Here is a 144179-nt window from a genome sequence, read left to right on the forward strand (position 1 = left end):
CCATTTAGACCGAATTAGGGGGCGTACATGGGAATTTCCGTTTTTGACGGCCATTTGGGGGCCATTTTGGCGGCCATCCTTATCATCTCAAAACCATTAAGGATGCAAGAGCTGGATCCTGCAGCTTCAAATTCAGCAAACTCAAAATAGGGTAAAACCATCAGTTTGTTTTCAATTTTACACCATTTAGAAGGAAAAAGGGGGTCTCTACTCTACATGTGAGTTTCCATTTTTGGCGGTCATTTTGTTGGCCATCTTTATTATCTCAAAACCCTTAAGGATACAAGAGTTTTACGAAGATTCTGATTCAGCACTCTCGAACTAGGGTAAAACCATCAATAGTTTTTCAATTTCTCACCATTTAGAAGGAAATACAGGGGAATTTCCGGTTTTGGCGGCCATTTTGGCGGCCATTTTGGCGGCCATCTTGAATATCTCAGAACCCTTAACGATGCAAGAGTTGCATCATCCTGATTTGGATTCAGCACTGTCGAAATAGCTTCGAACTATCAATTGTTTTCAATTGCTCACCACTAAGAAGGAAATACATAGGAATTTCCGGTTTGGGCGGCCATTTTGGCGGCCAATTTGGCGGCCATGTTGAATATCTCAAAATCCTCAATGATGCAAGAGTCGCATCAGCCAGATTCGGATTCAGCATCCTCGAAATAGCTTAGAACCATAAATTGTTCTGAACTTCTCACCATTTAGAAGGAAATACATAGGAATTTCAGGGTAATTTGGCTGCCATTTTGGCGGCCATCTTGAATATCTCAATATCCTCAAGGATGCAAGAGTCGCATCAGCCAGATTCGGATTCAGCACCCTCGAAATAGCTTAGAACCATCCATTGTTTTCAATTTCTCACCATTTAGAAGGAAATACACAGGAATTTCCAATTTTGGCGGCCATTTTGGCGGCCATCTTGAATATCTCAAAATCCTTAAGAATGCAGTAGTTGCATCATCCAGATTTGGATTCAGCACCCTCGAAATAAGGTAAAACCATGAATTGTTTTCAATTTCTCACCATTTAGAAGGAAATATGTGGGAATTTCCGGTTTGGGCGGCCATTTTGGCGGCCATCTTGAATATCTCAAAACCCTCAAGGATGTAAGAGCTGCATCATGCAGATTCGGATTCAGCACCCCCAAAATAGGGTGAAACTTTCAAAAAACATTGGGTGGACGGTAAAACAAGGTTCAGCCTTTGGCACCCAGACTAAAATGAGATAATCAGCTAAGAATAGGGAGGAGGACACCATTGCTATCAGCATCAGAATTCAAACTGACAGAGCACCATGATTGATAGATAGGTAGATAGATAGATAGATCGATAGATAGATAGATAGAGTCATAGATAGATATAGTCATAGATATATATATATATATATATATATATATATATATATATATATATATGTATATTTATATATATAGAGAGAGAGAGAGAGAGAGAGAGAGAGATTCATAGATGGATAGATAGATAAATTGATTGATAGATAGATAGATAGATTGATTGATAGATTGATTGATTGATTGATTGATTGATTGATTGATTGATTGATTGATTGATTGATTGATTGATTGATTGATTGATTGATTGATCGATCGATTGATTGATTGATTGATTGATAGATAGATAGATTGAGTGATTTATTGATTGATTGATCGGTCGATCGGTGAGTATGGATGGATTCATCAGATGTAGTACATGTAGGTAGATGTTATGTTGTGTTTCAAATATTTCTGTTAAACACAGAATTAACCCAAAAGATTATGTTTTCTATATCTTAGAAGACGGAGGGCAAGAATTAAACTGAGCCATTGCCTTTAATCCTGTGCAGTGTTAGAAAAAGAGATGAGCAAAAATATTAACATATTAACATTGCCTATTCTGACACACTTAAAAGCACTACTTGCAAAGTGACATCATAATGCCTTTATGTAGACTGACATGTTGGGCTTCTTTAAATGCTGGAAATGTCTGTGGACTCTTTTATTATTTGTTACACTTAAAAAGAATAATAAATTTCACACCTACTTTGCTTGAACAATGAAACCCGTTGTCCTTGTCATAAAATGATCAAATATAACTAAACCCTCACATAACAAGCTGATTTAGTAAGTCCTAGTCTTTGCATTTCTTCATTTTGTACCCAGATACAGTGAGAAATGCAATATATCAAGCTTATCATCATGGTTTTAAAGAGGAAATTCAGTCCAAATATAGGTTAGTCTGATAAAGAGTAAAATCTTACGAGTTACACAGTAAAAAATTTGACTGAAATCGGATGAAAAATAAAGAAGTTATGACATTTGGAAGTTTCGCTAATTTCTGCAAAACAGTTCTTGTACAGTGGATATGAATAAGCAAATGAGTGAGCTAACCATGTCATACCCTCACAATTTTCCATTGACCTTGTACAAAAAATGACAAAAATTCAATATTTTTGTCATTGCAGTCTGAATCATGAAGTTATTCCTGGATGAATAACTTTAAAATAGTGATCAGTTAGATATACGAGGATTTGAGCTTCGGGCCTAATTGCGTTTGAATGGAAAAACTAGAAATTTCAAAATTTTATGTACAAACAATATGGCAAGTTGTGAGGGAACAACATGCTCACTTTGCCATTTGCATATTCATATTGAGTTTCCCCCCCAAATAGTGAAACTTCAAAAACTTTCAATCAATGTTATACTGTTGAACTCATAATATTTTACTCTTTTTTATCAGACTGACTTGTATTTGGACTGGATTTCCCCTTTAAGGTCCTCGTTAGAACGAAATTCCAGTGTATTCTGAAAGTTTACATTGCACATGAACTAATTCACTTACTTGCCAGAATGAGAGAGAGAGGGAGAGATTTGCCATGTGAAGTAATCTTGAGCGGATCTTTCGGTCGCCCCTCCTTCTCTCTAGGCTCATCGAATTTCTATACCAGTACCTCTCTACCACTGTTTCGGTATGGTTGGAGGGTCTCTTGCTGCCATGGTGCATGGGGCCACCTGTGTGTTTCCTACTCCCAGCTTTGAGCCAGAGGCCAGTCTCAAAGCCATTCAGGATGAAAAGTGAGACACCGAGCATAACTCCATTAACCCATTGAGGACCAACTGATTTTGTTAGAACACACGTTTCCCATAGACACCTGCCCGAGAATACTCGGGACTAGTCTTCAATGGGTTAAAAAAGAAAAAAAAAACAACCCACTGACACACACCTCTAGAGACATCTTTTTCACATTTAAAGTCATTCCTTTGGTTGCCTGCTCAAAAGTATTTGTTGCTTCCATATTAGCTCCAGAAAACAAATCAATTCAATTCAATTCATATTTATTAACCCCAATTCTTCTGTTCATTTTCACTTGCATATTCTAAACTCAAGACATATGTCAGCTATTGTCATTCCTATAGTGTGACTGTGTTTAAAGACTCAAAAATATATTTCCTACATGCCCCCATGTTCTAACTTACTTTCTCTCTTTCTTTTTTTGTCCCCGCCGAACGAGTTCGAGCAGGGGACTATGAAACGGGCTCCGTACGTGTGTGTGTCCGTGTGTCCGTCCGTCCGTCCGTCCGTCCGTGTGTCCGTGTGTCCGTGTGTGCGTCCGTGTGTGATCAAAATCTTCAATTTGCTACTTCTCTGTCATTTATGAGCCAATTTTGATTCTGTTCGCTTTATATGATAGCACTACATGGGAGCTTTGAAACTTCTACACAGAATTTCAGTCGTGACCTTTGACCTTGACCTTTGACCTATATTGTACATTTTGCTACAAAATGCTACTCCTTCGCCATTTCTAACCCGATTTCGATTCTGTTTGCTTTATGTGATGGCACTAGATGAGGGCTTCAAAACTTCTACACAGAATTTTGACCTTTGACTTCTTTGACCTTTGACCTTGATTTTTGACCTGTATTGTTCATTTTGCTACAAAATGCTACTCCTTCGCCATTTCTAACCCGATTTCACTTCCGTTTGCTTTATGTGATGGCACTAGGTGAGGGCTTCAAAACTTCTACACAGAATTTTGACCTTTGACTTCTTTGACCTCTGACCTTGATTTTTAACCTATATTGTACATTGGCTACAAAATGCTACTCCTTCGCCATTTCTAACCCGATTTCGATTCTGTTTCCTTTATGTGATGGCACTAGGTGAGAGCTTCAAAACTTGTACACAGAATTTTGACCTTTGACTTCTTTGACCTTTGACCTTGATTTTTTACCTATATTGTACATTTTGCTACTAAATGCTACTTCCGGCGGGGACATATATTACGCACCGCGTAATTTCTACTTTTCCTTGTTTTTCTTTGTGGGGGGGGGGGGGGATGGGGCTTTCTTTAGTTTAAAACATGCATGTAAGCTATATCAAATTGCAATCACTAACCTTGATTTCCTTGTCAAAATAATAATTCAAAGAGTGTTAAATCATGTGGAATTTATGTATGGGTAATATATTATATTTTCACAGATAGACGTATCCTTCTATGTTCTACAACACAATTCTCGAGATGTCTCTATTTGGACTGAGATACTGAGACAGTGAATTATACAATAAAAGACAAGTGCATTGTAAACATTGTAAGATTGTTCCCAGAATGATATATTTTATTATTTTTTCTATAGTGTTTTCCCTCTCTACCATCTTGGTTTGATATGACTAAATTGTAGGATTTAACTCTTTCCTGTTTCAAAAGTGTATCCATTATGATATTGTTATAAATCAGTCATGTATGTTGATGATCACTGTTGTTATTAAAATAAAAATTATTTGGCAGTGTTAGTCCTCTCCTGTAAATATTCCAGGGCACAAAACTTTCTTTTGAATTTTGCACTTTACTGAACTAGTGTGAAAAATAAGGTCACACTAATGTTTTTGAAGGTATGAAAATATGCACAAAATACTGTAGTCTGCAAAGTTATAGTGTTTCTTTATAGTGAAGTTTATTGAATATGCATAGTGCCCCCAAAATAGTAAAAACAAATAAAAGTTCCCAGTTTGACAGTAGCAATTGTGCATTATTCATGATCAATCATCTTAAAATGATAAAAAAAAAACCTGTGATCTTCTCAAGAGTCACCTCCCAGTATGGCACACCCACGATGTTCATCGACATGTTGAACCACGCCAACTTCAGTCAGTACGACATGAGCAGTCTTTCTACCGGTATCATGGCGGGCTCACCCTGCCCCATCGAAACCATGAAGCAAACCATCTCGGAGATGAACATGAAGGACGTTGTCGTAAGTCTGAATTGACTTCAAAGGGAAATGAAACCCAAATCAAACATACCATGTCTTCATATTTCTAGCGTAAATGAATTTGGCTTACCTGTTTCAGAAGAAAAGGGGAATGGTTTTGACCTAGTCATAAGTGTCAGGAACAAGTGGAACAAATATATTCGTTTTGTAAGAGATGAAATTTTATGGAATTCCATTTATGCATTCTTTGTATTGTTGTCCTACTGTGACATCACAAATTGTTATATTCTTCTAATCCTGTGATGGCAGGTACAGAAACTTTGGAAATTCATAATTTTTGAATGGATTATCCTTTTTTCCTCACACCTCACTGATGTATTCTAGCATAAAGAATCTTGACTTGACCACTTTCAGAGAGCAGGGGGGAATGATATTTCTTGTAACATATGTCAGTGACAAGTCAAAGCAATGTACACTTCTCATGAAGAAAGAAATGTCGAGGAATTCTCTTTGTATTTCTTTATAGCGTTTTCCATAAGTGACTTCACAAATTGTAATAGCATTCTCACAGAAATTTTTAAAAATGCATATAACTTTTAAGCGGATTGCCTGATTGTTGTCAAACTTTCACTCATGTGTTCTACAGTATTGCTGCATTCACTCAATGCACATAATTATATATTTGAGGCTTCCTTCCCTTAACCCGGTGAGGATGGGCTGATTTTGCTACAACACACATTTCCCATAGACACTTGACCGAGTAACTGTATACTCGGGACTCGTCCTCAACAGGGTAAAGAATGATGATTAGAAGTACACTTGGTGCAGAAAACGTTCCGAATCATCAGTATATTGATATTGCAGCAAATGCCTCAGAGAAATTATGTTTGTATGTGAATGCCAAAGGTGTGAGGAGTTTGGACTGTTTTATGTTTCAGATCTGCTATGGCTTGACGGAAGTGAGTCCAGTTATCTGTCAGACAGGGATGACGGACCCCATAGACATCAGAGTGTCAACCGTGGGAAAGCCTGGACCTCACAATGAAGTAAGTGATCTGTCATATAGCTTTAATGGGTACTGCCAGGCAAGGATTTTGTTTTTTGCTATATGACAAGACACACCTTTCATAAATGTACGATATCACTACTACTTTCATCTAAAAAATGGCTACTGCAAAATGTGCCTTCACAAAAGGGCAACATTTTTGGAATCTTTTGCTGGGTTGCTGCTCTTCAATGATACATCAATGGATTGAACCCATGTAACATAGAGCAATATATTGCTGGCCCCTGCATGCACCCAGTTGCAACCACTGTTTGTGCATGTGTAATAATATAGCTAGTCCATATTCATTTATGTGCGCACGGTCAATGTGTAACAATCATCATTACAGTAGGCCTGATAATTTAGCAGCAATAAGCATTGTAAGTCAAATATCATTCAAATGCAAACACAGGCAAAAGTCACGTACAGAATATGTATGCTCCATAAATTCTGTAGACCATTTCCTGGATTTTACCTCACAGAAATCATAACCTTGCCATGGATTTGTTTTTTTAAAATTGGCGTATGTTTTGAAAGCAAAAACAGATATACTCAAGTTTTCCTTTAATAGCCTGGCAGTCCCCTGTAATGAAGACTGTAGCAGTCAAATGCTTGTCATTCTCTTTCTCAAAATGTTGGTCTGTTACCCTGTTATATGTATGGCAGTGTATTTAGCTTGTGGAAGTATGAATGACACAATGTATTACTTCTTTTAATCAGAACAAAGATCATCTTCTGATTCATCCTAGTTAAAGTGATGGCAACTGTATTTTATGTTTACGATACTGTGCAGCAGCCAAAAACAAAAAACAAAAGCAAAAATAAACAATTTAAACAAAAAACGTATGTTGATTGTTTCGCTCTGAACCATGTGCCTTTTCCTGACGATAAGACTTTTTTCACTGAATTCCTATCTTATGCAGATCAAGCTCATCGATCCCCAGTCTGGTGCCCTTGTTCCAAATGACACGCCGGGCGAACTGTGTAGCCGTGGTTACACCACCATGATTGGCTACTGGGAGGATGAGAAGAAGACTGCAGAGGCCATTGATGAAACGAGGTGGTTCCACACCGGGTAAGCTCCCGATAAAAAATGTCGTCGTGGGATTCAAAAGCCACTAATTGTGGAGGAAAGCATTTTGGATAGAATGAAGAGAAAACTATTAGTGGAATGGATTTCTCAACCCATCATGAATATAACTTGGAATGGGGGGTTTTTGTGCACCATCTTCACCTGATCACTATTCTATATTCTGGACTATTTTTGTCACTTTTTTTTTAGCTGCTAAACCTGTACATGCATCAAGTCGAGTGATGGCAATCCCGAGTCCAAGAGAAAAAGAGTCCGCACCGAATACTCTCAGCTATGGACTTTCCCTCAGAAGTTTGCAGATAATTACAAGTGCATGAACTTGTTACATCATGCCATCTCTTGACTTAATGTGTAAAGGTTTAGCAGCTTGTATATAGATCTCATAAGAAGAGTCTAGAATCCAGACTAGCTGAACTTTTGATATGTGATGACTTTGATAGGGTCGCCCATAGTCATGTTAACAAAATGTGTAGGAGACAGATGTTATAGTAATGACAAAAATATATGTGACCCGCTACAACAAAATGATCCTAAAGTCGGGCGAGGTCGATTATTTGAAAATTGCATGACACAATTCCCTAATCTTTCTGCTTTAAATTGATATATAATATGTCTTATAAAAATAATCGGCTGCGGAGATATCAATGTTTAAATGAGAGCATGTCAAGACGTCTGGGAAATCACTGTTTCGAGAAAAGCGCCCTAAAAGTTCTCCTTGCGACGCAATCACAATCAAGAGACACGCAAGTCAGTATTCACCTCCGGACAATAGAAGTTAAGCCCTAGCAACCCCCGAAATGCTCATTCAAACACAGCGTCGGCGGTCTCCTCACCGACCAATCAGTGACCAGGATGTCAGGAGAAGCGGCTGGGCATAGCGCAACCCGCCCGCATGCACCAGTGGACTGGGCAGTGTGCAAGCTTCACGCTTCGGTTAGCGGCAAGCAGCAAACTGACCAATGAGATCACTCTGGTCGTTGTTAGGGGCGGAGCCTATGTGTGGCGCTCAATCCAAATGTGCGAACCAGTTTCTGCTTCGTTGAAACGCCAAAAAAACATGGCCCAGAAAAATGCTATTTTTTGGTCTTTCCTTTCATCATTTTGCTTCAAAATTTCGACAGATGATAGAAGACATGTCAGACTCTAATAATATGTCAAATTCAGAAAATCGTAAGTTTTGACCACTTTTGGTGCTCTAACTTCAAACTCGATTTTCACGGCTTCGACAGTGCGCGACTTTAGGACCATTTTGTTGTAGCGGGTCACATATTTGAATCACATGCTTTATCCAAAGTGGTTGGAGTCTCAATGCTTGTCTGCACATACATGTTGTATCATACTGTGAAGTTACGGGCTGAAGCGGTTGCAAGCAATGTCTTGTCTGGCTTTGACAAAGCTTATCAAAGGCTGGTACCTGACGATGGTGGAGGACTACTTATTACCCCTTTTGATGCCAGGGACTTCAGACAGTGTGTACAATGCTATGGAGTTTTCTGTGTCAGTTGGCACTCAAAGCTTACAAGGGGTTAAGAAGTTGTCATGTCATTATGTGAGTTCATAATCAGACATTGATCTGTTCGTACTTTTGCCCTTATCCTGTTGAGGACAGTTTGATTTTGTTACAACACGCATTTGCCATAGACGCTTGCCCGAGTATACTCAGGACTCGTCATCAATGGGTTAAGTCATTTAGTCTGTAATATTCCTGAAGAGGCTCTTTTAGATGTAGCTTGTTTTGCAAAGTTGTAAAAAAATGTAAAAAAAAACAAACAAAGAGTGTGATCTCTGTTTGGGAATTCTCGCCCATGGGAGATAATATATGCAAGCCATCAAAGCCCTAGAATTTAAAGATATTAGTAAGTAAGTCTATTGTTTTGTGTCATTGAATGTGCGTATTCTTTCTAAGTTGCCCTGTTCCCTTTTTTTTTCTGCTCAAGTGACCTGGCTACCATGGACAAGGATGGTTACATTACGATAGCCGGAAGAATTAAGGATCTGGTCATCCGAGGAGGGGAGAACATTTACCCGACTGAGATTGAACAGTTCCTCTACAAGCACCCCAAGATTGAAGACGTTCAGGTTGGCATCAGGAGTGTAATTTAGAAACAAGCCATGCCACTTTTTTTTTTTATAATACACATTGTATGATGAAAAGATTTACAGGCTTATAGATAGAGGGATAGATGAATGTGAAATGAATACACAACTCAGTCGCTCAGTGAATAAGATGAATAAGAAGAGAGAGATTTAAAAGAGTGAATGAGATGAAGTGTAGCTGAATAATACATAGTTAATTCACAGATGTGTCAAATTCAGTAATTGATTAATCAAGTAATCTGTTTATATGCTGCAAGACACATTTGATAAAAGAAAATCCCCATGGACACTTATGAAAAAGATTATACTGGCAAATTCTTTTTTAGCAGACCTGTCTACTGTCAAATATCAAAGTGGGATCTCAAACAGTTGCACCAGGTACCCTTCAAAGCATATCAAACCAATCTGTTATGTAAACATGCACAACATTTTTCACATAGATCAGTATATCTGAGTGATATCTTACTCTCTTGGGTTTGACAGTCAAATGTACTGGTACTCATTAGAGAATATAATTAGTAGGAGTTATGTAAATGCATACTGTGTGTTTTATGTCATGAGCATTAGATAAAGCCATTAATTAATTTGTGTATGAACATCTGTTCCTGCTATGCGGGGAATATTTGGTGAGTTGTAATGCTGGTAATCACATTCTTTTCTGCATCTTGTTTGGTAGACCTGACTTTCTGGGTTCATCATCTTTGCAAGTTGTAGGCACATCAGCGATAACATGATTCAATTCTAATGTAGCACCAAATCTGTGTTTGTTTGGTGTTTTTTTTTTTTGTGAGTAGGACTCAAAGTTGCTGCAAAGGCTTAATGATAAAAACACAGAAATGCAAAATTGGTAAATTTGTGACAGGATATATTAAGATGCAGTTTGAAGTTTAATTTGATAGAATGAACACAAGAGTTGATGTTTGTGTGATGCCCCTATGAGCTTAGATTAACCCTGAATCATTTCATCCTTAGCTGAACATCAATCTGTAAGAGGCCTCAAGTCTCCCTCGAGTCTCCCTCCACTCTCCCTCAAGTCCCACTTAAATGCCCATCACATCTCCCGTTATTCTATCTCAAGTCTCCCTCAAATCTCCCTTTAGTGTTCATCAAGTGTCACTCAAAATGTCCATCAGGTCTCCCTCAAATGTCTGTCAAGTCAAATCTCCCTTAACCCGTTGAAGACTAGTCCTGAGTATACTTGGGCAGGTGTCTATGGGAAATGTGTGTTAAAGCAAAATCAACCTGTCCTCAGTGGGTTAAGTCTCCATCATGTCTCCTTTAATTCTCCCTCAACTCTCCCTCAAGTCTCCATTAATTCTCCACTAAGTTTCCACTTAGAGTCTCTGAAAATGCTGGAGATTTTATAAGCTGCATATCAAATATTTAAAGCCCTCCTCTGGAATCTTTGTCAGGTGATTGGCGTACCTGATGACAGGATGGGGGAGGAGCTGTGTGCGTGGATCAAACTAAAGGCTGGACAGGAGGCTACACCCGAGGAGATCAAAGAGTTCTGCAAAGGACAGGTGTGACATTATTATTATTATTATTATTATTGTCATTATTATTATTATTATTGTTATTATTATTATTATCGTTGTCATTATCATTATTATTATTATTATCATTATTATTGTTGTTGTTGTTATTATTATTATTATTAGTATTATTATCATTATCATTGTCATTGTTATTATTTATTCAGCCAAATGAAAATGACATTAACAGTAACATGACATACAATCACATAGAAATAACACAGTCTATGTATACAGTTGACATATAACACAAAGAATGGACAGGGAAGCAATAAATGGGTGCATATTTCTGATATTTGCCAGAGTGACGAAATACTGTGTCTGCTGTGGATTCTGATTCCATGGTTTCTGTGTAATATTTGGCTAATCAGGACTTGTCAAGCAATTTTTTTTTTTTTTTTTTGAGGGGGGGGGGGGGGGTGAATGTGTGATTGAGAACCAGAGATGATAGGAATGTGTTATGAGTATCATCTCCACCCCCTCAGGCAGTTATCCATACATATGCATGCTAGTTCCAGATTCTTAGAGACACCCCCTTTAAGGATGGAAATTGGTTAGGATTATGTTAGGGTTTTGACCCCACATCACAGGCTTTTGGAAGGGAAGCAATGAAAATTACTCCCATATGATGGGCTTTTGGAAGGGATGCCTGCTAGCTTACCTACCTGTACAAGCAGCTTGATGTTTGCGCAGTGTATGTGGCTAAAAGAAAGCCAGCTCGGCATGCTTTGCAGCAAATAATGCACAGTAAACACATTCAGGAGAATTGTGGCAAACACCAAGAATCCACAATAACCCTATTTCAGAAGTTTTGGGGGTTTGAAACTAATCCTATTTTGGACCATATTCTAGGGCTCTTTGGGAAAGATTTGAAAACTACCCTTATTAAAAGTGTTTGGGAAAAAAATAGTGAAAGTCCCCCCTATTTTAACAGTTTTGGGGGATCAAAAAAAAAAAAAAGTCCCAAAATATACTTGGTTTCCCCAAAACACCGGGAACGTGCATGCAGCCTGAGTGGGGGGATGGGGGTATCTTCCCTTTTCAGGAAGTAAAGTTAGTGATTTTTCAGCCTGGTGGAGACAGTTAATACATTGCATTTGTGTTGTAGAAGGCAATATTTTGGAGTGTCATTAGTTTCACAAGTATCGTTTGATTTGAGCAATATATGATCATACGGAATATAATGTCATCATGAATTGTATGTGGCATGCTTTGGTGCAGATATTAAGCAAATAAAAATCATCGACTGTGAGGGCGATGGTTATAATCTAACATCGTGGAGGTGATCACGAGGTGTCGAGCCAAAGGCGAGAGCTGATAGACACCTGAAGGATCACCGAGGCGATGTTAGATTTTATCCATTGCCCAAGAAATAGGAGATGTTTATTTGCTTTAAATCCCACATCGATTAACAAACTTAAGATTTGATAAAAATGTATTCCCTCAACCACGCAGATTTTTATTTTATGATTGTGCTGAATGTTTAAAACACAGGTAGTTTTACCTTGAAACCACGGTCCGTGGCACGGCAGCAGTCGAATGAAGCAGAGTAACGTAGAGCTAAGACGATAACAGGCAATACTGATGTATCGATAATTGTGCGATGTGCACGACTGTATGCCACTAGAACGTGCTAGCTATCCGCGTGGCCGACAGTTGCAAGCGATACCTTTATCGATTCCAATAGTGGATATGTAGAAAGTGCCAACGAAAAAGACAATCACATATGTGATAGTCCCACGGCATGGATGTTGGGAGAAAAACATCTCTCGATCACATGTTCCAAATTAAGCAATCCCATTGGTCAAACATACTTACGTGGGATATAATTAACTTCATTCATTACTATTGGTACATTCACTTCCTTCCGTCCACGATCTCAGATATCTCATTTCAAGATTCCGCGCTACATCGAGTTCGTGAGCGAGTTTCCGCTGACGGTGACGGGGAAGGTGCAGAAATTCAAGATGAGGGAGACCATGATCGCCAAGATGAAGTAGGAACGAGACGCTTTTTTTCTTGAAAAATCCACTTCGATGCCAACTCATCCTCTCTGTCCATCATTTGCTATGCATCTCCAAAAAAAACAAACAAACATGAAACCACTCTACAAAGTGCCATATGTGTGAATGCCCGGCATGTGTTGTAAAAAAACAGTACAGTATGTCCCAAAAAAAATTACAATCAGATTTTCGTATCGATAACACCCAATATGATTATGATTGTCTAAATGCTACTTCAGGGTCTTAAAATATAATATTTTAGCTCTATTTTGCAGAAAACCCCATTCAATTTTGTTAAGCGGTCACAGAGAAATGTGGATTGTTGTAAAGCATGTCATGAGTCTGATTCTTCCAAGTTTAGCGCTTCGATAATCTTGCGTGTGAATACAATAGACAGAACTTGGAGGGAAGAGATTCCCGACATCCTGTACAAAATTCCTCATTTCTCTTTGACCACTGAAGCAAATCGAATGGGGTTTTCTGTAAGATGTGGGCAATGAGTTGTAGTTTCATACCCTGAATTTGTATTTAGATTGATTCAATATTTCAAAGATATCATTGCGGAGGGTCGCGTTGTAATTTTTTTTGGGACATAAAAATATGGTACATCACAGTCATACCTTTAGAAACTAGCCGTAGTGATGCAACTGTAGTAATTTTTCATCTTGTGCTGCAAGAGATGAGAACACAGCCTTATACCAACTCCAGCTTCTGTCTTCCTCAAAATTTGCTAGAATGAAATGTAAATTATGTTTTGATATATCAGTGAGAAGTGAGGGAATTTTCTGCAAAGAATATATCTGATTTTTTGAGTGAAATCAGACAGTTATGAGGCATATTTAGAGTATTTGTACATAAGCTGGGATATTTTTTTTATGCCTCCGCAACGAAGTGGCCGGAGGCATTATGTTTTCGGGTCGTCCGTCCGTCTGTCTGTCCGTCCGTACGTCCGTCCGTACGTCCGTCCGTACATCCGTCCGTACGTACGTCCGTCCCGTTTTGTTTTTGTCGATATCTCAAGAACCGTGTTGTGGTTTTACATCAAACTTGGTATGAGGGTATATCCTTGGGGGATAATACTTTGTGTGGATTTTAGGGTCACAGGGTCAAAGGTCAAAGGTCACAGGTTATTTTGTGAAAAAAAAAATTGAAATTTCATGTTTTTCTCCATATCTCGCAAATGGTTCAAGGTATCTTCATGGAACTTAGTATATATGCTTGTACCGATGGGCAGTGATTATCTAGGGAAGTTGGGGGTCATGGGTCAAAGGTCAGGGGGTCAAAGGTCAAGGTCAACTCCTCAGAATATCACTACTTTCCTTATATTTATGCAATGAATGAAGGTTTTTTTTTTTTGTAACTTGATGTATACATGTATTACCCAATATATATTCTGTGGGAAGTTTCTTGCCAAAAGGTCAAAGGTCAAAAGGTCAAAGGTCAAGTGAAAGTGCTGAATTGCACTTTTTCCTCCATATCTCAAAAGTAACTCAAGGTATCATCATGAAACTTACATATTTATGCATGTTCAACCTAACAGTGATTCTCTTTGGAACTGTGAGGTCAAAGGTCAAAGGCCAGGTTTAGATAATGCTATTTTCCCATTTGATACTGAAATTATACTTTTTCTCAATACCTTGAAAAATTACTTGATGCATAAACTTATAAAAGGGTCAAAAGTCAAGTAAAAATCATCAGTTCCCCAAATACCTGCACTCTGACATTTTAATCATTCATCCAATTGAACCTAGTTCTAGGAAAGTGAACATTCAGCACATTTGTGTCAAACCTGTCATTTTAATATTTTGCCAATTGTTTGAAACTGTCATCACACATTGTCAAGACTTTGTACTATAGACCTATTAGGAGAACCATGCATTATGGCGGAGGCATATCAGTCGCCATAGCGATATATCTAGTTTTTCATGCTGCTCCGCATTTATGAAGTATTTAAAGTGTCACTTATTTGTGGCATCGCAAAGGAGACATTTTCTCCGCATTCTTGCTCTGAAGGCAAGAGGATTCAATACCTCCATCAAAATTTATGAAAATTATTATTTGTGGTCAATGTCTGTACCATGTACAGTGTAGTCTTAAGGAGTACAATTCAAGAGATGTCACAGATGGTGACAGCAAATTAGCAGCTCTGAAATTAGACAAAATGTTATCAATGGAAAATCATGTATGGAATTCAAGCAGATGTGAATTTCTTATGTATCCAAATTTTATCTGGATTTTTAATATTTTTAGATTCTGCTCCTGTGATCATGATGATTGTGCAATTTCTTAAAATTCCTCCTTTAAAGGTACAATTTACCTTTGGGAGCAGTGATTTAAAAAATGTTCGAGATATCACATTTGATGCATACGTGTATAGGTCAGTTGAATAACAAAAATCCTATCATATAAAAATTTCGTAATAAAGCCTAAAATTTAAGGAGATATCACTATTTTTCAACGAAACCATAACTGTAGACGGTTTAGTCTAGAAACAATTCAATTATAACTATTGTTCACATTTTGTATAGTTAACAATACTTAACATTGATTATACTGATCCAAATTTTTACATTGGTTGTTTCCATCTCTAACTCGAATTTTAGAACTATTTCGAAGCACAAAAGCTAGATTTTTGTTTTAACTGCAAATGGTAAATTATGCCTTTAATCTGTCCAATGCTGACAACACTGACAACCTTGCAGATATTTTAATGCTCGTGTGAGTTCCTTCCTCACTGTAGCGAGTTCACAAATCCAGACCCAAATACAGTGTATTTTGCATTTGTGTCACAAATAATCAAGAAATATTAGACAGAAGTAGCATACATAGCTGCTTTGTCCAATTTAAATCATTCCTTTCTATTTCTGTCCAGTGTGTGGAGAGAACTTACATTGCTTGTGTAATGCATTCTTGTGCTTGTCCTGTTTGCTAACAGCATTTCATGTACAGTCAAACTTGTCATAGTGCAGACCTGTCTATAGCAGCCACCTGTTGCGTGTTGCCTTAGTTACCTGGAAGAGAAATAGTTTGTCCATGTGTGCAGTGACCACCTGTCTGGTATGGCCAGTGGTCAAATAATTTGTGTCCATTGGGTAATATTTTACTGTCTAAAGTTCCCACAAGTTGAACCTGAGCAGCTGGCATTGTGGGTTCTCAATTGTTAGACCTTTCATAGGGTCAGGCAAATGTCAACCCTGAAAAAAAAAACCCCAAACAAATCAGAATGTATACAAATCAATTTTATCTTGAATTCAAGCTTTTCTGAGATACAAATATCTGTAATGTGATGAAAACCTGTTTGTTATTTTTCTTTTTTTTTTCTTTTCAGTTATGTGTGTAATATCACTGATTATTGGGTTATGTGATAAAATCTAATTGGCCATCAGATTATATGAAATGGCAACCTGTCAGCAAAGACCACTTACTGTATACGCTATATATTTCGCGGGGGTTTTATTTTCGCGAATTTCGCGAGTCGGGAGCTATTCGCGAAATTAACAACACGCGAAAATATTACCTTCCAAAATGAATCCCTTGCCTTGATGATACGAACATTTTCAGTACTAGTATACCATGTCACGGCTTACCGAACAGACCATACTGGCTAAGCTTGTTTACGTACGTCCACGTCTACTTACGAATACTGTAGAGAGCCAATCCATTATCGCAAGGGGACCACTCGTCAGAAATCTAGCGCGATGGACTTAACCACTTCAAAAATGTTGAATTCTAACTTACTAGTTCGCAGAGTTTGGCAAGTCTTTTTCATGCAGTGTATAACTAGTATCATTCTTATTTGCTAGTAAGTTGAAAATTCACACTTTCTTTGCCACTTCATATTTTCTCTGGTCCCCAAATCGCGAATTTAACCACTCGCGAAAATGTGTGACAGCGACAATTCGCGAAAATTTATGTACGCAAAAATTATAGCGTATACAGTATTCTGCTTCCCTTGAAAGGTTGCTATAGACAGGTTTTTATAGTGCACATTGAAAGCTTCTGCTTGCTAGATGTCTTGTTAACTGCTGTTGCATAGATAGTCCACTCCATACAACAGATGCTACCTTTTTTTTTTCTTTCTTTTTAACGAGGACTGTGTACATTTTGGTTGTGAATAGACTGTTTTCCAGGGAAGGATGTTACTTCATCAAAATAGTAATTCTTCGGAAATACGCTCTTATATATCATTGATTTGGAATATGTACCTCTTATGTATATTTTTCTATCTGAGAAGGGTGGAAAGTAGGGTAAACAGCAGTTCAGTGTATGCCATTTATGCAGGAAGTTTTGCAATGCTGAGTTGTGAACACTGGTCAGTGTTAAAATCCAACTCATACCATTTCTACATTATGAAAGGGACTCTTGGATTTATGACAAAAATCTAAGTGAAGTCATAGGATATAGGGGTCAAAACCAAATGAAACAATTCATGCAGTAAGCAGAGGACATTTTTCAGTCATTTTATAAAACACAGCTGCAGCAAAGGTAACCCTGAGTGCTATAACCAGTAACAGCGCCCTCTTGACTTGCGTGCAGTTTGTTGAAGGGATTGACGTGTAAGATGTAAGACGATAAGAAGTTCACAAGGACTAAAACCTCAGTCGAAATCTTTCAGTGGACTCTTGTAGCAGATTGTATTGGAGATCAATTCTTCCAGATATAATTGTATTAAAGTATCTTATCTAACAGATGGCTACGAATTTTAGTACAAAACCCTGTATTTTAGTCTCTGGTCCTGCTAATACTAAGTTATATCAGGAGATACGTGTACATCAAAAGTGATAGGGTTGCCCTGCGATTTGCACACAAAATATTTTGGTCACAGCACAGGGTGTTTATATTACAGCAATGTTGAATGTTAGGCAAAGGAAAGAAAATGTTGAATATTGTCATGTTTCTAGTTGTGCAAATTTTGTGCCGTGCACATTTCACTTTGCTCTCAGCCCTTTCAACTTCATTAAGGATTGCCATGTTCAGTTTGAGTCATATTTTGTGTGCTGAAAAATTGGCATTCTGAGATAAATACCTTCCATGCTTTTATATACTGCCACTGTAATGTTCACATCCTGGAGTGTGTTTAGTGTGGCATGTATGTTTTACCGTGATACTTTTGTCATTTTAACATCTATGTACTGAAAAACTATAAATATTTGTGGCATGAACACTGTGAATTGCCCATGGCATTCACTGCATTGTGTAGAAAAAAAACCCACACAACTTTTACATGCATTTTGCTTTCACAAATCTTGGCTTTTGCAAAATTTGTGAAAGTTTCGTGCATGCAATACTTTCTGATTTTCCAGTAATTGATAGAAAGTTACATAAAAAACTCTGGGTGACAAGACATTATATTAATTGAATTATGTTCAAAAACATCCTAACTCAATTGCATAAATCAGAATTGCTTATTTCAATTCTAATGTAATCCACAACAGTGTTTCAAAATTTTTTGACATTTGTAACAATGTCACAAAATTATTAGTTGAGATATATATGTGGTCTTGTCACCCCATATGTGGCAGGGACATGTGCCTGAAAACTGCAGCTGAAAGTTACAGAATGTTCTTTAATTGTGTATATATTAGTAAGATATATCATGTATGTACGGAATTATGTGATCCTGACTACCAGTTCTCAACAAATCTAGCTAGTATTTGAATCATGGAGTAGGTTAAACATTAGAACAGACTTCCAACAAATGCTAATTGCGTGGTGACAGATAAAATTATCCCAGCAAACCAAGCTAGTATTTGAATCATGGAGTAGGATAAACCTGACAACAGATTTTTGATGGATGCAGATTGCTTATGGACAGACAAAATTACAGATTAGATATGTTTGTAGTTCCGATCTTCTGAGGAGAAGAGATGTATTAGAATGAAGTGTGATCAGCCATATTATACAGTATAACCTGTTTTGATAGCTTGGATGATGGATATATTGCAATATGCAAGGTGCTACTTAAGTGCTTCCCCAATTGCCTGGGACAAGTGAAAATCAAAGTTGGGCGAGTGTTTTGGAACAAAGGAGAAAAATACTTGCCCGAATTGGGCAGACAAAAAGTTTAAGAGCCACCTTTATCACTCCCCCCCCCCATCCACCCCACCCCCTCTCAAACCCACCAAGTCGGCCATACAAAAGCCAAATGATAATGACTGTTTGGTGATGAACAATGCACTTTGATTTCATTCCAGCAACTTTCCAATGCAATGCAACACCAACACTTGATAGAATCAAGGTTGTTAACTCCGATGTGTTTAAGATTGTGAATCAATGTACAGTTTGTATGCTCTTTAATGTTTAAATGATTGTGTTTTATTAAGCCCTTGACTTTTAAGTGATTTTCTGTATCATTTTCTTATATTTTTCAACTTTCTTTTTGGGTAAGTAAAATTCATGTATGGGCAAATGTTCTGTGACAATGTGAAAATCTGCTTGCCCAACCGGGCAAGTGACTAAAAAAAAACAGTTGTGTAGCATGCTGCAATATGGCAAGCTTCTGTACTTCATTGTCAATGCTTACACTACTAGTATGCTAGACTCACTGATACATTACCTCTCAACAATCTTGAAATTATTTATGATTTGAATCAGAGTTTTGTGTTGATGAGGAAAATACCAGCGATTATTCGTGAGATTTGTCAACTGTAATGCATTGCATTACATTTTTAATGAAAGCTTACCAATTCGTTTAGTGGTAATATTACATCTTGTATGACAAAGTTTTATCACTGGACATGTTTTTTGCTCAGTTAGGTCAAAGAGTACTAATCTAAACGTGATGTTACTTATATGTTAGTTGAGGTAATTCAATTATTTTTTTAATCGATTTCATAACTCAAAAGGGGACATCGCAAAAATAGATAAGATGTATGTATTGTTTCTTTTTATTTTAGTTAGTCTAATGATGAAGACCTTGTAAAAATTTGAGTATGATTATCATACTGAACAATCATTGGTCTGCCAAATCTGTACATTTTGTACACATATGTAATGTTCTATTTTGATGAATTCAATAAATCATGTGACAGCTATTTGGCTCTCATCATAATATATCATGTGAAATCTGTTTTTAATTCAAATTTTTTTCACAGTGGCATTGTAATTTTTAAAGTACATTGCAGAGACAGAGGTAGTATGTTGAGGTGGGATAGTAGCAAGATATTAGTAGCTATATGGATATTGACAAGAACAGCTTGTTTTAGTGCCAGAAAGGAAAGGCAGCCTTGTAAAAAACAAATAATCAAACAAATATAAAAAAAGTGTATATTACAACAATTGTACGTGCATACTCACACACACACACAAACATAGGGGGAGCAGCTCGCATTGATTAAGGCAATGAAAAAGTTTTGATTTCTTTCTCATGCTACTTTTTGAATGTTTATTGCCTAGGTAGAGAACAAAAAAGAAAAAAAAGAAGAGGATAAAGCAAATCTATGAACATCACCCAATTAAACATGTTACCCACCACTACTTTAATTTACGACTTAAAACATTCTTAACTGACCTTAACCCCGTCGCGGGGCGCTGTAACACAAGGTACGTATTTGTCCGTATGGGGTCGCTGCTGCGGTTAAACTGACCTTACCTTTTACTTTATTTCAAATGTCACATTGTGTAGGGACAAACATTCAAAGATCATTAGATTCCTCGATTTCATAGTGGTCTGCCAATCAGTAACAATCAGCTTTTATATTTATTCATCATACTACCACACATGTTTGTCAAAATCCAAAAGGGCACTCTAGTTACTGCTGACTTCATGTGTACATGTGTGAGTATGCATTCACATATTAAGTCAACACACTTTGTCTGTTTGTATGTGTGTCTGTGTGTGTGTGTGTTTATTTATTTTGTATGATATGTTTCATAATACCTCAAATTTGTGGTATTACAATGTCACAGTATATTACAACCATTATATATTACATTGTATATTATGATCATTCTGTTCTGTAATCATAAAGTATTTCATATTCATTATCATATAATTTTCAGAAATAGAAGTTAGGGAAAATTAGTAGAAAATTATGATAAGACAAAGATATCAGTTGAACAGAAGAGTGGAAATGCTATTACTTCCATCACTGAGTTTAGGTAGTCACTGCTTACTGCAAAAATGTATTTATATATCTTCAATGTTCTTGAATTAGTGCAAGACATGGATTTTGATAAAGCAATAGACATGATAATGAAATACTGAAAACCAAGCTTTGAAGTTTCACACTCATTCATATTTTTTTTTTCAATCATGCAGCAACATTATTTTCTTCTACAGAATGATCATGCCTCCCAAAAAGAAAGAAAGAAAAATATCACGCTACTTTGCTATTCAACTGCTCAATCAAAAGCTTATAACTGCATGGATGAGTAATGCATGTTATAGGCAAAGTTTTCACTGATTGTCAACTTTTCCTCTATATCCCTGCTGCTTTGCATCCAAAGGTAGCCATCCATTGTGGTAAGTAATGTTTTCATCTCTTACCAAATTACAAAATTGACACATTTTTGCCATTTATCAAACAGCAACAACAACAACAACAACATAACAATGGCCTAGCAAACATATGGAAGTAGGAGTTTGAAGTATAAACTTCAAGCATTTAATTTACTGAAAGCTTTCATTCTTAGAGCACTGCTCATGTTCCTTTTGAGATTGCCTTCACAGCTTTTGTATTGTTTAATCCAAAGACTTTTTACACATACCTGTATATAGCTTTTTCCCCTTACCACTTCACTATCTGTATGCAACTGCATGAATAACACTTTAGGTAATGACCAATCTAAGTGTATGAAGCCATCATATAACAATATTATCCCATGCTCGAGTTTTAATCTCCAAAATCATCCTACATACTTTTATTACTCCAATCATGCCATCAGAGATTTTCATGTGATACAAAACAATGAATTATGATTATTTATAGTAACTGTTCATTTACAGCATCATATTTTATATTGATTATGTGTTGCAGACTCCACATTTTTTAGGCTGAAACGGATCTTGTACACGATTAGATAACTAAATTGAAATTATGTTAGCATGTTATTTTGAGCAATATGGCTCTATTTAGGCTGAGCACTTTTGCAGTATTTATATATATAAAACAATACTTGACAGACACTATCAAACCATATGATGGAGAATTATGGTATTGCTGCTTCCTGCAAATAGCACCTGATAAGTTGAAGTCTCGCACTGTATTCCTTTGAGTAGTCTTGTGTGGCATACGGTTGGTGTATCAGACCACATCATGCATTAAAGCACAGATACATGGAGAATATGTTGAAAAAAACCTCTATGTTTTCTACGCACTCTAATCAAAACTTAACTAGAACAAGGCTTGAAGATGCATTAAAATGGATTTGAGTGTGTCAGTAAAGAAATGAAAAGATCAATTATGGTAGATCTAATAATGATGAACAATGATTTGGCCTGAAATTATTGAACCATTGTTAATTGATTACTTATACCGTCAGTTTGTTTCATGACAGAGAGCCATGTCAACACTTCAATTGCCTTTTTTAACCTTCATTTGTAAGTGGGTAAAATGTTAGTTGCACTGGATTTTAGTACTCCTAGAAAGAGTAAGGCAAGCATGATGACCCTGGGTTTCTCTAATTTTTGTTCAAATTGTGTTTGTATTTCGTGTATCAGATCATCATCGTCAACAGCCTCTGCCAGCAAGACAGGCCAGACTGCTAATTCTCGAAGCCTTCATACAAGCTGTTTCCCGGAAGCCAAGAATTTTGTCCCCCAGAGGCACTTCTCTACAAGGACGACACCCTTTGCTCTTGGACCAAAGCGACCCCGCCCAACTTCCGCCTGGGATGCAGGCGCATCAACACAACACTCCATCTCACGAGGGATGTCTTCTTCCCCCTCCTCCTTCCCCTCCTCCTCCAGTGGTAGTGCCCCACTCCCAACCATCAGCTATTTTCAGGGATCTCCTATCCCGCCGCTGATCGGGAAGACTCTGGGGCAGTGCCTTGACGAAGTCACAGAAGAGAAAGGAGATGAGGAAGCTTTCATCTTCCTTGAGGAGGGCGTCAGGTTGACGTACGGCCAGTTCAGGGAAAAGGTGTGCTGAGCATGTTTTTTTTTTTGCCCTAGTCAGTGTAATCAAGTGTATGTGTGCTAAAATAAGCCAGTCTTATTGGCTAGATCACTTTCTAGAAAGTGGAGGTTGTTTTCTATGGCTTTAGGTTTCTTTCAGTGACCAGCAATGATCTGATCAAGTAAAGAGCTTTTAGTGGCATTATTATTATCTTATTTTTTGTCATGGTTGTTTTTCTGTAAATGTGTTTATATTGCAGGGCTGGTGCCACAGTTTGAAAAGTGTGTAGGCGTGGAGGGGGCCCAATTTATATTTCTGGTGCCACTTCCAGGTTTCATCAACAAATCAAGCAAGAAAATAAAAGGGCCCTACCCACACTTTTCTGCTTTCAGCGCCAATTTTCTGGCACAACTTCCGGGGTTGATCAGCTTGAAAGTAAAAAACAAACAAACAAAAACCTTAACCACACCTTTTTAGTGCCACTTCCCGGGTAAAAAAGGGTATATGGGAGCCCCTCCTTCACTGTACATGAAATGTTCATGTATGTAAATTTTCATTGTAATGATTTGGTATTGAAAGAAATAGGCCTACTTGTTTCTTTGAATTGAAAATTGAATTGAATTTCATGATGGAAAGGTGCCTTGCAGAGAATTTACATCTTCATTGATAATTTGTTATACATAAGCAGTACATCAATCCTTGAATCTTCAGCATGCATTTCTAATAATAATGATGATGACGATAACAATAAATAACACCTATGCAGCGCTTAATACTGATGTTTCTAAGCGCATTGATGTGGAAAAAATATTAAATTAGAATACAGGATACAGTTAACGCTAATGTACATAGCTCTTAAAAAATTAGGATTGAGTAAGTAGATAAGTTTTAAGTAATGATTTAAACTTATCTACACTTCCAGCATTTCAAATATAAAGAGAGAGTTTGTTCCAAAGAGATGGAGAAATGACAAAAAAAAAAAAACAACCCTATCATCGTAACGGGTACAGGTGCAGGGACCATGTGATAATTGCAGAGTGGAGTGGATTTATGCTGTGATTTATGTTTTAATCTCCTTTTCTTTTTTGCCAATGGCTATCACCCACCCATGCAGGTTGATAATTTTGCAGCAGGACTCCTCTCCATTGGTGTCAAGAAGGGGGACCGGGTGGGCGTGTGGGGCTCCAACACCTCGGAGTGGATCATCACCCAGTTTGCTGCAGCCAGGATCGGAGCCATATTGGTCACCATCAACATGGCCTACACTGCCCCTGAGCTCCAGTATGCTCTGCACAAGGTGAACTCTGACCTCTGACCTCTTTGACTAGAGCATCTATGTTTTTGATAGCTTCTGGTACAGTCAGGATCATGTGCTCTAAAGCTGCGTTTACATCAAATCTGACATGGGTCACGGAACAGGCTTTTTGCTATGTTTCTAAAAATTAATATCACTTCTCTGCTAATAATTTTGTTACAAAATTAATCTTCTACTGTTGATTTTGTTGCTCTTGATTTTGACATGGTAATATTTTGGGTGATTTTGTACCAAATTACTGATTCATTTTTAGCAGAACCAGACATGGTTCCTTTTGGTGTACCATAGCAAAAACCTGGCCCGTCGCCTGTACCGTGCTCGGTGTAAAGGCACCATTAGGTTTCAGTGTATTTCAGTGTATGCATGCCTTTGCTGATATGTCTGTATGCATGCTATACAAGAGATATATCTGAATACCCACAAGTCAAACTGCACAGTGCAGCAGGGGTTGGGGGAAATGTAGTAACTAATATCTTCAGTGGGGATTCAATTGGATTTTTGCCCTGGGAATGCACACAGACCTCTTTTAATAAAGAAATTGTAATTATCATAATCTTATAGAAAACCTAGTAGCAACTAGATGCGGGGCAAATGTGACCCGCTACAACAAAAGGATCCTAAAGTCGCTGACGGGTGAGCAGAGAAAATCGAGATTGAAGTCAGATTACCAAAATCTGTCAAAACGTTCAGATTTCTGTTTTAACAGAATTTTGTAGTCTAATGTATCTTCTCTCATCTGCCGAAATTTCTAAGCTAAATAATCAAAGGAAAGGCCTGAAAATAGCATTTTTCTGGGCATGCTTGGCTCGCCCGTCAGCGACTTTAGGATCCTTTTGTTGTAGCGGGTCACATATATACTTGCAGCTGATCAGCTGTTGTATCAATAGGGCCTACTGTATATATGTAAAAAGAATTAACCTGGTGAGGACGAGTCCCGAGTATACTCGGGCAGGTGTCTATGGGGAATGCGTGTTATAGCAAAATCAGTCTGTCCTCAGCGGGTTACTAGGCCTACTGCAGGCAAAAGACAATGTTTGAATTAAGCCATTGAGGACGAGCTAATTTTGCTATAACGTATATTCCCCATTGACACCTGCCTGAGAATACTCCTGACAAGTTTTCAATGTGTTAAGCTTGTGATTGTTCAGTTATGTCCCCATCTGGTTAAGTCACTTTAAAGTCACTTCTATGTATTGAATTATTTACCTTTTAGGCTGGTGTGAAGGCAATCGTGTCCTCTCAAGAGTTTGCCAAAAGGAGCTACTATGAAATTCTGTCGACAGTCTGCCCTGAGCTTCCGAACTCGGACCCGGGAAGGTTGAAAAGTGCCAAGTAAGTTTTATAAGACAAACATTCAACATAGACTAGATTGAGTAGGCCCTACCAATGTGTAACATTAATCTTTGCTGTCTTTTCAGCCAACATGAACTGTGTTGAGGGAAGACAAAAAATGTGTGATTTGAACAATCATTTTGGCAAGCTGCAAACAAATTCTATTCCATCTTGTTTGCTCTTCTTATGTTTGTTGTCCCTGCCGAACAAGTTCGAGCAGGGGACTATGAAACGAGCTCCGTATGTGTGTGTGTCCGTCCGTCCGTCTGTCTGTCTGTCTGTGCATCCGTGTGTGATCAAAATGTTCAATTTGCTACTTCTCTGTCATTTATGAGCCAATTTTGATTCTGTTTGCTTTATATGATAGCACTGCATGGTAGCTTTGAAACTTCTACACAGAATTTCAGTTGTGACCTTTGACCTATATTATACATTTTGCTTCAAAATGCTACTCCTTCGCCATTTTTCACCCGATTTCGATTCCGTTTGCTTTATGTGATGGCACTAGGTGAGGGCTTCAAAACTTGTACACAGAATTTTGACCTTTGACTTCTTTGACCTTTGACCTTGATTTTTGACCTATATTGTACATTGGCTACAAAATGCTACTCCTTCGCCATTTCTAACCCGATTTCGATTTCGTTTGCTTTATGTGATGGCACTAGGTGAGGGCTTCAAAACTTCTACACGGAATTTTGATCTTGGACTTCTTTGACCCTTGACCCTGATTTTTGACCTATATCGTACATTTTGCTACAAAATGCTACTCCTTCGCCATTTCTAACCCGATTTCGATTCCGTTTTCTTTATGTGATGGCACTAGGTGAGGGCTTCAAAACTTCTACACAGAATTTTGACCTTTGACTTCTTGACCTTTGACCTTGATTTTTTACCTATATTGTACATTGGCTACAAAATGCTACTCCTTCGCCATTTCTAACCCGATTTCGATTTCGTTTTCTTTATGTGATGGCACCAGGTGAGGGCTTCGAAACTTCTACACAGAATTTTGACCTTTGACTTCTTTGACCTTTGACCTTGATTTTTGACCTATATTGTACATTGGCTACAAAATGCTACTCCTCCATTTCTAACCCGATTTCGATTCCGTTTGCTTTATGTGATGGCACTAGGTGAGGGCTTCAAAACTTCTACACAGAATTTTGACCTTTGACTTCTTTGACCTTGATTTTTTACCTATATTGTACATTTTGCTTCTAAATGCTACTTCCGGCGGGGACATATATTACGCACCGCGTAATTTCTACTTTTCCTTGTTTGTTTTTCCAACACAGTCAACCTTGCCTAAGTCGAATCTATTTGGACTGAAGAAATACATTTTGCTTCGTCTCAGAAAAAAAAAAATTGACTTAGGAGGGATTAATATCAATAGAATATAAAGAGAAGAGGACTGAAAAGACTTATGCGGGGTCGACTTAAGCAAGGTTGACTGTGCAGATGTACATTAATGAAGACTTACATATTGAAGCTTGAAAATTCAGGCAGAGTCTAAAGGTAGGCATACATTTTGTACAGACTCAATGAAAGTCAGAGTAAAATGAGAGTAAAAAAAGGTGTTGAGTCGGGAGCTGTTGGTATAGAAAATAGAAAATATTTCTCTCCATCTCGGCAGATTACCAATGATGGAATCTATCATCATGATGGGGGAAGGGGATTTCCCTGGAACTTTCAGATTCGATGATGTCATCACCATGGGAACCAGCGAGCAGCAGGTGTCTGTGGAGAGGTTGGCTAAGACTGTGCAGTTTGATGACCCCATCGCTATTCTCTTCACTTCTGTAAGTATATAGACAAAATACTCTTTAACCCATTCCACACATGAACCTAGTGGTCTGTGTGTTAAGTCTATGGGGATTTTAGAATTCAGTATGGAATGGGTTAATGTTAAACTACCATAGAAATTAGTATGAGCTATGTATATGGACACAGTGGGAAGCATGTGCATTATGAGGGCTTTTGTGTAGTAAAGCAGATTGGTATGTGTAAATTTTGCTTTGATTTTCTATTGGTAAAGATCACTAAATTACAGAATCTGATGTTAATGCAATTTCTGAGTGTGTGCTGTTCCACATGTCAATTTGCAGCTGAACATAAAAAAATTCGATCTTATTTTTAGTGTCACTGAGACCCAGTGGGATGATTGAGTTAATAAACTATCAACCTAAATATCAAACTGAATTTACACTTCTCAAGTACATATTGAGCTTTTGAGTATTTTCCACTTCTGGGGTAGCCCACATCCTTCACTTCTGAAGATTACTGTAATACACGATATATTGGTGGTATGAACATTCGCGAATTGGAGCTGACGGCCTTTTTTCGCAGCATGAAATTTTTGCGACTTGCCACTTTTTAATTTCACAAATGTTGCCGCTCGCAAAATTCGTGAAATTAAAATGCACGCGGACATTCCTCGTTTTACAGTATTATAAGCATTTGCAGATTATCATAGACATCAATGATCTGATTCCGTCGATTTGATTTCTATCGTAAATCTTATTTCATGCCATGTAGGGGACGACAGGGAACCCCAAGGGAGCACTGATGACTCACCACCGATTAGTCAACCAGGGAATCCATGTTGGAGGAAGGCTGAATTACCATGAAGGGGTGAAGGAACTTTTATCCCCAGGCCTTCTATCTCTTCAGTGTGGAATGCTGGATTAACCCACTTTAACCCGTTGAGGATGGTTTGATTTTGCTACGATACGCATTTCCCATAGACACCTGCCCAAGTATACTCAGGACTCGTCCTCAGCGGGTTAATAGTCCAGGGGGAGTTTTTGCTGTAGCAGGTGTCACATTGCCCTTACTGAATAGACACCTCAAGTTTGCTGCATGTCTTATACTAGAGAATGATTAGATGTAAATGCTGGATAAATTCCATAAATTGGCACAAAATTAAAAAACAGAATCACAAGAATTTGCCAATTCAAGAGAGAAACATGAATTTATGTAAATAGATTATGTTGCCAACTAGAAAATCAGCTGTATGTTTGGTGGAATTTTGATAAAATTGAAATTGAAACCAATATAATTACATTTACTATGAAGGTCTTTCATTAAAAAAAAAAAAATCATTTTTTTTTCTCTCCCCTACGAAATACTGATGATAAACAGTAAAAGCTTATATGATAAGATTTAATACTCAAGTGATAGAAATCTGGTTTTTAGGACTCAGTGGGATAGTTTTCAACATCTTTTAACTCTTTCAACCATCAAATATTTTTGCATATTTGATTAACAGCATCAAGTATAATTGTCAGTCTTGCTGCTCTTCTAAAGCACACACGGGACTTGTCATCAAGACACCCTGAGAAAGTTGCATAATAATTATGTTACAACCAAGGAAACTGAAAAATAAAGTTGTTTTAATAGCGAAGAATGGTAATAACTTTCATTTGCATAAAAATCAAATGTTTTATATTTTAGATACCTTCTGTCCAAATTTCAAAGTTGAATGCTGCTTTGATATTCGAACCTCTTTGGTTTTTGTGAAGCATGTAATATGAAATGATTATATACATGTATATACATACAGATAGATAGATAGAAAGATGGAGAAATAGATAGATAGATAGATAGATAGATAGATAGATAGATAGATGGATTAGATAGACAGATAGATAGATAGATAGATAGATAGATTAGATAGACAGATAGATAGATAGATAGATAGATAAATAGATTATATAGATAGATAGATAGATAGAGAGAGGGGGGGGGGGGAGAAAGATGGGAGAGAGCAGTATAAAGATATATCAATATAATGATATGTACTGTATGTATATATACCCTAATACCCTGCTTTTTCCCAACATCTCTCACCAGGGCCACAAGGCCTGCCTTCCGGTACCCCTCTATCACATATTTGGCCTGGCAGCTGGACCAATCGTGGGCTTACTGTATGGGGTGCCCAATGTCTACCCCACAGCATCCTACAACCCTAGCGCTGCACTCAAGGCCGTCCAGGATGAGAAGTGAGTGAAGACAGTTAAAAATTAAAGAATCTCAGTTCAGGTTTTAGAAAGGGTTCCATGACATATGCTCCACCAACAAATGCTCTAAAAATTGCAACAAATGCTCAATGACATATGTTCCATGACATTTGCTCCGTCGACATTTGCTCCACCAATATATCAAAATTTTAATTTTCCTCGTATTTGACAGCTCTTTCTTTTCTGCCACCATGGAGATTATGATCTGAAAGAAATTCCCAAGTCTCCAGAATTTTCCAGGATGAGCAATATTTTGATGTGTATCGGAAAATAACCTGGAAAGGACTTTACTGTAGCGAAAAATTGATGGCAGTTTGCATGATTGTTTAAAAAGGTCTTGCGATCAAAAAATTATAGACTTGTTTTTGTGAAATGGGCAAGTAAGAGCAGACAAAATTTTGACAGGGCCAAGATGGCAGGCCATTTTTTTTTTTATTAAAGAAGATTTGTTTGTGCACTAAAATTTTGTAGTTTGTGCATCTGTACTTTTGAAATCCAGCAAAATGGTAGTTGGGAATTAAGTCTTATTCTACATCCAACCGTGACACATTTGCTCCTGTGACAATTGCCCCGGTCTATTTTCTCCAAGGACTTAGGGGTAGGATTAGGGTTGTGATAGGGTGTTAGGTTTATTTTGATGTGAGGATTAGGATTAGGGTTAGAGTTATGTTTGTAATTAGAATGTATGTTTGGTTGTCTTAGCGTGCAGATACTTATTGGGAGCAATTGTTGCAGGAACAAATGTCATGGAACAATATCCATCAACTCACAACCAATGCCAAATTTTGCAAGGCATATTGTCAATGGAATTCACTGAAGTTGTGTGGAGCAAGTATCACAAGTTGTCGTGTACACAGAATCTTGTAATCAGTGCCTGTAATCTTTGTATGTTATGTTTTTGTCTGTTTGTGATTGTACAAGATGTACTGCGCTGTATGGCACACCTACCATGTTCATCGATATGATAAACCAGCCGAGCTTCAAGGACACTGATCTCAGCTCACTATCCTTCGGGGTTGTAGGAGGATCACCCTGTCCCTCGGATCTGGCCCAGCAGGTGGTGAAAGAAATGGGGATGGATTACTTGGCTGTAAGTTTATGTCATCCAGATCATTATCTTTTATCTCTCTTGCTCATTTATCCCTCCCCCTCCCACAGATTTCCTCCTCTTCTTCCTCCTCCTCCTCCTCCTCTTCATCCTCCTCCTCCTCTTCATCCTCTTCCTCCTCCTCCTCCTCTTCCTCCCCTCCTCCTCCTCTTCCTCCTCCACCACCCATTTCCCTTCTATATCTTACCCCATCTTCTTATCTTAAACCTCCACTCGCTCTACATCCCTGCTTCCAAAACTTTTCAGCCCTCCATTATTACTCATTTTCAATAGTATATTAGTTTTAATGAGATTCCTTGCATGCATGGAAAGTTCTCTTTGTTGAAAAAGTTTTTGAAAGTAGTGATTAATCATTATGATCATGGTGATAGTGATAGTGGTCCCAACGACAAAGTTGTTGATGAAACTAAAATGAATATGATGATGAAAAGATGATGAAAATATTAGTATAAGTTGCCATTTTCTTAGTATTCTTATTTTCATAGACATCATTTTATAACTTTCTTCATCTGCAGCATTCACTTTGAGCCGTTTCCATATGTTTATAAAGAGCTCTGTCTGGAGTGAAAGGGCTACCTCAGACTCTGTAAAAAATTGGTGCATGGTGGACCGGAAATCACCAAAGGTGTTTGAATGAAATATAATGACAGTTTCAAACAGTAGAAAAGGAATAATATGAGATGCATGCATTATGGTTATCTAAATGACTGTATGATTCTTATGGGCTGCTGAGGGGTTGCTTTGGGAACTTCGCCCAATTAGTGAGTTCCACCATATGTCCTACAGATTGGATTTGGACTGACCGAAGCTGGACCAATGGTCAGTATAGTGGACAGAGAGATGCCAGAGGATAAAAGAGTGACCACCGTTGGAAAGCTGTGTCAGCACACGGAGGTGAGTTAGGTTCACATGAATGTTGTCTATCTATGTTTAACCCTTTACTTGCCCAGGCACTTAGCTGTAATTTTTGATGCTCTCTCATCAGTATTCAGATAAAATTCTTCCTATAAACTTGACCTACAGTAATTGTAAGTTAGCCATCCTACACAGGCATGATAATGTACCTCAGTCCACCAGGAAGGGTGTATGGTGACTCTAAAGATATTATTAAGAAGGTATAGGTAATCCCATTTCATTGACAGTTAGTGTCCAGACTTCTGTGCCAATAAACTGTTTTTCTAAGATACCGGTATTCAAAGTTATGGATGTTTCTTTTGTCGTCCTGACGTAGTAACAGGGCTTTAGCTATTTTATTGACCTGCACTTCAAAAACACATTTAAATACTTGGAATCCAGTTTGCATACATTAGTTGTTGCTGCATTGGGCTAACCTCAGGGCAAGCCGTCAGGTTGTCAAGAAGAAGCTTTGCCAGAAAGGCATGTATAAAGTTCGAATATGTCGGTAAACTAGTCTGTTAGTGAAGAAAGCACTCAGCGGACGTACCTGTTGGTGAACAAAGTACATGGAAGGTTAAGCCGTCATTTTTATAGAATATCAAAATGTGACATCACAGCCATTCATTGCCATGGTAACTGGTTCTAAACAACCTCACGTAATTCTAATATCTGTGAACACAACAGTTGCTAACGTGCTCGTACCCACTTCTAACCCAGTGCCTGAAACCTTGTGCAAGCTGTTATTTTGTGGTATTCCATTATTGTAGTCTAATGTTATCCTTTGTTATCTGTACAGATGTTGTAAACATTAAGTTACATCACTTCTACTTATGTCATCATATATCAGGATGTATCTCAATCTAATTGAACTTGTTCACATGCATCCAAGGCAAAGGTCATAGATCCTCAAACTGGCAACATGGTGCCGTTCAATACTGCGGGTGAGCTGTGCATACGTGGTTATCAATTAATGGTGTCTTATTGGGAGAACGAGGAGGCCACACGTGAGTGCATGGACAAGACCAGATGGTTCCACACAGGGTAAATCAGATTATATTGCATCTCTCATTTTAATGATAGCTTTTCCATTTGGCTTTCCATAGTAAAGAATCCATTATCTCTAGAAATTTTAATAAGGGTTTTGATTCAACTCAGGAAAATCTTTGGAAACATTATTGAGTGGTTTAATCTCATTGTGAAGATATGTTGAAACTTTTTAGTTCATGATTATTGTAGAAACAAGTCATAATCACACAAAAATGACATACCGGTAGACCTACCTGGCATTTCCACTTTAAAGGACAAGTTCACCTTCATAGACATGTGGGTTGAGTGAATGCAGCAATATTAATAGAACACATCAGCAAGAGTTTGACAAAAATCGGACAATCCGTTTAAAAGTTATGCATTTTTGAAGTTTCTGCTTTAATAGTCACTGCTGGATGCGAAGACTACTACAGCTTGTGATGTCACATGTGTACAACGATATAAAGAAAGTATAAGGAAAATTCAAGATATTTTCATTTTTCTTGCATACTAAAAGAACACTTGACTTCCCTCTTTCAGAAGACAAGGGGAATAATATTACCCTTAACATACGTCAGTGACAAGTCGAGGAAATGTGCACCTTTTTCAAAAAGTTAAATTTTGTGAAATTCTCTTTATATTTTCCTTATATCGTTGTACGCATGTGACATCATACACTCTAGTAGTCTTCTCATCCAGCAGTGACTATGCAGATACTTTAGAAATTCATAACTTTTAAACAGATTATCCGATTTTCCCCAAACTTTCACTGATGTTTTCTACAAATATTGCTGCATTCACTCAATCCACTTGTATATTATGATGGTGGACTTGTCCTTTAAATATGATCTGCAGGAGGACAACCTTTTGTACTCATGAAAACAGGGAGTAAATTGAAATTTACTTACATTTACTTCATGTAACTACACTGGATTAAAGACAAAATTAATAATTCCTGTTGTGATAATCATTTCTATGTGTGGATGAAACTGAGTTGAAACTTTTGCAGGTGGGTTTTGATCAATGGTTGTTTTGTTCTCAACTGGTTCATGAAAGTTCTGACCTATCTTAATCCCTTTGGAATCAGCAGCAATATATAGGGCAGACTTTAAACTATTGAAGACAACATGTTATCTTCTTACTGTAGGAAATGATGAAATGCTGATCACAAGAACAGGAATGTTCTTTTTTTAAAAATGTATTTTGAAAAGTCCGAGCTCATGTGAGCCAAATCTTTGTGTGAAAGCAGAATGACTCAAATGAATATAATCATTCCATAATGACCCTCCTCTAGTCATTAATGAATAAAGGAGTCTACTTTAAATCATTTGTTCTAATATTGATTACATACATCCATCCATCCATCTTCCATGTTTTTGGAGCAACAATGAAATTTTGTTAATTTGTGTTTCCTTTTTGCTTGCTTGTTAAGCAATCTTTCCAAATTTGAAGATTGTTTTGTGTATGTGCGTGCGTGCGTGTGTGTGTGTGTGTGTGTGTGTGTGTTTGCAACCAATTTACCTCATTTGATGATTGTTAATGGATTGTTTTGTTTTATTTCCTTTGTGTATGTGCTTGAATGTGAAGAGATCTTGCCATGTTTGAAGATTGTTTTGTAATTTGTCTTTTTTGCAACCATCTTGATGATTATAGTTGAAGGATTGTTTTGTTTTATTTCCTTTGTGTATGTGCTTGAATGTGCAGAGATCTGGCCATGTTTGACGAGGATGGTCACTGTAGCATTGTGGGTCGCATCAAAGACCTCATCATCCGAGGGGGTAGGAACATCCATCCAGTTGAGGTGGAGGAGTTTATCCACACACACCCAAGTGTGGCAGACGTCCAGGTGAGTACAGAAGAGAAAGATAATGGGAGAAATCTTTGAGGAGGAGTTTTGTAGTACAGTGCACTCCCATTATAACAAACAAAATGATACATTGTCCGTCCTATGTATTTTTATTGTTTATTTGTTCGGTTATAACGAAATTTCGATAAAACAAAAGAAAACTGCCCATCCTGAGGACTTCGTTATAATGGGAGTCTGCTGTATATTAGATTTCGTTAATGTGCAGTGGTGTTTGTTTTGCGTTGTGACGTGGGCCATCTCAGTGGCACATGCTCAATTCAATTCAGTTAAAACTGTCTTTTCATTTTTTTTTTCAACAGAATATGCAAAGTAGTGATATCATGCGCTGGTAGCGTACCACCTAATGACTGAAATTGGACTTGCATTTGAGTAATACACAGAAAGCGAAAGTGGCAGACTTTGGTTTTGTTCATGTCTATGATCAAGACAAGAAAAGACATTCTACAGACACACTTACATGTATATATTCTGGAAAACCCCCCCGGAGGTATCCACCACTCAAAAGACTATGCTTATAATATGCGGGTACCTCAAAAGGAAGGGGGAAAAGAGGGGTAAAAAGCTAACCACTACAAAGAGTGCAGAAAAAAAAAATAGGAAAAAGAGAGCAAAAATAGAAAGAAAAAGAAAGTACAAATAATCAAAGAAAACAGAAAACAAGAAGAGAGGAAATAGATGAGCTTTGCTGCCATGTTGTAATGTTATATTGTGCAGAATCGTGATGCACCTGAGTTTGTTGTCACCAGGATACAGAAACAATTTGAAGAAGATAAAAGATCATATCATATAATGCCTTGCAGTTTATTTCCACTGCCTCTTTACTTGATTTAACAAGTACGTTTATCTTAATGATGACAATGGATGCCATGATACAGTAAATGATTGAAATGATAACTGAAATAATAAATATACTGTCAAAGTGGATATTTTCGCGTGACTAATTTTTCACGCTTGCGCGGGTAAGAAGAGTTTTGCGTGTTTTTAATTCCGCGGAATCAAGACATCCACCACTGGAACATTTGGCACGCAAAAATATTAGCGTGCTTTTATTTTCACGCTAGCTTCTGGTTGCACGAAATGCGCAAAAATTTCAACACCGCAAAAATTTTCACTTTTACAGTATATATATATTTTGTGTGTGTGTGTGTGTGTGTGTGTGTATGTGTGCGAATCACAATTTTCTGCTGAAAGATGACTGTAAAAATTGAAAAAGAATCTGCCCCACATTACATTGCAAACAGAAACTGTTGTGGCAATCTTTGCACCAATATCTCCTTCATGTATCCTACAGGTGATTGGTATTCCAGATGCCAGGCTAGGGGAGGAAGTGGCGGCTTGCATCAGGGTCAAACCAGGTCAGGAGCTGACCCAGCAGGAAGTAATTGACTTCTGCAAGGACCAGGTCAGTGTCACTCTTTCAAATCTACATTGCACGTCCATGTCAGTGTCACACTCACACATAATCTCTATGAATTGAGTTTTCATGAAAGTGAACATATATCAGAAATATAAAGAGGCTTAGCATGAAAGTGAACATACAGGTATGTATACCAGAAATATAAAGAGGCTTAGCATGGAAGTGAACATATACCAGAAATATAAAGAGGCTTATCATAGAAAAGACTTGTTGTTTTACAGAAATGTGTGTTAGGTCTTGTGCTGCAATGGAAAAGTTATTTGAGAAGTGTAGATATTTGTGTATGATACAAACACATTCTGATATATGTCTCTCTTTTTTTCAACTCTTTTTAGAGTAATCGGGATATTATATGGAACTTAAAAAAAAAATATGCTTGAAAGACAAAATAACTGTGGTAAAACTTTAGAAAAGAAAGTCTGAAATTCCATACTGAAAAAAGGAGTATTATATTCATTTTCCTCTGACTAAATGCAGTAGAGACTCTCTAGAATTGAACTTAAGTGAGATCAGAGAATACACCTAAGAATTTGTTTGCTGCCCTCACACAGATCTCCCACTACAAGGTGCCACGCCATGTCGTCTTCATGGAGACATTCCCAATGACTGTTACCGGCAAGGTGCAGAAGTTCAAGTTGCGAGAAATTGTTTGCAAGGACTTGAAGAAAGACTAATCATTATCAATATCAGTTTTCATAATAGCTTATCAACTCAGTGACAGTCAAAATCAAATAAAGTTCTGATCGACTTTATAATGCAACCTTCTTTGTGACTTTAGGCTAATGCATGTGATCTATAGGAGTTTGGAAGTGGCGGAAATGAAATCTTATGAACTCTAATGCAGTTTAGAATTGGCCTCACTTGGTTCCATAGCTGTATTTTTTTTTTTTTTTTATGGAGAATTTGTTTTATAGATGTATCATTTTTATCTTTTTTCAAAAAAATACAGAAAGTGGAAAATAAGGGAATTGGTGTCCAGATGATATTAAAATCTATGCACAGTATGTACTCTTATTTCCAAACATACTGGTATGTGGCACTGCAATATAGTAGCAATTACAGAAATGACATCAAAAACAACACTGGTACCTCCATTCTCCGTTCCATAGCGTACAATGTGTATTATAGACCTGAAAGGAAGTGAAAAATCTTAGCAGTCATCAATGACATTCATAGTCTGAAGGCTTATCTGTTCTCAATGGGTAAATTGCAGTTGTGACTAGACACTTATACAGTGTAGTTTATATCCAAACCACTTCTGAAAATACTGGCCAGGAACTCTGTGGTTGGAACACCAGTCACAATTTTCATTTTTACATCATAACACACAACACTACCATACAAATAGATTGATACCAACAATGTTGACATCATACTAATATAATTCTTGAGGAAGAAGAAGAAGAAAAAGAAGAAGGAGAAGAAGATTATGTTCTTAAGTAAAGCAAACTAGAGCACAACAAAATCATTAATGACAAAGTACACAATGAATCTGTCTCTGTGTGTTTTGTATTACAAAGTGGATTATACCTTTTATTAAGTTTGGCAACAGGCAGCGAATGTCCAGTTCATTTCATACATGTATGCAGCAATTAATGAATCTAAAAACAATCAAACAAAGTACATATCAATAACACCACATTCCATGTACAGTATCACTGAAGATGCAATGATGAAATATATACCTGCCAGCTTACAGTGTTTGAAACAAACATACAGCTGTATACAGTGCACTCCCGTTATAACGAAATGCTCGGGACCGGCAGTTTTCTTTCGTTATAACGAAATTTCGTTATAACCGAACAAATACAATATATAACAAAAACAAGGAACCACGTATATATATCATATTATGTTTGCTTAATACTCATCAAATACTGGAAAGCTAAAAATGTGAAATGTGATGGGATAACTGTATTACAATGATAAACGCAAGTTCCCCTCAGAAATTGCGTGACACAAGGAGCGAACACACAGTGGTGTGAAGCGTTCACCCATGCAGAGACGCTATAAATGCATGTTCCGCTATACGTATTTTCGAAAGCAATTCGCATTTTGTTATAACAGAGCACATTTCTTTTGTTTTTCTTTGCCTGTGGCGCTCGGAAAAGACTTCGTTATAACGGAAATTTCGCTATAACCGTGTTCGTTATTAGCGAATTTTGTACCATAGACTTTAATGGTGATAATTTTGGGACCAGAAGATTTACTTCGTTATAATGAAATTTCGTTATAACCGTGTTCGTTGTAACGGGAGTGCACTGTATTATCATTTTTATTTCTGGAATAATCCTCAAATTATTTGTATATGAGACTACCAATTTTCCTATAACAGCAGTTTGTAAATTCAAGCTCTCTCTTTTGGTGAATTGATATATAAAACAGTTGAAAGTATAAATCAGTTGTAGACAGTTGAAAATGTTTATGATTATAAGCTGTTTGTGAAGAACTATAATATCCTGCATAACTTTGCTGTGATAAGCACTGATATTCCAGCCTTACACTTATATTTTTTCTTCTTCTGTGTTCCTTACTGCAAGAAGTACCATGTGTATCTGAAAATGAGTATGCTTTGTCAGTGTGTGTGTGTGTGTGTGTTTGTGTTTGCAGATGATATACCGAGGGTATGATGTGTGTTCATATTCTTTGTAATACTGAATATGTAGTTGCAGTAAAAAAAAAAAAAATGGTCAGACAATATGCTAGTACTTGTGTCCATGTTATGTTTCATATGTTGTAACAGAATAAATCCAGCAAATTTGACAAATTTTGATTTCCACAAGTAAGCATGGTACATTTGTATTAACTTCCACTTATATCTTTTTTTTTCTAGGCGTTTTAGTCCATGTTTGTCATATGAAATGCGACACCACACACAGTAACTACAACTGGATAATACACAAAGTACATGTATTAAGAGTTGATATTTTGTACACAGGTAGGATTTGAACAAATTTCTGAGTAATGATAGATGGATACAATATTCATCATCATGTATTATAGTGATATCTCTTCAGATGCACACAATTTTTTATAGTCTTTAGTGGTAGACATTATACAAATGCACTTGTTTTCGTGAACATATCTTATAAATAAGTAAGAACTAGCTACTGCTACAAGCACAACTCTTTCTCATACTTATGGTCTTGTCTTGGATGTTTTGTCTTGATCACATCTTATTTCTTTATCATTTTTGTCTCTGCTAACTCTCCTTTTATGTTCTGTGATTTTGTTCTTTTAATCATGCAAATGATTTGTAAATAATGTGATTCTTTATGGTTGTTCTAGTGAAAAATAAATACATATATATTACATATATTTTTGACTTCAAATGCTGCATTGTTTGAATGGTGATGATGATACACCTGTTGTGTATTTTGAAGAAAAAAAAAATAAAATGAGTATGATCATATTAAATGTAAATGATATTTTCCGTTTGCTTGATTACAGTACCTGAGTGTGTAATAAGATTTTCTGCCCATGTCAATGGTTGTACTGGTCTTTTGCATTTTTTTTTTTACATTTTCATTTGTTTAATCTGAAAATGCCATCTTGTACCAGATTAGCAGGGGTTGACTGTCACCATTGATACATCCAATAGGTCTAGTCATGAGAAGTGACAATGCTCCTTAAACTTTCTTTTCTTGTCTTTTGAATGCTTCCCACTGTCTTTTCAGCATGTTTGGACAAACAAGTTTAATCTTTTTTAAAGTAACATTCTGTCTTTGATGCGAATGCTTCGATGTGATTTCTCATGGTTTTTGCTTTTTGCAGCTTTGGACCCATTTCTTGACGAGTATCTGAACACTTTCCACTTTGATGAATGCCTTACAAATGGAGCTACCACATTCAAGACTGGCTTTTTCTAAAAGTTTTTTTTCCCCCCCAATATATGGAGCCTTTTTAGTCGGTTTGCCCCCCTTAAAAACAAGCTTTTTGGTTATCAAGGAATTTCACAAAATACAAACATTGACTCTTCAAAGTTTCCAGGAATAACATTTGTTGTTCCTTTTGTACACAAAAAGTGATGATTTTTTCATCCTTGTGCTCTTTGTCTTTTACTGTATAAACATGTGTGATAATAACATAAACTAGAAAAGCACTCTGAGAGTGCAGACCTCCGCCAAGCATGCAACCCATTTCCACCCGCACCGATCTTGTTTGAGATCAGTGATTTCCACCCATACGTACTGCATTGTGTGCTGAAAGCCGCCTGATTTCCCAATATAGAAGCCTTTACCCTCAGCTGCACAGCGCGCCTCACCCTAGCAGAAACTAGAGCACACGCTGTAGTGCGCACATGCAAACCTCAAATATGTGCAGCCTGAACTCCCAAGTTCATTGACCCTACCTCCAAAAATATAAAAAATCCTTCATAAATTCCCCCAAAATTCTCGGATCACCACCAACAGTTAATTGTTTGTTACTTGTGTCATTCTCAACCTTTCCTGCAAGTTTCATCACAATCCGTTCACTACTTTTTGAGTTATTTTGCACACGGACAAACGAACGAACCAACTAACTAACAAACAAACCAACGGTAACGAAAACATAACCTCCCCCCTTGGCGGAGGTAATAAACTCTTGCTTACTTATCATTGCCTCTTCAGTTGGCTGTATACACTATATACTTCTTGAGGGCTCTGCAACATCATTATTACGCCACTGTTGTCAGGTAGGACACCTACATTGTACTATAAAGGTGGATATTTTTGTGTGAGTAATTTTACCTGCTCGGCTGGGTAAGATGAGTTTTGCATGTTTTTAATTCCGCAGAATCAAGATATGAACTACTGGAATATATAGCAAGGAAAAAATATTCGCAAACTTTTATTTTTGCACTGGTTTCTGGTTGCACGAAATGCGTGAAAATTTCCACACTGCAAAAATGCCCACTCTTTCACAGTATCCATTTTATACACCTGAGTAAAGAGGAACGTTGTGGATAATGATTTCGTTCACAGAGTTTTTCACTGGGTAGAATTTTAACCCAGCATGTTCTCTTTAAGGATTCAATTCACAAGGGAAATTTGCATATACAGTAGTCTGTGGCATATGCAAATTTCAATTACATAAACAACAATGCCCATAGTACATAGCATATGCCAGTATATAGGCCTACAGTGGACTCCTGTTATAACAAAGTCCTCGGGACTGACAGTTTTCTTTTGTTATATCGAAATTTCGTATATCCAAACTGATAAACAATAACAAATCATAGAGCAGATAATGTTCCAGCCGGAATTTTTACTTTGTTGTAACCAGAATTTCATTATAATCATATTCATTATAACGGGAGTGCACTGTATCTAATGATGTACACATGCTGATACGTGCATTTGCAAGGTATGGCTATTTTGCCCTTATGATAGTCAATGGATTGAATTTAAACCATGGACAAAATGAGAAAAACTTCTTTGAATCCTGGCCTGAGAGTCCAGAGCTGTATCTGCTAAAACACAGTGTCCTACTTTTAAACAAGTTGACATCAGCAATTCATTGCTGCATCTACCAGAGCATCAATTTTTGCTCCGGGATACATGAAAAATGATAATAATGATAGATCATATCACAAATAATGTACTAGTATCTGTTTCATTGTCAAAGTACTTTAATGTCATCTATTTTTCTATATCCCTGATAATACATCATCTTTCAGAAGCTAGAAATGATTACAAAGAACATACATATCCTGAGATATAAACATGAAGTAGATATTCATAAATGACAGCAGTAAAAGCATTTCAGTACTTTCAACCTATATCATAACATCTCAATAATTGGTCAAAGCAGGAAGAAAAATCATAATGTTCAATGTCATGTTCCTTCTCTTATCACTCCACATTCAGAAAATGAAATGTAAGTATAAAGGTTTTAAAAAGATTGGGAAAATATGATTAGTATATACATTGTAGGAAAATATGATAAGTATATACATTGTACTTCAAGTGCTTTGTATTGCACACAACTTTGACATGCCTCCCAACCTTTGCATATCAAAAAATGCACAGATACTCGGTGAAAAACACATCTTGAAGGCAAAATATATTTTTGCTCAGAAAACTGAAAAACTGCAAATATTAACTATGATATCTCAAGATTCAATCAAAGAACATTGCTTACTTCAAAACCATATTTTGTTATTTTAGATGAAGAAAAAAATATAGTTCATAGCAGCTTTTCTTAAACAGCCCAGTGTTTCATCTTAATTGTTTCAGTAGGCAAGACTGATAATGGAGGGGTAAATTGCAGCACCCAGGTGATTGGCACTGTAAAGCATTCTAAGACACATATCAAATATTTCTATGAATTATTATTTTTCTGTAAAAATGCATTAAATACAGAAATTCATAAAATATATATTTTCTCATATATAAATCACATGTAAAACATGATTGCACTTTCTCCAACAACAACATTCTTTAATTGTGTAAAAGTCTCACAACTTTTTTCTTACAATCTCTGAGTGATCCAATATTTTCAGATTAAATCAAGATCTTGTAGTTTCATGTCTTAAGATATATTTGTTTTTTGTCTTGTTACAAGTAAGTTTGAATATAAACATTTTGTAATATTTCAGCTGTGAAAAATTACTTGTCATGCAAATAAGTCTATGAATAGTGTCCTGATAAAAGAGAAAAGTATTGCAATTTTAACAGAATTTCTACAGTTATACACATTTTACAGCAAGAGATGCCTGCACATTCCATCAGAGGCTATGATAAATATTAATTTCAGATATAATTTCCATCTCAGGGTATGAGATCATTGGAAAATTGTACATTTCTGAGCTTATGTTTCAGGTATGAGTTGTTTGGAATGCTTACGTCAAATCACAGCCAATATGACCCGGGATGTGATATGTAAAATTCTAAATAAAAACACAAATTTGCATTCAATTGTACTACAAACAGCAGCAGATGTCTGTGGACATGCTTGGCACCATTCAGTACAACAAGTAAAATTAAATTGTTTGATTTATTCACAGCAGTAGCTCTACAAATTTGCTCTGTTTATTGAAATTACTGGTATTTTCACTAATCATTCTGCTGAAATATCAAATCTGCATTTGATAGATAAAGTAAAGTTGGACAAAAAGTTTTGAAGTTACAATTTAAACATAACACTCAAATCGGTCTTGATCAAATATGCAAGTATAAAAGATATGTTGGTGGTGTATAAAGTGGCTTTTTTTTTTTTTTGCTTTATAAAAATCTATTAAAAAGAATCAACATATTTTTCTTTGCATCCATTTTCCTAGGAGTTTTTATGAGTTGGTAATTTCAACTGCTTACAAACAATGAGAAAGTCATAGGTGCATAGGAATGATTTCATTTTTCTTTCCAACATACAATATACAAACCAATAGGAGAATTTTGAAGTTATGACATCAATTCCTCATTTCACTTGGAATGTAATCATGACTGCCATGAAAGGGGAATGATACCAAAATATAAATGTGAATTGGGTGAATGCAGCAGTATTAGTAGAACAGATCAGCGAAGTTTGAGAAAAATCGGACAGTCCATTTCAAAATTTTTAATTTTTAGAGCTTTGGTGCCATCATCGCCGGATGAGAAGACTACAACAGTTTGTGAAGTGCAGAAAAACAATATAAAGTGTTAACAGAATTCCACAAAATTTCCCTTTTTTCAGTGAAAAGCTTACATTCCCTTGACTTTTAACTGACATAGTAATTTGTTAAGGTTGATATTATTTCCCCTCCTAGAAAACATGTTTAATTCTCTTTATATCGTAAATACCTTTACATCATCATCCTGCAGTAATGTAGGGACTGTTGTAGACAGTGACACTGAAACTTTAGACAACGTTGCACACTGGCACTGGTATGATGGTCCAGGACCAGTAGAAATCACTGTCCGACCAGTAGCTTTTTCAGGAATGGACCAGTAAAGAATGGAAAAATCTGAATACCTACTGGTCTGACAAGCAGTTCGGACCAGTAGAGAAAATGGTTAGTGTGCAGCCCAGCTTTAGAAATTCGTAACTTTGAAAGGATAGTTAGATTTTCCTCAAACTTCACTGATGTGTTCTACTAATATTGCTGAATACACAATTAAATATATACTTGGGTATCATTCTCCTTTAACCCGCTGAGGACGGACTGATTGAGCTACAACACGCATTTCCCATAGACAACAGCCCGAGTATACTCGGGACTCGTCCTTAACTGGTTAATTATACATGGAAAACTGAGAAAGCTTCAAATTTCCATGACTTTAAAACAGTTTTGTTTGGGTCCAATGTCAATGAAACTGTCCACAGTTGTTTTTGGTAGACTTCATCCTGTGTACATTTTAATGAGAGTCAACTTGGACATGGGGTGAAGTCCCTGTTTAAAGGACCACATCATGCAGACTTTGGCATTACAGAAGAGGAGGAGGAGGAGGAGATGTCATATCTTTGACAGAGCTACCAGTGCTACTCCTGCTCCACCGACGACCAGGGCTACAAGGAGGAGGATGTAATTCTTCGCCCCGCTGATCTCCCGGAAATAGAAGACGCTCCACAGTGCTGCAATGATTGACGGACCCTGGGCAGATACAAAAACAGAATGTATGGCCATGATCAAGCAGACATCATTTGAAAACCTTGTCACTAAATGTCATCATATCCAATATATATTCATCAAAAAGTGTTTCAAGGGACTTGACCAATGAACTATGTGACAATACAAAATACTGTCTATCGCTACCTTCAATGATGAGCAACTCTTGTTCTGCAGAGTACAATGTAAATCTAAATTCAGAGCAGTAGACTAGATATCAATTAACTCCTTATGTGCAACGTTTGCACACCCAACTCAGCTGCTGGTGTGCCAAGGTCGCATATTCTGCTCAAAAGCACAAACCCGCCCAAACCGATCGACAAATGCCACAGTACAATGAAAGCATTCCTTTGCAAGTCTACCCCTGTCACATGTAGCTTGAATTTAATGTAGTGATTGACTATCAAGCAGTGTTCCCTGCTGGATATGCGAGTAGATTCTATGTTTCTGAGACTGTTTTGTGTGCAAAAGTCATGCCTCTACAACAATGTACAATCTGTAGCTACTGGCCATTTGAAAGAAAGTTGATCACTGATTTGTCATACAATTTACATCAAAGCAAAGCTTGGCATTAGCTCTACACCTTTGCTCATTACACGTCCAGGATAACAAAAATCTATAAAAGTTACATAGATTTTACAAACAGAATGTTTTCCCAAGGCATGTCTACTTTGCTGTCTCAAAATACATGTAGTAGTGCAAAATATGTGAAAATCAATGTATTGTGTATATTTCCACGTTTACAGTACTATTAACAAGATCAGCTCTGTCAGGAATAGGTTATAACACAAAATACCAGAGTAAACAATGCTGCTTGTGAAGAAATCATAACTGGCAAGGAGAAGCTGTATGCTTACTGTTGTTACGATGGGGAAAGACACGGATTCCGTGAGAGTAGAGTTCGCCACAAACCAGCCAGCCTGGGCCAGGGCCCACATCCAGCCCGACACGAGACTGGGAATCACAAGCCCCTTGGTGTACTGGGGACGGTTTTGCGTGTAGGCAGAGTAGATCAGGAAATAAGCCGAGCTGGTCATGTAGATCCCACAGAAGTGAGCAAATACATAGTCCAGACCTGTAAGAAGTTCATTTAAAAATTTTTCTTCTGTTGTCTTAAAACCAAGCGTTTGATGTTGTTGATGGTTGCAATGGTTTAGTTGGGTAAGGAATGTATGATATTCATACGTGGAAAAGTGAGCAAAGAAAATGGGATTCCATCGGGATTCGAACCCGAGACCTCCGGATTGCTAGACCGGTGCTCTACCGACTGAGCTATAGAAAGCCCTAGTGCAGTGTTCGTCCCAGAAACCCTTAATTCTCAATGCTCGGGTGGTCAGAAGCTATAGCAGTGTGTTTGTGTGTGACACACACGCACACACTTGAACCTGGTGTGTGTCACACACAAACACACTGCTATAGCTTCTGACCACCCGAGCATTGAGAATTAAGGGTTTCTGGGACGAACACTGCACTAGGGCTTTCTATAGCTCAGTCGGTAGAGCACCGGTCTAGCAATCCGGAGGTCTCGGGTTCGAATCCCGATGGAATCCCATTTTCTTTGCTCACTTTTCCACTAATAATTTATATTCTTTCTGGTCAGTTTATTCTGTCTTTATTTATATTCATACGTTGACACATTTAAGAGGAATTTAAAGAAATATGTGTGTGGATTAAGTGAGTGCAGCAGTATTAGCTCAACACATTAGTGAACTTCAAGTTTATGGAAAACCAGATGATCAGTTAAAAAGTTGTGAATTATCCAAGTTTATAGCCATGTGGCATCATCACTGAATGACAAGGCTGCAACAGTTTGTAATGCAACAATAGTGGAATGATTATCGAGAAAATATAAAAAGAATTCCACATATATTTTCATTTTCTTCTATAATGAAAAAGCACTTGATTTTAATACCTCCTTCAGAAGACGGGGATGATATCACATTCGACATATGTCAGTGACAAGTCAAGGGAACATGTACTTTTCATATAATATGAAATATTTTACAATCATCCTTACATTTGCCTTATTTTACGATATCAATTACTGTCAATCAGATGACTCAAGTTACAAGGCCAGAGCCAAGATGTTTGATGTGCCAGATTGAAGCAAATTATCAATAATGGTAATGGTTTGACAGCCAGGAACAACCTGTCTCCCATTGTTTATGTACCTCACAATTGTAGAAATTTTGCTTTTTTGGGTAATCTCTCTTAAAATGAAGAAACAAACAAACAAACAAACACACAAAGAAACGAACAAACATACATACCTGCATACAAACATACAACCCTACAAGAAATTTATTCATTTATATATGAAACACAAGTTGGTGTAACAAAATTGCCATGCTACTGCCACCAGTAGACTTTGGTGTTCTTACCATTTTGACTAGCGCCCTCGTGTGCTCTGTTCTCCTGGATCCAGATACATGGCAAGAAGTTGAGTCCATACATGGCTCCACCAATCAGAGAAAGGACAATTCCACTGTGGTGGGAAGGATTGAAAATATAAATGCCTTCTTAAATTACAGTCAAACCTGTGGGGCATTTTTCAGTGACCGCTATAAGCAGGTGGCCACTATAGATAGGTGGCCACTAAGACAGGTTTGACCGTACAAACGCTAATCAAAGCTTATGAAACATGCATGATTAATATGTAGGGCACTCAATGCTGTCATTTTTTTTAATATCTTGAGCCTGAAGTTCACTGAATGACCTTTGGTGTCCAAAGTGCGGCATACTATCAAACTTATGCAAATAGCCCGAGTGATTTTTATAAGCTCTTAAAAAATAACATTACGCCAACTTGAGAGTCTATACTAAGTGCAGTCATTGTATCGTATCAAAAAAGAGAACATTAACCTGGGCAGAGGGTTGGAAATTATGGCTTTACAGACATGGAGGGGTTATCAATGCAGTGTCAAGTTGTTACAAAAGCATGCTTTATGTCAGTGGATGTAGAATAGGGGCAGACAGAATTATTCAATTTGCTGATAAAACAAGTGTGGTGTACAGCTACTGAAGTGGCTCTCATTCATATGTGATTCTTTCAATTTTTTGCAAGCTGACATGAACTATGCAGAAAAAGTTATATGTGTTCCAATGAACAACTTTAGGAGTAAACTAACAAAATATAGCACACAGGGATGTTTCTTTGCAAGAATTCAATATGGATGAGATATGATATTGTACTTGCTAACGTCAGTCAAATTCTTGAGGAAACTAGTCACAGTGAAGATGTTACCTGGTCACCTACATGATTCGTTTCTGCAGAATTGACAGACCATCCACCCACGATGCATCGCTGGAATAATCTGCTGGTTTCACAGACACATCATCTTCTGTGACATTTACCTTTTGAGAGAATAAAATTAAAGTCAACAACATAGGAGGAAAACAACAAATCTCAAGGACTCAGGTATATTGTCTGAAAACAAAATTCCTGGTACTGGATTAGGGGATGCCAAATACTGTAAAAATTTCTTTATTTAGCTATTAAACAGCATTTTTACCTAGTTGGAGTGGAGTCATAAGACTTTCAAAAAAAGGCTACAACACTTAACACACAAATTATTCTCACAAGAGTGTGCATATTGGTGACTGATGCATGCTAAACATACGGTGACCATAAAATCAGTATCATAGGCACATATGTGACTGTACATCTATGATACAGTTAATTATGAAACATATAAAACGTATCAAAACATTTGTATACATAATTATAATAATTACGTGAACTCAAATGAAACATTGTTGTTGTTGTTGTTGTTGTTGTTGTTTTTTCATTTATGTATGCCTCTTAATGAAATTTGTATCTTTTATATTGTAAACTGACTCTTTTGGGTGCACCAGGTGGGTTGGGGAGGATGGCCCGAGGGCCCAAGTCATTTTGTTGGTTCTTTCTAGACCCCGGCTGCCCAACCTGGTGCACCCTTACCACTCCAGTGTATGTTCTGATTTCGAAAAATGGAATATGATATTTGTGATTGAAAGCTGAATAAATGAATAATGATAACAATAATAATTTCCATCAAATTTTATCTATGCATTTCGTGGGTGCATATTTTGTTCAAATTTAAGAATCTTACACACTTTGCTTCTAATCTTTTTCACAGTCCCTAGAAGTAACCGTGTTGGTGGCAAGATATGAAGTTCTAAACATGATATGATGCACAATCCAACCATCATTAAATCTACTGCTGAAGTGCACATAATGTCAGCACAACCAAAGTATAAATATATTGCAAGAGAGGTCTCCGATAAGTACAGCATTTTGGCTTCTTCCTGAAAATAATTGTGCATTTATGTGAGATATGAGGAAAGAGTAAATGGTACATGATAGCTTTAAAATTACTATTCCTCTAACTGTTCCTCCTTCTTTGGAAAAAGTGCATGAGGATCTTGGGGCAATTCCCAGCGGAGACCAATTTTAAACTCGTGCACTCTTTCCGAAAAATGAGTAACAGTAAGAGAAATAATAATTTTAAAGAGCTCTACACACCATTTTCTCTTTCCTTTTATCTCATATACAATTTATATATATCTATATATACATACATATATGTATATATAGATACATATAAATATTTACACACAGATTTTGTTTGCAAAGACTTACTATCATTGTATACACTGACGAAGGCTCAAGGCGTTGAAAGGTGTTGGAACTACAAATGGCGTACTTGAGACTCCTTCTTCTATTTAATATATATATTGCCTATAGAGTCGACCTCGCAGACCTCGAAAAATTTGATAGTAGAATGAGAGACTCTAAGGAGACTACTTCATCTCAAACACTCACCGCACTCTGCTCTTCATCTAAAAGTGCATGGCCATCTCCCCTGCCATTGGATGTTGCTGTTGCACTTTGGTTGCGCTGCAAGCGGGCATGGTCCGGCTTGACACCAACAAAAATCACCAATCTAGCCAAGAGGAAGGAAGAGAGTGAAATATCCAGTAGACTTTTTTTTTTCTAAAACTACAAACATGAGTTTCTATCAAATCACATATCTCTATTTCTTTGCACTTATTTATCAAATATTCATGATTATTATACATAACTGTGTATACAGTAAACCTCATGTAACTTGACATCGCATACATCAACAACACACCTAAGTCGACACAATGAAAAAGTCCAAATTTTTCTTTTATACTGTTAATTTCTGTGCAAGTCAACATTTACTTTAAGTCAATTTAACAGACTTTTTCCTGTCCCGTGTGTGTCAATTTCAAATGTAAGGTGAAAATAAACAATACATAGAGGTAGAAAGACAGATAGATAGATATTATAATAGACATACAAGTAGATTACCCCAATGATCTCTTTTCCCCACATTACGTATTTTCCAAGTCACCCTTAACACGTCTCATTCTCTCCATTTGCTCTTTGACATTGCATAAGAAAAATTAACTTGTATCCTATCAAACAATTGTTTCTTACATTACAATAAACTTGCAATAATGAATTTTGGCTAAGAAAGGGTAATTTATCACTAAAAAACAGAGTATCTATGTGTTTTTATTCTTCATAATCCAATAGGAAAGTTGTATTTTGTATCTCTGACTGTGGCCAATATCATAATTTTAGGTATAACATACAAAACTTTCTTTTTTTTTTAGCAACACTGTAACAAAACTCTGCCATATGTCTATCAATCAAAGTCAGTGTTAATATGGGCAGTGTTAACATGAAAATGAGTGAAAATGCAAATAATGGTGACACTTCAGATACTATTGCCAACACCTTTCTATGTATCATGTGTACCTGAGCAAGGAGAGGGCAAAACCAATGTAGTTGAGATTCTGTCGTGGGATGGCATCTGGGTGCAGTCCAAACCAGCCAAAGCTAATTCAACAACAAAAGGACAAGATATTGTACATTCTTTACATCATCACATGAGACAGATAGTGTCAAATATTCCTCTACCAGGCATCAAATGAAAAGTTTTGCAATCTAATCAAGCTGTTATTAAATAATTATTCTTTATTTGTGAAGCACTGAAACCATGAAAAAAACAGCAAAAACTATAATTTCCAAAGTTTCTCCTTTTTAAATCCACCAGACTCTAAGGATTTGCATTATGAATATGATGTTTTGTTCCTCTTTATCTGTAAAGAAACAAAAACTAAACACACACACACACACACGGACACACACACACACACAGACACACACACACACACACACCAAATGATAGAAAAGCTATCAACAAAATTAATACTTTTTGGAGAAAATTAGCTTTGAAGTTAGATGCAGTCAAGCAGGCAGCCCTGAGATATGGCATTATATCATAACAGTGTCATAAAACACAGAGCTTGCAACAAAAAAACATAGTTTTGAGTTTAAGAACATTCTGATTTGACACAGCTTTGCTTAGAATAATGAAGCAGCACCTAGATAAGAATCATAAAACAAAAGAGCTCTACATATAACATCATGAGAAATCCAGCCCAAGTGGTACTTATCAAAAAAATTGTTTTGGTACACAGGAATACATACTGTCCACTCGCCCATCCAGTGATCATGTTGACTGTACTCCAGATTAAAATGCCTGGTCCAAGACCGATTGTCTTCAGGATTGGAACCACTGTGATGTTTCCTATGATTTAAAAAATCAATTGAGATATCAAGTCATTCTTTGTTTCTTTGAAGAGGATTGAAGTTGATGAAAACCAATGATGCATTGAATGACAGTTCACATATTGGCCACCATGCTTACGATGCTGAAGACATTATTAAGACATTATTTTCTCAGAGGCAAGTGGCCAAAGAATTGAGCAGAATGCCCTGATTTTGAGATGTCTCAGACAGACTGACTGTACATTGTCAGGAGAATAGAGTACAGGCAGTAGAGTTGGGATTGCAGCTAGGGCACGACACTAACTTTTTTTTTTCTGTGGTGGCCCATTCTGGCCACTAATATCTTTAAATCTGAAAAAGAAATGTAGTGTCCCGAAATAAAGGGAAACATAGCAATCCATTTTGAATTTTGAATGCCCGATCAGGACAGGCCACCAAAAGATGGCCTTTTTGGAAATTTGGTAGCCCAACATCAATTTTTAGTAGCCCCAGGCCATCGGGTCACTGCTAATGTCAAGCCCTGGATTGTTCAGGGATTGAATGTTGTTGAGAGTTTGGCTGCTAAATGAAATGAGGTTTAACGTTGCTATGTTAACCCATTGAGGATGAGTCCCGAGTATGTACTCGGGAAGGTGTCTGTGGGAAATGCGTGTTGTAGCAAAATCAGTCCGTCCTCAATAGGTTAATTGATAAATGGAGGCACTGGTTAGATCCAGGAGCTGGGAATGTTCACAAGGGAGGGCCAGTCTTGGCCAGGGGAAGTGGGAGAATAGAACACAGTTTCTTTTGAAAAATACAGTTGTTAATTGACAAAAAATAAGTCACCAAGCAATATGCTTTTGAGCAGAATAAAGTTCTGCTTATTGATGCAAAGCACTTTATTACACACTGCACGATATGTTGCTCCTTACTTCTCATGTCTGTCATAAATATTTGAGACTTGACAGAATTTTGTATTACATAGTGAAATAAAAACCCTTCATCAAGCAAACAATGAGTTTCACTTTAATATATACCATCAAGTAAATTTAAAAACAGGTGTGTGACAGTCTTGCACGAAAGAGTATGAAAGTGAAATTGAGTCTTTTGATCACATGACCCTGTGATGATATTGTCTTGTGACCATCTTTGAGCTAGACAATCCCAGAGTGCCTGCTATGTGAGAACAATTGAAACATTAAAGTACTTCCTCCTTTTCTTGGGATGTGGCTACATATCAAAATACAGTCATGACGAATACTGCCTGGTTTTGTCCATTTGTTTTTAACTCAATGCTATATCAAGGGATAACATATTAAAGTGCTTTGTATAAAGCAGGCTAGGCACTATGTGAAAATGATTACTTTAAGTCATGATTATTGTTATCAATGATATTCATAACAATGATAATACTATTAATTATCATGGTTATTAATATTCTTATTATCATTATTACTATTAGCAATATTTCAACAACTTTTTGTTTTTCTTCTTCTTCTTCTTATTGTTATCATTAATATTACTATAATAATAATAATAATAATAATGATAATCATTATTACATTATTATTATAATTATTACTATTATTATCATTATTATTTACATCATTATTACTATCATTATCATTAGTAGTACAAACTTGTATTAGTATTAGTATTAGTATAATCAGTATAATCATCATCATCATCATCATCATCATCATCATCATCATTGTTCCCTAACTCTTGATGTATCTCAAAGAAACTGTGATTCCCAATATAGTTCATATAAGGCCCATTCAGTTCCCATTAGCTATCAATATGGCTTAATTTAATGTCCCATTGTAGACACATACTGAACGCATCTTCTAATGCATCTCTCCCTGTTATGCAGCAAAACATTTAATCAAAATTCAGTCTTCATAAAACTCTGAAAGTGACATTTTGGTAGAATCACTGCTTCCTGCCTTTGTTTTTTTTTTTTTATTACTCCTATCATAATCATTATCGTTATCATTTTTTTTTACACTGGATGATGACATTGTCCTTACAACATTAGAATACAATGACATCATCTCAACAGCACAATACATCTTGACATCTCACAAACTTCAAGAGAAGAACACTTTCTTTCATGCATAAATAAAGGAGTTTAGTGGGTGCCATTTGAGGAAATTTTGTAGAGAGATACATGTAACTGACAGTGAATATCATCCATGCCTAAAACCTAATGAAATATGATCAAAGGGTTTACATATTTTCTGTGAGATAGATAGGCCTACTGTTCGCTGTTGGCCATCACCTGGACTGAACCACAAAGGACTGATGGACCATTTCACCAGGTTTGCTTAACAGTTGGCACTTAGCAAAGCAGTTTAACCCGTTGAGGACGGTTTGATTTTGCTACAACATGCATTTCCCATAGACACCTGCCCGAGTTTACTCGGGACTCATCCTCAATGGGTTAATAAGAAACATAGTCCATGATGAAGTTGTACTTTACTCACACACTCTATTAAAGTCTTTGCTGAGAAAATATTTCCTTCTTCATAAAGTACTTAGCTGGTCTCACTCACCAGACCTCAATCTAATGCTAATGTATGCATTTATTTATTTATTTATTTATTTTGTATTTATTTATTTATTCATTCATTCACTCATTTATTCTAAATGAATTATTTATTTATTTATCTATTCATTTACTTTTAGGGGGAGGGATGTATAATCCCCATGCCCTCTTTGCCCATAATATTTGCGGTTCCATATTTTTTTTTTTTCATGACCAGTATTCAAATTGCATCTCCTATTTCTATATCATATATGAATGTGTGTGGTTACTAAACTTAAAGTCACTAGATTATGGGGGAAAAGATCTTCTACTTATGCCTGCCCTAGATTTTAGAATAGCTTTCCTGACAACATCAAAGCATTTATGACATGTGACTCTTCAAAAAACATGTTAAAAAAACTCTTTTGTTCTGTCTACATTGTAAATTTTGCTCACAGGTATTTATGCACCTTGAGCACTTTACAGAGTGGAATAGGTACAATATAAGTTATACTATCATTATCATTATTATCCTCATCGTTATATGGAATTTAATATCATGAAAATCTGCCAGGGAGGGGGGAAGCATTTGTGCTATTCCCCATCCTCACTTCAAACCTGAGACATTTTGACTTAAAGGCAGCTTTACACTCATACCAGCTTGCAGAAGAAATGCACAAATGGCAACAAAGGTTTACCTGTGGCCCATAGAAAGCCCCCAAGCATGGACAGTGGATAGAATGTTGGGCAGTTACGGATGAGATTAATGACCAGACCAACCGTCCATATAGCTGAACACATAATCCACTGGTAGAACATTCCTGGAGAAGAAAAACAGACATTTGGCAAACTGGATTCAAGCTCTTGACTTTTAACCTTTAAAGGGATGGTATAGTTTTGGTTGAGGTGGGGTGGGACCCACCTTTCATTAGGACCACATTGTGGATATCTCAGCCATGTCAAATCCAATTTTCATCAAATAAACCATTTATATGAAAGAGCATACAATTCTAAGAGGAATTCAAAGCCTATATAATTTGATAAAAGTTGGTTATGAAATGGCTGAGATATCCGAAAACAAAGTGGTCTTAATAAAAGGTGTGACCTACCCACCTCAACCAAACTTATATTAGAGTGTATATCATCCCTTTAAGCCTTTTTATTTTGGGTTTGATACGCCCTTAAAAAAATAAAAAATAAAAAAGTAATTTTTAAGTCATCGAAAGGAAAGGTTATCAATAACTAAAATGTAACATTTATTGCTTTGAGGATTATAAGTATAAGGCAGGTACATGATAACCTGCATAACTTGATAATCTATTTGATGAAAATCGGTTTTCAAATGGCTGAGATATCGAAAAAAGTGATAATAATAAGACTACAGGCCATGCCTTTTATCAGGATCTCTTTGTTTCACCTTGTTTTTGGATATCCCAGCCATTTCAAAACTGATTTCCATCAAATAAACTTTCGATACCCCTTAGAATTGCATGCTCTTTGACATCTCATGGAGTGGTTTCTGAATATCTCGCAAAACGTTAAAAGCTAAATCCTCACCTCGACCGGCAGAACTGTAGTGTACACACATTTTTTACCACAGTCACAGACAGGGAGAAGAAAAAGTAAGCAAACAAAGCATGATCATGTGATTATTTAGATAGGATTGCGCCAAAATTTAATCATGAAATGAACTTTCAAACCAAATTACTGAACATTGCTTTGGTTTAAAATCTTACCATCTCCCGTATCTGTATTTTTCACAGGCACCAAGTTGCATCCAAAGCAAACCACTGCCACAACAGCCCCAATGAAGCCCACCGCGTTGCTACTCAGCTCTTCCCCCAAACTTCCGGGCATGATACCGTCACTGCGCGTTGGTAGCGGAATCAGCAGCTGGACTAACGACGACGCTAAACTCAAGAAATTAAGACAATAAAGCGATGGATGCCGAGTTAAGGATCACAACCAGCTGCAAATGGGTATATCGACCTGCTTGAAGGATATTAACAGTTAGAACAGATATTCACCCTCATATGACAGGTGGAATGCTTCTTTATGACGGATTGATGAGCCGACTCATTGTCGATCCTCCCCCTGCAATCAGCTGATGATCGACCGCTTGACCGACGTACACGCGCGCGACAGATTCCCAGGTCCCAACCCCTCTGCGCCAGGATTCCCCTGGCCCACAGAGCACTGGCTGTATTATGTGGATGGCCTGACTGAAGATAGTAGGGCACATTATGGCGGCGCGTTGCGGGATTGCATACTATACACGCAGAAGCGGTCAATTCAAACGCGCATACGCCGCATACATGAATGCAGCGAGCGAAGAAACGATAGCGGAGTTGAGAAAGGTAGATAAAAGTTGATTACAATTCATGTTTCATTCTAACTAGATGATAAGTCCTGTAGATTTGTTGGAAGTTATGAGTTTCAAGTTTAATGTGCAAGTTTGACTGCTGTATACAGACTGTGCAGTTTTAAAATCACTGTGTTCTTGTGGAACGTGTTGTCGTTTGTTGCACTGTAGCTGTGCTGGTATACTGTAGTGTAGTCCCATATACCCGAGTTGGTGTTACTAGAGTGGTTGCGCTTACCCATAACCAAAACCTTCCCATTTCCTTTCCTGTTGTGGCAGGGTCTAGACCTATGTAGCAAATTTAGTCAGAGTTATCTAGCTACCATTTCTTTTTGGAAGTGGATATTACCATCGAAAAAATCAGAAAAACACGCACATCAACAACACCGCCAGAATTGTGAATTCAGTTTGGGAAACCCACTCACAAGGGGGGCCCCTCCTTATAAGTAACCCGTCCCCCTTATAAGTAACCCCGTCCCCCTTATAAGTAACCCCCGGGGCACCCCTTATAAGGAGTCTCCACGCTTTTTTGCAATGCAACGCGAAAATGTAAGGACTGCGGCAATTCGCTTGATTATGTCCATAATCATAAAGCTTCACAAGTTTCCTAGTTACGAAATTTGAGCAAAATCGGTTCGAGGCATCATATCTAAAATCATGGATTTAAATGCGATGTCAAACGACCCATGCGAATGCTGAAATGCGAGCAATTACTGGCGTGAGTGTCGCCAGGCGCGGCGGCGCGGCAATGCTTGAGTGCAGACGTGGCGACTGAGTACAAGGGGGACGGGTTACTTATAAGGAGGGGCCCCCCTTGTGAGTGGGTTTCCCGAACTGAATTGTGATCCCTGTTTGCAGCCATCCATGATCCAGTTCATGTAAATTTATGTGTAACACTTAGAGGTCTAACGTTAGTGTGGCAAGTATTTTCACGTACTTTCGCAGTGGGACTTGGGGCTTTATACGCAATGTTTGCGAGCCATGTGTAGAGAGAGGCCAGGCATTCAGCAGAAGATCGCTGTGCAGAACATGCACGTAATGCTTAGGAATGGGATTAGGAATTGTACAGCTACAGTTGTAGTAGTAGTAGAAGTAGATCTACATCATGCTGCAAACCAACCTGCTACTGCTGTGCAAATTTGTATATCGGCTAATGTGGTGCTGGGTTTAACGGTTTGGCCCTGGTCAATCTTGACCACTCCATTTGTCATTGGTCATATTTTTTTGATTTTGTGTATCAATAATCTTGTGTATGGTATATGAAATGGTTGAAAATAATTTGCCCAATTTGTTTACAATGTGATAAAACCCTTTAATGGCCACAATAGGGGTACTTTACTCTGTTTATATGAAATGGTTGAAAATAATTTGCCCAATTTGTTTACAATGTGAAAAAAACCTTTAATGGCCACAATAGGGGTACTTTACTCTGTTTACTTTGACCTGAATACTAGTACATGGACATAGTAGTCATCGCGGTCATTGGCAGCTGTTCTCCCCCACCAAGACAGACGGAAGCCTCTCATACTCATACCCCACAGTAGGTCTATCAAAGTTTTTCGTTGGAATTTCCATACACAAGCTCACACACATTATCAGGTAACAGGCTTCGATAGATCTAGTAATTGCATGCTGATAACTGGTTGTTGGCGAATCACATTGGTTTCCACAAATAACAAGTTAGAGCATCCCCTTTTACTTTACAGAATTGGTTACAAGAGCCTTCAGTCTATTATGAAAAGGATTCCATTAATCCAGACGTACATTGTAGTCTCCACAGAGCATATCCGCGATGATAGATAGAGACTGATCATTCAGTCTATGCATCTCTCTGCTCTCGATCTGCTCTGTCTGATAAATTGTAAAAAAAGAATAAAAAAAAGATGGCCTAAATTTACATAAATTGTCTTCAATGTATGCCATTAATTGTACTCCGCTACTTTATTGTCCTTCACAGAAACATCAATGAGTAGAATGCACCACTATTGCCTGCAATGATAATGTACTGAAACGATCTCCAAAAATATATTGATGTGCACACCAACTTACCAGGTTTACCCTATGACACATCAATCCAGATACAGCGTGGAACTCTCCATCTTATTCTGACATATTATTTTTAAAGTTGGTACTTTCACTCAATTTCAATGGAAGAAGGGAATACAAGAAGTGCTTGCTTTGTCTGATGTAGTCTAAGAGCTTCAGAAGTTGTCCACAGGTATGGGGGATGTTCTGCTGACAAGCTTGGATCAAAGCAATGCACATGTTTGGAGCAGCCCCTTCAGACATACTGTAAAAGTGGAAATTTTCGCGGTGTCGAAATTTTCGCGCATTTCGCGCAACCAGAAACTAGCACGAAAATAAAAGCATGCAAATATATTTGCTTGCCATACGTTCCTGTGCGTGAATTCTTGATTCCGCGGAATTAAAAACACGCAAAACTCTTCTGACCCGGCCAAGCGCGAAAAATTAGTCGTGCGAAAATATCCACTTCTACAGTACTTAGTCTGAAGCTCTTGAAAACTCTAGAAAATTTATAGCTGATAAGCCTAAGTCTGAGTAAAGACCTGGCTAGTGTGCAAAACATACTGTAGGATTGTAGGCAAGACTTCCTTATGCCCCCCCCCCTCCCCCCCATCAATGGCCCACAACTTGCCAAATGTGTGTAAGCTAACAAGGACTCAAGGGGTAGAGTAGTGTAGACAGTGTAGAAGAGTATGCTGTAATTAGAATCAGGGTCCCATTTCATAAAACTTGTTATCAATAACAACTGCCTCATTTCTGTGACAAATTTGCTCTCAGCCAATCAGATGCAAGTATTTTAGCAGCTTGTTACAACTATTGTAACTTGTTATTGATAACAAGTTTCATGAAATGGGGCCCAGTAAGTCTTTCTGTATTGTATCTTGAGAAGTCATCCAGCTGTGATGCCAGCTGTCAGAGTTGAATTTTATCTTCATGTGTTCACCCAGAGACCTTCTGCAGGAAGTGGTTGCCAGACATTTATTGTGCCATGGAAGGCGGTGTGGACACACCACCGATGTCGGCCAGTGAGCTGAAGGCAAGACTGTATCAGACATTCAGGGAGAGAGGACTAGCCGAATCGCTGAAGGTAAGTGTTTAAGGTGTGACAGTGACATATAAGTGTTGGTCAGATGAACAGCCATCTTTGAAATATGGAATACGGTATCACAGGCACTGCTCACACCTTGCTGACTAAGCTGTGTGATAGTAACATTACATTTACGTCTCTGAACAAAGGACACACACCAGCATGCAAATGTTTTCAGAATTATGCATCACTATGAAGAGATCCGTGATCTATCAACATGGATGTAAAGCATTTACTTTTAGAAAGGTTATTGTGCATGTATAGCAGTACTGTCTATGAGCAGTATTTCATATTGTAAATCACCCTACCCCCAGTACTATCATCAGCAATGATAATAATGATGATGATGATGATGATGATGATGATGATGATGATAATGATAACGATAATGATAATGATAATAATATTAATAATAATGATAGCATTAATAATAATAATAATAATGATATTAATGATAAGTAAATAAAAAAACAACAACAGTGACTGGATGTGGGCCTGTCTTTACTAGTGTTTACCAATGAGACTGATGTTACCATTGTGATGACAGAAGTGTTGTTGTACATAAAAATGTTACAAATTTCATTTGAATATCTTCCCCTCACTTTCCTCCAGTCCCAGCTGCGGACCAAGCTTGTGACAGAATTGCGACAGGGTGCCCTCCTTCAGCAAGTCAGGTTTGGATCTGACCCAGGAGCTCTCACCCCGCCATCCGGCATGGGCCCCTCCCCCCTCATGCTTCGAGCCGCAAACTCCCTGATTGCCGATCACCTCCGCCGCTGTGGCTACGATTATTCCCTCGCAGTGTTTTTGCCCGAGAGCGGGTCAGCACAAGACAAAGTAAGGAATCATTTGTAATGGAGGAAACGTAAAAGAATTCTGATGGCATCTTGGTGATATTTTAGCCAAGGCAAGTTGTTCTGTGATTAAGGACTTGAGAGAAATTATCAATCCCTATAAACTTGCTCTGATGCAACAAAGCGCTGTCATGATTGATTTTGAAACTTAACACCTTGAAACCATGGCCCTCTTTGATGGAAATGGAATCAATTCTTCACTGGAAAGACCATATCGATTCTGAGACCGTTTACTGGCACTTTAGACCTTGTAATTGTACTGTGGTATCAATAAACGATAACATTGAAATGTTATGACCCTTCCTTGATTGAGAGTTCTCATAAACTTGAACCTTTTCACTTTAGACTGTGATCTTACATTGTGGTTTATGATATGCATGTTACCCACACAAGATTTGAAATTTGATCAAGAATTCCTGTGTGGTTTATTTGTCTCTGTACCTATCTCTTATTTCATACCTTGCACATTTGGATATGACCTAAAAGTTAACAGATATCTGTACTTATTTTCTGTTTTTCGATTTGATTTCACTGATAAATTTTTGTATGATCAAGCAAGCTATGACTTGTCTGGATATACTAATCTATGAATGTATTCCACGAAAACTTCTACATTTCATTTACAGTGTACTGTATGTGTCTTATGCATATCTGAATACCATATTTTTCTTTCTTATTCATTAAAAAAAAAAACCCCAAAAACCTCTAGATATTCACTGTCCCTGATCTGTTAGACCTTCTCAGAATCTCCCCAACATCCCAGACGTACAAGAAGCTGGTGAGTTCTTTATTCTATTTAAGAGAGGAAGTTAGAATTGTTCAAAATATCTTAATTTGGAGCATGTACATGTACATGTACATGTCTTGTAGCTTACAAAAGTACATTGAACAAAAGTACTTCATGTTCCTGAGGAAGAAATATATTGAGCTTCGATTAATAAAGAAACTGAATAATTGCACGTCATAGGGTGTCAATTCTACATGTGGGTAAATCAAGTTTATCACAAGTATGCAAAGTAATTTTTATCAGTGGAGTGAAGCTGTGAAACTCCCTTCCTTGTGTTTCATCTTTTGTGAATATGAGCAGCGCAAGATTTTATAACTGAAGCCAAGACTTGTACTGAATGTCACCGTGTTCTGAGGGCATAGCAAAAAGACCAACAAAAGTAGTTAAAACAAGTACTGGTGTATACTTACACATAGATATTGCAGAAAACAGGAGTGATATATTATTGTTACATGTACATTTCAATAAGAAAGAACTTGATTCAAGGAATGAATAGCATGTTGAGTTCTCACAGACCTCTCCACAAAGATGTCATATGCCCTTAATAGCGTACATTTTTATTCTTATCCGTATCCATTCTTCTCAATTTCTACCATCTTACCACCAGTCATTGACTACTGTGGGAACTTCATGAATCTTGTTCATTGTCAGTTTGCCTTTGTACACATGCTTCACAGTTCTCACAAATAAGATCAGCAGTGTTAACTAATACTACTTGTAAACTTAAGGCACTTGAATGAATTCTTACAAAAACCCATTTAAAGGACACTTCCACACTTTACATGTGCTTGCACTTTCCATGTTGACCATTGTGCTATCCATGTTTCTTGCAAAGCTCAATTTCTAATCATATCAACCTTGTTAATTTTATCTCTTTACTTCGTGATAGGCAGTGGATCTTCCTCGTTATGATGCAAAAGGTAAGCAAAACTTCTTTAATGTTTATGTCTCAAGTATGTGATAATAGTTCTCTGTTTTCATCACTACAAGTTTGACCTTCAGGCCTACATTAAGCATAAGTTGTGTTCCTGGGAATATACATCAATCACAAAGAATTGGGCCTGGCTGCAAATATAAAAAATAATGAGCAAGAAAATATTCAATAATAAAAGAATGAATTCAATACTCCAAATGTATGTGTGTATGTATCATATGACTCTCATTAGTTGTATGTGGTATTTATGGTAACTGTGCTTCAGAGCTCTGAAAAGGTAATACCCAATAGTGTATTTCATTTGTATTAAAAAAAAAAGCTTTGGTTTCTGCTATTTATTTCTTTTTATTACATCTCCTACATACGAATCTGTTGATAACATTCATAGTTTTTCTTGCATGCTCTGGGACTTGTGAACAAACAGTCAAACCTGCCTTAGCAGCCACCTGTCTATAGTGACTACCTTCCATATACAGCCACTAAACACAATTTTTCCCGAGAGAAAAGCCATGTTAAATACCCTGTTTATAACGACAACCTGTCTATAATGGCCTCTTTTTTTTGTCTCCCTTTGGTGGCCATTATACATAAGTTTGACTGTATTTATGTACTGGATCATATACTGTAAAACGAGGAATTTTCGCGTGCACTTTAATTTCGCGAATTTCGCAAGCACCAAGATTCGCGAAATTAAAATGCACGCGAAAGTCCTTGTTAACACTATATGCATTGAACGCCAGTGGCACTTCGCGAAAATTTCACGCCACGAAAAAGGCTGTCGGCTCCAATTCGCGAAAAATTCATGCCGCGAATATATCATGTTTTACAGTACTTCATTGGTGCTATGAGAGGCTTCATGCAATGTACAACGAATGTATGTACATCAGTTATGCTGAATTGAGAGAAATTGCCATCCATGACAAGTGGTAATTAGATATTTCTTTTCTCTTTTTTTTTTTTGGGGGGGGGGAACAATTTTTGAGAACCAATCATATAACCTAAAACCTGTACAAAGGATCATTTCAAACTAGTATCCAATGTGCAAGTTAGGGGATATGATGATCTTAATTACGATAAAAATACAAAATGCTTTGTGATTGACAGGATTCTTGTGGCAGTTATTGTCGGAGCTCAGTGCTGGCCGGGCCACGGGGCAGGAACATGTTGGGGTGCAGGTAGAGGAGTATCCGCTGCATCAGTCTTCCATTGGTGAGTGAAAAAGTTTGTGTCTGGTGTATGAATATGTGAAAACTTCTTTTGAGGCAAAGCTCCGAGGGGGAGGGGTGGGATACCAACTACAGTATTTAGAGGATTATTTATGACCAAATCAGATGTGATAGCAGTAAATGCGCATATATTAAAGATAATCTGTGATCGTTGGTTTCTCATCTGGCAAAAATTTACACAGACACAAAATTAATCTCTATTCCTTTCTGTTACCTTATACACTGTACGTGCTACAACATTGTTGTTGTTGTTTTTTTTTGCCTGGTTCTAGTTCTCTCCATGATTTTGTATCAGGCTGTTTTTTCTCACCTTTTATGTGCAACTTCTTGTCTACTCAAATAACTTGATGTCTACTTTCATATCTAACAATAAAACAAGTCAGTGAAATGTTGGGACTTGACAATAGAAATCATACTTATGCAAACTTCTTTGAAAAAGACAAATGGGGACTTGGAAATAGATATCATAACCCTGCCAAATTACACAGAAGTGGGGACTTGATATTAGAAATCATAATTTTGCCAAATTTCACTGAAAAAGAAGGAATTTGGTAATAGAAATAAGAATTCTACAAATCTTTGCTTACACGAGTAGGCACTGATGCCTCCTTTTTGCCACTCCACCAGAGAGAAAACTTCAGAACGTGGAAGAGGTGTACACACGGCGCAGAGAAGAAGATGAGACTACCACCAAGCATGCTGTGCAGGGAAAACTCCTCCGCATGAGGCGGGAGCTGGAGGCAAAGTCGAGGGAGGAGATCACGCGGGAGGTGTGTGTCCGTGTCAGCAAATTGGCAATGCCATGAAAACAATGGGTTTTTTTCTGCAAGAAAATATTTTTCTCTCTTGATGCTTGTTGGAGTAAGATGAATGTTGTGAATGCTTACTACTGCTGTCTGTTAACACATTATGATTTTCACATTACAAAATATAGTGAGGAAAACATGTGCACCTACTGTAATTAGTTTCTTAATCGACTGAAGCCAGCTACAAGTTGATTTCATTCATTATTCTGGATTGTGTTTATAACTTTTCTCTTTCTGTAATTTTGTAAAGTACTATCAGCCTTAAGGGAAGAGCATGCTTAACATATAGTGTATTGTTTTGTACTGTAAATTCTATAAATGCATACATTTCATATTTATTGGAGACTACCAAGGGAATGGTTTTAAAGGGGTATACATTATGGGCATTAAATTAATGATGTAACCTGACTTGGAACAAGTTTGGACATCAGTCGCCAAAGCTATTGATGTGTGCTTATGATAGCTCAGGTGTTTGTTTTTCCTTCATAATCACTTTTCAACTTTTTGTGACAAAAAAAGTTGACCATATCAAGTAGCATCTTCTTTTCAACCGACAACATTTAATGTAGCGCTTTACTCATGATAAACTGCAGTGAAGTTAATTCATATGTAAGCACATGCGATATCTTTTCTTGCTGAAGATTTCAAGATTCAAGGAGAATGAACTGAAGAGAGTTGAGCTGGAAGAAAGGGACAAGGCAAGAAAGGAGATAGCCAGTGCCCGGAGAGAGGTAAGTGGACAAGTGATGTGAAACTTTAGACCTTGAAAATTATTAGTATCTTTTTGCAACACCACATCTGAAGAGTTCCACTAAGCAGACTATTCAAAAGACTTTTGTTTTGCTTCTGTTTTGGATGATCAATTGTCTTTAAGTGGTTTGGTCATATTCAGTTACGACAGGGCATGAAAAATCAAGAAATCAAGAGCAGTACTTCAGTCTGCAAAAGTGTGTCTTCGTATGCAGTTTAGCAGTTTACTGTATGATGATAGTAGGATATTTAAGTTTGTTTGGTTTTGTCCTGAACTTACAATATCGAAAATACTTCAGAGACCCAGCTTTGACGTGTGAATTCACTATCCTATGGTGACTTGCCAGTCTTTGTAATTACAACAAGCCACTAGCTGCTCTCTTCTATAAGAAACCATGACATAGTTATCTGAACTATTCTGCTGTCCAGAAACTTAAATGTTCTTATGTAAATTGTTTGCTCACATAAGACTTACAGTGGTTCACTATGAGCTGACTGGGCTGGGTTATTGTCATTATTCACTGATTTCAACAGATGGAGTCAACTTATCAGCTCAAGTCAGATGCCCTCAGAGATCGAGAGCAGGCCACCATGGAACGGTTACAGAAACATCAAGAGGTCGGTGTGATATTTTTTCTAATTCATTTCCCAACAGAACATCAAATATGAAAGAAGTTCTGATTTGAGGTGATATAGTTACAGTATCTGTCACAACAAAGTTTCACTTCTAACGTTAGCTAACAAATAGTATCGTTAGCTAACACTAGCTAGGGGAATCGCCGGGAAGTCAGGTAACGTTAGGTGACTAACATTAGCTATCGTTAGCTATCGATAGCTATTGTTAGCTGTCGACAGCTATTGTTAGCTGTCGATAGCTATTGTTAGCTGTCGATAGCTGACATTAGCTATCGATAGCAGCTAACGTTTGCTCATAGGAGTAGATATGGGCTAACGTTAGACAGAGAAATCCTTCTGTTCAGAGTTTATTTTACTGTTACACGATCCTCCTCCGAGCTCCTGAGACACACGGGAGGCCGACATATACAACATGTAGTTTACAATGTTGTGTAACAGGTAAAGGGATGCACCACTGTCCCTCGCCTACTATAGGGACGTGAAGGTTGAGGTACATCACGATTTCACCTAATTCACAGACTTAAATCGGCAAAATTAATCTTATTATCATCTCATAGACACATCATGCTCACCAGCTGTTTGAAGAAAATCAAAGATTTGGGTGTAATTTTCATGGAAAAGACACAGCTACCGGCTCGCGCTCGTCGACACTTCGCAAACTCACGATGCATACAGATAGCTACTTTTGTATAACGTCTTGAGTGCATGCAGGTAGGGAGTCTTCCCCTTTCCACTTCCACTTGTACCTTTGTATGAGGTTTATATATATGAACAATCAATGCAGTCATTGTCTCTCCCGTTCCTGTGCATGTGATTGTGACGTCCGTCCAAGCTTTCACCCCGCTGTTTGCTCTTCTCACTGTCATTATGCTGCTCGCTGCTTTTTCCTCCTCTTCATCTGGGTGTACTCCAATCGCCCATCGATGGCCTCTACCGCCGCACGCCATACAATGTCCCGCTGGCACCTTGGAGCAGGACATACTCGGAAGAAAGCCTCTTGCAGGACCTGGACCCGCGCAGGGTCCGACTGCCTCCCCTTGAGGCTGCTGACGCAAGCGTTGTCCATGTGCTCTCCATCCGTGAAGAGCGCTGCCGCCAATCTTCTGGCTACCTCACTTGCTTTGTGTGCCAGGGAACGCAGTTGGGTGAGGAGGTCCTCCGTTAGTCCATTGAGACCTGCTGCGGTGGCCCGCGCTTGCTGACTGTAGGCGTCCTAGGCAGTCCGCTGTCTGGCGATGATATCGGCGAAGACGATGCCGGGAAGACAGTTGATGTTGCTCAGGGGATAACAGGAGTGGTAATGTAGCACTCCAACCTCGTCATGTGTGCTTCCAAGTCCTTGTACTGCAATAGAAAGAAAGAAAGAAAAGGAAAGGAAGAAAAAAAAAGGAATGCAGATAGAAAGAAATAAGACGAACACGAAATTACATTCAGTTTAATATTGAACTTAACACTCATTTATGTAGAGATCAATACATGTATTCTTTAATTTAGTTTGTACAAATTTCATACAGGCATATTACTTAACTTTACATGTCTGTTTTTTTGTATGTTGAGTATTTTGAGTGACTACTTGTATTTCTCATCTCTCAAAGACAGTTTATATTCAACATTGTACTGGTTGTAAATTTTTTGGTGTTGCAATCAGGTCGTATTATCCAATATCAGAATGCGACTAGAGAAAAGCTTTTAAAAATGGCGATAAATTAATTACCTTCTTGCGTAGATTGCTGTTTTCCCTCTCGAGGTTGGCGTTCCTCTCTGCCAGACAAACGTTCTGCTCCAACAGCACCTGGTTCCCGATGGTCTGTGGCAAGTCAAAGGCAGGCTGGCCTTCCATGTTGTTCAACTGGACCTGCAGTGTTTGGACACCTTGAAGGAGCTCCTCGTTGGTAACTGGTGCGATTTGCTGTGGCGGAATCGGGTCGATCTCTGGTGCTTCCTCGTCGGCCAGGACAGCAGCAGTCAATAGAGTCGGATCCTATTGGTTGGTTGAAATACGGGGATGGGCAAGAAACTGAACAAAACCTGAAAGTTGTGATACATCAAGTCATTCTTCACTTCTCTTCGAATCATACAACATATTCTCTACGACAGCTCTTCGTATTATACACTGTATCCTGTACCATGCCGCGAATTACTTCTTCTGACCGTGGGAAGATCATTCTGTGGTGGAGTGCTGGTGACAGTACTGCCACCATACACCGAAGACTAAGGCAGTACGGCATCTTCGCCTCGAGAACTGCTGTAAGGAAGTGTATCGGGCGCTACACTTCAACGGGATCTGTTCTTGATCGTCAATGGAAGGGTACAATGCTCTCCTTGGCTCCCGAAGAAGAACTCCTCATCGACCAGCTCATCAAAGCGGACTACTAGTCATCGACAGTGGAACTACGGAACAAGGTCCAGGCTCAGTTTGGCGAGGGGGTCAGTCTTAGCACGATCAGCAGGGTTCGAGATTGCCTCGGATGGACTCGGTGTCGTGTCCTCTTCAGCCAGCTCATCAGGAACGTCAGCAAGGCTGCTCGTCTTGACTTTGCAATGAGGACAGTCGAGGAGGGGGAGAACTTTGACAACATCATTTGGACTGACGACAGTACGTTCTGGGTGGAGAACCATTCCGGATACTGCTATCGGAGGCGGGGCACCTGGAAGGTGAAGGTTGGCAAGCCCATGCATCCAGCGAAAGTCCACGTGTGGGCTGGCATCTCAAGGAGGAGTGCAACGAAGCTCCTCTTCTTCTCAAAGACACTATCCTCGCTCAATACTTGCTCCCGTTCATCCACGAGAAGTATCCACATGGATCATTCCAGCATCTATGCTCATCAGTTTATGCAGCACAAAAACTCGAACTGGTGGAGGACACCGGTGGAAAGCCCGGATATCAACTCCATCGAGCACCTTTGGGGACACATGAAGGTGTTTATTCAAAGGCGTGTCAAGCACTGGACCAATCAACAACTCATAGACGGCCTGAAGGAATATTGCAGGATGCAGCTCACTCCCGATCACCTGCAGCGTCAGCTTGACAACATCTACCACACCATCCCGGAAGTAATTCGACAGGGCAGTGACCGAACTGAGTACTAGAGTGTGTACTAGAGCGATGCTACATTTATTGGACATGGTTGAACAGTTATGACAACATCTACCACAGCATCCCGGAAGTAATTCGACAGGGCGGTGACCAAACCAAGTTCTAGGAGTGAGGCTACATTGGACATGGTTGAACAATTATGACTGTTGAAAACCTCCACATGTGAACCGTTTTTATTTGAAGTTGCAATAAATTTGTCAAAAACTGGTTTGGTCTACAAGATCTCTCGCCAAACCGCGTGACATATACGCAAACATGAATCAACGTAAAATAAGGTTTGCTAATGTTCAGTTAGGCAAAACGATCGTTAATTTTGTAATGAAAAGCAGTGGAGCAAGGAGTTATCAGACACCGAACGATCGTTCATTTTGTGTGTTTTCTGGTGCTCGTTTGCACAGGTGGTGCCACGTGGGTCGGGCAGTGCACCGCGTGCTGCCATGCTCAGTTGCGCAGTGCACTCATCTCATACCACACAACAACATATGTTCGCTTACCATGGAGGTACGGTGAGACTTACCTCCCTAAAAGCCCTGCTAGTACAGTTGTACGTACGTGCATGTACCACGTACATGTATGTGTGGAGCTGTGTGTACCAAAGAGCGTAGAAGCCTACAGTGTATGTACTAACAAGGAGCTTTGTTTGAAGCTCCGTAGTACTACATGAATTTTGTCCACTCGCTATCGACATACACACGTAACGATCGAAAGAAGAGAATTCTTGGAAGGCCGATCGAATGTACTACAGTCGAATGCAGCATGGACGTTTGATGAAGGCATCGATCGTGCTGCTGATTGATGGCTATGTTAAGTACTGCCTATAACTTTGGGATTACGAGGCACGATTGTGCTGGTAGCTCTCCACTGCTGGAGTGTTGATTTACATGCCGTTAACTCATTATGTGATATATTACGATTGACATCTGACAACATCATGAACATGCGAAGCCGGTCGTTGCAACAAATCAGCATTACATGGCGTGTGGCGGTAGAAAATCGTGGTTGCAGGCATCACTCATCAGGCCCATTTGGCCTTGGTATGAATGCACCAACATTATCCTCGCTCGATCAAGCAGGCACTACGAATTCTCCCGATGCCTTCAGGATTGAGATATCGAGTGAGCTTATCGAAGATTAATTGTAATTCTGATATTATGCATGATATGCAAAGTAGGTCCACTAACATTAGTGGAAGTACCTCCTTGTTGTTGATGCAAACGGGGAGGTGGAAGCGCGCGGTACCGCTGCTGCGCTTCCGACTTTTCGAGTTCTCCGTTCCAAAAATAGAGAAGAAAAAAATCAAGATCGCGAATCTGCTTTTCGGAACCAAGAAACTTGAGTACTCGAGTTTCCATCAAGCCAACAATAACGTGTTAGCTGCCAGCTATCATTAGTTGGCATCTAATGTTAGCTGCCAACTAACGTTAGATTGGCAGCGAACATTAGCTACATTGGTATTGATAGCTAAACGTTAGGTATCGATAGCTAACGTTAGCCAGGACATTTTTCACAACATTAACGTTGGGTAAAATGTTAGTTGAAACTTTATTGTGACAGATACTGTATGTAACCCTTTGCCATATCACCCTTTCTATACTTAATGTTTTTGTACTGTCTTTATGAATGGTGTGAATATGACCTCATGAAACATTGCATTTGAATTTTGCTTCATCGTGTCAGTACAAATTCAAAGATATTTTTGATACTGAAGATGGAGATAAAGAGAGTGTCATTTCCCTCGCCTTTACATGATTCATTCTCATCTCTGAAGAGATGCATACGTGTAGATACATGCACATCAGGTATGGTCAAACCTCTTTCACTGATGTTTCCTAGCTTTACTTGCATCAGGTTGATATTGAAACACATTAGAACTGTGCTGCATAGTGCATGTATTCGAGAGCTGCTGTTTGCACCACTTTAACCCTTTCTGTGCCAGGGACTTTGGGGTTTTCTATGTCAACTGGCACTCAAAGAAAAGGGTTAAACTTTCCTTCTTGATGCAAGGTGTAGACTTGAGTTATTGATGACTCCCTCCCTTCTCCTCCATGCCAGCTGATAGAGAAAGAGACATACGCCCAGAGACAAAGCCTTCTGGAGGAGCTCAGAGTTATCAGACAGAGGGAAGCAGATCTCAGACGGGAGGCCGAAATCAATGCAAGGTTTGTGCTTATCTTCCTTTCACAGCAGTTTTTCTTGTGTACCGATCAATTAACACTTACAAATTTCAAAGGTTTTTAAGGTGTGGTAACTTTCCTGCTCAAGTGAAAGTCTTGTATTTCATTGTTTCCCTGGAAAACCATGCAGGACATCAATTTTGTGTGTAAGGTGTAGACCTGCCTACAGTCAACACAAACACACTTTTCTGTAGGCTGTGATGCACTGATCCCGAAGTAAACTTTACACCACTGTTGTGATTAGTTTCCTATTAAACAAGATCTCCAGAGAACTATTAGATGTAGTGCAAGTGATGAAAAGTTACAGGTGTATGTATGTGTGCATATATGTATGTATGTATGTATATACAGTGCACTATGTACATATGTATGTATGTATATATGTATGTATGTAAGGAGTTATGTATAGTGTGTACAAAGTATGTATTTGATGTGTGTGTATGTATGTATGTATGCGTGTACGTATGTATATGTGTGTGTGTGTATGAATGTACACTGTAATTATGTAGACACACAATATGTAGTGTGCACAGTGGTTCTTGCTAGCAGCATGTTAATGCATCACAAAGACTACTCTGTCTTCTCAATGACATCTAATGGGAGGTTTGTGTTATATTTGCACTTCAGAGCCTTTGTTAAAAGCAAACAGATGAACAAACTAAGGCTGGGATATCACTCATCCTGTATGGTACTTGACTGATAATCTTTCTTCCCTCCCCCTCCTCCACCGTTCAGGGCAGCCAAGATGGAGGAGGATAAGAGGAAGGCCCTGGAGGATAATCTCAAATTCCGAGAGGCGTCTGTCTCCAACATCGAATCCACTTATGACCAGAGACTAAAAGAAGAGTCCAAGAGGTGAGCCTTTACATTGTATGTACCCAGACACTTTGTTTAACATGCAGGACTTTTTCAAATGTGAAAATTCTGCATCTAATAATACAAATTACTGTACAGGCGATGTATTTTTTTTTTTGGGGGGGGGGGGGGCAGGGGGGTGTTATTTTAGCTGATTTCATGAGTCGAGTTGGTATTAACGGCTTGTTGAATGAAAGCAAGAGATTATTAAAGCAGAGGGGTGAAGTGGTGTGCCAGCTCTTGGCTCTGAGTAGTCGGCTGACGATAGATTAAGTCCTGTTACAGTGGTATGATGTTACATGAACTACAAGGCAGAGTGGCTTTACACCAGTGTATACCGTGAAATAAATTATTTATTAGAGACAAAGCTCGGTGCTTTCCGGCTCGTCCAAATAAAATAAAAGTCAACCGGTACAAAAATTAACAAATCAATGTATTACGAATACATGGTAGTATTAAACAATACTGCTGCAAGAAAATATTTTCATACTAATTAATCAATGTTGTGGCAGACATAAACGTAAACATGGGGTTTAGTGGTTATGTAGCACCTGGGGAAAGGATGAGCAGTTCGAGCTACTGAGTCCTTCAGTCCACTCTTGTGATGCTCACAAGTTGAGGTGTCCCAGGGTCATATGCACGGATGAGCGACGGACACATCACCCTGTTGGACGAGGATGGCGAGTAGGTGGCGAGACTCCGAAACCGGACGAGTGACGAACAACGCCGACCGATGCCGTATAATGACGAATTATATTGAGTGACGGGTTGTGCGTGACGAGTGGCGTATGCTGTACTGTATATCTGCTGAGTGATGTGAGTGTGGCGTGCTGAGTGGCACCTTGGGAGCAATGCCTGCTGGATATCACGCTATAAGCAATGCGGGCTGGACAATTCGTCATGAGCCCAGCTCCTCCCTGTGTTACGACCAAAATCACTCTGAGAATGATCGCACAAAAGAAACAATCAACTAATGTTCAGGCGGTTTATTAACGGTGATATTTTGGGTACAGTCTCGTAATCGGTTTTCACATCAGTACAATAATTATCAATAAAAACAATTATAAATCAGTAATAGAATCACTTACACGCATTACATGCAATATCCCTGGAAAAGTCCAAATACGATGCTCGATGCACAGATGAATGATCCGCGATGCACCGATGAATGATACCTCCGATGTAAATCCAGAGGCGCAGGTTACAATACTCCACGGTATAGATCCAGGGTATATGTCCATGTTATAGGTCCACGGTATAATGTTCACAGCAAAATGTGCAAAATCCAACGTTATGACGACCACGTCCAGTCGATGCGGTGAATGATGATTCGCTCAATAATGTTCAGCTAGGAATACAGCCTGTCACAGCTTTGCTGTAACAATGTCCGTTGACATTAAAATATGGAGTCTATCTCTAATGTAGGCAAACTAATTCTCTGCAAGCAAAATGTCTCCGGGCAACTCCACGAAAAATGTTTCCTTTCGTAAAAATCATAAATCTGCAATAATTCGAAAAATATTTGAGCTACAGGGACAAATTTAGTATCAAATGGTAGAACTTGTCAAGTCCTTTCATTTGAGTGGTATTTTGATACAATTGAAGTGTATTTGGACATTCTTTTCTTTAAAAAACCCATTTTGGGGCAAAATTTTTGATATTTTTTGTAAAAGCATACAATCTTTGACTCTCATTATTCCATATTCAGAAACACTTCAGCATTTGTTTCAAAGTAGTTCGTGGTTAAGAATGAACCAAAAAACACTACTATTAGCCTTGTCTGAGATACAGACTGTGTTAAAGTATGAATATTGGGACTTTAAAAAGTGGACAAAGCTGTAATGTCCGTAACGTTAAAAATGTAATGTCCGTAACGCTACACTTGTGAACCTGTAGAGTAAGTGCTGGACAAAGCTGTAATGTCCGTAACGTTAAAAATGTAATGTCCGTAACGCTACACTTGTGAACCTGTAGAGTAAGTGCTGAATGTGTTACACACCATTATCAATCTACAACTTAAACAGGACCAGAGCACTCATTTCAGAAGAAAATTCCTTTTACTTAATGCTCTGATTCATACATTTCTCAACATATCTACATGGAGGTATAATCGTGTCCAAAAAACGTAATGTCCGTAACGGCAAACGTTTTGTGTAATATCTACCAAATGATTTACAGTAACTGATCAAAATTTGGACTGCTGACATTTCAGGATGACTGGGTTAGAATAAACCATGAATGGATTAAGAATGATTATGCTGAGTTGTTGAAATAAGCCCACAAAGTCACCAAAAATTCCCTAAATGTAATGTCCGTAACGCTGGAATTGCTCTCTCCCAGGCCTTATCTCCACAAACATAACAGGTCAGCAGGTAACACAGGACTGACTATAACAAGTCGCTTCAGAGCCAGAAGTGACGTAACTCTCAGAGCAGAGGTGTTGGGTACTCTGCCTACTGCAGAATTTCTCCGGCTTTTATATCCATTTACCCCCTTCTAGCACATTCTGTAACTCTCTCCAACCTGGGACCACACACCTGAACATACTAGCAAGTCCAAGTTCCAGGAATCTTGGATGACTCACTGCATAACATCATTGCCAAAATTAACTACCAATCACATTGGGCTACAGGGACAGTGCCTCACTCAGCCAAACATGTAAGCACTTCCTAGAACATTCTGGAATGGGTGAAATCATTCTAGATTGAGTGAGCTATAATGTATTTCCTGTTACATGCATGTACTGTATAGCTACATTGTATACCACCCAGAAAATTCTCCACTGATCTGGTCAGCCTGTATGTACTATATCTATACCACATAGAATGTTCTCCATTAATCTGGTCAACCTGTGTACATACACATTAAAACAGCCATGCATACAGTACATCATACATACGTCTGTATGTACATAACTACTAGTGTGTACATTTGTGACACCTGAAGTAAATGAAATTTCAAGTTATCGAAATGGGGGAGTAATTCTATCATTCCTACCTTTAAATTTCATTCTGCCACATTCATCTTATCCACAAAAGGTATGTGAAGCAAGTTACCCAATGTTCGACATCCTAAGGTGCGGAAGCAAAATAGCGTGCATGATCCGAACGCTTGCGCTGCGATCATCGTTCGAGTGCCTGTACTATTGTTCTGCCCCGGGTGTCCGTGCTTCGACATTGGCAACGTACCGCGCCGTGCGCTCGCCCTGCCTATATGAATGTATTAGCGTGCGTGCCACGCGTGGGCGAAACTGTATACATAGTACATCGCACTAGGAGAGCGCGGTACTCCATGTACTCCACGCTGTGCGAGAGATTCAACGCATACACAACACGTTGCGATCGAACCACGACGATACCGCAAATTCTGGCATGGGTGGCATGCAAAATATAGACATCGCGTAAACGCTCAAGTTATCTCAGAAACTGCTGCCATCTTGGCTGTAGGTGTACACGCTGTACAGATTCAATGCAGATAAACGGACTAGTAACTTCAAAACTTGGAATGAAACGAGTCTATATGTGTTGCTATGCAACTTTACTTACCCGTTACTTACCCGTTGAACTGCTTATGCAAGTTGACCCGGAGGGTCACGACAATGATTTCGGGGGTCCGGCGACGTGGCCCACTGTTGTGCTCTTCAGAACACGTGTGGTGGTAGTTGCATAGTTTGAATTTTGCACTTGATATGCGCCATTTTTTATTCATGAATTTCAGTGAATTTTTATTTGTAAGAGTGGTCTATTCATGGAACCCTGTCGAATCAAGGGCCACTTGCTTTATAATCTGATCAAATGCATACTTATGTATTCACTTTATATATTTTAATTTCTGTGCAGTACTACTTCACAGACCAATAATTACTCTGTTGAATTACTAATTTCCTTACCTTCAAACCGCCTCTTACGTTTATTATTCTTACTCAGAAGTAATACGTGTATACACCTCGATAGCACTGAATACAAATGTCATACTTCTCAAACATCGGAGTGAGTGCTTATAAGCATAATCAATAGCTCACTGTAATATACATTTCTTGCACTCACTTTAACTCAAAAGACCCTCATCAATAATTTTGATGCAATAGACACAGCATAGCCTCGCTCTCAGACCATGATAAATTTCTCCTTACGTTACGACCATCATATCAATACGGAAACTTCAAATTCTACATGAACATTATATGTGAGATAGTTGTGTTTCTAATTTCAAAGAATTACAACTCTTCACGCTTTCCAAAAGGGGTACTTTTACTCAAATAATGTCAGCAATTAAGATTTTGCTCCACTTTGACAAGGATAGGCAAAAATACACACACACAAAAATACAAATAACATGACAACTTACAGTTCATGAAGGGGTGCGTCAAGCTGGGGGAAATTGGTGCTTCTCCTGGCCTGTGCTGCCAAAAGTTGCGCTGAATATGGGGCTTCTCCTGGCCTGTGCTGCCAGAAGTCACGCTGCTTGCATTGCTCTGGTTCTGCCAGCCATGCAGAAACCAACTTGCAAGTTTGGGCGTGTCCCTCAGCCTCAGTGCCTCCAAATCCCTATAACACACACACATGGGAGCCTGGGTTGCAGCTCCTCAGTCTCACATCCTTCTGCAAGAAGCTCTGGGTGTCATCTGTTCACTCTCACACTTTTCTCTCTCATATCTGGACACTCTCATACTCACTTGCATACACAAACACAAAAGATTTTGCATCCTACACAATTAAACCCACCTGTGTGAAATATGCCAAAACCCTGGGCTATGTGTTATTGACTTGCTAAGCAGACTGGTAACTTATCCCGTTCCTTATAATAATCCCTACCTTGTGAATTCAAAATAAAACTTAGATGTGAGTGTGATCCTAATGCAAATGAGAGGGGGAAAAAAAAGGGAGGGGGGTAAAACTGGTCACATTGTGACATTGTGCTACAACAGCCTTTATCAGTTGTCCCCCTCTTTAAGCCTTGTCCGCCTGTGCCTGTTGCGCATAACAATGTTGGAAATTCAGAGCCTTTAGTATTTGTTACAAGTTCATTGTGATAAAAATCTGGAAAAAAACAACTGATAAAAATCTGTCATAGCGCATCTTCACCCCTCTGCTTTTAAATTTTCTTGTGCTTTCATGTTTGTTTTGCCTTTGTAGAATGTGTCTTTTTTTCACTTTAAAGGACAAGTTCACCTTCATAAACATAAGGATTGAGAGAATGCAACAATATTAGTAGAACACATCAGTGAAAGTTTGAGGAAAATTGGACAATCGATGCAAAGGTTATGAATTTTTAAAATTTTTGTGTTGGAACCGCTGGATGAGGAGACTACTACAGCTTGTGAGTCATATGTGTACAACAGTATAAAGAAAATGTAAAGAAAATTCAACATATTTTCACTTTTTTCGCATAATAAAAGAGCACTTGACTTGCCTCTTTCTAAAGGCAGGGGGAATAATATTACCCATAACATTTGTCGGTAACGAGTCGGGGGAATGTGTACTTTTTTCAAAAGATGAAATTTTGTGAAATTCTCTTTATATTTTCCTTATATTGTTGTACGCATGTGACATCTAAGTTATTCACACACTGCAGTAGTCTTCTCATCCAGCGGTTACTGCACAAAAACTTCAAAAATTCATAACTTTTGAACGGATTGTCCGATTTTCCTCAAACTTTCAATAATGTGTTCTACTAATATTGCTACATTCTCTCAATCCTTATGTTTATGAAGGTGAACCTGTCCTTTAATAGCATTGGTGCATGTATGTGTTTTTTGCTTGAAGAGGCTAGGGGCCTTGCAGGATACCACTGAAATAAATCCCTTATGACATCTATTTGTATATCTCTATCTTCCAGGCTAGAACTGGACTACGAGGCTAGAATCGCCAAGAGGCTGCATGATGTGGAACAGAAGGAAGCCAAGGTCAGAGGTAAGAAGAACTGCCCCCTCCCCCCAAAAGCCCCACCCAAAACAACATCAAGAAGCAATAGAGCACTGCAGCAGCATTCTGCCAGTTTTTCCATGCATCATTTAAAAGAAAAATACAGTCAGCTACTCTAAGGCCGACTCTTGATAAATCAATTCAGCATTTGCAGAGACTCTAACTCTCCCGTTTTCGACGGGAGATTTCCCGCCGAAAGCCCATTTTTGCAGAATCTCCCGTTCTCCCACTGAAGATTTGATTTCTCCCGCCCTGGCTCTGTGTCTCCTGGTGGAAAGGATTTCTTACTTATTGCTATCGTATGTTGAAAAAATCAGCCTTAGATAGCACCAGAGAACATCTAGAACCTAGGAACTTCGCGCTTCACACACATCAACTTTGAGTCTCCCGTTTGCTTGGGGTTTTGGGCAGGAGAATCTCCAGATCAGAAGGTGCTTGGGGTTGGAGTCTCTGCATTTGACATTTTTCATAAATTAAATTTGATCATAATTTGTCACCTGCATAAAAGAAAAGATCAAGGCAGGACAGCGTGGACTAATATATTCATTGCTTTGCTAGTTTCCTACTGCTGCAATTTCCTCTCTGTCATATGTTGTATTTTTCATGTTGTCCATCATCTGTTACCTCTTACATTTTCTGTCCTTATCAAGGTCATTGCCTGAACATTGACGGTAAAACCTTTCCATTTGTGCCTTTTGTGAACACCTGTAAAGGTTACCCCAGAATTAATCATTAGCCTATGGGAATCAGATGTGTGTCATATATTGAATATACAGTCAACCTTGCTTAAGTCGACCTCGCATATGTCAAATAATGACCAAGTCGAAGGTCTTGTCATGTCCTCTTCTTTTTATATTCTATTGATTTTAATCCACCATAAGTCGAATTTTTTCTAAAGTGGAATCTATTTTTTTTTTTTTTGTCCAAATAGATTCGACTTATGCAAGGTTGACTGTATATTGAATATCTATGATAGACAATGTGTATACATGGTACTATCTTAGATATAGTGGGTTGGTTCAGTATTGTCAATATATTTTTTTTTTAACCATAAGTTTGATATGATGTGCATCCGGTATTATCTGATTGTAGCTGAGCAAAGAAGAGTGACGGAGGAAAAAGAGTCTTTGAAGATGCTTCAGGATCAACTCAAGAACAAAACAAGCCAAGTCCTGGAACTCGAGGTAAGACATGTGTATCAACTTTTGAGGTATTTTTCCAAATTATTTTCAGTGGAAGCTCATGGATGAATGGTTAAATTGGTTAAATTGGTTTACCTGAACATCCTTTTGAAATTGTAGTTTGACAATAAATGGTAACTATCATTAATTAAGTTATATTGTTTAACACCCATACAGTACCAGTGTATGTCTGAGTTGGAATTTCGATTTAGAGTAGTTCACTTATTACATTAATAGATATATGTATGCTATTTATGTACAATTTGCTTTCAAATGTGCCAAAAATGAATGCATTGATCTTTGTTTTATGGGTCATTGGTGATGCTGATGATTATTATTGTTATCAAGACAACATTTTGTGATTAGTTCTTTGTCTGAATCTTGGTAGATTGTCTTAGGGTAATTAGAATCTATTCCATTCTCATAGCATATGTCATTTGAATCCTTATACTTTATTGGTAGCATGTCTGCCCTGCAATCAAACGGCTCAGGTTCAGATTCCAGTGAGTCTTGCTGAGCTACGTTGTATGTAATCATGCCCTCCTCTCTAGTAAGAGTCAAAACACTCTGTCCTTCAGGTAGGACATAAAATGGAGGTCCCATGTGCGAGAGAGTCAAACTCATATACACTGTACATGCATGTAAAAGATTCCGCTTCACTCGTTGCAAAGAGCAGGGTGTAAACCCGGTGAAGTGTTCGGAAGATAGGATGGAGATGCCAACTCCTCATGGTGTGCTCCATGTGACTGACAACTGTCAGCAAACAGTATCAATGAGATACGTGGTGCCATATGAGAAGAAGGAGAAGAAGTGAAGTGTTTAAAACTGAAACTACATGTACCCTGGTACACTACGTACTCATCATCAACTACTCATGCATTCTGAAAAACATACATGCCCCACAGATTTTGTTGATGCATTTGACCTTTGACCTTGTGTGTCAGACTCTGCTGAAGGAGGCCAAGTCTGAGGTGGCCTCGTCCAACAATCGGAGTGACCTCCTGAATGAGAGGCTAAGAACGATGGTGGATTACCCATCACTGAAGGAGGAAAACACTATTCTCAGGAGAGACCTGGAGCATGCCAAAATGTGAGTTCAGTTCAGAATTTTTCTATATGTTTCCACTATTAAAAAAGGCTAAATGTTACCTTATTGCAAACAACAACAAGGAGTAATGACTTTAATGATCTCATGTTTAAAACCAATAAAGAGTTATTACTCTTACAAATTTCACAGACAAAGCATATGTATAATTATTATGCATATATCAGGTGACTCCCTAACTTTTGATCTAAAAAGAAAAAGATATCCTTGACGTACATGTATTTAGTGATCATGCCCTCTGAAGCAAAGTAATGTCCGAGTGTGTTTTTCAGCTAGATGAATTGAAATGTAAAAACAAAGACAGCATTCAGTCTATGAAAATTAGTATTTTTGATTAATTTTGTGTGTCCAGAAGTCAGATTCAAGCAGAGAAGGAATTGTTCCTTCGGGAAATACCACTCTCCAGAAATTGACATTGTTGACCCAAAATGTATTGTTTTAAGAGCTACTGGGAAATTGACCTGTATCACATTTTATGCATTTTGTGATGCTTGATCACACTAAAAGTGATGCAGTTGTACTGTGGCATTATGATTTGGAGATCTTTATAAAGGTAGCAATCCAATGAATAATGGCTCAGTGAATATAAATATGGAATGACTGAAATGGTGTTTGTATGCAAGAAAGCATGTCAAAAATGTCTTACATTTGTATTTGTTTGATTGTATTATGCTCTGTCATTTAGTGACATTCTCAATGCTGAGCATGCGTTTTGAAAAAAAAAAAGGGTTTCTCAAACTTCCATGATTTGAATTCTGATTTAAGTTTAAAAGGGACAAGAAAATGTGGTGGTGTCTTCAAGCAGTGTAACAGCCATAAAATTCTCCTCAGCTTAGATGAAGCTAGCAAAAAAAGAAAAAAGAAAAAAAAAAGAATGCAAAAAATATTTGGCTTAATTGATATCATATTGAGTTAATTTCTACATGTCCATAAAAAGCACTCGATAACACAGAAATAATCTTCTTTGTGAAATTATCTGTGAAATGCATACATTTTTTTTTTTTTTAAGATAATGCATTTCAGCCTTTAATGTGGAACTACAGTGTATGTTTTATATTAGTATATCATAAAGGTTTTGTCGGAATGATAGCCAGGTAATGCCTCATTAGGTTCCACGCCAATAGTATGATGAAAAATGTGACAGAGCAAACAGGATATTTGGACAAATGGGCATTCACTCTCATTTGGAACCACTCAACACACACTTTGTTCTATAAGTATATATCTAGTAATTAGCCTTTAGAGATGATTATGATGTAAAAGATGAAATCAGTATGATGACCAGATTAAATGCAAATTGGTTTTTCATCTCATTTCTTGCCATTTCATCATGTGGATAGCTGTACTGCCGTTAGCATAATTTCATCTAATTTCACTTTTTAATGCATTTTTAGCATTGCGTCACTCTTTACTTTTTCAGTTCTTCATCCTAGAATTAACCCATTGTAGAAGCCCCTGGATCATGTTGTGATGTTGATGTATAATCTTAGCCTGAAATACCTCATTCTTATACTGTATGCTAAAAAAATTGTAGTTTTGCTGTGAAACATGTTGTGAAGTTAACAACATAAAAGTCGAAGCAGTCTCAAAGCTGTCTATACATTCATGCCCATTCAATTCATACCCTCTGCTACTGGGGAAATTTTCACGCCATTTCAAGTTGACAAGTAGTGTAAGATAAGTGAAAGAATGGTAGAGGATTTAACCCTAATCCCACCGGGTTCTTTGAGGGACTTGAAACCACCGGGGGGGGGGGGGGGGGGGGGGGGGGGGCCTTTTTGGCCCCCCCTTCAGATCTCGGTCGTGGATCGCGCAATCCTCGTGAAAATGTGCACTAAGGTAGAGGCCAATGTAATCTACAAGACTGTATAGTTAGATTTTTCAAATTTTAATTTATGTATTTTATATTAATTAATTTATGCTAATTTATGCAAAAATAATTTTTGCCCATAAATAAAAAGATAAAGCTCCAAGACTTCTAATTTTTGGTGAACATATTCTTTTCAATATCCTCACCAAAATATTGAAGCAGAAATTTGGCTTCATAATTATTTCTTATGTATTTTATTGTTTATTGAATTTCTTATGTATTTCCTAGTTTTTTAACTTTTTGTTTTTGGTGTTTTTTTATCAAAATTTGTCGCAGAAACTTTTTAAAGCATAATCAGGCTAAAATGAATCATTATCAGCCATTGAAAGTAAAAATATTTATTTTTATATATGAATTAATTGCAAAAACACAATTTACATTGGATTTGTACACAAAATCATGTTTTTGAGCAAGGGGGTGTGGCTTCAAAACGGTATGCCTGGGAATGACAAATTTGGTCTCAAAAGTTGCGCGATACTTGAGAGAAAAAAGTCATAAAATGTCGCGGCGAGAGCATCACGCGTTGCGGAATAATCACGCGAAACGTCGAGGGGGGGGGGGCCAAAATGGCCCCCCCCCTCCGGTGGGAATAGGGTTAGATAAAAGATCAGACCAAACATCCGAAATAAGGAAGAGAGGTTTGCAGTAATACTATGTTCTTTGCAAGGACTGTTGTTTGATGAAAGAAGATCTGAGAAAGAGGAGAGTTGAGGAGGGAAGCACAGACACAGGGAGAGTGTCAGGAAGTCAAATAGTGACAGTCCAAGGGGAGCGGTGAGCTAAAAGCTGAGATTTCATTCTTAGGGGAAAAAATACCAGTGTTTCCCTCACTCCATTGGTTGTGTTTCTGCATAGAGATTATGGGGGGGGGGGATGTTGAGTTTTAAAATGAGCAGAATATATTTTTGATCATCCTTGGGCAATGTGCTGCCATGGTATCACAATGATACATTTGTGTGTTTGTTTGTTTGTTTTGGTTTTTTTTTTTTTTTTTGAAAGAATTTCAAATCACCAGTTTTGCTGGATGAGCTAACACCATCAGGTCAGGGTAGGGCATCGGTTATATTCAGTTATAATTTTAGTCATATTTGTGTTTGAATTCAGAGCATTTTTGTGTAATAATGTATTATTTGATAATTTTTGTATCTGTTTTACATTGATATAGCTGATTCTGGGTGCATGCACTGGTCGGGGAGGAAGGTCTCAAGCCTCGGTGATTAAGTTTGCCTTTTCCTCCCCTGCCAACCAGCAGCATGCACCAGGAACCACCACAATTTTTATATCTTGTAATACGATTTTCTGTTTGTATTCTATGTCAGCTTGTATTGTATATTGAATTGCCAAATAAATAATAATAATTATAATAATAATAATAATTTCACTGATTGAGATGGGAGCATAGGATGCATGAACAGTTGTGAGAAAGAATAGAGTAAGAATCAGGTAAAGGGAAATTAATCACAGTAAACAATTCTGGAAATTGCGATGTGACGATACCGCTAGCCTCACCCCCTCGAACTGTATAGAGGTGATGTAGTGATGCATATGTATGGGATAATTGTATTTGAATTGATAACATCAATTATATCAGGCAATAGTGCAAATGAATTGAGTCAGAATGAATCGCATGCAACTCATTAGCTTCATTTAAATGTGATTCGATACTCCTGCTCGGACACAATGTGATCATCACATACCAGTAACATTCTACATACAGTTGAACCTCTCGTATCCAGACAAGTCGGGACCGGGGCTCATCCGGATAAGGGATTTGGCCGGATACGGGAGACTCAATGCTTTATACATGTACATATACAGTTTGTACATACACATGTACTGATGTAGCCCATTGTAGTACACGGTACCACATGTAGTAATGTGTATACTGCCACCTTTTCATTGTTACATTTGGGGATGTTTGGGGATGTTAAAATGTCTGAGGGTAAGCAATATGGAAGGAAATGTGATGTAATGTATGTTAATCATGTTGGAAGTAATATGTAATTCATGTGTGTTTGTGTAGGAGTTCTCAAGGAGTTGGGAATCCCCCTTTCCTCCCGTAATTATTTTTTAAAAAAATCACGGCGAGATTGCGTCCGTATAATAGAGAGATCCGGATAAAGGGAGGCCGGATAATAGAGGTTCAACTGTACATGTACCCACTACTGAACAGGGAGGGTGCATCAGGAGTAAAAGTTGGGTTAACCAACTTTTATTATTTCACACTTTTGATCTAAAAATACTCCAAAACAACACATTATTCTGGCAAATCGCATCAGCCAAACAAGTTTCCTGTTAGAGCCTTTTGATATATTGCTAGCAAATTCCAGATGGTGGAAGATGAATTTTTAGCCTTTCTGAGAACTATGTTTTAGCTGTTAAGGGGCTTTCTGTTTATTTACGTAAAAGATATAATTGCCTTGGGTTAACATATATATTTCCATGAATTTTTGTATTGCTCAAATGATCTTACAGTGTACATACTGTTTTTGAAAGAAACGGTTACATATTACCCTTTGGCAATGACTTGTAAAAAATGCTCATGCAATTTCACACAAAGTCCCCCCTCCCCCAAAGACCCAACAGCAACAGCACCCCAAAATGATTCAAGGTTTAATAAGCTAAACTATCTAAAAGCTTTCTACATTGGTGCACAGCATTTTAAAATGGACTTGGTAATTCCTTCAAGGTTTGTTTGTTTGTTTGTTTGTTTGTTTGTTTGTTTGTTTGTTTGTTCGTATGTGTGTGGGTTTTTTTTTTTTTTTTTTTTGGGGGGGGGGGGAGTTCACTGTGCCTCCTTCATAATATACGTGGTACCTCAACCTTTGTAAGCTACCTTGAAGCTTTCCACACTAGTGCACAGCATTTTAATATGGCTCTAACAATTGCTTGATGATTCATTTTTTTTTTTCAGTGTACCTTCTTCATAATTAGCTAAAAGCTTGTAAAAAGCATTGCAAAAAGTGTCCGGAAGTGTCCTTGGGGACTGTAAAAGCAATTTGGGCTGTTTCTACCGGGTCACATTAGCGAAATTAAATTGTGTGTGTCATATTGCTGACTGGCAACTTTAGCCAAAGATTTTCAGTTTTCATTTACTTACAGCATGGATGGTATGTAGTGTATACATATGATGTAAGTGTGTGTGTGATTTATTTCAGCAAGTGAGTGGCAACTGTATGAATAAAATTCTGGAGTGCAAACATCAGCATGCATGTCACATTGTTTGAGGTATGGCGCAGTTTCGGTTGAGATGGGGCTTCAAGTTTCCAAGTGAACGTTTTTTGATGATGATTTTTTTGAGATAATGAGAAACGTCTTGTGAAATATGAAGGAGCATATAATTCTCAGAGGAATTCATCACAGTTTTTATGATGAAAATCGGTTTTGAAAAGGCCAAGATATCCAAAACATTGTGATCCTAAGAAAAGGTTGGACCCACCTTGTTAATCAGGATCGCTTTGTTTTGCTTTGTTTTTGGATATCTCAGCCATTTCAAAACTGATTTTCATCAAATAAATCTTGAATTCCTTTTAGAATGGTATGCTCTGTAACATTTCATGAAGTGGTTTGTAAGTATCTCGTAAAAAGTTAAAATCTTAATCCTCACATCAACCAATACTATACCATCCCTTTAAGTAAAATTGTGATTTTGCAGATTAAAACGTGTGCCTGCAGTGGGATGTGAGAATATGTGTGTGTTTGGGGGTGGGGGGGGGGGGGTACAATGTGTATGTGTCACTGGTGTGTATGTACACCTTAGTAAGAATACCTGCACGTATCTTTTTGCATTGAAAAGTACTTAGATAAATACTTGAAAGAAATGGAGAATGTAGACCGTGCTTGTTCAAGGTAAATATTTTAGTATAACTTCACTCACAGCGGTAGATTTGTTTTGCTTTCTTTCATTTTTTTTTCTGAGTAGGGAGCAAACATAGAGATACATGCTCTGTCTGAAAATGATGTCTGTATTGTCTGTGTACACTGTTAAAACTGATGCAAGCTGATGCATGGCTGTTTATGAATACTTTTTTATTCAAGTTTTCAATTTACCTTGTACTGATTTCAATACTGTAGATTCATTTATATTTGCCTTGCATGAATGTCTGTGACACATAATATTTCAGCGTATTCTGCATAAGAATAATTTTCCAAGATAAAAATCAAATCAAATTTTCATCAATATCTCCCAAGATGCTCTAGAAATGATGGCCTATGCCATCAATTGACAATGGTGCAGATTCTTGATGAGAAATGTAGCCAGGAAAAAGAAAAAGTAGAAGAAAAAAAAAGCTGCATTTGTGGGCAAGCTGTGGTATTGTGGGAAATGCAATTTACCAACTGAATGCTGTTGATTACGACAGGGGAGCACTTGAGTGCCTTGGAGATATTCTCGAGGGTGGCATTTTGATCTCGCTGAAGATTAAAGTTTGATGGAAGTCATTACTCCCTCATCAAAGTACAGATTACTCATTAACTAGTTTTTTGTCTTTTCAGAATTGGTTTGCTATGATTTTTCTATCTGGCCAAGGAAAAGAAATCATTAGTTTCTCGTTCCCTCCCACGTCATTATGTGTCGCTGGATTTTTTTTTTTTTTTTTTTTAAGTTTTTTTTTTTAATTTCTTAGTGATAAAAAGATGAAATATTGAATTTATATTTGCTGTCTCCAGCCATTGAGCCTCACATATGCACAGCCTACATATCATACTGTATGAGCTGAAATTTTCGCGGTGGTTTTATTTTCGTGAATTTCACGAATCGCCTTTGAACCGCGAAAGTAACAACGTGCGAATAGCTAAGTTCAGTTAGACCCTCGCAACCACAAAATTAACAACACGCGAAAATGTCCTCCATGTAGCAATTCGCGAAAATATCTGTACGCGGAAATTTCAGCTCGTACAGTACTGTACTTAAAAGATGACTGAAAATTAGACTATCCAAAGAGCATTGAAGCAAAAAAACATAAGTGCCCTCATCCTCCTTGTTTTTTTCTCAGAAAGTTAGGACAAGAAACAATTTTTTTTTTTGTACTTGGCCTCTAATATTAAAGCAATGCCATATTGTGGCAAGTTGTTCAAATCAGGGGTAATAACTCCTAATGATGACCTGTGTGGGTGAGTTTGGGTGTTTACCGTTTTGTCCCCATCAGTGACACAAAGTTCATTTTGATGGGAAATGTACAATTTCTTTGAAATGGGAAAAGAAAGATGAAAGAAACCAATTCCTATTCAAGGCTCGACATTAGAAGGGATCGTTTAGTTTTGGTTGAGATCTAATTTCAGGTTTCTAAAATTTTTTGGTGAGATAATGAGAAACCTCTTATGAAATATGAAAGAGCATGTATATTCCACGAGGAATTCAACGTTTATTTGATGAAAATTGGTTTTGAAATGCCTGAGATATCCAAAACAGAGCGATTCTAGTAAATTGTGGGACCCACACTTTATTACGATCACTTTGTTTTACTTTGTTTTTGGATGTTTCAGTCATTCCAAACCCAATTTTCATCAAATAAACTTTGAATTCCTCTTAAAATGGTATGCTCTGTACTATTTCGTAAGTGTTTTCTTGGTATCTCGCAAAAAGTTAAAAGCCCAATTCTCATCTCCACCAATACTGTACCATCCCTTTAACTATGATAAATATTATGCTATGATTCTCATCATCTGTTAGTATTATAGAACACACACATGCCATGCCCTCATCAACAACAATTTAAAGGGTGTGTACAGTTCTAGTCGAGGTGAGGACTTAGCTTTTAACGTTTTGCGAGATATTCAGAAACCACTCTATGAGATGTCAAAGAGCATGCAGTTCTAGTAAGGGGTATCAAAAGTTTATTTGATGAAAGTCGATTTTGAAGTGGCTGAGATATCCAAAAACAAGGTGAAGCAAAGAGATCCTAATAAAATGCGTGGCCTGTAGTCTTATTATTATCACTTTTTTGGATATCTCAGCCTTTTGAAAACCAATTTTCATCAAATCAACGTTGTGTCCTTCTTAAAATTACATGGTCTTTCATATTTCATAAGAGGTTTCTCATTATCTCACTTAGGAATGTAAAAAACATGAATCCCCACCTCAACCAGTACTGTACAGCCCCTTTAAAGAATGATACTTATTTTTTTCATAAACGACTATGAAAGATATAGTCAAATGTATCTAAGGCTATCGGTACTAATATCTTGAGGAAAGAACAGTGGATATTTGTCTTCCAGAGCCTTCATTTTTAGAAAATGAAGAATGGATAGTCACGGTGCAATATTTGTTATCTGCCAAGAAACACCAGTGTACACCCTGCTTCTTTGCCGAGGCGTGAACTGTTACCAGTGTGGTGGTAATTGGTCCTTTATTGGAGTCGAGGGAGGCTGAGAGAGAAATAGAAAGAGAAGGAAAAATGAGAGATAGCAAGAGAAAGGGTGATAGGGAGAAAGAGATATAGATAGATAGATAGATAGATAGATAGATAGATAGATAGATAGATCAGATAGATAGATAGATAGATAGATAGATAGATAGAGATAGATAAATAGATAGATAGATAGATAGAGATAGAGATAGATAGAGCTAGATAGATAGAGATAGATAGATAGATAAATAGATAGATAAATAGATAGATAGATAGTTAGATAGATAGATAGATAGATAGTTAGATAGATAGATAGATAGATAGATAGAAAGATACATAGATAGAGAGAGAGAGAGGGGGGGAAGGAGAGAAATGAAAGAGGAGGAGGGAAGATGGGGAAAAGATTGGTCAAATATGAAAGAGAGTGAGAGAGAAAGGAAAAAAGAGACAAAGGAGAGAAGAGAAAAGAAAGAAAGACAGAGAAGGCAGGAGATAAAGAAAGAGATAGAAAGATAGAGAGAGATAAGGAGAGAGATAAGAGAGGAGGGAGAGGGGGAGAGAAAAGAGATTAATTCTGGATACTGCACACAATGGCTTTAAAATTTGCACGCTGGGAATTTCTCTCTCTCTCTCTTACTGCCGCCGCATGCAGAGAAGGCGAACAATTACCGATGCTGTGCCGACACGAGTCTCATTTGCAATTCTCCCCTCTCTTCATCTCTCCATCTCAACCTAATATCATCACCATTCTCTTCATCTTCACTGCAGGAGGAGCGCCGAGCTTGGTAGAGATTTCAAGTCAGAACAGTCGAGTGAGTACAGGAAATTTATTTTCCTCCCTTTTCTTGTCTTTTGTAGTGTTCCTTTACATCGTGTTAGTGAATAAATTCACATTGTGTCTGATATGTTGTGCACCTGTATCATTGATTGTTGAGAACTGAAAGAGACGGAGAGAAAAGGTGATGTAATTTTAAGACAAATATTGTAAGTTGGTCTTTCATCTTTTCTGCATATTTTCTTTATTGTGATGTTTACCACTATAAAATGGGCTTTAGAATCTCTGCAATCTGATTGGTCAATTATCATGCATTGATTTTTACTAATCCACACTGAGCCATATGTCCGGTAAAATCCAAACACATGATCCGATCGCATGGCTCAAGCCTTGTATTACTTTGTTTATATTATTGTAGGTGTACCAGATGCATCATGGGGAAAAAGAATTTCATTTATTTACAGGCCCATTTTATAAAACAAATGATGCACAGGCCTATTTCATGGATCAGTGAGAATTAAATGTTCTCGTTTAACTTTGGAAACAGTCTAAATCCCACTCCCTGCCCTTTTGGGTTTAAATAGTTCCAAAGTTAAAAGTTAGAAAGGGAGGATATAGTTTTGATTGAGATGAGGACTCAGGTTTTAACTTTTAAAAAAAAATGAAAAACAGTTTTGAAATGAGTGGGATATCCAAAAACAAAGAGGTCCATATAAAAGGTGGGACCCACCTTTTATTAGGATCACTTTGTTTTACCTTACCTGTTTTTCATCAAATAAACTTTGAATTCCTCTTAGAATTGTATGCTCTTTAATTTTTCATGTGAGTGGTTTCTAATTCTAAAAGCTCAAGGGAGTACTTTGTTTATTACCATAGATAATGCAGTAAATAGTTAGAATTCTGTTACAGAAACGTACAACGTCAAAGCATAGAAATGCTCAGTGAACAGGACTTCTTTAAATAGGGCTTCTTCCAGAAACAGTGACCAATTAGTGTCCAATGTAACCTTAAATTACAGACCATACACTAATAAACCGTTGAGGATAGTTTGATTTTGCTACAACACGCATTTTCCATATACACTTGCCCGAGTATACTCTGGACTCGTCCTCAACGGGTTCAAAAGGTGCATACATGATATGACCAAAATTGTGTACTGTCTGTATGTATACACTTTTTAATGTGTCCTTGATTCAGTCAGCCTTGGCCTGCTCTGAAAATGATGATGGAATGATAATGATTATTAGATTCATCCCAGCATTCGTTGGGAGGGGGGGGGGGGGGGGGGAGAGGGTAGGAGGATGGTTCTCTGGCTAACTACAGCCAAGATGACCTTGCTTACGTATGAGACAAGTGCTCAACATTTGCAGACCAAAACGATGCAGAGGAAGAGATTGTTGCCATGGAAACTGGAATTAGCATTGGATGCACACCTGAGATATTTTCATGCACCAGCAAGTGTATTACTGGTACTGTGCTATTAAGGGGAGCACGGGTGGGGGGGGGGGGGGGGGGGGGGGGTCGGGGGTCTGGAAGGCGAGATGGTAGAAACATTATTGATCAATGTTAACATATTTCATTTACTGCATCTGTGTTGTGTGAGTATGACTGCCAAAAATAGACTCTCATCAAAATATGTAATTTGTCCACGATAGAATATTTTTGCAACACCATCAGTCCATTGTACATGTATGTCATATAGTTGCCATTAGTTGGTTGGTTTCTTTAATAGAAAAGAAAAGAAAAAACCTCATGCTTATTTTAATAGAAAAGAAAAAAAAAACTCATGCTTTTGAAGCATTGCAGGTTTGTTACATTTCATTGTGCTTCCCACCTTTGAAGGATACATTCAAATGACATGTTGATGCACTCTGACACATCATTGTAGCAATGATGTTTTTCATAGTTACAATGTTTATGTGGATCTTAAGTTGTAAATGTTAAAGTTTTGTAGATCTCACCAAGTCATTTCTTTCTGTGTTAATAGGCTCATAATCTATTAGATTCTGTGCTGTTTTTTACATTTCTGAAGATAATTCAAGGTATGCTAATAGCATACCTTGAGTTATCCTCAGAAATGTACAATCATTGGGTGTCGATGAAGTGTACAGGTACTGTGCCGATAATTCTCAGACACGGCTGTTCACTATCCCCAATAACCTGTTGACAGAGATAAAATTTCCTACATAGCTTTGTGTTGTAGGGAAGATCATGCACATGAAGGAATTTATCAGAAGCAGTATCAGTGTCAGAAACATGCACCTTCTAAATTGAATGAAATTAGATTAAATTAAATTAAATCAAACCTAGGGTGTGTAGTGTATTTATTGAATAATTCCCGCAAAGTGTGAAGTTAGTTGGTTTGTATGCTTCCAATTGATGGGGAACAGTTTTTGTTGAATGTTTTGTGCTACACGTGATATCCTCCTTCTTTGACAAAACACAGTGATATTTTGTAATGCATTAAAGCATATGCAATATGACAGTGTTGTAAAGTGGAGGTGACAGTGTGTGTGTGTGGATATGTGTCTGTGTGTGTCTGTCTTGTTTGTACATTGTATGTGTGTATCATGGTAAATTTCATCACCCATTCATAATCAGTTCATGTCTGACAATCAATCACCAAAGCCAGCTTAGTTTGCACAGTGGCGCGTTAATCCTGAAATTATTCCCGACACTCCACTTCTATTTGCGCAAAATCTCAATATTGATGCATGCGACCTCGATGCTTTGGAGTGAAGTCACTGGTAGCCGTCAGAAGTCAGATCATATTCTTTTTTTTTTCTTTTCTTTTTCTTTCAAGTAGGGGCAGCATAGTGGTCCTGCAGAAGAAATACATGGTATACAACAAATAGAAAAGGGAAAATATGATATAATTTACAGTTTATAGACCATCACAATGTTTTACTTGTATTTTAGTTGTACAGGCAAGAGAACCATTTTTGTCTGTGTGCTCTGTAAAAGTGTAGAATGACTCATCATTTTTTACTTGTAATCACATACATGTGATGAAAGAACACTTGACTTGCCTCTTTCAAAAGGCAGGGGGAATAATATTACCCAGGATACATTAGTAACAAGTCAAGGGAGTGTGTACTTTTCGAAAAAAAAAATGAAATTTTGTAGAATTCTTTTTCTATTCCCTTCCTTCTATGCAAGTGACATCATAAAGAGGACTTAGTAGTCTTTTTATCCAGCAGTGAGTGGTCAGAAACTTAGAAAATTCATAACTTCTGAATGGATGTCTGTTTTTCCTCAAACCTTCACTGATGTGTTCTACTGATATTTGCTGCATTCACTCAATCCACATGTATATTAAGGTGAACCTGTCCTTTAAATGAACCTGGACAAAAAACTCATGTATCTGAAGGTTCATTCCATGGTATTATGTCCATTGCAACGTCTTAAGACTCACCTGCCATCATTATGCTAGCCATCATGCTACAGTGTATGTCGTTCGGTCGCTGTATGCATCACGACTCCCTTGGTGGCAATGCGCGAGTATCAACGCATATTTTGCTGCCGCTTATGAATCATAATCTTTACTCTGTTCAATATTGTAATCATTTTGTACATTGTATGTAAGTGTTGCCATGGTAACACTAATTGAAGGCCATGACGTGAGAAGACAATTTCTTTCTTCATTTTTTTTCTTCACATTTTTTCCTTTCATTCTTGCAAGGCAATGGTATGATAGCAAAGGAAACATAATTGCAAGTGAAACCACGTATTGTAGCAGGGGACTATTAAATTCTTTTTTAATGCAATGCATTAATTTTCTTTTTTTCAAGGTACCAATATGCTGGTAGCAGCCTCGGCAAAAATAGGAATTTTCATTTTTTCTGATATGCCGAGAGATTGATGCTGGTTAGAAGAATGTGTCTATTTTTGCTGTCTTTTTTTTTCTCTCTCTCTTCATTGCCAGTCAAATGAGATTGCTGTGAATGTACCGATACAGCTTTAATTCAAACATGTATGAAATGCACCTTTTTGATAGTTATAAAGTAAGTACCAAAAGGAATTTGTGTTTAAAATAGTGAAAGAAAAATGAAGATGAATATACGTTTGGATTGATATGGGTGTATGTGTAATCATCCACATACTTCATTGTGATGAAAGGCATGCTTCAACTTCATAATCTTTGTGATGGGGGGAGGGGGTGTAGACATGGAAATATAGATACACATGCATTAGATATGTGTAAAGTCTCCATGCTTTGTTTGTGTTGTACCAGCAAGAACATTAACAATGACAGTGATCTTAACAAGTTGGCATATCTATAAGCTGAGGCATCAGCAGATAGACATGAAAAGCACACAATGCTTCCTTCATGTAAAAGGTATAGATAGCTGTTCCCCCTCAAAATGAAAAAATGTAACAAGGACTAAAAGAAAAGAAATAGACTGGTTCAGGGAATATTTTACTTTTCCTCTCAATCTTTAAAAAAAAATGGAATATCATTTTATGTTACAAACTTTAATCAAAAGAATGATATGCATAGGCTGAGTATCATTACAGGAAAGTTAAGACTTATTCAAGGGGTATTCCCATAATACTAACAGTATTAGTTAACAATATTGTACATCAACCACGTAGGCAATATGTATTTGGCCATGCACAATAATTGCTCAACCCATTCAGACAACCTTCTAATGTAGGCCTTCACTACTTAATGAACGGTGTGAGTTTTGCTCCTACTGCACTCAAGGACCTCTTCATTTCCTCTCTGGCAAGTGAAATTTGTTTAAAAAATCAAAACAACACAAACATACCCAAGCCAACAATACCCTGTACTGTGATACACCATCTTTGTGCATTGTTCTCTAAGCTTGGGGTTACAAGTTGTAGACCCTGTGCAAACACACAGGAATGGCTACAAGGGAACTCATTAGAGTCCAATTAGTAGGTCTTGTAAACCCCGGTGAATATTAATTAGTCATGCCAAGGGTCATTTGTATCGCTTTCAAAGACCCTTCGCCACCCTTGGTACAAAAGAAGGAGCAGTGTTAGATACCAGACTCATTGTTATCACCACACAGTGTGAGAACACTTTGTATGTGACTAAATGCCATGGAGACATTGCAGAGAAGCCTTATTATTCAATTTGTTTATAGTGAAATAGTTTTGTATTCATGGAGGATTTGGAGCAAAAGAACAGGAATTTTGCCCATTTGTCGAAGGCTTCTAAATTTTGTGAGAAATCATAGAGTACCAAGGTGTGATGTCATAGCAGTTCATCGTCATGGAAACGGGTTCTAAACAAACTCACCTGGCCCTGAGGACTTTATAGGTAAGCACTATTTGGGCACCCGTCCCGCTTCATCATGAATATTCATCAGGCAGTAAGATGCTGTACTAGTAAATGGCAGAACGCTGGATACGTGCCATAGAATGTAAAAACGTATTGCCGGGAAATATAAAAATCTCGAAAAATTGCATCAGCGGGGAATGTTAAAATGTCTCACCTTGAGATGGAAAAATGTTTAGTTTTGGCGGGAAATGTAAAAATCATGTATTTTCACAGTATTACGGATACATGTAGATGACGAATATTCATGATGAAGCGGGACGGGTGCCCAAATAGTACTCATTTACTGTAAAACATGATATATTCGCGGCATGAATTTTTCGCGAATTGGAACCGACAGCCTTTTTCCTGGCATGAAATTTTCGCGAAGTGCCACTGGCGTTCAATGTATAGTGTAAACAAGGACTTTCGCGTGCATTTTAATTTCGCGAATCTTGGCGCTCGCGAAATTCGCGAAATTAAAGTGCACGTGAAAATTCCTCGTTATACAGTATTTTCACAGTATTACGGACACATGTAGATGACGAATATTCATGATGAAGCGGGACGGGTGCCCAAATAGTGTTTACCGAGTACTTACGCATGCACTTGGTTCTTACCCAATCTATGACAAAAAACTGTGACGTCATCACTTTGGTACTCTCTATTATGATTTGAAACATCCAATGAGAAGAGCTGTCTTAGCCATCACAGAGATTTAATAGAACAACAACTTTTATTCGTAGAGTGCTATATTTCATGAAGGATATCACTGTTGTAACAGGACACATGGAAAAACACATATCTAACTGTGTCCTTAATGAAATAATAATCAAATAAATTAACACTGGCGTGAAATAATCAAATAAATTAATGCAGGCATAAACAATTACAGATCCCTGAATGTAGCTTGTCCAAACGTCAAGATCACATTCTGTAAAGTACAGGGTCTCTTTCATCCACAAAACATTGCTGTGGATGTTGAGGCTAAAGGAGGTATCTGATGCTGTATTGAGTCAACAGCAGAATTTAATTAAAAACTGCCTTCAGTGGATGTATACATGTAGAAGCTCTCACAAAATTACATCTAAACCTTGTAGAGCTCAACACTGCAAGTGCAATGTCTAATTCTTTCACCACTCACCTTGATTAATATTATTTTGTATGGGTGTGTGCTGCTGTTTGCTGCCAGCTCAGCAAAAGTGCCACAAACCCTGATTTGGCTTTTTCCTCAAATTCACTCAGATAGGGAATATTAATCTGGGTGCCAAAGTCAGTGGCCGCTATGCACAGGGTCTCTAAGTTTACTTTTCTCTTGGGAAGATTTTTCTGTGGCTGCGTATGGCAGGTGGCTGCCATAGACAGGTGGCTGCTAAAGGCAGGTTTGACTGTATATATGGGAATTTCAATTTTTGGTGGCCATCTAGAATATTTCATAAAAATCCTTGAGGATGCAAGAGTTGCGTCATCCAGGTTTTGATTAATAACCACCCTCAAAGTTAAAATCATATATTTTCTTTTCAACTTTTCACCATTTATATCAAGGAAATATAGAGGCACAAATTTTGGTGGCCACATTGGCGGCCATCTTGAATATCTCAAAACCCTTGAGGATACAAGAGTTGCATCATCCAGATTTCGATTCAACACTTTTGAAATAGGGTAAAGCATTGGACGGATGGTAAAATGAGGTTCAGCTCTCTTACACCCAGACTATATTATGTGCATTACTTGTGTATCAAAGTTGTGAATTCTGCATGATGTGTGTATCTAATCAGACAAAGTTTAGAATTGAACACATTAAAACGGGTCAATAATGCCACCAGCCTAGATGTGGAAGGTGTGAAAACAGTGCAAAATCCATCATGTCAACACCTTTCTCTGGTTTTTAACTGTTTACTGATCTCTTTTTTTTAATTTTTGGGGAACAGGGCATGAAGAGCTGATCAAACAGCTGACCGAAAGGATGTCCAGACCCTCCCCCGAGGTCCAGGCCCTGCGGAGCGAGCTGGACCAAGCCCGCGAGCAGCTCAGCCAAGAGAAGGCCATGGTGCAACACATGGAGGCCCAGTGGAAGGCCAGACTACAGGAAGAGGTGAGTATCAAAGGGGCATTCTAGGGTAATCACTCTCAGGGGTACTAATTTTCACTGGCTCCTCACAAAACTGCTATGTAATTTGTAGAACTACCGTATTATTAATGAATTTTTCTTCATGCTAATGTAAAAAACATGGTTGTAAAGGTATGATTGTCTGAACTTTTGTTTTATGCTTTGTACAGACCCTTTCCCCATTTCTAAACTGTGATGCATTGTTTGCCTACAGATTTTTTTTTTTCAGTATACACTGTACATCAGTATGTTTCAAAGGATTACTGCTGACTGTTTCGTAATGTTTCCCACAGTTTGTCCTGCCTTATTGGTGAAAAATTATGACAACCCATTTCAGATGCATTTACTCTTGGGTAAACAAAATAACTTTAAAATACTTCTTTTTCTTGTTTATGTGTTTCCAAACTTCAGTTTCTGATCTGTTTCCTGTCTTTCTTTCATTTTTTTTTTTGTCACTCTTCTTATCGATATATAGATTGTGGGAACGACAGATTAGGAATTGAAGTAAATCAGTTGTTTGTTTATAACACAAAGTAATATTCATTCAATTTCTGTGTTGAATGTTATATTGGACTATATTATAGAATGTGTTTTTTGCCCTACCTGGCAGAAGAAAATTGTCCACAACTGCATTTGATATTCTATTTCTACTCTGTCTAATATCATGGCATTTCTTATGATCATCAGTGTGTTGCTGGCAGTATGTATGGGGGGGGGGGGGGGGGATTGTCATAGTTACCAATACAAGTGACACAAGTAATTTAATTGTCCCCGCCGAACGAGTTCGAGCACGGGACTCTGAAACGGGCTCCGTACGTGTGTGTGTCCGTGTGTGTGTCCGTCCGTGTGTCCGTGTGTGCGTCTGTGTGTGATCAAAATCTTCAATTTGCTACTTCTCTGTCATTTATGAGCCAATTTTGGTTCTGTTTGCTTTATATGATAGCACTATGTGGGAGCTTTGAAACTTCTACACAGAATTTCAGTTGTGACCTTTGACCTTGACCTTTGACCTATATTGTACATTTTGCTACAAAATGCTACTCCTTCGCCATTTCTAACCTGATTTCGATTCTGTTTGCTTTATGTGATGGCACTAGGTAAGGGTTTCAAAAGTTCTACACAGAACTTTGACCTGTGACTTCTTTGACCTTTGACCTTGATTTTTGACCTGTATTGTACATTTTGCTACAAAATGCTACTCCTTCGCCATTTCTAACCCGATTTCGATTCCGTTTGCTTTATGTGATGGCACTAGGTGAGGGCTTCAAAACTTCTACACAGAATTTTGACCTTTGACTTCTTTGACCTTTGACCTTGATTTGCGACCTGTATTGTACATTTTGCTACAAAATGCTACTTCCGGCGGGGACATATATTGCGCACCGCGTAATTTCTACTTTTCCTTGTTCAGTTAAGACATGATTGCATAAACAAGAGAGAAATAAGAATGTGAATGGTAATGTCTGAAGTGTGAATACGAGAATGTGATCTAACTCGTGCAGCTAGGGACTACCCACACCTAGCAAGAGATGGATTTTACTGTTAGAATGTCTTTGGGCATTTTTTTTTCCTTTTTTTTTTGCATAACTGTGATTGACTTTACATTGCCATTGTATGTAGATGCAATTCCTGCTTCAGTTAAAATCTTCGTAATAGTATTCAAGGCACTTCATGAATTCCATACAATTTGTGCCTCCAACTTGTGACATGTATGTACAAGTAGGATTCTATTACAGCTATAGACTACCCACACCTAGCGCTGCACTGTTGGAGTAAAGAGCGATATACCATAGTCATGATTTGACACTCTCCTTTTTTCTGATAGCCCACATAGGCCACTAAAATCTTTCAGTATGAAATTCAGGTGGCCTGAAAAAGAAATGGATTGGCTGAAAATAAAGGGAAAGGTAACTATCCAATTTTGCCCAATAGGGCCACCAAAGATAACCTTTGGGAAATTTGGTGGCCCCACATCAATTCCTAGTGGCCCCAAACCACCTCTTAATGTCAAGCCTTGCCTTAGGTACAGTATTTAAAAGATATTGTGGTGTGCAGAGTGCAGTGCTAGCAAAAAAAAAAAAAAAAAAAATGCTAGAAGTCTCTGAGACAGGGAAAGGGATATCAATTTGAAGTGGAGTTTGCCTACAGAAAGTTGAATGTTTGTCACAAATATTGTATTGTCTGAAATGTGAAATGATGGCAATGCTGTAACCTCGATTGGCCTTGAGAAGATAGCGGGTTCAAGCATTCTCTTGTGATGGAAATGAAGGGAAATTGATATGAGATGATCTATGCAGTATCATGTATGATGGATACTAATGTAGGTGAGATCTGCTACTAAAAGCAGTCGGTGAGAATCATGACATACGTAGCAAAAATGTTGATGTAATGAGTGCAGCAATAATCAGGGACATCCATACCTCCTCTTTCTGGTGTATGGCATACAGTTTACAATTGTGATATTTCAACATGGGTGGAGGAAGGTTTTTATCATGGTTTTGATGCTTCATTTTGTGTGTAGCTGCATACAAATGAACTGGATCTGTGGAAATGCAATGCATATTGCATTTCCATGATTATAGAGTAGTGCAGCAGTATGTATGTATGCCATGGAATGATGAAATAATCAATGCATCTATCAGTCACACTGCAGCATAGATGTAAAAAACTCTTGTGAGCTCCACATAGTCCCAAACAAATTAAATTATGTAGTGTGGACTGATCCTACTGATTGCTACTGTACAAGCTGTATATGTAAAGCTGTTATTTTCACATACAGATATTTCCGTGAATGAACAGGTCACAACATTTTCGCATGTTGTTGTTTTCGCGACTTTGACACCGAGGCTATCAAAAGTGTACCAATGCCTGTCAGTTCTAGATATTTTTTTCAATCTAACAGTGATTTGAGAAATTCATGAATGTTAAACCTCATGAAAATAACAGTTTATATAATAAAGCCTACAGTATCATGTTCCTAGAAGATGATAATGTGGACTCCAACTTTGTACTAATTTCTGCTCTGTTTTGTTTATGTGATTTTATCTTACCTTTGCATTCAAAATGAATCAAGCATGTTTTTTTTTTGTGTGTGTGTCTGTCTACATTATGCACATATCGGTAGTTGGTATCAGCCAGTCATTTGTAGCTTCTGCTTGATAGAGCAAAATTACATTTTTTTTAATATTTTTTTTTTTTGCAGGTCAACTATAGGCTGGTCATTTGACTAGAAATCTTACAACTGTCTTCCAATTCTATGCATTCATGTAGTGTATGTGGTCTCCATAGTCCTATACCTTGTTTGTGTGTTTGTGTGTGATTTTGTTTGTTGCTTGGTTGGTTTGTATGAATTTACCCAAAATCATTGTTTGTATTCGTTTCATTGGGAAAATGATGGTGATATCAAACAAAACTTGAATAAAATATATCATTTAAAAAAAGGGTGTGTGTTGTTGTTGTTGTTGATTTTCCCACCAGTTCAGAAAATCTTGAATCATGCTAGATTTTCCAAAATGAACATTGATATTGTGAAAAACTAAATGACACTTCTTCTCTTTTCATAAAGCATTTCATAAGTTATTGTTGTACTTTTCAACATTGTTAAGGCATTTACCCCACAAAATGGTGATTGAAGCATTCTTGTCTTCTCTCATTCTCCCCCAGATGGACACCAATCGGGACCTCCGACACAGACTGTCAGAACAGACCAATGAGATGGCTTCTCTCATGAGGCAGCTGGCGGACCTCAAGTTGGCTCTACGCCAGACGCAGACTGCTCTCAACAATAACATCTATCACGCAGACAGGTGAGCCTACTGCAAATCCCACAACACATTCAACATTCTTCTGTTTCAAATTGGCTGATTTCAGAATCATATTTCAAATGAGTTAATGAACCTTGCAGTATTGGTAATGTTGGGTGATGTTAGTTATTGTGAAGGGTAATACAAAAATGAAATAAGGGTCGTTATTCCAAAGGTTTGTTTTTCAAAAGGTTCATTAATCAAAACATGAGATAAGGTTCCCTATTCTTATGGTTTGTTATTTTGAAAATGGAAAGAAGGTACACACTTATGAACTTTCAGAATTACAAACTCTATTTTGTTTTCGATTATAACCTTCGGAATAATGAACCTTATTTCATTTTCAGAATTATGAACCTTTGCAAGTTTAGAATGACAAATCTTCGGAATAACAAGTCTCATACACGTATTCTGCAGTCACATTAAATTGTATTCATGCTTGGCTCCACAGGCAATATAGCTGTTGTAAGATCTTTTTTTCCCCTCACAAGCAAAGTTTTGTCTTACTCCCACTTAATGCTGAGGCTAACTTACACTGGTTAGATACTGTCACTGGAAGCGATTCAGTAAACAAGCCTTTTTGTTCTTTCTTAGAAATATTGCCAAATTGATGCACTTAGTATAAAATGCCATCCCTCATCACTTCCACCACACAAAGAAAATTCATGAGTTGAATGGAAGAGCTTCATCACACAGCTACTTATGTCTGTCAGAACCGTAGAGTGCTTGAAGTTGATGATGGAGATAAACTAACTGTCAACAAATCTAATTTGACAGATACAGAGCAACAGGATATCAGCTGTTGACAGATGGAATAGGGAATGATGACTTGTTTATCTAACCTGCTTCATGCAGTCATCTGTCTGTCAGCTGAACATTCATTTCGCTTTTGTTAGAGGTAGCCAACCTCCCTCCCAAACCTCCCTCCCAAACCCCCCCCCCCAAGAAAAAAAAAGAAGTATATAGAAAATAATTGTCAAATTGGAATATGTTATGGAGTTGATAACACCCATGGAAGGATGTTATCTTCCTGTAAAAGTACAGCATTGTCAATACATGTGTTTTCTTTTGACTTGTTTTTGTCTCTATAATTTGTCCTCAGTAGATAATTACCATTTTCAGATTTAAAGTCTATTAAAGTCCACACCATTTTCAAGTTAGCTTTAAAAAGATAAAAGTGATAACAACCAAAGTTAGATGTTTCAGCAAAATAAGATGATGATGATGTTATGGTGTAACAAGAAAAGTCCTTGGAGAGCATTGACCTTTGCCAAGCAACTCATTTCCATCCCTACTCACATGCTGAAAATCGCCCTTATTTAGGTAAGCGCATAATGCCTTAGATTGTTTGCCCTATTTTGCCAATGATAATCCTTCCAACAACAAAAAATTTAATGTATCCCTGATCCAGAAGGTTATCAAGATCACTACCAAAATTCAATCATTTATTCCATATGTCATTTTTTCCTGTAAGAGTCATCCAAATCCGTTTGCAACATTTGGAGCTATTTTGCAAACAGACAGACAGACATACAAACAAACAAATAAAAAACCAACAAACAATCCCCGCCAAAAAGTAAACCCCTTCACAGAGGAACTAGTCTCTCGGTGATCTTCACACACAAATCTTCCCCATATTTCTTTTTGACTTGTATTCTTCTATCAAATTCTTGTTTAGTTGCAATGACCTGGCTTATATAAATGCTATTAGCAAGCCATATATCCACAGATCTGGTATCCCAGTGCAATTTCAAAAATGATTTGCCATTACAAAGTTCATCCACAATCATTTTTGGCATCTTACGCAGGAGTCAGGGGCTGGGACTAGGCGGGGACATTCACAACAGCACACTGGCAGACGACCCTTACATCGACACCAGCCTTCACCGCACCACTCTCGGTCCCGAGCTCCGATTGGCCGACGCCGGTGGCTACCAGCTGCCATTGGACGATTCAAACAGCGGGGAGGATGACGAGGAGTCCCGGGGGGATTCTCTGGCCTTCATCGAACACACCAAGGCCAGATTCAGAGAGCTGGAGAGAGAGGCAGCAGTAAGGAGAACAAAACCATTGTATCAGTCTTGAATGAAGGCTAGACAGAGTCACTGTCTCAATGGACCAATTAGGCTTACATTGTACATGTGAAGCTCATATGCTCCGGATGAAATTTATTTGTGGTGTTGATCAAACTATGCAATGCAACTCTAGATGAGTAACTCTATTACCTACCAAGAATGAATAAATGCTATCACTACAAATGGAAAGCGAATGTATCAAATAGTGCTATTATCACATGAAAGTGTTGCATTATTTTGTCTTGATAGCTTACAGTGAGTGTGAGGTATTAAGTGAAAAATTGATTCTCTTAATTGATACAAGATCTTGATGACACCATCAACCATATTACGATTGACTATGATATTGAAAATATACTAATGAAAAAATGCATGGTTACCAGCCATATTCAAGAAGCCAACATCGAAACAAATTTCACAGATATTTTAGATAGATAAACTGTAAAGATGGGGGAAAGTTCATTAATTAATTATTGATGTATGTGAAGAGAGAGAGAGAAAGAGAGAAAGAAAATGAAATAGAGACTGCAAGAAAGTTGGAAAATGAAGCAAGAGTTGTTAACTGGTATCTAGCAGCAAGGGTATGACAACAAAGAGGCGCTATGACTTTTCGTTCTATCCTCACGTAGATCAAACAAGACCCGCATCTCAGCTTTTATACCAGTAGCTCCAGCTACCAGTGTCTTGTTTGACTTGGGTTGCCAGGGCGTGCAGCAGAATACAAATCTCAGTTTACCCAATCAGGAGCGCCTGCCCACTGGTTAAACATTCGTGTCTGTGCGAGAGAGAGAACTTGATTGCTTGCCAGATAGTGGGTACACAGTGGTGTAATGTGAGCACGGCGATGACATAACGATGTCGGCGATGCCTCGTCATAAACACATCGCTTCTCTCTTTATCTCTATGTATGATCTCTCTCTCTCCTCATCCATTATCCCTCACTATCACAGCATCTTGAGCAGAATTACCAGGAGCTGCAGCATCGGATGAGTGGGGTGGGAGGATTGCACAGGACGCCTCAGCATCCCGTCGTCACGGCAACCACTCGCGAAACCAGTTTGACAGGTCAGGAGTGATTATGTTTCCGATCTGTGTTTGTTTTTACAAAAAACATTTTTATCATCAAGTCGCAAATAAGTCTTGAGTGCTGTTTGCATAGAATTCTTTTTGTGAAGATAAGTATTTTGTTCAATTTTACTTTGTTTAAATCTTAAGTTGAACTGCAGGCATGACCAAAAATGATTATTGAAATGAGTTCATGATATGTATGTTTATATAATGCTTGTATTTTGATGCCTATTTCAATGCAATTCTGGTTTTTAGGAGTAGCCACCTAAATTCAATGGCCTTTTTAGTAAATATATCATGTGCACAGATTGTGTTTTTATCTCATGCTTGCCCGATTTGAAATATGTGACAAAAGTTGATGAAAAAAAGGTTTTTATCAGTCTGATTTTGTGCTCAGCATGTTGCCAGCTCCAAGATCTGGAGTGTGTGCTTATACAAATAGAAAAAGTCATAATTACCATTAAAAAACAAACCTTAGCAAAATTGGACTTTCAATTTGTTATTTGAGAATAGCTTCACATTTTAACAGAGTTGGACCAATTTTCATGTCCTGGCAGCAAATCAAATTGCTATCGAGTTGAAAGCAATACACATGTGCAAATGAATGAAAATATGTACAGTTGTCCACTTTTAATGTATGATGAAACAAAATTGAAGTCAACAGGATAAATTTTGGAAAGGCAACTTAAGTATAGATGAAATGAATATATGACCATATTTATTTAGTGTTGAACCAAGCATATAATGAACTACTCACCTCGGCCGACAATCCCAGTACTACTGTATGCGCCGAATATTTCACAAGGTTTTTATTTTTGCGAATTTCGCGAGTCAGGTGCTATTTGCGAAATTAAAGACACGCGAAAATATTAGCTCTGATCCCGATGTGAATATGACGTATGTGTGTACTCTTCTCCATTCAGTACAGGACTCGATCGCGAATTTAACCACTCGCAAAATCGTCGGGAATTCCCGATTTGCGAAAATTTAGACTCGCAAAATATGTGTCGTATACAGTATATAGTGTGAAGAGAGCCATGGTTTAATGCAAGTACTTGTGCCCCCTATTCCTGCAGATCTAAATGGATCTGTGGCAGGGATCATAGGAACTGGCAGTCAGCCGCCTATAGCTGGCAGCAGACAGAGAAACAGTGAAGTCCTAGGAAGCTCTTCTGGGAAGCGGAGCTCCAAGGTACCAAAAACCTCCGCCACCCAGGGTACCCCTACTCAACCGACAAGACTACAGAATTCACCCAGTCCCAGAAGTTCAGACCACAGTGGCGTTGGGACAAAGTCATCTAGTAGAAGATCTTCCACTTCTTCTGCGTCATCTGCCCCTTTAAAGTTGACAGCATCCGATCTCAGAGGACCAGGGTCAGCCGTGGCAACAGGGGTTGAACAGTCATCTCCAGGTATCCCTTCAACTTTGACCTCTTTGAACGGGTTAGGGTTATGACGAGTTTTGTTGTCGTGTTTTTGCTTTTTGTTTGTTTGTGTTTTTATGTTTTTCAAAAGAAAAAAAGTAAAGGAAATGTCTGCAATCTAAATAGACTACCTTGTAGAAATACTGAATGAAAGTTTTCAAAGTTAATTATGTGTCTAAATTAAACCTGAACGTATGGCACGTGGTACAAGTATCTCTACCAACAAATTTTTCATGAATTACTCTTGCCTGCTGTACTGAAACTCTGATGCCTTAGAATATTTGAATACAAGTGTAAAATAACTCGGAAAAAAAGAGAGAACAGTAAACTATTGGCAATCTTCTGGAGGATGAAAATGTACAATTTTCTAATTTCCCATGTAGCGATAACTGGTAGTAGTCTACCAGAGAGAGGCGCGAAACCTGGTGCAACGCATTCCTCGGAAGAGAAGGAGATGGATAGAAGGAGAAGAGCTGAAGAAGAAGAGGCGAGGAAGGAAAGACAAAGGGCAGAAGAGGAGAAAAGGAAGACGGAGGAGAAGAAGAATGATGTCGAAGAGGAAGAAAGGAGGAGATTGGAGGAAGAAGAGAGAAGGAGGAGGTTGGAGGAGGAGGAGGAGGAGCAGCGACGATGGGAGGAGAAGAGGAGGCAGAAAGAGGAGGAGAGGAGGAGGAAGGAGCAGGAGGCGAGAGAGAGGGAGCAGAGGATGCTGCTGGAGCTACAGCAACAAGAGGTAAGATTCCAACTGATTCACGAATTGCCCGTCATTGATTTAAAAAGGTTCAAGTCCAACAAGGGGGTGTTTCATCAACGCTTGCACTGACCAATTTCAGCAAAATCCTTGGTTTTGATTGGCTGAGATGCTCTGGTCACTGACTGTTACTATGGTGATTCAAGTTGTCAGTGCCAACAAACGTTGATGAAACACCCCCAGGAGTTTTGTAACTGATGGACAAATAACCCTTCATTGATTTAAAAAGGTTTAGGTCCAACCGGAGTTTTGTAACTGATGGACAAATAATCCTACATTGATTTAAAAAGGTTTAGGTCCTACCAGAGTTTTGTAACTGATTGACAAATTGCCCTTCATTGATTTAAAAAAGGTGTATGCTATCTACTAAAACACTAAATAATCAGTGCTTGCTTACGTTGGTGAAGGACAATTTGTCAGTTACTATAAATCCAGAAACATTCATGGCATGAAACGTTCGCTGATTAGAGCCGCCTGCCTTTTTTTGCACGCATGAGACTTTCGTGAATTTCGTGAGGAGCCATGATTCGCAAAAGAAAGAAATGCTCGCAAAAGTGTTTGTCTACACAATGCATTGAATGTCAGTGACGATGCAGGAACGTTTCATGCCAAGAAAATAGTCGTTGGCTCCAATTCGCAAAAGTTTCATGCTATGAATGTTTCTGGTTTTACAGTAATTGACAAATTGCCCTTCATCGATGTAAGTAAGTATCTGTCATTCAGGGTTTCAGTGGTAGCCATGATACAAAATCATGGGTGTACTTACATGGGTTGGACTCCAACCTACTCAAACTTGCTAAAAGGAATAAGATCCAGCACTGGCTGTCAGGCAGAAGCTTGGTAGTCTAGTGGATGCAAGGCCTGTCGAGTAATCAGGAAATTGTTGGTTCAAGCCTGTGATGTTTTATCATGGCCTCCACTAAAAGACTGAATAATCGGTACATATTCATGTTAATGAAGGGCAGTGTGTCTATCAGTTGCAATAAAAACAACTTGATGCAAGAATTCGTTAATATGAATAATAGGTAAGATTCTGTGAGCTTTTTGGCTAGAGGTGAAATGAGTGATTTGACAAAAGCCTGACAAAACTTATCTTTTATCAATTATCTGTTGTTAACTTTCAGCCCTTTATGTGCTGAAGCACTTAATAGCGTCATTTGCTGAGCTTTGTCACAAGCATTTCAGTAATCCATCCAAACTTAACATAGTTGAAAAGTTTACAGCAAGCCCACTCTGTTTTAGCAATGTGCCTCCATCCAACAGGAAGGCCAGGGTGACAGAATTGGGATTTGTGGGTTGAGGTGATCTCTTTTCATTAACAATTAGTTTCCAGACATCTGTGGCAAAGGATGAAGAGATCACTGTAGTGGGCATGCTAGTCAGCAAACATAGCACTCTGAGGGTCAAAGTCTCCAAACTCCAAGCTTCCCAATGGGTATCAAATTTGTCTCATGTTTTTATCCAAAGCACCTAATGCAACAATGACAGGAGAACTTGCCCCCAGACAAACCACAGGTTTGACAATATTGGCTTGGAAATTCAAACATAGTCTGAAAACACAATGCGAGATTATACATTGCAATATAATACAGTCAAACCTGTCTGTAGTGGCCACCTGCCATATGTGACCACTACTAACACAATACCCCCCCCCCCCCCATCTTCCCCAAAGAGAAAAGCCATGTTAAACGACCTTGTCTATAGCGGCCTATTTTTTGTCTCCCTTGGGTGGCCACTGTAGACAGGTTTGACTTTAGGTCAATTCAAAGTACCATAGTAATATGCCTCATGAAGACCATAGTGTTATTAACCCATTGGGGACGGATTGATTTTGCTATAACACGCATTTCCCATAGACACCCGCCCATGTATACTCGGGACTTGTCCTCAATGGGTTAATCTCATTCTTACCCTTTGAAAAGCTGGTAAAAAGGAAACTGTATTGCCTCTAATTCCAAAGCATTCTAGACTTTGAAATTTGGATAGATAAACAGTAATGTTGTTAATTCCAAAACATGCTATGCTTTGAAATTTGGGTAGATAAACAGAAATGGTGTTAATTCCAAAACATTCTAGACATTGAAATTTGGGTAGACAAACAGTAATGTTGTTAATTCCAAATCATTGTAGACTTTGAAATTTGGCCAGATAAACAGTAATATTGTTAATTCCAAAGCATTCTAGAGTTTGAAATTTGGATAGATAAACAGTAATGTTGTTAATTCCAGAACATACTCTGACTTTCTACTTTGGTTTATAGGTAGTGAAGATATTAAACTTTCAAGTTTTGAAATAAAGTGGGATTTCTATTTTTACAGCTCAGTCACTTTAAAATTGCAGATGTCTTTTCAATACAAACTTTGTAAGTGCACTTTTTCATAGTTCATAGTTTTGTTGCAGTGCCTAGTCCGTTATAAATCTGAAAATGTGGGTTCTTTTATTGTGTTTCGGCTCTTTCACCGGTTGTTTGAAGGAAGTTTTGTCTGTTGAATATCATCGTCAACTGGAGCTCTAGAACTGGGGTAGGTCATTTGGTGCTGTCACATATTTTCCCATCGCAGGAAATCCGCTTTCTTTCGATGAATGTAGCCCCCTAGCACTTCCCGAGGGAGGACTGTTTGATGTTGTTAACTGCAGATGTTCCAGAGGGGGTGCAGTCCAATTAATTGAATTTCCTGGATGCGAGAAAACATGTTATTTTGGTTTGCAGCATCTAGAGGAAAATGAGGAAGATGGATAAGGGAAGAGAGAGATCCATACCAATTTGAAAAAATTATTGAACTTCGTTGGCAGCGTTGATCCGTGACTGAATTATAGAGCGGTTCAATTAATATTCAACTGAGGGGGAAGCAGTTACTTGTGAAATCAAATATGCATTCGAGATTCACTTTTTCCCGGCTTAACCAGAAGTTGGGGACTGCACGTACACCTTGTGTATCATTGTATAATGTTACAGTGAATGATTCTCTTTGCAATCATCTTGTGGAAAGAAGGGGTAGAGCATTTGAATATCTTTCAATGAAAGAGCATGAAATATGTACTATGACTTTCCAAATGTTATGGCATGATGTGGGCTCGTGATATACTATACGTTCTACCAGGTGTGTAGATGTTATGACAGAATACATAGCAGTTTGCGATTTGATTTTGTTTTGTTTTTTCCAGGATCTAGGTATGTGTTTTGTGATGCTGCCAGAAGTCAGGCATTGTTTCAAGAGTTTGTGTTGTTTTATTTTGTTTGGTTAAAGGTGTCATTAAAAGAAGATTTTGCCAACACTGGCAAGAAGGAAATGAAGGATGGAAAAATAAAAGCATCATGTTATGTTGTGGGCTACATGCCAATGCTCGGTTCTGAAAGTATCCATGTTGCCAAGCCCTGGTAGCTGAAAACAGTTCACCAACATAGTGTAGGCTTGTGAATCATGATAATACGAGGGAAACTTCCTGGAAACCAGTTGAACACACAAGTAAATATTTGTTTCAATCAATCAGAATCAAAAGGCAATTTGGAATGTCACAACAGCAGGTTTACTGTCATGATTTATGTTAAAAGGTCATGAGATACTGTATATGCCATATACATGTACATTGTACATTAATATACATGTGTTACATTTTGCCAACTTGCATATCACATACATATTGAACACTGTTAAGACATTTTCCTACCTAACATTTTGGTGGCTATCTTTTTTTAAAATTAAATTTTCAGGCTTTACTGACATATCTGTTCAATGATATTCATTATAAAAATGAAATGTCATGCAGTCATTCAAATTATTATACCCCCGCCAAACGAAGTTTGAAGGGGGTATATAGGAATCAGCGGACGGTCGGGCGGTCGGTCCGTTGCAAATCTTGCGTCGCGAACTACTTCCTCAGTTTTCAACCGATTCCCATAAAACTTGGCACAGATGTGTGCCTTGGGTTGTAGATGTGCAAGACGTATTTTTTGACAGTACCCAAAAGTACGTTGCCATGGTAATGGCATATTATGGGCAAAAATGGGTACAAATCTTGCGTCGCGAACTCCTCCCACAGTTTTTGATCAATTTTTATGAAATTAGGTACAGATGTTCATCTGAATATGTTAATGTGCAAGACACATATTTCCGCAGTGGCAAAAAGTGCGTTGCCATGGTAACGGCATGTTATTGGTAAAATATAGGGCAAAATGCTTCATGGCAAAACTGCTTCATCAGTGTTCTTCCAATTCTCATGGAATTCATATTGAATGTTTGTCTTAGGATATAGGTCAGCATGACACATTTCTTGACAGTGACAAAAAGTATGTTGCCATGGTAACAGCTCACATATTATGAGCCAAAATGATGGAAAATTTTGTGTTGCAAACTACTTCCTCAGTTTTTTGCCCAATTTCCATGAAACTTGGTACAGATGTGTGCCTTTGGTTGTAGATGTGCAAGACGCATTTTTCGACAGTACCCGAAAATACGTTGCCATGGTAACGGCATATTAATGGCAGAAGATCAAGGAAAGATCTTGCGGATTTAACTTCTTCCTCAGTTTTTTGACCAAAGCTTATGAAATGTTGTTTTGACCAAAGCTTATGAAATGTTGTTTGGCGGGGGTATAACCAGTCGCTGTAGCGACATTTCTAGTTTTAAATATGCTGTCACTATCAAGCTATCTATGAATTGATATCACTTAGCCAATTCAAACTCTGCAGTTTTCATAGGAAATATCAAGAATGGCAACTTTGGTCACACTCATTTTTTCACTGATGAATCACTATTGCATGCAGGTTTTCATTGCTTCACCTTGACACATTATCAAAGACACTGGTTGCGTGTAGGACCATGCAGATCAGACTTTTCAAACTGGGCCCTGTTGCATAAAAGTTGAGATCATTCAGAAGTCAGAAGTCAAACATTAGGTACTTAAATGCTCAATTTTGATTGGCTGATACATGACTTATGTTTGATTCTCTGACTTAAGTTTGATTGCATCATCTTTATTCTACAGGGTCCTAGAAATATTGATTACCAGTGCTTCCATCTTGTGACAAACAAGCAGATCTCTTAAAGCAATGTCTTTGTCTGTTTCCATGGCAACAGCAAGCTGGAGGTGGCGCAAAGGGGGCGGCCGCCTCTGTGGAGCCAAGACGAGATGCAAACGAGATGGGCGTGGATGATGCGGGCACCAAGAAGGAAGGGAGAAAGGATGACAGGGAGGAAGAGGAGGGAGAGGAGGAGGAGGAGAAAGCAGCGGGCGGGGCTGGTAGTGAGGGTATCAAGATTGACCCCATGATGCAGCGGTACATGATGATGGTACAGCAGCGCAAGCAGCAGCAGGATTCTGGGAAGGCTGCCACACCCGAACCTGAAGTGGTAAGACGGTGCTTCACTTTACTTCGACCAAGTCAAATTAATCTAGCCATTGTAGCAATGACAAAACAAAGCAAAGATCATGTGCAAATGGTGCAAGACATTTACAAAAGTTAATTGATTTCCATCATGCTGCAAGTATGTTTGTATGATTTGACCAATTGAAGTCAACAAGAACATAGTGCGATCCCCCCCCCCATTGTTTTGATCTTCTGCTTCAAGCAAATCAACTTCAGTCCAAACTTAAAGTCCACTTTCTATATAACAGCACTTTGTTGTTGCTCCTCTGCCACATAATTTTGCATGCCGATGCGTAGTACATGCAATATGCCCATTTTAAAACCAAACCATGATTTGTGTTTTAAAAAATGTTTGTAACTGCAAGTTGATATATTTTATGATCTGGAGGGTTTTTTGCAGCACTGCAATATTTTAGTTTCATCACATGAATCAGTCTCATTTTTCTCATTAATTATTGTGATTATGATTATGATGATGATTATGATGATGATTATGATGATGATTATGTTGATGAGATCATGATGATAATGACAATGGTGATGATGATGATGATGATCATCATCATTATCATGACATAATCATTATTATCACTATTATCATCATTATCATTATCAATGACTGAGCTGATTCGTCATGTGATTCTCTCCTTGGCCAGATTCCTGATTCTCCCTCATTGAGTATCAAGTCGGATGGATCCATCTCAGGGGAGGAGATGCAAGGAGTAGAGAAAGAAGCAAGGTGAGCCCTGGGAGATCATTTTGTGATGTCAGATTGAAGTGGGATGTGTATGTGTGTGTGTGTGTGTGTGTGTGTGTGTGTGTGCGTGTGTGCGTGTGTGTGTGTGTGTGTATGTGTGTGTGTGTGTTTGTTTGTCCTGTCATGTGAATTAAAGGAAACCAAAAACCCAAATATGAATTTGGATTGAGTGAAAGTAGCAATATTGGCAGAATATAATATTTGAAGTTTGAGGAAAATTGGAAAGTCGATTCAAAAGTTATGAATTTTTAAAATTTTACTGCAGTCACTGGTGGATCAGGAGAAAAATATTCTCCATATATTGTCAAAATATATCATATGGAGAATTCTACAAAATTTAATTTTTCATGAAAGTACACATTCCATCAACATGCTACTGGCACATGTTAAGGGTAATATTATTCCCTCTGCCTTCTGAAAGAGGTAAGCAAAGTGCTCTTTCATAATGCTTGAAAAGTGAAAATATGTTGAATTTTCTTTATATTTGATATATATTGTTGTCCATAATGATGTCATGAATTGTAGTAGTCTCCTTGTCCAGCGATGAAGGCATCCAAACCTTAAAAATTCAAAGCTTTTGATTGAATGTCTAATTTTTCTCAAACTCTCACTGATGAGTTCAGCTTATATTGCTGCTTTCATTCAATCCACATTTATATTTTGGTTTTGGTTTCCTCTAAGTTATGATCCTGATGAAGGCCATGACAGGCTGAAGGCTTCATTAAAGTGAAATGTAGAGAGCAACGTCTGCTTCAAATTGGATTTCTTCCACATATATACTTCATAATGAGACACTGCATATATGTTTCGGTAACAGGATCGATCTCTCACATTATATGAATAGATAGATAGATAGATAGAGAGATAGAGAGAGAGAGAGGGATTTGAAATGGATTGATGCATGGTAGTATTATGCCACAAAACAATAAATAAAAGAAAAAACAGAGAGATGAAATTATCAATTTTGTGTTCGGATTGCTCAATGAGGAAATGGAAATGTTATGATCATACAGATAGAAACTTGTCTATGCCACTCGCATCTAAAGTAATCATAGATGTGATCGCAGTATTAAATGTATGAAAACATTTTACCTATTAAAGACCCCACCTCTCCCCCCCCCCCACCACCAGTTTGTTTGCAGACTTAGTACAATACAAGTCACATTTGTACGCACTCGAGATGGTTTCGATCTTTTGCTTTTGAGAGCGGTTGTTGGCAAACACGATAAAGAGAAATGTAGAAAACAAAACATTCTGAGGAATGAATCATTTGGATCAGGTTCAAGCAAGCAACAGTGTGAAAAACTTCGCATTGAATGTCACTTTCTATTTGCCATAAAAATGTCCGCGGGGTAGTTTCACTTGAGGTAATCCTACTCACATGAAGTGTCATTCTTTATTTTTTGTTATTGTTTTTTATGCCAGTGAAATGTTGATTCTGATTCATGATAAACTGAAGATGTATGTGTGTCATCACAGAGTGGAACATATCTTTCTTTCCTCTTAAAAAAAGAATGGAGGTGGAGGAGACAGGCTCAAGAGGGTTCTTTCACAGCAGGAATACATAGTTATCTACAAATTCTTGTGTAATCAGTAACAGATATAGATAAATGAAGATTTGCTGGGCAAAATGATATGAGCACATGCAGTGAAAATTAAAGGTATTGCTTTATAAAGGACAAGTTCACCTTCATAGACATGTGGGTTGAGTGAATGCAGCAATATTAGTAGAACACATCAGTGAGAGTTTGAGGAAAATCGGACAATCCGTTCAAAAGTTATGAATTTTTGAAATTTTTGCTCATTCATGGCTGGATGAAAAGACTAAGTAAGCTTGTGATGTCACATGAGTACAACAATATAAAGAAAGAATAAAGAAAATTCAACATATTTCCATTTTTCTTGCATAACAAAAGGACACTCGACTTCTCTCTTTCAGAAGGCAGGGGGAATAATATTATCCTTAACATACATCAGTAGCAAGTCGAAGAAATATGCACTTTATTCAAAAAGTAAAGTTTTGTGAAATTCTCTTTTTATTTTCATTATATAGTTGTACGCATGTGACATCATACACTGTAGTATAGTCTTCTCATCCAGCAGTGACTGCGCAGATACTTAAAATATTCATAACTTTTGAACGGATTGTCCGATTTTCCTCAAACTTTCACTGATGTGTTCTACTAATATTGCTGCATTCTCTCAATCCTAATGTATATGAAGGTGGACTTGTCCTTTAATATTCTCTGATGTACAAACTCGGCAGGTCTCTTTGCACATGACCAAAATTTGCTCCACTGTTTACCATTTGCAGATGAAAAAAAAAAACAACAAAAAAAACAGCCTTAGTGCTTCAAAACAGTTGTAATATGTGAGTTAGGGATAGAAACAACCAGTGTAAAAATGTTAGTCAGTATAATCAATGTGAAGTATTGTTAGATATACAAAACGTGAACAATAGTTTTATTAACATCGTTTCTAGAATAAACCATTGACAGTTATGGTTAATTGAGAAAATAAGTGACATCTCCTTGTATTTATGGCTTTATTGCAAAATTTATATATAATGGTGGGATGTTTTGTGATACAACTGAACTATACATATGCATCAAATGTGATAACTAAAACATTTTTAAAATCACTGCTCCCAGTGGTAAACAGTGGTTTTAAGCATTCCACCAAACAAACATGGCTTTCTTTTGTGTGCGCCTGCATTTTTACTATGTAAAAGAGTGTTAAAAAAAACAAAAAAAAAAACCCCAAATACAGACATAAATGAGGTGCAATAATCATTGATTTTGAAATTTCTTCTGTCTTGGCAAAGATTAATGCATTCAACCAAGAAGATGTCATCTCCTTGGTTCAACTATGTATCTGTTTTATGTGATTCTAAATTTGTCAGATGAGTGTCATTCTCAGTTTCAGAAAATGATAATCCATTTTTCTAAAAATGGATGCAATGTGTTTGCAATCTGTATTTCTGTGAGTTGTTCTTTAAAATAAATTGTACAACCTGTATCTCATTTCCATTCCCAGTACTGGCAAAGTTTCAGACAACGATGATCCATTCGGGGATTGGTAGCAGATGGTTCAGATCTGAACAATTTTCACATCATCTGTTTGGATTGGATTTTCCTGGTGCTGTCAAGGAGTAAACACAATCAACCATCGGCTGCATCCGTGTCTTACCTTGGAAAAGGAAAGAGCATTTACATTAATCTTGGTTCACCTTTGATTTAGAAAAACATGCAGCATTCTTAGTAAATAGTGATTTTTAACTTTCTGGAAACTGCAGGCAGTTTTGCAGGGTTACAGTTTGTATTCCAACAGTTTGTTTTAATCTGAAAATTAATCATTTGTTGTTATTCCCAGGTTTGTTAATCTGAAGATGAAATAAAGTTTGTAATTCTGAAGGTTAGTCAGTACGCACCTTTTTCTCATTAATGGATGAATATACCTTATTTCACTTTCGATTTACTGAACCTTCAGAATAAGGAACCTTGTCTCATTTTCAGATTCATAATCCTTTGGAATAATGAACCCTATTTCATTTTTGGATTTACAAACCTTTGGAATAACGAACCTTTTTTCATTGTTGGATAAGTGAACCTTCAGAATAATGCCACAATGGTTCGGATTAACAAACACTATTTCATTTTCTGTTTAATGAACATCTAGGTATAGGGATTTTGTGTGTTTTGGAATAACAAGCATCACCCGTTTGCATCGATGCCTGAAGAGTGGGTATTTTCATTGATTCATCATTACTAAATTCTTGTGCAGCTAGATTTTTTTTTTTTTTTGACGTAGGCTCTCTCTTTCAATTAGTGCCTTCACATCTATACTGCACTTTGATGGAACGGAGACTGTAGTCCCTACATGCAACAAGTTTAGGATAGATATTTTCCGAACCATTTGAATCTGAGTCAGAGATGAGTTTCAATTGTGATCAAAAGTTTCAAATGCCATTGCACACTTGTAAGATGATATGCTTTCACATAATAGTGTACTACAGTGGAAACCCGATATAAAGAGATCTGATTTAACAAGATATCTGATATATTAACAAACTGATTTCTCTGGTCCCAATGAATTTATTTCCTTTGTTTTGTATTGTTTATTGACTGATGATATTATATAAATAGTGCAAGCTCTATGATGCACTATACTGGATTAGAGAACGACAAATACTAAATTATCCCGAGTACTGTTTTGTTTCACCGAGGCCGCAGGCCGAGGTGAATAGCACTGCACGAGGGATAATTTAGTATTTGGAGTTCTCTAGTCCAGTACTGGTGCATCAATAGAACATGCACTAATTATTATAGTAAATAGGACCCTCAATCTACATGTATACATGTATACATGTATACATGTAGGTCTAGGCCCTAATTTAGATCTAACAAGACTCACCGTACCGCCGGCACTGCACTTGTTGCACGCAGAACCGCAACCTACCGTAGTTTACGTATAAACTGTACACAGCGTGCGACGCTGTACGTACAGACAGCCGTGTATGCGTATTGCACATCACAGCGCAGACTCGCTTATAAAACTCCTACATTCTGCGTGCATGATCCAGAGCTCTACGCGCGCATGACGTTGAAATGCATGGCCTTGTCTTACACTACGTCCATCAGCCGCCCTCCCTAGGCCTTGCGCGAATCTCTTCGTACATAAAGCGTAGGCATTATGCATAAGCGTATTAAAGCGTAAGCGTTATAGTGGCACGGTTGTGCCACTATACCGGAATTTTTGCACGATCACGTGATACAATCCAACCAATCACAACGCCAATTTCACTCTACCTATTTACTATAACAAAATATCTGATATAAAAAACAAATTATCTTGGTCCCAAGGACCTCCTTATACTGAGTTTCCACTGTACCACGAAAGTACCGTAAATGAGCAACACAACAGATGCTTGCATTAATTCATTTGTTTGCAAAATAATTTGCACTGGTTGTTTCTTGTCAGTCTCATCACTTTGTGGGACATCACTATGCAGATCTGACAAATTTTGTGTCGCAAAATTGGTAGTTACTAAAGTGGACACTTGTGGACATGCATGTAACGTTACAGATAAAAGAGGAGTTTTCAGCAGAGGGGATTATCAAGAAGTTTGAGAGAATAGGATGATCTCAGCTGGTAGAAAGTGACAGTTAATTGTATTTGCAATGATAAGTTACCATGAGAACCAGGTTCTTTCTTAATATGTGTATGTGTGATCATTCTGTTTATTGATACACTCTAGCATGCCTTACGGTTACCATATCTAAAAGAGTCGCAGCTTCAACCACAACTTTCTTCTTTATTCATGTATGAATTCTTTTTTTTTTTCCAGATAAAATACGGTGCACTCCCGTTATAAGGAACATGGTTATAACACACGTAATGGAATTTCGGATACCATGAAGTAAAATTGAGGTCCCAAAATTATCCTTTATATAATCTCTTTACACTTTGTTTGTTCAGCTAGAGTGAAATTTTGATGTAACAAAAGAAAACTGCCGGTCACGGGACTTCGTTATATTGGTTGCCTGTAGTACCAGACAGGCAATTGATGTTGTGGTAACTGCAATCGTTGTGACTTACTGGGGTTGCAGTTCTCTTCATTCAAAGTAGACCCCTGGCTTTGCTGAAGTGTCATATGCTGTTCACTCTTAAAAACATGACACCAAACACCAAACACTAAACACCAAACATTCATGTTCATCCCAGGCACAGTGGCTAGTGACAACGTTTGTCAAGTGTTAACATACACTTATGATTACACTCTTTCCAAACAAAAACATTTTATGTGTGGGCATATTATGAAATGATGTGACTATCTTGTACTTTGTAGCTACTCTCCACGTTAGAATCTCCATGTCTGAATCAAATCAGACAAGCTACACTCAGAGACTCCAACCCAAAGCACCTTCTGATCTGGAGATTCTCCCACTTGAAACCCCTAGCAAACGGGAGATTCAAAGTTGATGTGTGCGAAGTGCGAAATTCCCAGGGGTTCTAGATGCTCTCTAGTGCTATCTAAGGCTTATTTTTTCAACATATACGATAGCAATAAATAAGAAATCCTTTCTTACGGGAGACACAGAGCCAGGGCGGAAGAAATTAAATCATAAGCGGGAGAACGGGAGATTTTGTAAAAATGGGGTTTCAGCGGGAGATCTCCCGTCGAAAACGGGAGAGTTGGAGTCTCTGTACACTGCAGAAGCCTCGGTAAGATTGGAACAAGAAAATTCTTGAGTGTCATGGTTTGTGATAAGATATCCATTGCAACCACCAGCACCTGTCACTTTGATTTGTGTGTCGAAAAAGTTACAAAACTCACAGTTTTGTCAATAATTGAGCAAGTACAACCCCCCTTTCAAAATAATTGTTGCTGAGTTGTTGTAATTGTACAATTACAATGTATCTGATATAAAGGCATTGATTTTGAGTATGATTTCATTTAAGGTAAAAGTTATATAACCTAATCTCGACTATCAGTGGTGCAATCGCGACGAAATTTGGCATATGTGACACCCACGTTGTAATCTACAAGATTGTGTCTTAAGATTTTTTGAAACAATCAATTTCTAATTTTAATTAATTAATTTTGCAAATTAAGCCCAAGATCATATTTTAGCCTAATTAAAAGCATTCAGAGTCTACTTTTTAGTTTGTATATCTGTTTTAGCATATTCAACAATTATACATCATAAAAACTTCCAAAAGTCATTTCAATTCTTATGTATTTAATTGTTTTTGGAATTTCTTATGTATTTTTTGTTTTTCAACTTTTGTTTTTTCTTTGTTTGTTTTTTTGGAAATTGTCACTGACCACTTTTCTACCATAATTAGCATAATATTAATCAAATAAAGTGATCAATTGTAAAATAATCAGGTTTTTATGACTTTCATGACAGAGCATTGTTTTTTATAGGAAATGTACACAAAATCACAAAATTGTGCCCGTTTTGGGGCGACATGCCATTACAAAAATGGGCGTGGCTTCGAAAAAGTACGCACGGACGTTGCAAATTTGGCCTCAAAAGTTGCACGAGACTTGAACAAAGAAAGTCAAGAAGCCTCGCGATGAGGCCTTCTCGCATTACAGAATTATAGCGCGAAACATCGAGGGGGGTGGATTCTGCCCCCTCCCGGCCCTTTTAGGGTTAAGGACGACTGGTGTGTGTCAATGGCACACTGGTAAGTTAATCACCAAATCTACTTACCTCATAAGATGGTGGCCAATATAACTGTCTCAAATGAAGATTTGAAATGTAAATATAACATCTCTTTCTTATTTCATGTCCATTTTGAATGACACTGCTCCTGTTTCATGTATTTGATTTTACATGTTTTTATGAAGGCAACATAAATGGGGGAAGAGTCTTACATTCATGTGTAATGGCAAATTTGCTTTTAAAGAATTGTTTTAGTATAAGTCCCAAACAATCTAACATATTGTACCAATCTTGTCAACATACATGTACCTCTATAATGGCAGGGCAAAACTGAAAGTTTCAAGTTTGTATAGGCCTTCTTACTGACAAATTATGTGTAGCACATATGCTATTCTGAAGACAGCTGACTAAAAAAATGAGATTGACCTTTTAGTTTGCATTTCTGTGCCATCCATGAACAGAGAATTGTAATGGAAGCATATTTCTCTCATGTTGGGGGGCAGACTGCATTACCCCCAAATTGATTTGTTGAGGCCCAGAAATCATGCATTATTCATCGACATCTGATGGCACGTTTGAGTGCACGCATCCTTGTTTGCAGGAAACGGAATGCATTTATCCCCCCACACTTTACATTTATGTCATGTGTACACATATGTCTACGTCGGTGCATTAATGTGTCGGCTCGGTATGTTAGATGAAACCGAAGTGGTTAAACACTATGACATAGTTGAAATCTTGTTGAATGATAAGATGTTAGAGGCAGAAGCTCTCTCGCTCACTCTCTCTTTTTCTAAGTTGTAGTTTTAACCAGTTTTAGTCTGAATTGCATTGAATTTGAGAATGGTTGTCAACCAAATATCAGCTCAAGCTACCCACCTACCAAGCAATGCAAAAAGAAGGTTTCCATCATATTCTCCTCTTAAATTTATAAACATTCTTCTTCAGTTCGTAATTTTGCATGTTTATGCCGATTAGAGACACACAAATTTACGTTTATCTAGCTACCATTATATGATTTTTTTTACCTTGAGTGTTGTTTTGTCTCCTTAGCAAAATAATTTAACCTGTGGTTTGTCAGTTAATGTTGAAAGATGTCCCAAAATGTGTTTTAGGTCCCCCCCCCCCCCCTTTGGTACCACAGTTTCTTATGACTTTATAAAAACCAAATGAAATCGTAGCCTGTTGTTATCCTTGTGCACCACAAAGGATATTGAAATTAAACACTACAATGTATATAGATGCTAACCAAGGATAAAGATCATGCAAAATAATGATGGGTATACATACACTGTACTATTCACCCCCTCCCCCCACCACCACCTGCCTCACTGCAGCTGTTCAGTACATACAATGTACTAGTTGAAGACAATTCATACTCTGTATATTCACACACTTTTTTGTTAACTGGTGTATCATCACAGAACATGAGAAAAAGTCATTGATTTCATAATAGTGATGATGTTGATGGTGCTAATGATAATGATAATAATAATAATAATAATAATAATGATAATAATAATAATAATAATAATAATGATAATAATAATAATAATAATAATAATAATAATAATAATAATAATAATAATTATTATTATTATTATTATTATTATTATTATTATTATTATTATTATTATTGTTATTATGAATGAGACCTATATTGCACCAAATCCACTCTGTAAAATGCATACTTTATACCCATGTTCTTTCAAATACTGTGTGTGTGTATGTGAGTGCATGTGTGTTTTTGTGTATGTGTGAAGAATGTAGTAAAATAAGCCAGTGTTAAAGGGACTGTACAGTACTGGTTGAGGTAGGGATTCATGTTTTGGACATTCCTAAGTGAGATAATGAAAAGCCTCTTATGAAATATGAAAGAGCATGTAATTTTAAGAAGGATTCAACATTTATTTGATGAAAATTGGTTTTCAAATGGCTGAGATATCCCAAAAAGTGCTAATGATAAAAGGCGACATGCCCCAACTTTATTAGTATCTCTTTGTTTCACCTTGTTTTTGGATATCTGAGCCCTTTCAAAACCGATTTTCATCGAATAAACTTTTGATACCCCTTAGAACTGCATGCTCTTTGACATCTCATAGAGTGGTTTCTGAATATCTCACAAAATGTTAAAAGCTAAATCTTCACCTCGACCAGAACTGTACACACCCTTTAATCTATTAAGGTCATTTAGCTTTATGTACCTTGCACTTACAATATTTGCATTCTGTTTGTTTGCCTACAAATGTAAAAATATTGCTTCCTTGCATACCCTTAATTGTACCAGTACTTATTTCTACGAATGCATACTTGTGATTATCAAAATACAGATGGATGCAGGATGGAATAATAATTGTAAAATGATCTTATGCAAAATGTAGTTTATTTGCAAAGAGTGTGCCTAAAATTGAGCTGTCACAAATTGTATTTTTGATCTGTATGGCAAGGTAAAAGAGGACGGCCTAGAAATAACTTTGCTGTGAAACTTGCAGAATGTTTGGATACTGTGATCAGGGAGGTATGGTATAGTATGATGGATGCACAACAAATTAGTTAATGCTATATTATAACAAGAGAAGATTTAAGATTTATTTCGAATATGTTTTTTTTTTTTAGACTGGAAGATCACTTTTGTTTACTGAGACGATAAAACATACTCATGTATATTTTACTTCGAATCATAATGTTGCAATCTCCATGATAATTGAGTGAAGCTAAAGCTGACTGTTTCACGGAGGTAAGGTTAATGAGTGCCTCTGAAATACATTGGCTTTTTGAAATTTCGGCTTTTGGCCTCATTTTTTTATTGATTTTGCCAAGTTATTTGCAGTCATTTTCAGATTTTTACGTAAGTTAGCCGTATTTCCAATGGTGGTTTGATCCATTTGGGATGGTTTTTAGTCGGCTGTTTTTCATTTTACCCTTTTTAACGCAATGATTCTATGATTAATTACAGTCCCATTAATTTAAAATTCTATGGCTTGACAGTATTAGCAACGTAAATATTGTTCTCTCATTGCAGCGAGGCAGGATGATCCTTAAAAGTAGTATGGCGTAATTGTTTCCTTAATGCAAGGTGCTTGATGTGTGAAATCTAAAAATTGGATATATTTTTTGAATATGAGCAGTTACTCATTAATTGTTCAGAAACTACCGAAAGAAGATACACAAGTTGTTTGTGTGGCAAAGTACTGATTGCCCTTTTCCTTTGGGACCATTCGTTTTTGCTACATGTATTCAAACAAAATGAGTGCATCTTCAGGATTGACCTGACAGCATGCCCAATGCAGTTGTTTGGCATTTAGGGTCTGTGATGTTTAAAGAGAACAAAACTAAGTAATTAACGTGATATACACGTAAATATATTATTGTACATTATGTATTATGCACAGAAAGTGTGAAGATGTGAATTTGGAAATGAGACAGCGAATATTTTATCCCCAATGTAACTTGTGCCTCAGAAGAAATGAAAAGTTTGCGGAAAAAAAATGCACAAAACCATATTTAAGAGACATGTCCTTTTGTGTGTGTCTGTGTTTGTGTGTCTGTGTCTGTGTGTGATTCTAGATTTTCAGAGTTCATGTGAGAGTGTATTGGATATGCAGGTGCACGTTATGTGTGTATTTTAGGTTCCATGACATTTGCTCCTGCGACAATTGCTCCCATGAAATATCTGCACGCTAAGCCAAACATAAATTCTACCAACAAACATTACCCTACCCCTATTCCTCACATCAAACTAAACCTAAAACCCTACCACAACCCTAATCCTAATCCTCAGTCCGAGAGAAAATAAGACCTGAGCAATTGTCGCAGGAGAATGATATGTCGTGTCACTGTAATTAAAATAAAAAGTTAGCGATCTCAAGGTAAAGCACCAACATACAGCTGTATGCCAAGTAAGACATGTTACAGAGCTAGTCTAACAAACATCAACTAAAGCAGCAAAGCTTATTGTGTACACCAGGCGAAAAGGAGAAGAACAAAAAAGAAGGGTTCTAAATGCTAATTTATTTCAGACGATTAATGATTTGTTATTCTAACGTTATGTTATAAAAAGCCGATACCAGAAAATCTCACATATAGGGACGTGTACATGTCGCACAAATGAAGAAAAGAAGAAGAAAAAGAAGACAAGATATTTCATGAAATATACATATAGAGTGGGGAGCGTGGATAGGGCCTATAATGTGTAACGAGATAACAGATACAATGCAACTGTCTTTGCATATAATTTTTTTTTTCCAGCTGCTTGCATATTTTTCTTCAATTGTTGGCATAATCACCATCTATAGATGTTATAAAAGTTGATAGGACTGGAGCATGATACATTATGACGGCAATAACATCTAGATGACGATTATGCCAACAATTGAAAAAAACAAATGCAAAGACAGTTGGAAGCTTGCAATATCATCGTTTACTACTACTTGTTCCTTTAAGGTTTAGGTTAACCCCAAAGGAAGGGGCGATATACACGGCGCTACACGCCACCCGCTGGTTTCCTCCGCGCGGTTGAGTTTACCCACGCAAATAGTTCGGCTCATGACAAGTACTCTCGTCACTCAGCTTAAAGGAACAATGTAATGCAAAATAAATGCATGTCGACTTCTGTTGATTCATGATGCCGTCAACATCACTTATGTGGCAAAGCAAATATCTAAATACGTTGCAAATGTTTTATAATAATTTTTATAATTTGGATACGCCTACAAAAACCCTCCAAAATACGATTCGGCCTGTGACATGATCTGTCAATCACCGATTAAGTTCTTACATGATTAACAAAAGACATTGGAATGCATCTTAAAAAATTTCTTAAGTATTTTATTGTTTTTTGAATTTCTTAAGTATTTTATTGTTTTTTGAATTTCTTATGTATTTCTTTGTTTTTTTACTTTATGTTTTTCATTGTTTTTTCGATGAAACTTGTCCGTGACATTGTTCCGAACAAGAAAATATGTTATTAATTAATTTTAATCAATAAAACCCCCAAATAATCATGCTTTTATGAAATTTGCCTGTAAGCACAGTTTGCATTGAAATTGTACATGAATTCACGTTTTTGAGCAATTTTTGGTCTGACATTCACGTACATATTTATGCATAACTTCGGAACCGCGTGCCCGGGCATCGCAAATTTGGTGTCAAAAGATGCGGGAGACTCGAAAGAAAAAAGTCAGGAAACGTCGCAGCGATAGCTTTTCGCGTTAGGGATACATCGCGCGGAACGTTGAGTGCCCCCCCCCCCCCCGCCTAGTTAGGGTTAAAGGGGGGAAACGCCAGGTCATCATAAAGCTGATTTTTAAGGAAAGAAGTGGAGTCAAGGAAACAGAACAGCCAAAAGGTCGTTAACTCTGGGGCAAAATCTAGGGAAGTTGTCAATCGGCATCCCATCCTTCTCGCATTAGTGTGGAACACAAATTGACTTACGATTTAATAGAGAACAAAAGCAAGCAAAATAGTGGCTCTACTAATATCCAGATTTGACAAACACAAGGAAGTTATGAGATTTTTCACTTCCATGATTCGATAATAGCAATCACACTAATTGGGTACCCTCAGGGGCACAATCCCTGAGGATGGGCCGGGAGTGAAATTTGGGCCCAATTTTCGCATTTCATGTTCTTTTTGGAAAGGCATAGTCAGATTTTCACCAAACCTGGGGATGTTTCATAAAGCTGTTCTTAAAGTTACGAACAACTTAAGAGCGACTGGTGATCAGTTGTGATGTGCTATCATCAGAATTTCAAAAATTCAGCAAAGAACTGATCACCAGTCGCTCGTAAGTCGTTCGTAGCTTTAAGAACAGCTTTTTGAAACACCCCCAGGTATTATCGTTAGAGTGTAGTCATATTTGTACAAATGAACACCATTTCCACACTTGGGGGCCCTCGGGGGACCAATGCCCATAGAGTGGTGGAGTTGGGTGTACGGGGCGGAGGTAAAAAAATCACCCAAATGAAGGAATCTATAGATTCACAGATAACAGAAGCAGATGTGATAAGCTAAGTAAGTGCTTCATGAGTAAGTAGATTGGTGACTACATTTTCAAGTTAGTTCATGGCAGATCTGGGGATGGGCCCGGGGGGCGGGGGGTGGGGGGAGGAGGAAGGGAACAAATTGGGCCTAATTTTCACTTTTCCATCTTTCTTTTTTTTCTTTTGGAAAAAACGCACCGTCAAATTTGTCACCAAACTAGGCAGGCATTATCACTGGGGTGACAGGATTTCCTATTACATATTTTGACAAATGGGCACCATGCCCCATTCCCCTAGGGGACCCCTTGGAGATAAGCTGGAGGCCTCAACACTAAAAAAAAAAAAAAAAAAATAGATAAAAAATCATAAGATCTGAATAAACGATTAGAAAATAGATCTGAACAAACTTAGGTTATTTTGTGTATAGATCCTGGGGTAGCCCTGTCTAGAAATGAATTGGGGACCAGTTTTTACATCTGATCTTCTTCTTGAATGCGTGGTCAAATATTTTTATAGGCCTACTTGAAATATATTTCTGCCATTGGTAATAAGATATCATGTTGACACATGTCCTCTGGTTACCCCCGTTTTCTGTGTTCTTAGGTAATAATCTGTGAGAGTGCGTGGAAGGTAAAAGCGTTATTTGGGTTATGCGATATTCGGGTGAGTGCGAGCCCCCCCCCCCCCCCCCTCTCTCTCTCTCTCTCTCTCTCTCCCTCTCTCTCTCTGTCTCTTTGTCTCTCTCTTTGCGTAGGATATATCTGTAGCTGTTTCGTTTCGATTTCAATTTTATAGTGATATTTCGGGGCCCCGTTTCATAAAACTTGTTATTGATAGCAAATTACGATGGTTGTTAAAAGCTACTGAAATCCCTGTATTTCATTGGCTGAGAGCAAATTTTTCAACTGATTGACGAATTGCCCGACATCGACGTAAATAAGCACTGAATTGATCAGTGTTTTAGTAGTAGCCATGATAAAAATTCATGGGCGTATATACTCGAGCAGGATTCGAACCTACGACCTCCTGTTCGTCGATGTCGGGCAATTTGTCAATCAGTTGCAATGAAAACATATTGACGGAAGAATTTCATGACTTTGAGAGCAAATTTGTCATAGAAATGTGGCAATTGTTACTGATAACAAGTTTTATGAAACGGGACCCGGGTCAACAGGAGACGTGAGCCGATAACGTCATCATTGCATCCCATATAAGATTTGTGTAAATATGAGAAACGTGCAAAAATCCATACCTGTGTTTTCTTCGACAAACTTGAAAGGAACTATCACTGTTTTCTATTCCTCAGGTTACTCTACTTAACAAAGTGAACTTGTACATGAAACCTGATTTTCGCGTCAGTAAATGTTCCGCAGTAACGCGAGAAGAAAGGGGATGTGTATTTATAGGCACTGCGACATACGATCCCACCACGAATGGTACCTAGAGACCGGGGAATTAACTACATGTCAATGACCGATGAATATTGATAGATTTCCCTCTTAGACCACTTTATGTCATGGATCCAGAGTCGTTGTATTACATCGTGGAATGAAAATAGTTCCGTCATTTCTGCCAACAAATTACCATGTGCGTGGTACACACACCTCGAAAATTTCACGATCATGTTGCCATTAATCATGCGATACTCGAAGATGCTATTACATTAGGCGACTGTTAAACAGGATGCTGACTAGAGATGAAATTCAAGAGGCGAAAGATCCAGTGTCACTAAATGATGCTACATTTATAGACAAACGAACAGATACTTAACCCCACAGTGGGTTCAATGCACGGTGATGTACGATCACTTTTATTGTGTAAGAAACAGTGATGATATTAACACCTATGTTGGCTGTTTGAGCCTATATCAAAAGTTTATATGTAAAATCAAAAGATGATGCGGATGAGTAAGATGTTAATGATTTAAATGTGCATGATTGTAATCACAATATCTGCACTTATCCTCGCTTTGATTCAGTGTAAATGCAATGATTTTTTTATTACTGTAAACATGTATATATATATATATATATATATATATATATATATATATATATATATATATACAGTGCGTATCAAAATAAACGCAACAAGATTTGATTTCAAATTTGTGAAGATTGTGTTAACTTTACATCAAAGTGAGTAGCAACATCTTAAAACCACGTATCTCCTCTTTCCAATGATATCTTATTTATTCTTACACGGTCATGGATGGCTGAGTAATCATTCTTATTTGGGCAATGGGTCAAATTGGACTTAGGACCAAGTTTAGGCACAGCAAAAATCAATGCACCTTATTAGAAATTAACTAAACAAACGGAATAATGAAATTAATTTTAATGAAATTAATGATCACAATAAATGAAATTAATGATCGCAACTTACCATTGTCTTCTTACGGATACTAGTACAGGTTGTTTCTCTTTTAAACATTACATCCCATGCCCCTCAACATGGCCACCATTTCTTTCCACACTGAGATTAGCTCTTAGCCATCTCACGCACAGCCCTGAGAATCATTGGGGCTTGGTGGCGTAGAGCTTCAAACTCATCAGTGATTCTTTGTCTTAGAGTTGCAATGTCAGGTGGAGGGGTAATGAACACTTTGCTCTTGAGATAACCCAAAGAAAAAAGTCACAAGTCAGATCTGGAGATCATGGTGGCCACTCCACATCATGATACAAGGCAATCACCCGATTTCCGAATACCTCAGCCAATCTGTTTCTTACTGCAACTAGTCGATCGGCCGGTGCGCCATCCTGTGCCCACCATAGGCATCTGAACACACTCCTTTGTTGCACAGGAAAATTTTCCATTAATTCAGGAATCATATTTCATTTAAAATTTGTAAGTATCCATTTCCGTTCATGTTGTTTTCAAAGAAAAAGGCCCTAGGAGCAAACCGTTTCCAAAAAGTCCAGAACAGACATTCAGCTTTTCTCTACGAAAATCGACGTCATAGTTGAATGCAGAAACTGAAACTTGGTCCCAAGTCCAATTTGACCCATTGTCCAAAAAGAATGATTACTCAGCCATCCATGACCGTGTAAGAATAAATAAGATATCACTGGAAAGAAGAGATATGTGGCTTTAAGATGATGCTACTCACTTTGGTGTAAAGTTGACACAATCTTCACAAATTCGAAATTAAATCTTGTTGCGTTTTTTTTTATACGCACTGTATATATATATATATATATATATATATATATATATATATATATATATATATATATATATATATATAAACATGTAATATACGCGCACACACTCACTCTCACTATATGTTATACATGTATATGATTGTCATAATGATAATACAGCACTATGTGTACAGGGGAGGGGTGTAAATGACGCCTGTATTGAAGCGTCGCAAACAGGCCCTCCTTAAGAAATAATACGCATCCCCTTCCCTCACGTTTTTGCTTTAGTCTTTTCAGCGGGCAGTGTACGAAAATATGACTGAATCCAAAGACCTTTTCACTGAAAAGATTGAATCCATCAATCAATGAATTTGTCTCATGCCAAAACACCGTCTTTCGAGCATTCTGTTTTTTAGAGTCTGAAAAGGTTTATTTATCAACAGCGAGGTTTTCATGCTGTCTGCAATAATCTGTATTGTTGTTAATATTGCGAGACATTTAAAAAGCTCTGTTGACAGTGGAAAAGAAATTGCGTCTATCGAATTTTCAAGGTAAACTCCGAAAGCGGATGATGGCTATGTTTTGTTAAGATCTTGTCGTAATGCCTCATTTAACCAATCCATTTGATCAGCATTATTTTTATGCTTATCCAACACGCCTACTTTCAAAGGGAAGCTTTTCAAATCTTAACTGTCATTACGATTTGTGTTGGTACGCAACAAGTATATTGGTATGATGTATGAATGAATATATACACAAGGAATAAATTAAGTAAATTGATAAATATTGTTAACACATGGAGACATTAAAGATCGAAATTCGATTTCATTATATACAGTATAGACTACCACTATAACAAAGTCCTACACTCTAAGCATTGTCACAATAGAGACACCTTTTTTGTGTGTGTGCTCGTGAGTCAGCACCTTTTGCAAATGGTGTCCATTAGAACCTTTTTCCAATGAAATGGTGCTTATGAGTACCATTTTGAAAGGTGCCAATAGGCACCTAATGTATAAGTTGACTGAAAATTTGCTCACGTCCTCCTTATAGGGATCGGCAGTTTTCGTTCGTTATATCGAAATTTCGTTATAACCGAATACGGTATGTGAAAAAAAACACGCAAACCATACGTATGTTGTATGTTGTTTATGAAATTCTCATTGTAGGCTGGAATACAATATTAAATGGAATGCTATCTCGTTAATTTTGTTTAAATCTAATATCTAAGAGAGAGCATAAAGCTGTTTGAGTACGTTCATGCTTAGTTTGAAAACACGTATATGAGAAGTGATGGTTTAGGATTCGGCTACACTTCGTTATTCCAATATTCCAAAGGTTCGCGATTCCAAGGACTCATTTTCCGAAGGTTCGTTCTTTTAAAAGTTCGTTTGTTCCGAAAGTGAGATAACTTTCGTTGTTCCAAAGGTTCGTTTATCCGAAATTGAAATAACGTTCGTTATCCTGAACGTTTAAGTTAATCCGGAAAATGGAATAAGGTAGGTTATTGCGAAGGTTCGTTTACCCGAAGATAAAAATCATAAGGTTTGTATTTCCGAATTTTTGTTAGTGTACTCGCCCCTTTTTCACTTTTGGAAAAGCTAACCTTATTTAATGTTCCGATTAACGAACATTCGGAATAACGAAGATTTCTGTAACTTTTGAATTAACGAACTTTCATGATAGCGAACCTTGGAAATACCTATCCTTTGGAATAACGCCACAAATGTTCTTAAAACGAACCCTATTTCCATTTCGGATTAACGAATATCTAGGTGTACGTGTACGGAATTCGTTTGTTTCGTAATTATAATGAACCTTCGGAATAACGAACCTTTCTCATTTCGGATTAACATAATAACGCAGGTTCTCCGACGAAACGGCGTGCGACACAAGGAGCGAGCGCAGAACGATTTCTAAAACACACTGATATGTGAAGCTTTCGCCCATGCAGAGACACTCAGTTAATGTTTGTTCTGATATGTAGTTTCGTAAGCGATCCGCATTTCGCTACAACGGAGCATATCTCTTTTGTTTTTCTTTGTAAGTGGCGCTCGGAAATGACTTCGTTATAACGAAAATTTCGCAATAGCCGTGTTCGTTATAAGCGAGTTTTATTCTATAAATATAGCCATTAAATGATGACTGTTTGGGAGCTTGAAAATTTTGCTTCGTTATAACGGAGTTAAAATTCCGTTATAACGAAATTTCGTGAAAACCGTCTTCGTTGAAACGGGAGTGCGCCGCAAATTGGTTTTTTTTTCTATTTCCGAAAAAGGTCCTGAACTAGCAACTTTCCAAAGAGGAAAGCTGCGCAATAATGTGGATGTCTATATCCACGGGTAAATTGTATTGCATTGTACATCGGTCATCAGGGGACCAACTTCAGTAATGTTGCTAGCCGTTGTCTGGTCAGTTTCGATGAATATTACAAACTTGAGTGATAGAGGGTTGTTCCTATACCATCTCTCGCCAAGTGCACAATGCGGGGTGATCTGGTGATGCCTTCAACATCGTGCATGCTACTCCAGGAAATGTGTCACACATTTAAAGTTCGAGAGTGCACTCAAAGAAAAAAAACCCCACTATGTTACATTGAAAAACACTTTCTTTTAAACAACGTCGCTCGAAAACATTCTACTCCCCCTTCCCTTGAGGACCGATCTGTTTTCAAGACCAATAGGAGCATTTGCCTTTGTCTTCGCCTCGTCTCTTCTCGACCTACCCAGACAAAGGTCAACCTATATACCCTTTTCTTTGGAACCCGTCTTCAGTCACACACACACACACACACACACACACACTCACACACTCGCATACGCACACACTCACGCGAGCACACACACACACACACGCACGTACATATCCCAACAATAGGTACTTGTGGGAGTACCCCGTTATTTTTTCCCATAGACAAATACTCCCACAATGTCATTTTTACCCCACAGTGCCTGACAAAATACAGTGAAACATAAAATGAACCCACACAATGTACCTCTTGCTCGTCCACGCACACACACTGCACACGCACACTTTATATTGACAAAACTAAATCGACAGCAACAGTTCAAATCTTCTTTGAAACAGTGTACAGTGATCGAGCAATTCATAAAGTCCACGTTTTGCTTGCCCCTTCCCCTTTTGCCTCCTCCCATATAGTGAAGAGTGGATTTCACTTTAAAGGGATTGTACAGTTTAGTTGAGATGAATACTTAACACTTTTATGAGGACCTCTTTCTTTTTCTTTTTCTTTTTGGCTATCTCAGCCATTTCAAACCCGATGTTCATTTAATAAACTTTTAATTCCTCTTTGAATTGTATGCTCTTTAAATTTTTATAAGTGGTTTCTAATCATCTCGAAAAAAGTTAAAATCTGAATCCCCATCTCAACCAAAACTGTACCATCCCTTTAATCTGTTCCAGTGGACTTTCGCTGATCTTGCGAGAACAGAACGATTGCATATAAATCCATTGAGTGCTCTCCTAGCAGTATATTTTATGTGAAGTATTGCAAACCTAAAGTGCATTTTGCCCTCGCTCGCACTTTATCTAGATTTGTACCTTTACCGTCCACATAGATGAGGTAATAGCTGTACAGAAGATTTCTGCGCGTGTTCAAAATTGCCAGGGAAGAGGGATGAGAAGGAGGCTGATTTTGATCAAAATCTTTGAAGTCAGTTTCCAGTTCCTTCGTAGACACCGTGTTAGACGACAATACCTACCATGTATAAAATGAAACTGGTGTAAAATCTCTTTCAGTGAGTGATTCACTGAATAACTAAACCCTCATCATTCACACAAGACTTCACTGCTTAATGATTACAAGCTACAAAATAATTTGATACGAATGATATATGTTTGTTTTTGTTTTTGTTTTTTTGTTTTTGTTTTTTTTTTGGGGGGGGGAAGGCTACATCAAGTAAAGATTGCATATATTCACGTGTATATACATGTATATAATTATATCTATATATGTACATATATATATATATGTACATATATATATTTGCATATACTCTGCGATTATGTACTGTGCGATTATATCTGATATCTCCCTTTCCTTCAAAAACACATGAAACATATATACGGATTCAAACATTTTCTGCTTATCAATACGATTTCATTGAAATTTGACGTTAGGTCCTCGTAATTAAAATCAACGGTACAATCAACATGCATAAAGTGGTGATACTATTTAACGTCAACTCGTTATTCATTTTATAATCATCTGCATACAACATTGATGTTTTAAATGGACATTTTAATTCTATATCCTGGAAACGATCTGTTGTATAGGCCTATACATTTTGTATGCCATAATAGACTATAGGTCTGACACGAAAAAAAAAGAACAAATCATTGATGGATAAAAAAAAAGATGTCGAAGGACTAGTGCTGCAGTGACATCACGGTTACGTAACCCATGACGTAGTTGAGTAGATCTCAAAAAGACGACGTATTTACCGTAATTTGGTATACACTTCACTAAACAGCTTCGTCTTCAACATCACTTTCATCAATACGTCATCACCACTCTTACTCCACAACGCTTGCTACGGAGTTGCAGTGCACCTTTAACGTTTAAGGATTCGGGTTTCAGGAAGAGTAGTCCATAGATCATGTTACAAGCACCTGCTGACAAGAGTTAGGTTTGTGGGGACGCGCAGGAAGGATGAACAGGAGTCTCACCAGGAGGCTAAATAGATGTCACATCTAGTGCCATCGACAGGGCAAGACAATGACTATCTTAAAGCCAAACTCCGCAAAGCGTCGGTGTGTTGGTCGGGCCAGAATGTTTCAAGATAATGACACAGATTGTGTTGATATCGCTGTCCTCAATGCCTATACGCGTAGCGTGTGTCTTGTGTAATATTTTGGATCACGTGAAAGCCAGAGGGCTTTTTTCGAGAAAAGTGTCTTTTCTCATACAATCGTTTTTGTTTTTGTTTGTTTTTAGGATAAAAGTATCACTACAAGCATTACATTTCTTTTCACGGTAATCATTGGCAGAGAATGAAATCAGATCATAAACTACTGTATATTCGTTCATCATTGCTTAGTATAAAATCCGCGAGGAGCAATATTGTACATAGTAATGACGTCATGCAGGATGTTTTGTTTCGAAAGTATTTTTGCTCGTTGGCGAAGTGACGAGTGCATTGTCATCTTAAAATCTTGACTCGACTTGATCCACTAATGTACAAGTAGAGATGATATATATAATATATATTTATATACATTGTATGTATATCATAAATATATCGAGTTCGATTATCTCTACTTCTGGTTTATTAGTGTCCACTTTCGACTTGAGAGGAGTACATAAACAGCGTCAAAATAGTTTAATGAAAAATATTCAGTCATGTCCTAAGATTATACCTTTGTAGCTGTTATGTCATTTTTTTCATCTATGTTTCTTATAATTTTATGTATGTATAGTGCCTCTGAGAATAATAGTTTTTAACCTCAGAGCTATCCTACTGAACAAGAAACAAAAACAATCACAAAACGAAACAATGAACATATGAAACAGATTAATAAATCACACATGCCTTGTAATGACTAAATATATCAAACAATATCGATCATTATCGTCAAAAGTCAGCTACTATTTCATTCTTTTCGTCACTGATACAAAATGACGCTCATACACTTCTTAAAAATTCCATCCAACACGATTTATTTACAGCCGAAAATTGTACACAGTTCACATGATACAAATATGCCACAATGTCGATTTGTAACATTTGAAAGAAACAACGCTGCATTATATTGAGTGACAATAACACATCAAATAAGAAATCAAAAGATTCATCCAATTCAATGAATAAATCATTGTGATTATATATGAAAATTCGTCGGATAGTTTAAGCTTCACCTTGAACATTGATCTTAAGAGAGACAGAAACGCTGTGGTATTCGATAGACACTAAAACATAATTTAAGAATAGTCCAACCGTGTTGTCACGAAAACGGATCCTATTTATTGTTCAAAATATAAAGATGGCAAATTACTTCACCATATAGATCTCGACTAACCTACTAATGCGGAAAATGTTGTGTTTTATCTGTATTTTCAGGACGCGCCTAGTATCTTCGTGATCGAAAGGAGAAGAACATTCCATTATTATTTTAATATCATTATTCCGGGTAAAGATTGTGTGACTTTCCTGCAGTCATCGACATCAATACACGATGTCTCTCTACGCTCGTACACACTTTTACATGAACAATAAGTTCAACTTTGCACCTTTAAAGGTGCAAACCGATGTAACACTGGGCTACAGGGAGCATCTTTACGCGTAGCAATTTTGCACCTTTCAGACGAGAAAGGTGCAAAGTTGCACCCGTAAAGGTGCCCCTAGTGTGACACTGGTAAATGTGCCAAGCTAAACCTATTTTTCTTGGAGTGTATTGCAAGGGAATCATGGCGCATCACCCAATGACTATCACTTTTTCTAGGGGAGTGGAAGGGAGTGATGATGAATACTACAAATAGTTTTGATTTGGAGGACGCTGATATATTTGTTCGGTTACTATTATAGCTTCTCTGATTTCATTAGCCCTCATGGTTAACTAAAAACAAAAACAAAAAGCAGGACTGGCACCGTTATTGTAGGGTGGGGGTGATTTTCAGCTTAACACACGATTGTATGCAATCCTTTTTGGATACTTATCCTTTGCAAGCAACGAAGACATAATCTATCTGTTCTCCACCAATACATTTAAACTCAAACGTCAAATTGGGAAAAAAGAATCTAATATAATTTTTTTAAATATACGACATTATCCCCATTTTCATTAAGTCTAGACAACCGAGGGAATCTGTCATGAATATCACACGTGAGCTTAGTCTCTAAGTATTAAGCAGAGTTGTAATTTCGCTTTGTCTATTGACAAAATTGACAGTAAACATTTCGCAGTGTGCATAATTGCATAGAATGAAAATATAAATTTCAGTAAAAACGCATCAGTCTAAAAAGTAAGAAAGATACGGTGTCACTATAAAAGAATTTTCTGTACAAGCGGTGATAAAGCTACGAGCTTTGACAGCCTTAAATTCTCCCGTCAATGGTAATATCAAACGATGTCTTTGATCGGAACAAACAAGCGTTATGGAAATAATTTGTGTGAATATGTTGATTTTAAGTTCGGTTTAGCGCACTTGTTAAAATTTGATTTGGCAACAACGCTATACTATATGTTTACATTGTAGTTTTTCATTGAGGGTAAAATGACGTCTTGGTGAACTCATTGTTACGATTGCATGTCAGTTCTTTCAACTATGCAACCGATGACTTTGTTACTCTATCCTATTTTTATCAACTCACAAGTCTTGCGCAGTTGAGATACAATGTAGTTACTTTGTTTTGTGCGTGAGTTTGTATGATTTTCAAGCTTCATTATAAGAACGCTTAGCTTAATGGCCAATTGAAATTGTAACAAATCGATAGAAAATCAAATCACAAGTCTGGTAAACCTCACATGGACTCACTCATACTAACTCTTCACGAATATGAACGTGGTCAACAATAAAACACCATTACAGACAAGCGTTTACGTAACGGAAAAAAGACATCAACTGTATTTTGATAAAGCACCTGGATTTGGAGAAAATGCACACCTTTTATGTACAAAGAGCGCATAACAATATCATACACTGATTCACTTTGTAGAAATGAAAGAAAAAAGTCGTAGTGTGAATGTGCTTTGAGGCAACCAAAAGCGCTTTTACATCTTACTTATAATCACATGGAGCTTAAAGGAAGAAATATAATTCATAATCACAGCTCACTGCAGCCTCGGTTAACATTGTGTCAGTGTGACGTAATGTTAATCAAGATACCACGCATGATGAGCCCACATAATATAGGTAGATATTCAAATCTTTAGTTGCCAGCGATGCAACAGAACATAATCAAAATGTATGTTACCATTGACGAATTACACGCCACTTCGAATGTCATCACTATTCACATAAGTACACGTGGAAAAAAGAGATCACATTTCACAACTCTCAAATATAATACGTGTTTGTTTCGTTTTGTTTTGTAAAATTCAGCACACACGGTAATACAGACAGAACGGTGCATAGTATGATAAGCAAGACAAAAGCACGCACGTTTTCAAAATGTAGATGTAAACTGACTGCAAAGAGCTAAACATACGATGGTTGGTCACCAACTCATCTGAAGTCCCAAGACATCAACTTTCTCACAGGCAGCACAATTTAGTTGCCATATGGAACAAAACGCAGTTTCCGCGATGTTTAAACAGTGTATGTGTGTGTATGGTAACATAATATGGGATTGTTCAGTGTCACCGACTTATTAGCGAGCTGTAGATTTGCAACGCGAAAGCCATTAGACAAGGAAATGGTGTTCAGCATAGTACCCAAGACCGCCGTGTTCATCGTCTAAACCTGGGAGGAGGCGTTGTCTCAGCGTTCGCGTCGCCGATGTAAAGCTCGCTATTACTACCGCTAAGAGCGCAAGTATCGATATCCCATGTGTGTTATGAAAGTACATTTACTATCCATGCATCGTAGGAGGGTGTGAAGACGTGTGATTGTATCTGTGGTCGCAATGTGCGTGTGTGTGACTGGGTAAACGATCAACGTATAAGAGTGGTGAATACAAGTACATGTATTTTGAAATTGACAAACTTTTCACTGTAAGGTACCGCTGTGTTTTCTCTGTGTTCCGTTTCAGTGGCTTCACACTGTCCCAAAATTGACACAAGATGGCAATATGAGAATGGAATTTTCAATTTCGTGCGAATTTGGCCCCGAACTTGGTCGAAAGCTAATCCAACAGCCGAAGCAAGTACGATGCCTTCAGAAGGTCACACGATGGCATCCGAACCACACACGAAGGCACCCGAACCACACACGAAGGCTACACGAAACAAGCTTCCCGGAAGGACACACGAAGGAAACACGCCGGCTACTACTACACGAAGATTTTGTCACCTCTCACGAAATTGTTGCTGGAGCCTGAGAAACTCCATCGGCGGTCATACGATGGCTTAAGATGCCCTCAAGAATGACCCGCTGTCCGGGCCCGGTGTTCATACGATCACAGTCGAATTCGAACGTTTCCTTCATCGTGATATCAATATGTCAATCTTTGCTCGCTTTCGGGACAGCGTGACGCCGGCATTAGGCAGTATAGCTCTATCTGTAGCAACTGCTTGCTGCAGTAGTTGTAACATTTGCATGTAAAGTATACTCTTAGCTTCCTTTTATAGTTATAACATATACGTATCACACTCTGAGCTTCTTTCCAAATAAAAATAAAAATCACAATGTGGCATGAATGTTCTCACCTATGGCCAGCATATCGACATGAGACAGTATACACACGTGTATTTACAATGCTGATAATTTTCCTTAATTATGCTGATACTTTAAGTTTGCACATAGAAAAAAAAATGCATCGAAAGAATTTTACAAGCTTACTTTGTATGTTCAACGTTTCTGAGTCGATTACGTCACAAAATGGACCACCTCAGGTAACCGGGCGCGAAGTAAAAGTGCGCGCGCAAGTTAATGGCTACTCACATTTTAATGCACAGATTAACATTCAGGCATTACCCCTTGGCAAACAATTTGTTCCATACCTATTGGTGGTTACTTATTCGCTTTGCCATTGTAAACGTACCCTGCCATAATATCAATAATAAGGTCTTCTTTATCCAGGGTATAGCCTCTTCAGTGTTGCCACTGAAGGACAGCCGTTATTATTACCCAGGGACCCATTTATACACCTGAGTCGAGAGGGACATTGTGGGTAAAAACATCTTGACCAAGGACGTAAGCACTGGGCGGGAATCGAACTCGGGTCCTCCCATACGGAGTCGGGGGTCTTATCCACTACTAGTATTATGCCACAGCGCCCCAAGCGCCATAGACGTCATTAGGCTTGTGTTACATTTTTAATACCATGTTCCCCTTGTACTACACAAAGAATCCACACCCTTTGCTTGGAAATCATCCCTGATCTCGAAAAATGTCCATAACACCCTGAAATAGCAGAGTGTAAGTTATACTCTTTTAATGTGGTGGATTATGAACTGGGCGTCTAGATCTTTGTGGTTTCGAAAGTAAACTATCTAGCGGCGCATCCGTTTATCCTAAACCGGAACGCTGCCTAGCTCACAGTGCCAAAATTTCCTCTTAAGTACAATATCGTGTCACATCAAGAATCACAATGAAATCATTTTTGATTTTTACATTCGTGACTGAGCTTTTGTTTTCCATCATCTTTGACATTCAAAGAACTACAATGGTCATGTATGTTCACTAAATACTCGGCAGGACAACCGATGATTGTTCAGCCTAAATATACCGCTAACGGACTGCTGCCGATATGACTGTGTATTTTGTGGGTCAGACGACGCCATTGGTATGCGCGCGCACTCCGCTCCCGCTTCTTCACCAGTTTGCACTCCGTAGCGTAATACACTCTTCTAGCTACAATAAATAACACCATTTCTATATGATAGTATTACAAGTTTATTTACATACACTTTGACATCGCTAGTCTAAATTCTCTACAGATATTCATATTCAAGCTGTGCATTATGTATCCAAAGTCATCAAAGAGTTCAACAAACTATTTACTATCTTAAAGAGTGTACAACTACACAACTGCTTACATTGTAATTACCCTGACTGACGGAAAATGTCAAACATGAAAAGTTTGTACAGCCAGCTACTGATCTTCACAATTCCACCACACGAAGAAGTCACTAACTTCATTTAGTTCTCTGCTAACGACCAAGATATACAGTTCAGGTACTTGTCATTCGACAGAGGTCCCCGGCGCAATTTGTATAAGAATTCCTGCGGATTGCACTTTGCGATCGTAACACCAAGCAAGGCCTGACAGCACATTTCAAACACCAATAATGTCAAGTATTTGACAAGATGATCACTCCATTAGCCATATTTTTCATTCATAACGTACATCTAAGTGAACTTTTTCTTTTGTTCAATTCCTCGACGACAGAGTTCCAATGCACTTTTTACTTTTCAATCTCGCACTCTGCATCAAATCAAAGAAGTTCTTGCGATATTGATGGCACACTTCTGTATGGTAAAAATATTTCAGAGTTGTTTTCTTTTTTTATCATTCTGCCATTCGTGTTGAATAGGGGTGGGGAAAGGTGATCGTAAAAAATATCTAGACATCCCGCTATGAGGTATTTTGTGTTTGTGCTATATGTTTTTCTGTCCTTTCAAATCAAGCCTTTACTTGTTTTAAATTCCAAAAAAAAAAACCAGCTATTTTGGTTCATGATTGGTAAAAATTACCTCAATTTTGCACATACAGTCACAGAGGATTAAAATAGCTTTAAAAATCCAATACGTACTTTCATTCAAGGCGTATAGGTATGCTTGTTTTTGATATTACATTTCATGACCACTCTGATTAATATCAATATGTAGTACAGTCCCGTTCGTAGGAAAGAGTGCGGTACATACATTCACCGCTATCGTGGCTATATGAGTCTTATAAATGGCGGAAAGGCACCTTATGTTTTTGATGAGCACCAAAAATTTTAACGGTGTGTACAGTAACCCCTGCTTAGCTAAAATTGTTATCATGACAGTGAATAATGAATGTTCTCTTTTTCATCTGCTCTTTAGTTCCATCTATAGCATTTTTTTTTCTTTTATACCCAGGCATTTCGAACTATGAATTTTGCGAGAATGTAAATATTTCATTTTCCCATATCGTTTCAGCCTTAATATCCTGCAGTTTGCCAAACGGAGGCCACAGCGATGTACTTTTATCTCCTGAATATCCTTCCATTTTCGTGTTTGTCTTCTCATATTACCGTATGAATTTTGGCGAAACAGACCAACAGTCTGCTATCTGTCCAAACTGCATCCCACTCTGTTTTAGAACATAAACGTGTCAACAAAGCGGTGTTCATGCTGTGAAAAGACCAAAAGAACCCTGTGTGTTTCAATGCCAAGCATTTCTTCAGCACTCACCCCGTTGCTTGACCAACTGACCAAGTCGACTGACCTCGTGGCCGGCAACAGAATTCCTCAAAAAACAGAAGGCCGGGTCTGTCTTCAGATTTCAAAAACTTAACAATATGACGTCACACTCGATCTTTTCTCCTTCAAAAAAGACAAAATGAAGACCTCGATTCGGCAAGGCGCCTTGGTACCAGCGGAAAATAGTCAAAAAGGAAAAAATGAGGAAGAAGATTTTATGTCTCCCTCTCAGAAATGCGTGTTCTCGTCTTGCACGTTCAGCGGCTCCTGCAGCGGTATCCCGGCGTCGCTGTAGCGGTGTCCGATGTAGTCGTTGCCGCCATATTTAGTCTTGCTCGGCAAGTCCTTGTGGAATATCCGGATGTAGGTGTGGTTGGCAGCCAGCGCCATCAGGAAGTGGATCTGTTCAGGGAGAACACAGAACATACACATAGTTTTAGCACGAAATCAACAGACAACGCCCTATATAGCCTAGCTTGGCAGCCTCGACTTACCACTCTGGGACAAGGTAATCTGTAAATGGATATAAATTTAGTTCTATTTACAGGCTCAATATTTTGCCTGCTGGCACACCTTGGAAATGAGAGTCAATTTACTTAACAATCACAAAGTGATTACATTGATGCTAAATCCTGGTCAAAACCATCTGGACTGCAGAATCCATGTGAACCAAGTTTAGGGCCTACGGGATAATAATGATAATAATAATAATAACGGTCTTTTTTTTAAAAATCCAGGATAGCCTCTTCAGTGTTGTCACTGATCTACCACAGGGCCCTGCCATTATAATTACCCAAGCGCTGTCATGTACCCATTTGTATACCTGGGTCGTCAGGGACATTGTGGGTAAAAACATCTTGTTCAAGGACGTAAGCACTGAGGTGGATTCGAACTGTCCCGAAGTTGACACAAGATGGCCAAACGAATGTGAAATTTTGGACGAAGTTGGCCTTGAACTTGTTCAAAAGCCGATGAAGAGCCGAAGCAAATACGATGCCTACAGAAGGTTACACGATGACACCCGAATAATACCCGAAGGCTACACGAAGATGTGAATTTTTATCATGAAATGAACCCTTGCAAGATCGTAGGGCTACTTTTTGGCTTGCCAGAGATTTTGCCGCCTCTCACGAAGTGGCCATCGGCGGTCTCACAATGGTTTAAGAAGCCCTCACGAAAGACGGGAAGTTAATACGATCAGAGGCGAATTTGAACATTTCCTTTATCGAGTGTCCATCTTTGCTCAATTTCGGGGAGTGTGATTCCGGCATTAGGGAGATACAAAGGAAGGCAAAGGATCCGATAAGGAAGGAAAGGTGAGACAGGAGGAGAGGAGAGAAGCAGAGGAAATGAGAGAAAAACCGAGTCCAATAGACTGTGACAGTGCGTGTATTATAGCAATCGAAACCCGACTCTGTTTCCAGGTAGGAAAAGAAGCATCAGTGTTATACACACTAATGTCTGGCCAAATAGTCGACATCTGTACTGCCCTAGAGCCGGCTTACTGTCGTAAAGAAATCGAGAAAGCCGGAACACCAGGGATGCGTTCAAAGAAGCGTGTCTGGGCAAGATGTCTCTTAATATATTGGTTTTGAGCTAATTAGGATTCAAGCATTAGTGCATACCCTACATCCATAACGACATTGTCCAACAGTTGAACGCGAATTACAATATTTGGTCCATGTCGTGCAAAGATTCCACTTTAATAGTCCGACGTGCTCGTTTTTATGAGGGGTAGAGCTAGTCAGCCAATGTATATACAAATGCAGTCGCGGTTCTTTTCAATAAGCATTGAGGCCTATAACAGTCTTGTTTTAAATGTCATCGCTCGGATTGGCTCAGTTGGACTGACTCTCTGCGAAGTCTCCTTTGCGTGTTTAAATGGCCACACATAAGTCAAGAGTATGAAGGCTTGATTTATGTGTACCAGTCAGCGGTTGATTCGTCGTGCGAGATTAATTTTCGTACCAATGTGTGGGTATAGTCATGCATGGTTTACATCCAGCGGCGATTGGCCAAGAATACCAGGGCGCGTCTCGCCTAGCCGATTGCTGCGCCGAAGCATGACGTGATTGTGTATTATCACCGACGCGATAGCCAAGACGAATAATGTAAGAGAAAAATGACTGGCTGGCTCTACATATTGCAAACGACAGTCCGCCATGACAGTCGACATAGTAAGATGCGTAATGTCATGCAACCCTCGACAAACAGTGACAAATACACCATCAGCAATTTTCCTCACTGTATCTAGAATGGAACTCATTGAAAGAGCTTAAGTACGATTTCTGACTTTATCCCCATTCAAAGAAAAAAAAATTGAAGGAAATATATGACTTCCCTTGACATGTTACTTCAAAATAATGTTATGATTGTACGTACTCTGACGATTAAAAAGAAGAAGAGATAAACATTTTAAACCGTCTCTTTATTATCTTGTTTTGGGGTGTGTTTTTTCTGTTTTTATCTCCCCTTTGTTTAGACAGTCACGTCTCAACATAGATTACTTTGGTGCCGAATTATTATAATCTTGATGGAACCTGTTTTGGCGAATTCATAATTCGTTTATCATTGTTTGCTGGATATACGGACACTCTGCTCTGTTGACATCTTAGTCTATCATCAAAACAAAACAGTCAATGAATAAATAAAAAGAATATGTGCGCCATCCACAAAGACAAACATCCAATACCATAGGCAATCTATCTAAAACAATTGTCAGGGAAGAAACTTTAATCAGAGCAATAGCACTTCAGAGGTGGTATCCTATAGCTTTGCAATACGTCCTATACATGTATTCAGTATCGCATTCAGTGTCAAACTAAATATTTGCGGATATTACCAATTTTACAATATTAATTTGTCTTTACACGAAATCCTGATGCAATACCCTAACCTTATATTGGATAAGAGGATAATGGCTTTTCAAGTCCCTTCTATACTAATTATAATTTGAAAATCTCCAGTCAGGGATACCATTATGATATACACAATGCATACATACATACATACATACATACACACGCCTACACATAAGTACGCATACATTATGTAATTACTTATAGGCCTATCTGTATTTGTACGCTCATATATGTGTGTGTGTATGTGTGTGTGTGTGTGTGTGTGTGTGTGTAACGACAAGGTTGACAGAAGGGATTGAATGGGTATGTGCGTGCGTGCAAGGGTATTTAGTCGGTAAGAATTCCGCGATTTGTTGCCTAGCAGGCAAATAAGGTTGTATTGAACTATAAGGTCATTATTAATTGGCCAATACGGACAGGCCCTGAACCGAGAGATTACCAGTAAGCACAGAGCAGAATCCCGCGATGTCGCCACGCACTCGTTCCGTCGCGATTTGCTTAGTCCAGCTTTAGGGCGCCCTTGGAAAGGCTGGACAATATTTTTGTTGGTGGCAACAGCGGGAGAGAGGGATAAGAATAGAATCTGCCTTTCCACACTTTGCTATCAGATCTGGCACGTGACCCTGAAGCAGCTATTTCGTGAAGTCGCTATGTATAGACACCATTACTGGCAACGAGTCCGAAAATGTTTGTCAGGAGCGCGCACGAACAGGGACTTGCTCTCTTTGGTGATACCTGTTCTCTCATCTTACGATGATATTATCGTAAAATGTACTTGTACGTGCACTTGAAGGGCTTTGTATTTGATGAGTTTGATTGCAAAACAAGCTAATTCCATTCCTGTCAATTTGAGATGTTTGCGATTAAATATGCAAAAAAAAAAGAAGAAAATGATATAATAATTCATGAGATATTTTCATCATTTCTTCAAGAATATAGCTGTTAAGCAACTTGTGAAGTATCAATGGAAACGTTTTAATTTGCTCTATCTTATATATGATAGACTTTAAAATTTTAAAAATAAAATGTTTGAAAATGATGGTTAACCCTTTTTGTGAACAAACTCTTCATTTCATGATACAATCATTATCCATAACTGATTTTTGTTCTGCAATTAAGACAGTAAGCACTAAACATTAATTTTTGTTATTCAACAATCTACTACGGCAACATGTCATAGTCTTGGTTAAGATAAAGACGGATGATTAACCCATCATCTATGGTAACCTGCATGGGTCATGACCCTAAGTAAAGTAGGCCTATGTTATAGGGAATGTCAGGAACGGGTTAACTAAGCTCTTTTATCCATCTTAAGTAGTATTTCGATGTACCTGCAATTGCTCCATCCACCAGTATGATTATGTATTATGTAATGTACCATCGACGTATATTGTACGTATAATCAGCAGCATTTTGGGGAGGTGGTGCTGAGTGGGTTAATTATTTTTCTAAACTGTTTACACGATTTAAAAAACAACAACAACAACAACAACACTGAGAAGCAAACCATGGCCACAGGCTTTTTATACCGCAGTGTAGGCCTACATCATTGTATTCACGGCTACAGACATTTAGAGACTAGACATCGTCACGGTGTACATTATAGTGTAAGAGCGTTAACATTTATAACTGACAGTGTCCTCGCTATGTTACAATATGTTTACACTGTTTACTTTCTTACACTCCGCTAACCCCTGTGAGGAGAGTGCATTCATGCGATCAGTATGGCTAGATGTAATCAGTGTGGGTGCCATCGAAACGTGGAGTTGGCCGCATCCCCCTCGTGGAAATGCCTTCTGCAAATCCACTCAACCTCTTGTAAGCATAACAGGGTGAGCAAACTACCGATGATTAGCGTACAAGCTTGACGAAACACGGAGGAC

General features: G+C 37.9%; 5 protein-coding genes across 5 annotated transcripts in view; 3 read left to right on the top strand and 2 right to left on the bottom strand.

Annotated features, from left to right (window-relative positions):
- LOC139722196 (medium-chain acyl-CoA ligase ACSF2, mitochondrial-like) overlaps nucleotides 1–12979 on the top strand; it is a 25493-nt gene extending 12514 nt beyond the window's left edge. Inside the window, exons 7-13 of the mRNA XM_071633512.1 lie at nucleotides 2925–3073; nucleotides 5083–5251; nucleotides 6148–6255; nucleotides 7178–7329; nucleotides 9285–9426; nucleotides 10857–10967; nucleotides 12863–12979. Coding sequence (XP_071489613.1) covers nucleotides 2925–3073; nucleotides 5083–5251; nucleotides 6148–6255; nucleotides 7178–7329; nucleotides 9285–9426; nucleotides 10857–10967; nucleotides 12863–12979 — 948 coding nt within the window. The remainder of the gene's footprint in view (nucleotides 1–2924; nucleotides 3074–5082; nucleotides 5252–6147; nucleotides 6256–7177; nucleotides 7330–9284; nucleotides 9427–10856; nucleotides 10968–12862) is intronic.
- A 5664-nt stretch (nucleotides 12980–18643) lies between these two features.
- On the top strand, nucleotides 18644–36901 carry LOC139722183 (medium-chain acyl-CoA ligase ACSF2, mitochondrial-like). The gene is made up of 13 exons (XM_071633499.1): nucleotides 18644–18648; nucleotides 22644–23067; nucleotides 24158–24340; nucleotides 25572–25690; nucleotides 27324–27489; nucleotides 28226–28321; nucleotides 29543–29691; nucleotides 30631–30799; nucleotides 31604–31711; nucleotides 32604–32755; nucleotides 34445–34586; nucleotides 35899–36009; nucleotides 36576–36901. The coding sequence occupies exons 1-13, from the start codon at nucleotides 18644–18646 to the stop codon at nucleotides 36696–36698; spliced, it is 1947 nt and encodes a 648-aa protein (XP_071489600.1). The 3' UTR covers nucleotides 36699–36901.
- Nucleotides 36902–44440: 7539 nt separating this feature from the next.
- On the bottom strand, nucleotides 44441–55683 carry LOC139722205 (transmembrane protein 144-like). Its single transcript, XM_071633521.1, has 9 exons — nucleotides 55422–55683; nucleotides 54384–54506; nucleotides 51099–51198; nucleotides 50364–50444; nucleotides 49398–49518; nucleotides 47850–47947; nucleotides 46975–47078; nucleotides 45451–45668; nucleotides 44441–44578 (listed from the first exon to the last, which is right to left on the bottom strand). The coding sequence occupies exons 1-9, from the start codon at nucleotides 55540–55542 to the stop codon at nucleotides 44441–44443; spliced, it is 1104 nt and encodes a 367-aa protein (XP_071489622.1). The 5' UTR covers nucleotides 55543–55683.
- Nucleotides 55684–59060: 3377 nt separating this feature from the next.
- LOC139722184 (centriole and centriolar satellite protein OFD1-like) lies at nucleotides 59061–114205 on the top strand. Its single transcript, XM_071633500.1, has 23 exons — nucleotides 59061–59159; nucleotides 59772–59996; nucleotides 60723–60791; nucleotides 61690–61720; nucleotides 62839–62943; nucleotides 63588–63730; nucleotides 64408–64497; nucleotides 65051–65134; nucleotides 70302–70408; nucleotides 71159–71278; nucleotides 77117–77190; nucleotides 78295–78386; nucleotides 79328–79473; nucleotides 88474–88517; nucleotides 95699–95862; nucleotides 99541–99683; nucleotides 101489–101732; nucleotides 102706–102820; nucleotides 103900–104235; nucleotides 104631–104980; nucleotides 110098–110349; nucleotides 111023–111105; nucleotides 114160–114205. Exons 1-23 carry the CDS (start codon nucleotides 59061–59063, stop codon nucleotides 114203–114205), a joined length of 3162 nt encoding a protein of 1053 aa, XP_071489601.1.
- A 19393-nt stretch (nucleotides 114206–133598) lies between these two features.
- LOC139722206 (neuronal membrane glycoprotein M6-a-like) overlaps nucleotides 133599–144179 on the bottom strand; it is a 129214-nt gene continuing 118633 nt past the window's right edge. The window contains exon 7 of the mRNA XM_071633522.1: nucleotides 133599–139837. Coding sequence (XP_071489623.1) covers nucleotides 139664–139837 — 174 coding nt within the window. The 3' untranslated portion in view covers nucleotides 133599–139663. The remainder of the gene's footprint in view (nucleotides 139838–144179) is intronic.

The sequence above is a fragment of the Diadema antillarum genome, unplaced genomic scaffold (assembly GCF_040938485.1).
Source record: "Diadema antillarum isolate AM-2024a unplaced genomic scaffold, OU_Dant_1.0 scf00000160, whole genome shotgun sequence".
NCBI classification, from domain to species: Eukaryota; Metazoa; Echinodermata; class Echinoidea; order Diadematoida; family Diadematidae; genus Diadema; species Diadema antillarum.

Bases quoted from the DNA above. Each gene is read 5' to 3' on its own strand.
- LOC139722183 (XM_071633499.1), top strand. The intron at 24,341-25,571 runs GTGAACTCTGAC...TTTACCTTTTAG, and splicing joins TCCAGTATGCTCTGCACAAG to GCTGGTGTGAAGGCAATCGT. The intron at 25,691-27,323 runs GTAAGTTTTATA...CCATCTCGGCAG, and splicing joins GGAAGGTTGAAAAGTGCCAA to ATTACCAATGATGGAATCTA.
- LOC139722205 (XM_071633521.1), bottom strand. From the start codon at position 55,542: ATGCCCGGAAGTTTGGGGGAAGAGCTGAGTAGCAACGCGGTGGGCTTC. The intron at 49,519-50,363 runs GTACACATGATA...CCTCTTGGCTAG, and splicing joins TTTGCCCTCTCCTTGCTCAG to ATTGGTGATTTTTGTTGGTG. The intron at 45,669-46,974 runs GTAAGAACACCA...AACTTCTTACAG, and splicing joins CGAGGGCGCTAGTCAAAATG to GTCTGGACTATGTATTTGCT.
- LOC139722184 (XM_071633500.1), top strand. From the start codon at position 59,061: ATGGAAGGCGGTGTGGACACACCACCGATGTCGGCCAGTGAGCTGAAG. The intron at 101,733-102,705 runs GTAAGGAGAACA...TCACTATCACAG, and splicing joins AGCTGGAGAGAGAGGCAGCA to CATCTTGAGCAGAATTACCA. The intron at 104,981-110,097 runs GTAAGATTCCAA...GGTGGCGCAAAG, and splicing joins TGGAGCTACAGCAACAAGAG to GGGGCGGCCGCCTCTGTGGA.